At 39.3% G+C, this 144,179-nt stretch overlaps 2 protein-coding genes across 5 annotated transcripts; both read right to left on the reverse strand.

The window, feature by feature from the left end:
- Window positions 1-43,526: 43,526 nt before the first annotated feature.
- LOC116780400 (DNA excision repair protein ERCC-6-like 2) lies at window positions 43,527-47,596 on the reverse strand. Its single transcript, XM_032675360.1, has 5 exons — window positions 47,498-47,596; window positions 47,385-47,389; window positions 47,265-47,272; window positions 46,846-47,020; window positions 43,527-44,767 (listed from the first exon to the last, which is right to left on the reverse strand). Exons 4-5 carry the CDS (start codon window positions 46,968-46,970, stop codon window positions 43,861-43,863), a joined length of 1,032 nt encoding a protein of 343 aa, XP_032531251.1. The 5' UTR covers window positions 46,971-47,020; window positions 47,265-47,272; window positions 47,385-47,389; window positions 47,498-47,596; the 3' UTR covers window positions 43,527-43,860.
- Window positions 47,597-47,630: 34 nt separating this feature from the next.
- Window positions 47,631-92,740, reverse strand: ERCC6L2 (ERCC excision repair 6 like 2). Of its 4 annotated transcripts, none has more exons than XM_032675357.1 (18): window positions 92,540-92,740; window positions 89,640-90,064; window positions 85,633-85,752; window positions 84,037-84,230; window positions 81,965-82,126; window positions 80,010-80,217; window positions 78,500-78,640; window positions 76,945-77,058; window positions 75,344-75,463; window positions 70,049-70,120; window positions 68,739-68,884; window positions 64,587-64,682; window positions 63,307-63,406; window positions 61,306-61,458; window positions 60,098-60,178; window positions 57,503-58,667; window positions 56,635-56,789; window positions 47,631-47,696 (listed from the first exon to the last, which is right to left on the reverse strand). In XM_032675357.1, the coding sequence occupies exons 1-18, from the start codon at window positions 92,559-92,561 to the stop codon at window positions 47,640-47,642; spliced, it is 3,531 nt and encodes a 1,176-aa protein (XP_032531248.1). In that variant the 5' UTR covers window positions 92,562-92,740; the 3' UTR covers window positions 47,631-47,639. The 4 variants fall into 4 exon arrangements, with proteins under 4 accessions (XP_032531248.1, XP_032531249.1, XP_032531247.1 ...); XM_032675358.1 differs by lacking the exon at window positions 47,631-47,696 and adding an exon at window positions 50,236-51,786; XM_032675356.1 differs by lacking the exon at window positions 47,631-47,696 and adding an exon at window positions 51,810-53,924.
- Between the last annotated feature and the right edge of the window lie 51,439 nt (window positions 92,741-144,179).

Here is a 144,179-nt window from a genome sequence, read left to right on the forward strand (position 1 = left end):
AACAACAAAGCATCTTCTGTGACCGCTTTTCGTAGCTTCAGCATTCTGTGGGATACTGGGAACTTTTCTGCATTTACCCTTTGGCAGTGCTTCTCCATTCCAGTGCTCTGGCAGAGTTGTGCAGCCTCATGCTGGGGACGTATTACATCCACATTACTTTAAAGCTCCCTAAAGTTGCCAGCACAGGCTCTGTGCCTTTCTAAATGTGCATTGTTCTACAGCAGTTGTCCTGTTCCAGCCTTTCACAAGCTATGTAATATGGTGACTCCTCTGCACTCCTTCTCCTTCCCACCCTCTATAAGCTTTTAGTCACTGACAATATATTCAAAACAAAAGTATTCGAGAAATTAAAAACAGAATTATATCCTCGAGTCCAGGGTCCAGAACCCAGTTGTAAATGAAACATCTAGTTGCCTTTACAGCATTAAAGTGATATAACAGTAAATAAGATTTCTCTTTTAAAGGGCGATTCATGTGCCAGGGCAGACTGGAAGGCACATGCACAGTGACCCAATTTGAGTAGGAAGCGAAGTGCTAAAATGTTTCAGTCTCAGACACGTGCAGAAGTTTGGCACTCTGAGACAAGTTAGTTGGGACTTTTAAAGGGGCAGGGATCTCAGGCAGGTGGCAAAGAGAGGAAACCACACAGCAGCACCCATGAGAACAAGAAATAGGCTTGATTATGAAACCTGCCAAGAGAAAGATATTTTGCACATGACAGATCTGATCTATTCATGGCAGAAAACTTCTCTTATCCTTCAGTGACAGGGCATGAAGCACTGATCACAGTTAGTGCTATTGTAGAATTAATTTCAGCATTTTCCATTTTAGAGGCAAATTCCCAGACTATTTCATCCAGAAGAAGCTGCAAAGCTCATACAGTGATGGAATAGAATCTGTAGTTTCTACCGATCTACCTGCTGGCAAAAGCAAGAACCCCACTAATTGTACAGACCCATGAATATTTTACAGTATTTGAGGTTACTTCTTTTAACCTGAATATGCCAATCGAAAGAAAACCTGTGACTCTGTGGCTTTCTAGAGAACCCTGGGAAAACACAGAAAAAGTAGACCCACAAGTTGTCCAGGTAACTCCAATGACTTACTGTTATTAATATGAGAAGGGTAATGTTTAATAGTTACAGCAACAATTAACAGAGGGATGAACTGGAACTGACTCCTTACACCTGCTCCAGCTTTCCCTGCATCACTGGGACACTAACACATTCTCTCATCCTCACTCCCAAAGGGAGACTTTTCCCACTTCTGGAAGTTTGGTGGAAGGTGTTCTATGTGCAATGTATCACTTTAAAAAGAAAAACGTGGTGATTCACTTTCTGGAAGCAGAAGTCCTTCTGTTTGACATTAAAACAGTGTCAGGACAAGGCATTTTTAAGCTGATAGACACTTTTAGTCATAATTCACAGTTGAAGAAAACACTAGAAAAACAAGTCTTTCTAGTACATGGATGTGAAAACTCAGAGTTCTATTTGAAAGCTGTGCAGACTTCTTTAAGCTTCCCCTTTAGACAGTTCACTTGAAATTGTCAAATTGAGTCACATTTGCATTTAGCTTTGTATTGTATTAAATACTTGTCCTGTATCAACAATACATATAAGGACATAAGGCTGCCTCCCTTCAAGTCTCAGTTCTTTTAGAGCCATTTGAAGGTAGGGTTTTTTACTTCTCCATGAAAAGATAGCTCTATCACAAGCTTCTTCCTGCTGATAAGCTAGTCCTTGAAGATGCTTTGAGTAAACAGGACACTTTCATGGATACCAGACTAATATTTTACTTAAAATATATGGTGAGGGTTAGGAGGGTGGTTTTGGGTTTTTGGGGTTTTTTTTCAGGGGTGGTGGTGGGTTTGTCCATTTGTTAGTTTATTTGTTGTTCACTGGTGTCTTTTTTTAAAGCCACAGGAAAGAAACCCCATACATTCACAGTTTTGGTTGTATAACAAATATTTCCTGGCAGAAGTATTAAATTATTTATCCTGATGCTCACTGCCTAGTGAATTGTAACATTCTCAGTGTTTTTCCTGAATACCCCAAAGTTCTAAGAAAATTTGTTTCGTTCAAAAGAAGTGAGTTGTGAAAATTGTTATCTTCCCGGAGTCAGTATTTATTTGGGGAGCTAAAACTTAATTTGTGTTTAGTCACACCTGCCAGAGTGACCCTCTGAAGCTCACACCACCCCAGAAGAGTGGGTTTGAAAACCTTCCAGGATTTGGCTGAGGACTCCATCGATCATGGGAATGACAGAGAGCTGACAGGCTTGCTTGGCCCTTCTGGTATTCCCTTCCCTTCTCTCGTCTTGAAGCAAGGTCTTTAAAAATGCTGTTTTGGGGGGAGAGAGACCTGAAAAGCATTTTCAAACTGTTGTTTTGAGAATGGGTTAGAGGTTGGAAAGGCGTCATCACTAACAAAACACATGGAACATGGCCCTGTTTCATAATCAAAAAAGGGGAAAAGAGGCCAGCTATTGAGAATGCTGCAATTAAAAACAAAAGCTGAAACAATAGCTTTGGGCAAATGTGATGCTGTCAGTGAACATCCTGCTTTGCCAGCAATCCACATGGAGTGGAACAGTAATGAAAGGTCCCAAATCAGAAACAACGCTGAGCAAAAGGTGCTGCTCCAGCTGGGATAGTCCTGGTCTGCCTCCAGTGGGCAGGCTGGAACCAGGAGGGGAGGGAGAAGCAGCGTTGACAGAGACCCTACCAGAGTGTTTTCCCAGTAGCCTGCCATGGGGAAGTGTCAGACAGCTTCCAAGAAACATCTCTCTCTCTCTGGGCGGGCCACCCCAGCACCATACAGCAGTTTATTGCACAGGGCTGCAAAGTTCAAAGGAATCTCTGGGAAAGGGGAACTGTGGCTCACAGTGCTCAGCCCAATCTGCTCCACCACACATGGCTAAAGTACACACTATCAGTAATCACGGGGAGGACCTCCCTGAAGCACAAATGGCAGCGGGGGTACTATCCTTCTATAAATATCCTGAGAAATAGCAGAGTTTCCCTTTCCAGTTGCCTGAGTGACTCCACCTCCTTTGATAGCTTGCAAATGTTCCCTAGGCTTTAGTAGTTACCACCGTGGAGTGTGCTGGAGATCAAAAACAAGTGCATGAGAAAAGGCAGCTAAACACAATAAGCACGGGTTGAATTGCACGCAGTAGGAACTGTTTTAGGGTTGTGGTTCTGTCCCTTCCCTTTTTTTCCATCGTCCTAATCTCTTTACTATTTCAGTTACGTTATGATTTCCTATTCTCAGAGCAACCTAATGCCAGCTACAGCTCTCAGCCCTGAGGAATTAAAACCATACCCACAAACTGGTAAAGGACAGATCCCTCCTGGTCCTTTCTTCCTGCTGCAGACAGCATTGAAGGAGAATCCAAGAAAAGCCTCCAAGCCAACCCAACACCACCCTAAAACCTCAATGGCATCCAAGCAATCTTTGTAGGTCTGCATATTCAGTTCTGAGTTCTGGGTTTAGTTGATGATGATCACAGTCCATATGAGAATTTGCTCTGATACCTTTCCACTAACCATTGGAAAATCTGGTTTAGACTTCACAGAATTCTGTGAACCCAGATCTCTTCAAAATTATGCAAAGCACAAATAAAGCACGAAAAATACATATAAGGGCCCTTGAGAAGTAGAAACTGCAAGAATTTCCCCTGGAAAACAGGATCTTTGTTCCATAAAGTAAAGAGAGGTAGGAAAACTCAGTAACTACATTGCATCTACATTATAAAATTTAAATCAGACAGCTCATGTGTTAAAAATCAGGAGAAAAAAAAGAAAAATTCCTTCTTCTTCTTCTTCATGTGCCTGGAAATGGTTCAGCTGATGGACAAAACTCACAAATAGGTATAAGAACTGGCCTGTTAAGGATACACCATGAATACTGGCATTTCCTTACCAGTGTGACTGCCTGAAACTTAACATGGAAGAATCACTACTAGAAGTAGTGTTCAAGTCTTACACTATCCTAAGACATGACATTCACCTGAATTAAAAAGCTTGCTACTGAAAGTGGCATTAGTCTCCTTAGACGGGGATTTAAACTACTTAAAGGCCCTGTGATGGCCATGAAAAAAGCTTGTATTTGGGGAAATGGATGGCTGCTTCCTCCTGTTCTAGGTCAAGTTTGACTGAATGTACCTCTACAGGTCATGCAGCTCATCCAGTTCATTTTTAATAGTTTGAGGGATGGAATAAATTTGTAGTCACACTGCATTTCTGCAGGGAAAAGGAGGAAAGAGAACACACCTTCATCAAAAGCTGTGGTAAAATGTAACAGAGGCCTTTCTGAATTAACCTCGAGCAATAGGGGATTATATTCTTCTTACAGAATAGGAAAATTCAGGAGTCTTATGAAAGGATATTATCTCTTTCCATAAAATCATATCACATTACTACAAAACCGAGGTCATGCTCAGCACAACAAATCGTTTCTGTCACGGGGATTAAGTAAAAGGGTTGGGTGATTTTTCAGATTAGAAACTCCTCCAGAGTTTTGGACAACATCTGAAATCTGAAAGTATTCCTTTTTCTGCGTGGGGCAAAAAGGCAAGAATTTCCTGAAGGTACCTTTACTTCTGGAATTCTGGGGACAAGCAGCAGACAGTCACCAGTACAACAGCTAACAAGGGAAATCTCCAGTATTAGTGGCAAGAACAGCTCTCTCACGCCTTTTGCCTACCATGCTAATGTGAAATCTTTCAAGAGCAGAAAAGGTTTCAGGTTGACCTTGAACCTACCTCTGAATCCAAGCTCCAATTTTGCCTAAAATATAGTCCTGTACGTACTCCAAATTTGCCTATCTGACCCCAATGCCTTCCACATTGTATGCAGGCGTGGTAGATCATTAGGTAGAGGCAATGATAAAAATAGGCTTGTTAAATATCCCTTTCATTTGGTACATCCTGCTGAACAATCACAAAGACACATTAAAGTTATCACAGAAGATATTATATACTTGCACAATAAACATTACTTACACAAAGTGTAAGTGGAACACATTTTATTATCAGTCTTTGAGCAATCTTTCTAACACAGCCAAACCTTTTCATCATATCCACATATCACATCATATTTAGCAGAAAAAAAAAAAAAAGGTGGCAGATGCCAGAGGTCACTTCCTGGGAAAACAGTTCTTTTTGGCTCTGTTTTTACCCTCAAGCTATATAACCTAGAAGCACATTTAAAACTCTATCCACTTCCACACTTTATCTACGCCGGAATTATTTATGCTAATGATGTAATTTAATCATTGTTGCCAAAAAGCAGTTTTTCAAACACGTTCAGAAAACACCTTTGCTAATATGAACACTGGCTGCCCAAACATCTCCTCTACCTAGTTCACAAAAACTGCAGGCTGACATGGAAATTCATTATGAGACCTTTATTCCTCCAGTACAAGACTATGATTCTCCTTATATTAGAGGATACCTTAAGATGCACATTTCATTCATATGTCCAAGGTATAAATTCTTTATTCTCCATTACAAAAATCAAGAAAATTTTTAGGCAGGCTTCTCAAAGGATGACAAACTTCTGTGTATATACACAAAACATGATCTGCTGAACAGAGCTGAAGTAAAGTACATTTAAAGACTCAGCAATGCTTACAATTATGCAGTCTATAAGGCTTAATAGGCTTGTTGACAGATGGTGCGTAAATGTTTGTTGGATAAGAAACTTATACTTCATATTTAAAATAAGGCGTCTCCAAAGCTTCCCAGGCTTTGGTTGCATTTGTACTTTTTCAAATAAATTTGACCAGTGTTGTTTTGGTTGTTATTTCTGCTTGACTCATGGTCTTTGAAATAAATACTGTAAAGGAACTGAAATTCTATAATCATTTCCCCCTTCTTTTATATCGCTTCAGTACTTAAAAAAGATAGAGTTGATAAAAACATCGAGGCCTTCTAAGGTTTCCTGCAGACATACTTTACAGGTTTGATCATGATGTATTTTTCAGGTACAGTTACTCTTTCCCTCAGTGACTCTGATGTTATCTTAATTCCTGTTGTGGACTCTTATCTCTGAGAGATGAAATATCAGTTGATCACCTTGCAAGAATTACATGCTCTGTCTTCCCATTAAGTGAACCCAGTTATGACTTCTACCTTGTGAATGACCTTCTAACACGGAAATAGCATATGGGAAGTGAATGGAATTAAAAGCTTTATCTTCAATTAATGCTAGTAAAAGAAAATAAATTTAGATGCACCAACAGCTGTAGTTGACCTGCCTTAATTCTAACCTTACCATCTAGCATGCCTTTTTTTGGAAGGAGTCATTGCAGTCAGAAAAATCTAATTTATCTTTGAACGAAAGTATACACTTATAGAGAAGATGTTAACTGAGCCACAAATCCAAATAAAGGAGAATCAAGCTGCATAAAACCTGCTAGCTAGGTGTTTGGGTACAGGCATCCTGTTGTGATGGCACTGCTCTGACCTCAGTGTGGATTTCAGCAGCATGAGGAAAAAAAACGACCTACAGAGCAAACCGTCTATTTTTAAAATTCTTTTCACTTCTGCAATTTTCAGTATGTTTGGAAATTCAGTAAAAACTTTTCCTGTTACATTTTGCCTGTGAATCTTTTCTCTGCTAAAACCAAGTGTCATTTTCCTCACACTCTGACAAGAGCACTTTGGAACAGCAGTGAACACCCTGGTCAAAGTGTATTAACATCAGCATTTCATGTGAACAGTACAAAAGAGAGTAAGGGAGGATGTGAGTTTGATTTGTGGCAGAACACAGGAGTCGTGTGTGGAGTTCAGCTATCCCTGGGACAGATGCAGAGGGACCAACACAGGTTCATTTTGCCATTTTGGGGCCAGGTGACTCCCTCTTGCCCATATGCCATCTCAGGCCACTCAGTCCTCTTTCAGCTCTTCCCTTGTGCTTTCTTTTTATGTTGTTCACCGGGTGAAAGTGCTTTAATGCTGTTTTGTTTTAGGAAAATGAAGAATAATATTATTAAGGAAAGAGGTACACACTCCTTTGCCCCCTGTGGTCAACAAAAGAAATGCCACTTTCTGGAGCAAGTCCCAGTACCAGGCTCAGCAAAGGGAGCAAGTCCTGGAAATTGCCTGGTCTGTGATAACCTGGAGTTAGCATGTGTCCTATACTAGACTATTCTGACTTTTAAAAAATCTGATTTTCTTTTTTATTAAAAGATGAATAGTGGTTTTTTGTTGCTTTGGTGTGAGTAACAGCCTTTTCTGTCTCTCCTGCAGTCCCTCAGGGCCATTAGGAGACCCCCGGATTAGGATTGCTAAATAAGCAGTAATTATTCTTCCTATGATGGCCACACAACTGCAGCCTCAGTAGCTGTTAATGCCTTCTGTGAAACTCTTACTCAGCAGGCTGCTCATTTAAAATCTTTACTCCTGATGCAGTGTTCTATATGCATATGGATTTCTCCCTTGGCACACCATCCAAAACTGTGTAAGATGCACAAGATAACTCCAAACTGGTGGTGATTCTTCTGTGCTTTTCATGTACATGTTACCAAGTACACAACTTGCCCTAGCAGAGCTTAGTAATCCTGAGTCATCAAAAAGAAATCTCTTTGCAAACTAACAAAACCAGCCTCAAGCACGTTCACATGAACTTGGTTTTACTCGTATCATCAATGCTAGATTGGGTTTTATTATCATTACTGTCATTATTATTACCATTATTGCATTTGTTTTTATGGTTATTGTTAGTACATTCTGACAATGATGAGGCAGATCTGACAATGATTCCTGTGCCATCTGGGGCATTGTTGCAGCCGTATCCCCCTGGGCTGTAATTTTCTGAGACTTGAAAAACAAAGCAGCCCGAGATTGCTCAGCACTTAGTCCTTCATGAAATAATGCTACACAGTGCTGCTTGGGAGTTGATTATTCACTTGGTTCTTTTCTTCCTTTCTACATAACTTCAGGATAATTTCCTGTCAGAGGTCCTGGTTTTCTTTAGGATAAGTCACACGCTGCTAGTTTGACTGCATACTAAAATTAAATGCCTCTTTGCACTCGGGGCAAGACCTGGGTATGCTCTCTAGGTCAAATTACAGTTTGAAAAATTACATCCTACCTTCTGAAATGCCAGCCATACATTCAGCTGGATACACTGCTTATCACTTTTCAGCTTAAAATGTAACAGGGTTGGGCGTTTTCAAGCAGCTGCTGCTCTCCACTCTCCCTCCCCTCCAGGTGGCTGCACTTCACTGATGGGTAAAGTGATTTCTGTTCAGAGAAAAAGTAGCTTTTATAGTTTGTAAATGGTTTTAGGGTCCTTTGGGAGGAAAGCCATGGTGCAAGAATGCAAGCTATTCTGATTCTTTTTAAGAGAGGGGGACAAAACCCCACGGGAATTAGACCAAAACTAAACTCCTGTAAAAATCTCCAGGTGTGCAATCTCTCAGAGCAGGAACACAGGGCCAACAAAATGATCCGTTGTGATTTTAACTGAAAGCTTTGAGGGGGAAAAAAAGAAAAAGGAAAAAAAGAAAAAGAAAAAAAGAAAAAGAAAATAAGGAAAAAAATTGTTAGCAGTGTTTGCATCACCAGGTGGGAAACGGGAGGAGGTTGGTTGATAAATAAAAGGTCCCTCTCTCAAATGTGTTTACAAAAGCAGGAAACTTCTCTGGAGTGCCGGTGATATGACCAGAAACAATCCCACTTCGCAGTCAGAACCCAGTTTTCTGCAAGCTCACGTGGGCTGAACTACGCCTCGTTTTCTTTGTAGGACCCAGAACAGACCCATTAAATTGTGATCCACAGGGATTTGTTGTGCTGAAGATGTTAATCGATGTCTGATTAACTATGCATGCAAACACAGACAGGCCCCACGGCTGCTGGCTTTAAAGCCCAAGCTTTAAACTCAGCCCAGCACTACTGGGGAGCTTTAAATCCTGTCAGCAGCACTCTGAATTCAGAGTCACTCTGAGACAAAGCCAAGCGCGTTGGGAACATTACCACGTGGGAACTAGACTGTCCTTTCGGTACAAAATGTTTCTTCAACTAAAAAAAAAAAACAACTAAAAAGCAAAAAAAAAAAGTGATCTGAAATTTGAATAAACTCGTTAGGTTTTGATCTGTGAGCTTATGTCATTTTTTCCGTGCTTTCCCTCAGAGAAACGGATTCTAAAATTAAAAAAAAAAAAAAAAAAAAAGTTCCGTTTTCCTGAAGAAATATTAACACTGACAGGAGAAGCCAGAAACCCCCCACATGCCCCTGCTGGTGGAGGACGGGAACAGCCCAGCGCGGAGCCCTTTCCCTGCCGTCCGAAAGAATCGCACTTCGCGTGTCTCCAGCAGGGTCACGACGGGGAGATGCTGAGTGGGTCAGGTTTAACAGGGAAACTTGCCGGTGGGTTCTGAAAAGGGTTTAAATTGCTGGTGTGCAGGTACCAGGTCGTTTTCAGGACTGAAAGCACGCACATGTTCTCTTTTGATACATTTGTCTCGGTCTGCTTGAAATGTATTTGCACACTGTCCCTTAAGGGATCAGACTCAAGCTGATGTGTGAAGCAGCTCCAGTTACTGCTCCGAGCTGCAGGTTTTATTTATTGCTGCCCTTGCAGCCAAGCTGGGTGTGATGATCCAACCTGAGTGTGATCCAACCTGCTGCTCAGCTGCCATCATTGGTAGTCATAGAATCATAGAATCAGCTGCGTTGGAAGGGACCTCTGAGATCATCAAGTCCAACCCTTGAACCAATCCTGCTGTGGTTCCCAGACCATGGCACTGATGCCACATCCAGTCTGTCCTTAAACACCTCCAGGGACGGAGAATCCACCACTTCCCTGGGCAGCCCATTCCAATGCCTGATTATTCTCTCTGTAAAAAAATTCTTCCTGATATCCAACCTAAATCTCCCCTGGCACAGCTGAAGACCCAGCCCTCTTGTCTTGCTGATCGTTGCCTGTGAAAAGAGACCAACCCCCCCCTGGCTCCCCCCTCCTGTCAGGGAGTTGCAGAGTGAGGAGGTCTCCCCTGAGCCTCCTCTTCTCCAGGCTGAACAGCCCCAGCTCCCTCAGCCTCTCCTCACAGCACTTGTGCTCCAGTCCCTTCCCCAGCCTCGTTGCTCTTCTCTGGACCTGCTCCAGCCCCTCAATGTCCTTCCTGAGCTGAGGGCCCAGAACTGGACACAGCACTCCAGGGGTGGCCTCACCACTGCTGAGTCCAGGGCAAGAATCACTTCCCTGGACCTGTTGGCCACACTGTTCCTGAGCCAGGCCAGGATCCATTGGCCTTCTTGTCCCCCTGGGCACACTCTGGCTCCTGTTCAGCTTCCTGTCCATCCCCACTCCCAGCTCCCTTCCTGCCTGGCTGCTCTCCAGCCACTCTGTCCCAGCCTGTGGGACTGCAGGGGGTTGTTGTGGCCAAAGTGCAGGACCCGGTACTTGGCCTGGTTGAACCTCACCCCATTGGAATCAGCTCAACTCTGTAGAGCCCTCCTGCCTTCCAGATGGTGGACACTCCCCTTGAGCTTAGTGTCATCTGCAAATTTGCTGATGTCCAGGTATTCGTGTTCACTGCAATAAGCTCATTAACTGGGTTGGCAGAAGCACAGTGGGATGTGAGCCACGGTGGATCCCACAGCTCCCTCTGATCCTTCCAGGCAGGAATGGCAGCAGGCAGGTGAGGCACGGGGGTGTCAGCCAAGCCACACCCTGCCACTGCAACATCAGCATCCACTAGAGCACAGCATGGACTGGCAGGGTAGAGCCTCCCTCACAGACAGTCGCTGCTCACTGCAATAATGCTCCTGAGCCACTCAAACCAGAGATGTAAGCTTAGAAAAGAGAACTGAGGAAATCAGTGCCACTCTAACGATAGGTTTTCACGTGTGACTGGACCTGGCTTCAAGGCAATATATTGGTAGCTCAATGCCATCCTGGAGTAAGAGAACCTGAAAGCAATCATTGGAGAGCAGTTCAGAGGGCAAGTGCAGCTAGGAAGAAAGCTGCAAAGTTTGCAAGGAGATGTGCAATTGCATGGTTAGAAGAGCAAATGCTGCTCATCAGGATGCTTAGCAGTATTATTTATTAACTGTAAAAGGCCAGGTTAAGACTGAAAAAAAAGAGATAATTAGGTGATTCGACCTAGCCCTAGCAGGGCTTGCAGCAGCCTGTAGACTTTCTGTTTTGTTCCTGCTCCCTGTAGCCTGCTGGGTCCCAATGCTAGCCAGGTATTACTGGGGTATGCCCTGGGGTTGAAATAATATTGACCCACCCCCTAAGGGTCTCTTGTCCCAGGGGATGCATGAAAGAAGGAAGTGAAACTTAATAAGCAACCTTCAGGTCTGCAGTGGATTTCCACACCCTCCAGGTTCACGTGAAATTTCTTGGAAAAGATTGCCACTGTCTGAGCAGTGCAGCAGAATCCTGACCTTGTGCTGGGTGGGTGTTTACAGATTCTAGGTTTTCACAAAAGTCTTAATTGTGACAGTGCTGTTCCCTATGTCCTCAATGGAGAGTGGGTCTGATTTGCTATGAGGAGACAAAAGTAACCAGGATCAGGTTAGCCAGGAACTAAGCCTAGGTGGAATTATTTCAGAGGAGACTTCTTCTTCCTACAGATAGATCAGCTTTGGGTTGACAATTGATTGTCCCAAGCTGAATGTGTTAAACAGTGCAACAGCAGAAGAGAATATTGAGAAATTTTACACACACACGCAGAAGCAGTGTTCCTGAAAGCAATTTTTTTTTTTTAAGAGACATTTTATCACAAAATACATCTAGTTTTAAAGGAAGTAAAGGTGTTGTGAAAGTACTTGTGCTGCAGTGGTAGCACTGTGCTCCTCCCCGTGCCTAGGCATTACAGCCCAACCCTTTTAATGCTCAGAGCCCCCTGCAGCATCCTGAGTTCCCTCTGGCATGTGGGGCATCACTTGGAGAGGAGCCCCTATGCTGTGCTGGGACAGGGACAGAGCAGGTTTGATGGCAAAGGGCTGGGCCATGGAACCTGTCCTGATGCTGGTGGCCAAACCCCAGCCACTGCACAGCTCTGCCCCTCCCTGCCTGAAATGCTCCCATGTCAAACTGGGACAGCAGGTGTTTCCCCACCACACAGAAGCCTTGCAGGTGTAAGTAAACGAATTCTTCAGAGGGAGCCATGAGGGTCCTTAGGAAAACACTGCCAGTGCTATGAAATATCCCCTGCCCTTACAGGCAGTGCAGACCTGCAGGACGAAGCCAGGGGGCTGCAGCCACTGCTCTGTCTGTGCAGGTGCTCCTCCTCCCAGTCAGGGGGTGGTGGCCGCGTCCTCCCTGTTTATGGTGCTGTGTAAACAATGAAAAATAGCACAGGTAGGTTGGTTATAAATTAAGCGAACTGTACTAAAATTGATTTCGCATCGCGAGGGGAAAAGTAAATTACGAGGTGTTACAATTGCAAACGTTTCGGTTTATATGCTATTTCCAAGAAGAAAAATATTATGCCAAATGAAAAAGAGGTGTCAACCAACCGGCTCTCCTGATGTCTGTCCCTTCCTCCAGTGGTAACAGTCCCATCGTGCTGTTTTACAAGGCACTAAGCCAGTCACCAAGTGGGGAAACTGCCAGACTAAAGTTCTGCTGGTTTATGCCAGGGAGGGAACCAAGTTATGGCCTTGTAAAACAGTGTGATAGTGCTATTATTGTGTGGGTGCTGCAGACGGCTTAAAATAGCCTTTCAAATAAGTTTTTCAAAATATCCTCGGGAGCTTCTCAGGAGGGAGGGTCTGTGGTGCCGAGTCATGTAAGCAGAGGAGAAGAGCACAGAGTGGGGTGTGTCTGCTCAGGAAAGGTGCTCAGGATCCAGTGCAGTGCTGCATCCACCACTGCAGGCTGCACCAGCATCAGGCTGGGGCTTGCCAACCTTTCTTGTGGGACTTTCAGCCCTTTCTCATCTTCTGTCACAACAGAAAACAGACATTTTGTAAGAATAACTGTTATCTCAATTTTACAAAGATGAAATACAGTACAAAGAGCAAGGACTATTTAACTAATTGGTTTTGAGCACCAATGCAAAATGTTCCACCTTGCCTTTTTTTAGGCTGCCCAGGCCTCCCTACAACACTAATGCTGAGGGCAGACACTTTCCTGAAGCATACTAAGATGTTAATAATGATAACAGCAGATATGAGCTCCCTAGCCCAGAGATAAAAATGGTAGTTTAGCACAAACCTCAAGAGCAGCATCTAAAACTAAATAGGTGCAGGAGCAGAGCAGTGATAGTGTAGGGAACTACTCAGAGCCCCCTTGGGGGAAAAAATGGAGTCTCAATCAAAAAATGTCTGCTTCCAGCAGCAAATGTTGAATTTCCATTAGAAAGAATGCAAATGTCTGTCTGACAAACCAGAAAGGTGGGTCAACAGCAAGTATTCCCATTCTGGAAATGACAAGACAGACTGGATCTGTTCAGTTTTAAGTTAGCACTAACTTGTTTCTTTCATCTTTGAAAGATTTGGCTCACAGAGGAACTAAAAAAAAAAAAAAAAAACATCTCAGTCCTCATCTGTGGAATGTACACTTGCATTCACTATTTGTGCCCTTGTAGGCAAGCAAAACCAGGCTGGGAGCAGGATGGCACTGAAGTAGAAAAGAAGGCAGCTTTAACTTGTCTAATATTTGTAAATACACCAGGGAGGAAATCTCATTGCATTTCATTCTCGTCTCAGTTTGTTTGTTGCTTTAAGTAAATTAAATTTCCAGATAAAATTACCAATGGGCATAACTGAGACTTTTTAAAATTACATCAGTACCTAAGGAATCTGGCAGACCTTAAAATAAAATAAACAATAAACAAGGAGACCTATTCATTTTAATAGCATCCATGGATGATGATAGGGAAAGGAAAGCTCTGATGCTTAGAAGCTCAGCAATACTGTTCAAAAAGAAGGCACAAACAAGGACTACTCACATTGTCCAAAGAAACCATAAGAATAAAATAAAAAGCTAGATTTTGTTCAAGACTTCAGTGTAATTATATTATTTTACATCTCTTTCAACACAACACTTTGTTTAAGCATGGGAATATTCTAGCAGATTTACAACAATATTTCCATACTGTACATTTATTGTAGCTGCTCATTAAGTCAAATTGCTAGCACATGAAGTCATGTGGAAAACGGGGGATTTAAGACATAACATTTGCAGGATGCAAACATGAGAAGTGAAGACTTTTTCATCAAACTCTGGTTCACAGTCAAAGCAAAATTTCAACAAGCATGCAGAGGCAAGCTAAAGGGAAGGGGATTGCTATCAATTTGAATATGATTTTACATTCAATTAGCAAATTACAGCTCCTACCAGGCTGGTTGTGGCATATTTATTGGTGCTACTCATATGAAGACAAATAAAAGCATATTAGGTAGCAAAGCCCTAAAAGCTTTAAAAAGGAGCAAGCAAAAGAAGCATTACTGCAACCAATCAATAATTAACAAAGTGCTGTTATTCTCACTCTAACAATAATCCACGTAGAGACTCCGCATTAAAGTTCTCTGCAGAAAATTGTAAAATGTTTTTTTTGCATATTATTTGTTATTCAGTCCAGCAGCAGGGGGAGGCAATAACAGCTGCAGGAGCAATGGCTACCTGTGAAAGTGAAAGTTTCTGAGTGGTAAGTCCCTGTCTCTGAGTACACTGTATTAGCCCAACATGGACAAATGTAGGAATAAAAGACCAGGGGAAAACAGGGATTAAGCATAGAAAGAAGGCCATGTTACCAAGGCAGAAGTTAAAAAGAAACTGGAGACTCCCCATCACTTCCACATTCCTGCTCCGGTGGGACAGCAGCTACTGAGGCCCCTGAGCCACAACATCTGGAAATTTCAAACGAGGTACACAAAAAATAAAGAAGAAATAAAGGACCACCTGCCTTCCTCCAATCCAAGCAGCATCACACAAATTGTCACCTGCCCACTTTGGGCAGCCCAGCAGGGAGTACACCAGCATTGCTCCAGAACCACTGGTGTTGTCAGGTCTTTATTTCAGGAGGTGTACCTTGGTGTCCTGCCTTTCCCTGTCTCAGTGTGCCCCTTCCTCTTTTCTCCCCAGCCTGTCAAAATTCACCTACCATTGTAGCAAGAGTTTCACACTAAAAGGTCATGCTTTTTCTCCAAAGATAAATCACATTTTCCTTGCAAAAAGTAAAAAATGTGTTCTCTTTTCCACTACAAAATCCGTGCATTTACTGGCTGAGAATAGGGGTGCAGATTATATGCTGATGGTCACGACAGGCTCAGAAGGCTTGGGTTTAATCTCATATTTTTCATTAGCCCAGGACTGTCTCTCTTAGAAAGCCCAGTTAGGTGCTCAGGTGTTGCTCCGTGGCCATCTCTCCCCGCTCTACCTGTGCAAGAAATCAGACTTGCACACCTAAACCAGCCTGCTGAGTGCACAGGGGGCACACTGCCTTGCTGTTCACTCCTGAAAGCAGGTTTGTGCTGGCTAAACTTCACCAGCCACTTGCCTAGACTGCGCCGCAAATGCCCCACCTGCATAATAACTTCTTTGTGAACCACCTCAGTGCCTACTGTATCACATCAGGGTATTTGTAACATCACAGATTACTTGTTTTCAGGTGGAATTACTCCATTTTAGACAGCTTTTCTTCAGAGCATTGGTGCATTTTTCTGTTTTACCCCTGGAACATGTAAGCACAGCGAATTGCAAATTTATAAAATCCCAAAGAGTAATTTTATTAGCTGCTGAAACACATTAGTGTTCCTGGACTTTGAGCTAGGAACAACAATAATTGCCTTTCCTGAGAGTGGAATTTTTTTCCTGACAGATTTTTTTCTTCTGATGTTAGATTAAATTATCTTTGTACTACTTTAGCTTCAGTGGTACATAAACAGCTCTTTCTTAGTCTGCCTCTATATTTGCAGTCAGCAAACACCAAAGATTCACAGACATCAAGAATTAAATTCAGTTGGAATCTGATCAAACAGCAACAGAGAAAAATAACTCAGTTAGTTTCACAGATCTAATTCTTACAGAGATTTTTAAAGACCCAAATAGAAATCATTCTGCTTTTCTTCCAATGATTCCAGCAGGTGCTGCAACACACATAAAAACTGGTAAGAACAGAGACTTTAAAAAAAAATAATTATGCAGAGATTGCATAATTGTTACCAAATCAGTTGGATCACTGACACATTTTCAGGTATTTCAAGGCTTGCTTTTATCTTTTCAGAATTGCTTTTCAGAATTGAATAAAATAATTGCACTATTTTATCCGGATCCTTGGGATATATGGAACCTTCTTCTTAAAGCCTTGAGGAGCTAAATTGCTGAATCAAGCTTTTATGTGGCTAGTGTCTGGACTCCCTAACTAAAACTCTGAAAACTGAGGTGCAACCATAAACCTGAAAGAAAGAAAGAAAGAAACAGAAAAAGAATATGACTTTCATTATCATATATTTTTAAACTGTTGATTTAAGGCAGTTTCACAAATTTTCAAGGCTTGATCCATTATCATTTAAGTTTTGGAACTGGTGAAACCCATAATTTGTTTTCTCCACTTCTATTGTCTCAGTAATGCCAGTAATAAGTGTTCCCTAACTACTCATTCTAAACAACATCATGCTCAGTGTCTTTTTTGGCTAATATTAAGCATTTGTTTCTCTTCACATCCTCTCAAGGTGGCTTTCAAACTGGGTACTAAATGCTAAAGCCTGGCTCTGTCATGAGAACAGTAGAATCTATAGGCATTAAGCACTTGTGACAAGATGCAGAATTAACCAGTTTTCACCAATGCTGGGAACAGCTTCAAAAGGAAAAGAAAAAAATATATGAGGAAATACAATAATTTGCAGTAGCTGCCTGAACACAAGCCATTTTATACTGCAGTTCAGTAAAGGAGAAATGTTATCATGAGACTCCACGTGCCAGCATCTCCCAAGGTCATGCATGGAATGCAAAGGTTAGGAGCAGGGAATAGTGGCAGGTTACAGATGTATTATTTTGAGTTTACTAAACTGCCACAGACAATCCATACAGGACATTCAGAGCACAACAAAATCCACTGTTTGATTTCAGAATATGTGCACTGCTTGCACATCAGAAATTGGCCAACTCAGATTATATTTTAATTTATCAGTCACATATCATAGCCATTTCAGCATTTCCCAGTAACATAAAGGGCTCTGTTCTTATCTGCCTTATAAAAATTCACCACAGGAGTAGAGGTAGAGAGAGAATGTGTCTTTATGGCTCAGCTAGTAATAGATCACGTATTGGAAGACAAACTGCTCTTATTTTCACGACTTTCATTAAAATAATGTGATGCTCAAGAGAGGCGTTCCTGAAAGGCATTTAATAAACAACAAGCCTTCTAGTCTATTGCCTTGACAGTGGATCCTCATAAGCAGAATAAAATATCCCTTTTCTGGTAGTAAAGAGGGCATTGGCCCCTCAATATTGCCTGAAGAAGGAGAAAGTGGTGACTGTATTCTGCCCACATAATTTCAATATTTATCCATCCCTAAATTAAACATTCAAGTATAACATGTTAAAAATAAAATGTTCGAGGTCTTGCTCATAAATACTTTATTTATGGCTTTGAAAATATAAGTTGGAATGTCAAACTGCAATATGACTTGCACTTACAATCATAAATTATACAGCACCATAAATTTACTGGACATTCTACAAATACAGATATTTCCCCTGTCCCAAAGAATTTAAATCTAAATCAGGCATCACAAACAGAAAGTATGGCAGAGGACAGCAGTTCAAGACAGGAATGATGAAAAGAGAGTAAACATTGTCTGCAGGGACGGGTTTAAAGGAAATAGAGAGAGAAGGCAAGGTAAAGGTCTCCTTTCAGGTGCAGGAGAGTTTTAACTCCTAAAGGAGAATAAAATGCAGCTCTGGAGGTCTTCATTTACATGCTTACTGATAAATTAATCTGCTGAGTTTTGAAGGTTTGGTTGAAACTTGTCTATGTTCTGATTGGTAGTAGATTATTATTCTAAGTATACTTACAGAAGAACACTGAATTTACAGTTTGCAGTGGGATTAAGTATCCAGGTCCTCAAAAAGTTGGACAATAAATACTTGGAGCTCAAGTATTTGAACAAACTCTATGTGAAGTCCTTTAAAGTAATTTCTTCCTCAAATATCAGCTAAAAGCACATAAAGGAAACTATCCAACTTATTTTTGTTGGTCTTTTCATCCTTGCAATAATACACCGATTTTCTCTTCTTAATAAATGCTTGGGACTGGTAAAAAGCCAGAGTTACTTCTCCACACCACAACAGGGGTGTTATAACTAAGGTATACTTCATGGGAGGCATCAACCAACTGCAGTTGCACTGACACACGAGGCTACTGTGATTTGAGACACACCAGACACCTGAAACCCTCATAAAGGGCTGCTGGGAGCTCTGTAGCCACCCAAGACCACAGCTGGTGGTAAGATGTGATTCACCATAGCACCTAAAATGAGTCTAGACACCCACATTGGATCAGTTGAATTTCTTATACAGCGTCAAACAAAAGCAAAAGAGCATTAAACTAAAAAAACCACTGTAACACATGGAACTGGAGTGATGCTTCACCTCAGTCGTTGTTTCCCCACTACAACAAGGCAGTGACTAATCTAGATGGATGCTCAAGCTACAAAATGCCCTGTTTATCTGCTGGCAGCTAAAGTTGCTGAACTTTTCCAAAAGATCTCTTGTGCCATCACATCCACCTCAGCTTTAGTCCCGTTTTGCTGGTTGTTGGCCATAAGCAAAGGGGTTGGGTGATGAGAGAGATTACAGAGCCGCCAGAAGGGTACAGATCAGCCTGAACCTTGGTGGTCTGATGTGTGCCAGAGAGCTGCTGCACAGAAATGGATCATGACACACGGTAACACATTGTGTAAAGAGCTCTGGTCATTGACAAATTGTTCACCTCTGCCACTGGACTGCATTTCACAGGCTGTCAATGAGGTCACAGCTCCCCAACACTGTTGCTGCTTCACAGCTGGACACTGCTGTCAAGATGCACAATGGACTGGGTGTGCTCCTGGTACAGGGGACACTCACCCCTCCTGATGGCAAAGCACAGCCACTGCTGCTGCTGCCTTGATTAAATATCTGAGGTGAAAAATGCATGCAAAGGGCTCTACTCGTGCTGATGGGTACAAACAAATGCAAATGGTTTACTTCTACCAGTACAGAGATGTTGGACAATTTTTTTAGATGCCCAGATTTCAGTGATACCTTGTGACTTCCATTGGGAGACCACAGCCATTTTTAGCACATGCCTCTTTTAAAAATGGCATCAAGGGTGCAAACCAGCACAAACATGAGCTCCATTGGCAGCTTCAGGCTACCTTTGCTTTCCTTCACCAACACTTGGTTGATGAAATCACTGTTGCCCTGAGTTACTATCTTATTTCAGTGCAGGGACTATGCTTAAAGCTGTTTTAATGGTTTATCCCCCTGTCTATCCTTTCTGTTTAGTTCTTATCAAAGATTAGGACAGATGAATTGATCTCTCACTACTGCCTGCTGGGAATGCAAACCAGCCAATCTGCCAGAAGTCAGGAGGCCAAAGCATCATGGCCCCACAAATATGTGTTTGCACACAACTATGGTTATCATTTTCTGAGTGCTGGATCCAGCTGCTAGTTTCCAAAGAGATGCACCAAGATGCCCCTGAGCAAATCCAGGAAAAACTGTGCCTTACAGGAAATTCTCATCAGGAATTGTACAACAAAGTTTAAAAATCTATCAGGGACAACTAAATTGCTATTCCATAGATTTTTCAAACATGAAAAGTTACGATGACTTCTCTTTGCCTGTGACAGTGTTGGTGCCTTCCACAACAAGTCTAATACTGGTTCTACCTACAAACACACAGATCAGAGAAGGTCACTGCTCCTTGATGTGATGGAGTGTCTGATCAGGCAGCAGCACCACAGAAACTGCCCAGAACTCAACATTTGGATTTCACAAAATGAAGAAGGAAATTCATACAAAACCTGCTAATGTGTTAAATCCTGATCTATAAACTGGAATATCTGAGCTTAGCACAGTGGTGCTGGATGGGGCTATCAGAATAGCTCTTGATCTCCTACAGATGGTGGTGAAGGAACTGCTTCCACCAGGTCACAACTGTAACACAACAGGTGCTGATGGCCCCACTTACATGAGTTAAAAATATCCTGTTTGTCAGTATGAGAAAGCTTTATGGGAATGGGTTGGCTTTCACAAATTCATCAGGAAGTGTTTGGAATATGTAACTTTTATTTCTCCAATTTGGTTAACCTTTAGTTGTTCAAACTGTGACAAATAACAAATTTATATAACACTGTAATCTATATACAGACAATGCTAAATAGTTACATACTATGGACATTATGTATAACATAGGCTAATTTAATTTAATTTTCAAAGTTCCATAGAACTGCAACACTAATACTGAAACAATTTTTTTTTTTTTATTACTACAACAGTAATCAAACCCTGTCAGACTTTTGTTAAATGCATATTAGCATTTTGTTCTGTTTTGGAACAAGCTTTGTTTGAAACCATTGGAATTTTCTTTTAGAACAGAAATCCCAGTTCCCAACCATTTTTGGCCCCATTGTTCCTGCATCCCAGATCTGAGCACCCAGAGGCTAAACTCCTTTTCCAGTCCTCGTTCCACCTCCCCATGCCCACAAGTCCTGCTGTGTGGGGACTCACGGGGTCTCTTGTTGAGAAACAGCCTCTGCAGGCAGCATGGGCACAAAGCCCACGCTTTGGAGAGCAATTGTATTGTGTTGGGTTGCTGTGCCTAGGGCTCTTTGCAGAATAATCTCTTGCAGCCCAAACATGAACCATCTAGCGCTGTATACCTCAAGGAGCCTCCCCTGTGGACTACATTACCCAGAATCCTTGACAGGGGAGTTGATGGAGCAGTTAATGAGCGGAGAATTAATCGTGCTCAGTCCCTGCGTTCTCAAAGCCAGGACCTTTTTCTTGCATAAAAATTACTGGCCAGGTGCACACAATGTGTGACAGTGACAGTAAAGAATTTAATCTGCAATTTCATTGTATATTTTAGTTCTACGTGAGTGCACCACGCGTGCAAAATACTGCTTCCCTGACAGCTTTTCTTTCCCTAATCCTTATAGTCCTAACCCTAATTCAAATTTCCTAAAATATTACTTATATTTCTAGGATTCTCTATCACTAGAAAACTACTAGTGGGTTTTCTACATCGTGTCATCTTTTATGTCCAAACCAGAGAAATAAGTTCCCCTTATTTTTATAATATAAATTATAAAAATTTATATTATAAAAATTACATTTTTATAAAAAATGTAAACCAGAAATAGTTGCACTCAAATTCATCTCAGCAACAAGTGAAAAATTCAGACCCAGCCTTTCTGCTCACACCCATGTCCCCAGCCACAACGTGAAAAAACTTACTTTTGCTCTGTCCTGACAGAAACATCAAAAAATTGCAAGCATTGTAAAATTAGGAGACCAAATTATATAAACACAACACCCAGTGACATTCACCAAAGTTAGTCCCACTAGGACAATGGGAGGCAGTGTTAATGACCCTACAGCTGCTGTAGCAAGGCACTCATGCTGATTGCATTACAGGCACAGCTGGAGGGATGCTGATGTCCTCACTGCAGCTGGAGCAGGTGACAATACATAGAATCATAGAATCATAGAATCATAGAATCACAGAATCACAGAATCAGGAAAGGTTGGAAAGGACCTCTGAGATCATCAAGTCCAACCCTTGATCCAACCCTGCTGTGGTTCCCAGACCATGGCACTGATGCCACATCCAGTCTCATCTTAAAAACCTCCAGGGACGGAGAATCCACCACTTCCCTGGGCAGCCATTCCAATGCCTGATTATTCTCTCTGTAAAAAAATTCTTCCTGATATCCAAACTAAACCTCCCCTGGCACAGCTGAAGACCCAGCCCTCTTGTCTTGCTGATCGTTGCCTGGGAAAAGAGACCAACCCCCCCCGGCTCCCCCCTCCTGTCAGGGAGTTGCAGAGTGAGGAGGTCTCCCCTGAGCCTCCTCTTCTCCAGGCTGAACAGCCCCAGCTCCCTCAGCCTCTCCTCGCAGCACTTGTGCTCCAGTCCCTTCCCCAGCCTCATTGCTCTCCTCTGGACCTTCTCCAGCCCCTCAATGTCCTTCCTGAGCTGAGGGCCCAGAACTGGACACAGCACTCCAGGGGTGGCCTCACCACTGCTGAGTCCAGGGCAAGAATCACTTCCCTGGACCTGTTGGCCACACTGTTCCTGAGCCAGGCCAGGATCCATTGGCCTTCTTGTCCCCCTGGGCACACTCTGGCTCCTGTTCAGCTTCCTGTCCATCCCCACTCCCAGCTCCCTTCCTGCCTGGCTGCTCTCCAGCCACTCTGTCCCAGCCTGTGGGACTGCAGGGGGTTGTTGTGGCCAAAGTGCAGGACCCGGTACTTGACCTGGTTGAACCTCATCCTGTTGGAATAAGCCCATGGATCCAGCCTGTCCAGGTCCCTCTGCAAAGCCCTCCTGCCTTCCAGCTGATCAACACACCCCCCAGCTTGGTGTCATCTGCAAATTTGCATCTCTGGATCTTCCCTAGGTAGCCACAGCACTGACAGACAGCCTGGCATCTGCACACTCTGCTCCCAGCTCTCATCTCAGAGTGCTCCTCCTTGCAGTACAGGCAATAGGCATCCAGCCTCAGGGACGGATCACTGGGCTTTAAAAAAAAGCATCCTTAAAGTTTACGATGGTGGAAACGCAATAGAATAGTTGGCTTTAGATGTGAAGCAGTGGAAATGCTGTAATTGTGTTTACAAGACATGATTGATAACATGCTGTGCATGATCTCCTTCCTTTAAACTTCCCCATAAAATACATTTATCCACCATTTCCCAATCTCAGCTACCAAAGGACCCAAGTGAAGAAAAGAAAAGTGAAATAGGTTCAAGCAGGGCAAATAGGCCCCGAAAGACTCTTTAGGAGCAGGAGATGGAAGTTCAGCTCCAAATTTGTGTTTGCTGAATTATTATACTCTTACTTGAAAAGTCTGTGCAAAATCTGGCGTTTGCAGGGGGTTTTTTGTTTGTTTGTTTCACTGAACAAACCAGATTCACATCCTATGTTAAGATTAATGTGAGATCCCAGAGAAAGCCAAGAGCAAAAGCCTTCACTTGATCACCAGTTCAATTAATTTTTTTAGCTCTGTGATCTCACTGACGCAGGAAAGGCACTAAACTCTTGTAACTGAAGTGTGATGGGACAACTAAACTAACAGTAAAAATGCAAATTTGTCATAGTGAAGGAAGAACATGGTAAATAAGCCCAGGTGGAATGGAAGACCTTAATATACACATTTGTTTTGCACTAGAATTTCACAGGATTCTGAGATTAAGGCCACCAAGCAGCATATATTAGAAAACTCTATATGCAAATGAAACTAAATTAATTCTTGTGTCATAGAGAAATGCATCATTTTGCTAGAGCATGTTTGAATCTATAGCTAGGAATGTCCAAAATATGCTGTAAACCTTTGGGCAAACGGAGATAAGTTTAAAAGCGAAGCAAAACCATCCTCCCAAAGTCTGGCACGTGGTAAAGTTGTGCTGTACTCATTTAAGATTATCCTGTGTAGTAGGGAGACACACTGAATAGCAGGACATCCCATCCTGCAGATGTTCAGATAACAAATGTTTTCAAGGCACTTTGAAGATGAAGCACATAAATACAAGGTTTCATTATTAGATATTAGGAAGAGTAATAAAAATAAATACAGTTTATACTAAAGAACATCTGAGGGTTCTTTTATGAGAGACAACATAGGGGTCTTTCCAAAGCAGCGATATACTTTTTCACATTACTTCTTTTCATTAGCAGAGTTCAGAAATTAATTGAAAATTTCTGTTTCATTCAATCCAGCAGTGTCAAACATTTTTGCCAAAGAAAGACACAACTCCTCAGACAGCGTAAAGGAGCTTGTAAAAAGTTAGTAGACAGAGAAGTGCATTCAATGATTTACGGCACTGATTGGATCCAGAGCCACAATAAAAATGGATAGCCAATATATGCCCTTACCTTAAACCATCTCAAATACCACACAAAGGAAAGGGGACAAGGGAGCAAAAGAGCATACTGTAGGAAAAAAAAAAATGAAAGCCATACGTGCAACATCTCAATTTCGAGCAGTTGTGCAAAAACATCTGGAAGTTGCAAACCCTGAAGAATCCAGCAGTCCCCTGGGCTAATATTTCACCCAAGGACACCATATTTGGTTTCTATGAACCAGACAGAGAACAGGTACAAAAAGAAGCACAGAACATCAAATGTGACACATGCACAGCTTTGAGAATTGTTGGATTCATCCCATTTTCTCTGTGATCAGTGAGAATTGTCCCAGTGACTTGGGCTGTGAGAGCAGTACACTGCAAAATTTCTTTGTTATATGGATAGACATTGGAAGGGGCTCTTATACCCTGGGCTTACATCCATAAGTGTGATCTTTCAGCCATGTCCCTACAGTTGCTGTAACTGTGTACTGTATCTAGTCAGCCTTCTATTTTTTTCCAGTGATAATTGTCTGTAATGGCAATTTTGACAGGTATATCTTCAAGAAGGGAAATTCCAGTCAGGTCATAATGGTGCCTTTGAAGTCAGGAATATACTGAATGATATCCATTAAAAATTTATGAGGTTTCCTTTACTGGTAGAAGATGAAGCCCTGTGGTATTTGATAGACCTGAAGTGAGACACACTGCAAATTTAAGTACCACTTACAAGAAAAGATGAGAATGCAACTCATACTGTGTTGGGAAAAGGATGTACTGCCTCATGCAGAGAGACCATTTTTGTGCGTGCTAATATCAGAAATCTTTTTGTTGAAATACCAGCAACACATTCTCAGAAAGAGGGACAGACGGAGCAAGGAGGTAGAAACAAAGCAGATGCCAAACAGTTGTCAACTAGATCATAGAGTCAGACAATATGCTGAGTTGGAAGGGACCATCAGGATCATAGAGTCCAACTCTTGGCCCTGACAGGACACCCCAAGAGTCACACCATGTGCCTGAGAGTGTTGTCCAAAGGCTTCTTGACTCCAGACAGTTTTGGTGCTGTGACCACTTCCCTGGGAAGCCTGTTCCAGTGCTCAGCCACCCTCTGGGTGCAGAACCTTTTCCTATAAATGCCCACTGACAGAACTGAGAGCTAAAGCTGGTAAGAACATGACAATCCCACAGAACACAACAATCTAGATTTTTCTTTCTAATTCTGGAGGGAGAGAGGATGGGTAAACTTGTGGACAAATAAATACTTATTTCTCTGGTTTGGACATAAAAGATGACACGATGTAGAAAACCCACTAGTAGTTTTCTAGTGATAGAGAATCCTAGAAATATAAGTAATATTTTAGGAAACTTGAATTAGGGTTAGGACTATAGGGATCAGGGAAAGAAAAGCTGTCAGGGATGCAGTATTTTGCATGCGTGGTGTACACATGTAGAACTAAAAATATACAATGAAATTGCAGATTAAATTCTTTAAAATGGAGAATACCAGGCTTCCCTTGCCCCTAAAGTCCTCCTTGGGCTCACTTTTGTGTGAGCCTCAGGATATGGTGAGGACTTACAGACTGGGCTGCTATTTATCTTTGTGTCCCATGCCCAGTGCTCAGAATGTGTCTTCTGCACAATTCAGAGACAACTTTGAAGACACAAGTGCTGAGTTTCTGGCACATCCCTCTGTTTTCCTTCTCATTACAAAACTTGAGTGCCTCACAGACTGTATTTATAACAAGCCTGTGAAGGGGGGACTACTATAAAAGAGAGAAATGGAAGCACAGCAGATCACTGTGCAAGAGGCCCACCTCTCCCAGGTGTCTAAATTAAGGTTCCTAGAATTCTTTTTTTCTTTTTTCTCCTCAAATTTTTTGGCACAAGCGCTTTGGCACATTACATTTCTCACAAGACACTTCCATTGCCTTTCATGGCTCTTGTGGGTGCTCTGTAGTTCTGAAAATGAGACCCCTTGCAAACAGGGAGCAATTAGCTACTAAATTCTTGATGCTGTGATGCACACCAAAGGTGTTAAAAGGGAGAATTCAGTTGTCAGTGACAGCATTTCACCACCTGAGCTCTGCGTGATTCAGTAAATACCTTCCAGTTTCCTCAGCAATGAAGACTAAAAAAAAAAACCCCACATAACAAAGTCTTTCACTAATGACTCCCATCTCTTGTGCTACTATTCTCAGTGTGCTGAACTGGCCCACTCAGATGGTTTCCAGAAATTCTCCCACACAAACTGAAAGTAGCACTTTTCTCCTAATATTCCAATGAGTTTGTTCCCTTTCTTGGAAAAGTTCTAAAATCTCACTGAGGAAAAGGCATCCAGTAATGAAACACAAACTCAATAGTAGAGTTTCCACTGGAAATGCTATTCAGCAATTTCAAACCCAAGCAAGGCAGTGGGAGGGAATCTGGAAGACACAAAGCCATCCTGGATCCCTGTATTCCTGTTTTCAGAAAAAAAAAATAAATAAAAAATTAACCAGTTTGCTGGAAATCAGTTTTGTTGGTTTTAACATTGTAGGCCATTGAGTAGGAATGGATGATAGGATGCCTTCACACATAATCTTGTGTTCTTGATACAGCACAATAACGTGGAAAAATTGGTTGGCTTTCAGATATAAAGATTTACTAATTATAATGAACATCTGAAGGCCATTTATACATATATTGCTGTGGCCTATCTTGCTGTGCATATATTGCTGTGCATATATTGCTGTATAATCCACATTCCTGTACTGTAAGTATGCTTAATGACCTAACATAAAGCAAATGAAATTCAATGGTTGTGAAAGAATCTAATGGTCCCTTATGGTTTTAAACTCTGGCAAATCTATAAAAACTCTTGTGAATCTATAAAAAGATACTAAAAAGTTACAGGGCCATTATCTCTTTGTGCATACAAATATCTGGTTACATCTTTCAAAGTCTTCTCATTCAGCATCTTCCCTTCAAGAACCTGAAGTTGCCTGAAGCCCAGAAGACCCACAGCCCATGGGAAAAAGCACCTGAAAACACAAATTGGCTACTCTAGTTTGTTTTCAATGTGAGATCACATCAGATCAGAATGTGACACAAAATGACCATCTCCAGGTCCTTGTCACTATTGCTGCTTCCTTTTTCCAGCACCCCTAGGGCAAGATTTAGAAACTGGTTATTTGCAATATGAGAAAATAATTTCCCACTCAGCAGCCCTCAGTAGCTGCTGAGCTCCTCTGCCAAGCACTGGGACATTCTGCTGACATGGAGGAGGACTGAAATGCAAGAAGAGAAAAGAACTTCCTGCATGTGATATGAATTTACTCCACATGGGAAAACCTACCATGGCCTTCTTGGACTTCCCAGAAGCTTTGATCCAACACTGACAATACCTGAAACTGAAGCTCCATTTTTATTTAGGCAGGAATTCTTTTTTTCCCTGTTTCCTCCCAAGCCTTCAGGCTCTTTGGCGATGTTCACTGGTACTGCATGCCTGTTACAGCCTCCAAATTCAAGAGCATAAGGAGTGATTCAAACCGAAGCTTGAGTGAGGGAAGGTGGTGAGATTCAGCACATAATACAGGTTCTGTAGTAAGCTTCCTGGATATTCTGTACTTCTGCAGATCAGATGAACACCCTTTTCCCACTCTCTGCCAAAGAATGCAGCACTCCTGCACTTTACAGCACAGAGTTTTAGTGTCAGCTTTTTACAACTACACGAGAACTTTACTGTTATAACACCCAAAAGAAAGAGAAGGATTTCCTCTCTTTTAGTTGCTCATATCACATAGATTTTCTGCACATTCGTCCCTCTACATCATCTGTGGCAGTCTAATCTGAAGCCAGAGGAAGCATGAAGGTTATATCAAGTTCTGGTTTACCTCTCATTTAACAACATGTTGATTACTGTTGTGTCACACAGCAGCTGCAGAACTGCAACCTTTTCAGGCAGTTCTGTGCTGTCACCTGCAACCAGATGAACCCAAAACAACCTGGTGTTTTCTTCCTGAAAGGCTTGCACTGACCCACATATTTTTGAATATGTTTCAATTTCCATCAGTTGAACTTCAAGGTTTGTTCAAACAAATAAGCTTTTGCATTTAAAGAGGCTGTTTCCCATGACAAAAGGACACAGTTTCTGAATGTGGTCTCTTGCTGTCTCTGACCCCTGTTATTTGCTGCTCAGGTAACTTGTTGCTGTTGCAGTTCCCTGACATTTGTAGTTACCACTGCCACCAATCCAGTAATTTCTAGTGTACATTTTAGGACCCTGCCAGCCAATCTTGCTTTTTGATTGCCTCCTGTCACACACCCCACACTAACCAAGGTTGCAAAACAACACTGAAACTCTGCAGCTCTACACAGGCCCATTAACATTCTTACCTGGATCAAGCATTAAAACTTCCCACATTTTATTTGCTCTCCATTTGCAGACATGTTTTTTACTAACAGTGCACATGAACCACGTAGGTTCACCACGATCTTTAACAGCTGTACTTAGGAAAAACATACATTCATGAAGATCAGTTTTATATGGGCTAGCCTGTCTGGCTTCACAGAGCAAGCATCAGCACTCATTCAGATTTTTAAAAGTTCTCACCAAATGTTTACATGTCACTCCAGTACACCACAGTTTTTTGACCTGATAGCTTCCTGTATGTGCTGAAGAGTACGTGCAAATTTTGATAAATAACTCAGTTCGTTGCACTTTGATGACACATCTGCAGAACAACAGCACAGAGAAAGAATGAGAGGAGATCTTTCCACAGAAGACAGGTGTAGAATCTACACACTGGTGTAGGATCTTTTGTTTTTTCCACATAAGACTGGAATCCTAGCCTTCCTGAAGCAAAAATTAGTGTTGCTGTAGATTACAGACATAGATCTTGATTATTACAGACTTTTGCTTCCTTCAGTGTTTTTATTTTGCTTCCTTCAATGCTTTACTATAATAAGGCTCAACAGAAGCAAATCCCATGACAGATGTGCATCCTACCACCAAGGCCTAACTTGACATTTTGCTGCACCTAATAATATTTGCCACACGTGTTTAAATGGTACAAAGGACTTTGTGGGAGAAACTGGTCCACACCTATATCAACCTAAACATTAAAACAGCATTTGACAACCAGGTGATCTCTAGACAAGGCTCCTCTCCACACTGACACTTCCTGATGGTCACCTCAAAGCAAAAAGGAGAAGTTCATATAAACATATTCTACAATTATCATGTGATTGCACACAGAGGAATTAAAAATTACTTTGGGTAGGGGTCCATCAAGCCAACCTCACTGCCAACACGCTGGAAATGGGAATATCCTGAAGAGACAAGAGACATTTCAGCTGGGAGAGACTGGCCATAGTGGATGGGGGCAAAGTGCCACGGCAGAGCTGAGGACCTGAAGGATGTTTGCCAGTGGTTAAAAGGTATAGATGACTTTGGAATAATAACACAGGCCTTCACATACATGTACCAAGATGCCTGCCATGCTTTGAAGTTACAGAGAGGTACACTTGAAGCATTAAGAATATATATACTTAATACTAATACAGCCACAATATTTCCTGAAAGCAGTTACTGCTTACAGACCACCATCTGCTCTCTGAAGAATATGTTCACCCTTTCTGTTCAAAGTCTTTCTCTGATTTGATACATGTATCCTGAAAAAATAAAGGTGGAGTCTGAGAATGAAGTTGAGAATACAGCAAATCCTTGCAGTGAGTAGAGAAGAAGAAAACAGGAAAACCCAAGGAAGATGTGCTGCCTATTGCAAATTTCAGAGCCATGATTTTAATTTCCTTTTTCAGTTATTATTTTCAGTGAACATGATAGAATTCATGAGAAGAATGCTCAGCATTTAAGAGCTTTTAAATTGTGCATAAATGTTATACTCAAAATGCTGGTTTTTGTTTTCTGCTTTTCTGTCTCTCACTCACCCCTTTGGCACATTTCCCTCAGAGTTTTTGAGTCTGCTGAGAGGTGTTTGTTGTCAGGATCTTCTACTCTTCCTTATGCAAACAGAAGAAATATACTCAAGCAGAAGAAATATACCTTACATCTATTGCCAGGAGAGAAGGAAAATCATGGAAGCTAAAAAAAAAAAAAAAAAAAAAAGAAAAAGTGTTTCCAAAGAGCTACAAAGCTTCATTATTTAAAAGCTTTGCAAAAGAGAAAAAGAAGAAAGGACTACCTGGCAGGAAGATTGAAGAGCAGGTGGTATTGCTTAAAATCCCTTGGTTACTGCTTCAGCCTGAGTATAAATTATCCCTCTAGAGGCCAGCAGAGTATCAAAAAACAATTACCATGAACTAGACCATAATACCACTGTAGACCGAACTCTTGCCCAAATTATTAACATTTAAAATTTTTCCAGCTATTCAAAGGCTGCCTTTTGCATTGAGGCTGAACTGTCCTGCAATTACAGTAGGAATGTAAAAAGCATGCCCTGGTATTACCTTCACCATGAATCTAGATTCTTATGTGGGGTCAGGGATGTTTGAGAGTGCTCACCAAAACAGCCCCACTGCCTTCATTCACACAGGGAAGAGCTGCTCATTTAAACAGTATGTTTGGGGTTAGTGCACACTTAGGAGAAACAGTATTTGTTGTGGTCAGGGATGGGAATGGGATTCCAACACACTCCAGCACTGATCTGCTGCTTCTGAACTTTGTGTCTTGGTTTTACCATCTGCAAAACAGATATTGTAATACTTCCACTGCACAGCTGACCTGGGAGAAACACCTCCTACCCCACAGAAGGAAGAGATTGGAACATTAATTACTGCAGTCAATTACATGGAAAAGCCTCAATTTCAAGTGCAACAAGAACACAAAAGAGTGAGAGATTTGCCAAATGAAACAGGTATATGCATGCCGTAGCATTTTTTTCTCATGAGTGTATTGATTTAATGCTTTCACTTTGAATGAGTCTTACTCTTCAGGCTTGTTCCTGCAGCCCTCACACAGTCACATTCCCACAGAAGTTTGCTTGAGGAAAAAAATAAGATTCACTTTTGTGTGTTTTCTCTTGGTGCCAGGAAATATTATCCTTTTAATTAGCAGGTCCATTTCTTTGATAACTGCTTAAGTGGCCTCACTGCAATTTCATCTCTTTACTTGTCATCCAGCACCTGGGAGGTAAGGAAAAAGGAAGCAAGCACTGAATTTTTCCACCACTTCTGCAGAGGGATATTTCTGAGACACTGTACTTTTGTGGGTGGGCGGATGGATGAATAGACAGACGGAAAAGGGAGTTTCCTTTATGGGATTCCAATAATTGGTATGTGGTTTACATTCCATTCATCTGAAGGACTTTTATTTTAATCAGAAACAGGCCTGGGCTACTAAACTACCTCTAGTGTTCAAAACATGTCCATGCTTTCAGCCGGTGACTTTTCTCATATGCATCTTTTCTCTGACACCCACAGGCCCCAAGGAGAAATGTGGTCATTTACCACCAAGAACTCAGAGTCAAGTCCTATAACAGGAGTTGGTCCAGAGCCCTCTTCCAGGCAGGGGTTTTCTGATTGCTGGCTTACAAGCAGAAGCACTTTAAAGTGTGGTATTTGAAGTTGGCATTGGTTTCTCTGAGCGGGTTTTGGTGAGGATTTTTGTTCCTGGGCTCATCCAGCTCTGGGAAAGCCTTGTCTGGACAGTGTTGGGGAGGTCTGGCAGCACAGCCTGGCCTCAGTAAAGAGATACTAATGCAGACAACTGCTGAGAAAAGCCCCATATTCAGCAGCTGGACTTGCAGATGTGCTTTAAGGACAAAGGAATGAGAGGCTAACACCTTGTCCAGAACCAGTCAGACTAAATAAACAACAATACAAGAAAAATTTCAGCTTTGGAGTTGGTGAAAATTCAGAGATCTTCAACATCAACTGCTGTCATCCAAGGGCAGGGAAAACACATAATGACTTGTAGTGTATTGGTATCCTGAACTCTCCGGACCCTTTGTGATATGTCCCTAGTAAACCTTAAAAATTTCTTCAAATCCCACCTTTCCCACCTTTTCAGCTAAGTTGCTTCACTGTCCAATTTTGTCTACCCTTACCTTTTAGTTATGGATGCCCAACAAATTTATCTTTTCTGTGCTTTCTATGTGGCCTGACCTGCCCAGACAGTAACTACACACACTTTAGGGATTTCCATGCCACTCATCCTTGACCGCACTAAGTGCTCCCTGTCACAAGCCCCTCCAGTGCAGGTCTGTCTAGCAGAACAGCAGGAGATGTGCTGCAGGCAGATCACTTGTGGCAGGAGCAAACACCTCAATCACACACCACACAACCTAAGAAAGGTGGAACAGTTTCACTGGCACAGCTCTGTGTCAGTCTAGGTCCATCACACTTGCATGTGCACTTTCCCTGTGGGGAGAGGGTGACCAGGGACAGATTTGCTCTCAGAGGGAAGGCTAAGCCTGCCCCCTCCTTCCCACACAGAAGATCTGTGGCAGTGGCCTGTGGAGATGGACAAGAACTGCACAGTCACCTGTTCTTTCCAGCTCCATGCACCCTGAAAAGACAACATGCAACTTGGCTTGGCAATTCATCAGTCTTTGGCCTGCACTAGGCAAGTAAGAATTGCTGATGTTGTGAAGGAAACAAAACAATCAAATGCCTCTTCTTTCTCCCTTGTGATTCAACAGCCTCTTGGCAACGTTCATTTCTCCACTATTTATTCCAAGTGTGAGACCCTTGGGACCTAACTTAACACTGGCACCGGGAGGTGAGAAGTATCTGAAGCTGCATTCTGGGTTGCAAAGACCTCAGTAAAACCCCCTGTCTGCAACAGGATGATTTCTTCTCTCATGCCAGAACGAAGCAGGAACCTTACACCTCGGGCAGAGCCTTTAGCCTGCACTCTGTGAGACCTCTGAGAGGTGCAGGCCCACCCTGTGCCACCCAGGGCAAGGAGATCATTGTTCATACCTGTCACAGAATGCCTCCACCAAATTACATTACCCCACTTTGCCCTGCCTGGGCTTCCATAGGATCCAGCATCTCTTTCCGAGATTCACTTTGAAAGAGATTCTTTCATCCTGATTTAGAGCTGTAATGAAGTTAATCTTGTAAATATACCAGTCGTGCACAGAATCACAGAATGTGCTGAGTTGGAAGGACCCACGAGGTTCACTGAGTCCAACCCTCAGCCCTGCACAGGCCCATTCCCAGAGTCACCCCCTGTGCCCCAGAGGATCAGCCAAACCCTCCTGCAGCTCTGGCAGCCTTGAGGCTGTGCCCACTGCCCTGGGGAGCCTGGGCAGTGCCCAACCACCCTCTGGGGGAAGAACCTTTGCCTGAGATCCAACCTGAGCCTGCCCTGACACAGCTCCAGCCATTCCCTGGCTGCTGTCCCTGGTCCCCCCAGAGCAGAGCTCAGTCCCTGCCCCTCCTCTGCCTCTGCCCAGGCACTTGGAACTGCAGTGAGGTCTCCCCTCAGTCTTCTCTTCTCTTCTCCAGCTGAAAACACCAAATGCCCTCAGTGTCCTCACACGGCTTCAAATCAAGGCCCTTCCCCATCCTCATTCCCTCCTTTGGACGCTCTTAAGCTTAATATCTTCTTTATATTTTGGTGACCAACCTGACACAACATTCAAGGTGAGGCCATACTAGTGCAGGGCAGTTGCAGAGTTGGCTACACTGCTAATTTGGAGTAAATCTATCAAGATCAGAGATATTCTGATCACTGAATACTGGACTGAAACCAGGATTTGGAGTACTCAATCCTGTTCTAGCCAAACAATTTCCAGTTAAATGAATAGTAACATTTTGTTTGGTTGGTTTGTTTTCTTTCTGCCATGAAATAAACCATTATTTATTTTGAATGCTGAGATTTATCACAGAGCTAGAATTTGCTACAATAATGCTTTGCTGATGACATTCATGGTGTTCCAGGGTAGAGCCATTTACTTATTCTGAACACCAAAACAGCTTGACACAAGAAGTCTTTGGATTCATCTTTTTGGGGTTTACTATAATAATTTTGCACCAGTTTTGATTAAAGGAAGGTGAAATGCTGAATAAACTGTGACCAGCACACCACAGGGGACTCCTGGTAGCACAGTCAGTTCATTTAATCATTCCCCAGTGCCATCCCTGGGCTGCTCAGACAGCACCATCACACACCAGGAGCTATAATACAGCCTTTAATGTTCATTAAAGTATAACTGCTTAAACTTTTGCGTTTGCCCCCCCTCCTCTCTTCCCTTGGCTGGCCACAACTGTTCAAGTGTTGCTGAAGGTTATTCTGCTGAAGTATTAAAAAATGCTTAGCTAAATAGGTTAGCTTATTTGCTTTTGCTGATAGTAGCAGTCCACCCACAGAGCCCTTTCAAATCTCTTCAGTGTTTTGGAAACTGGATAAGGGACTTATTCAGTGACGTGCAAGTTTGTCTGAGCCAGGAATGAAGCGTGCATTTCATGAAATGAGAAATAACCCCAGACCACACACAGAGTGTAATTTCTGAACTCCGGCTCGGGTGCTCTCTTTCCCTCATCCCCGCACACACAGACACCTCCCCCCCCCCCGCTAAAAAAACCAGATGATGACTGACATCCCTAAATCCTTTAAGCATTCTTTTACAGCAAGAGCAGAGGGAGGTTTTCAGAGCTTAGGTGACTCATTATGAGCAACAAGCTGATGAAAAAATGGATTAGTACAGTATGTGCGTACCATGCCAAAGAGAAACAGCAAAAAGCCTATGCCATCTAAACACAGCTTTCAAGAGGAGAAACTGCTGATGCAAACATATTAAAGCTATTTTTACTGCACAGGGAGATGAGGAAAAGTCCTCCCCACAATTTTCCTAAAGATTAATGTTGGTTCTGTCACTCCCTGTTTAGTCAAGCTAAATCACTGAGTGTTTCAAATATTATTTTCCATTATAATCTAGAGAAGTAAAACTGGCAGGTACGCTTATTGCATATTTAAAAAATCACATAGGAACTATACTGCATGGCTGGTGAGAACAAACTATACACAGAAGAGGCAAAGGGCAAACTTTTCCATAACTGTTACTCCATTGCTTCATTACACCCTCCCAGGCTTAATTCTGCACGGCCTTACACCAAGTGAGGGCACTGCAACAGTGAGACAGCAGCCAAACCCCTGCCCAGCTCTCCTTAAATATTTCCTTTTTGCTGGACCAAAAAAAAGCAGCTTTACTGCATTCAACAGGTAAGGAGTTCTCCTGCATCACAACTGTAGCACCACTAAGCTGCCCCTGAAGAGGTTAAAAGGAACAAGCAAAGGTGCTCCCAGGCTGACTCCTGGGAGCACCCCTTTCACTGCCTTGTACCTGGTCAGTGATACCATCACACAACTGTGCCACTGATACTATCTGCTCATGCCTACAAATGCACGTCTACACTCCTATTATATGCACTGCAGGTACTTCCACCAATAGTTAAGGTTGCTTAACACTTTCTGTTATAGGACCCTGCATTCAGTTGTTTATAAGTTCGTCAAATTCTCAGTGCTCAAGCTGACATTCTCCACGCTGAGTGTCTGTGGCAGGCTGAGTTTTTCTGCTGAGTTTCAACTGAAGCAGAACAGCTGTTCTGCAAAAGGGGCTAAAGGGGAGAAATCTCCCTTTCCCCCGTGTTTTTTCTCATTTCAGTGAGAATCTGTTTTGCTTGCATGTTTTGGGAGAAATACTAGGGGTGGGAAAGGGGGTTACCTTACTGTAAGGAGCCAGACTGTCAGGGTCATGCCTAGTACTAGCCTTCTGATAACCCGCCAAATTTTCGCCACATTAAGCTCTAAACACTGTGGTTTACCCATGTTCCATATAAATCTCCTAGAGAGAAGCACCATTATTTTCTGAACACTCTACAAAAAGAAAAGACTACCTTGAGCTCACACACCTCCTCCACCACCAGACTACATGTGCGTCCTTCCCACAGATAAACCCAGTGTCCTGGCAATTACAAAAGCATTTATAGAGCAGTATGGGTCTTTGCATGCAATTTATGGTCCTGGCCCCCAGAAGCTGCTGAGAGTGAAGTTCTGCCCATTATTCCATCAACACCCATGGATGGTGCCCACGCAGCACCCCTGAGGAAGCTGGTTATCTTGGAAATGAGCCCAAGAGCTTGGGCTCACAAGAAAGAAACACAAAAGCAGAGCAGGCTCCAAGAGACAGATGCAACATAGCCAGGGCATAATGATCCATTGTGTTAAGTACACAAACACTGTCTCCAGACTGCAGAAGAGAACCAAGATTTCACAAATGCCTGCACTCTTGTATTCAACCAGTTTCTGTGACATCTACTAACAACTACGTCCTTTCTTCCCCTGACTGGCTGGTCCACAAAAGAGACTGTGACCTACTGCTATTAGCCACTCCAACTCGTCAAGTAATTCAGATTTTGATTCTAAATGTTCATAATGATCCACATGGGAATCAATCACTTCTGAGTGAAAGCACCTTGTCAAAACTGTGCTAGAAATAGGAAAGTTATAAAGACACTCAGAGTTTAGAAAATGACAGCATTACAAATGCTCATGCATTCTGGCACAGTCTTCCACTGTATGCTTACCAAGACTAACTTTTCCCAAGGACATCACCTCCCTTCCCTTTTGAAATGTGTCCTCTGCAGAGATCCCTTCATTTCTTTCCCTTTCTCATCTGCAGTTTTTCCCTGTGACTGTCTCAGCACAAGGCCAAGAATGAGGAGGCCCAGGTTGCACCACAGATGAGCTGCAGGCTCTGCTGCTGTGAAGTACAACTGCCCAGTGGGGTCCCCTTTCAACGCACTCAAACCGAGCTATTGGGAAGCTACAATCTTCTCCCATTAATTCCCAGTTCCCTGCCTGAACAAAAACAAAAGGTACAGCCAGACACACAGCTCAGACTTCGTATCTGTTATGCTGCTGTTATCCTGCAAGACTGAGAATGGGAGTTCTCTGCTACCAGGAAGAGCAGACTCACTGCAGCTTCCCAGAGGTTCTGAACATCCACTTCTCATCTCTGAAGGAAGGAAACAACAAAAGATAAACCAGTGACATGCTTAAAGTATAGTAACTCAATTACAGAGGGGTTTATTGCTTGCTCTGAGTCTTTAACATGAAGTCTTCTAAGATGACTCTTGGGATTTCCACAGAGGAAAGTAAAATAAAAGTGTCTTGTTCTGTTTTTTAAACTCCCTTAAAATTTCTAAAATTATTTTCTTACCATAAGTGCCTGAACCAAAGGGTAAATGAACACATAAAAAAAATACTCACCATTTTAAGCAGCTTTCCTCATTATTGAAAAGGATTATTATAATTATTAAAGTTTAAATTACTATTACATTAACTTCTCCATTACATAAGCAATAGCAAGTCCAACTTTCAACTTAAGTGTCTTCCTACTGCTTCTATTTCTTTCAACGAAGTGGAATTTATAAAAAGAATCCCTTAATATGTATCCAGAAGTGTTTCAAGAGAAACACCACAGTTTATTCCAAGTACATTTTCCTATTCACTTTCTTCTCAAACTAAAATAGAGGACTGCACAGCCTAAGAACAAAATAAGAGACTGCACAGTCTCTTCTGTGCAGTTTACAGAGAATCAGAGAGATGAATGCCACCGAATGTAGGTATTTGTGATGGATGCAAATTACAATTTCTTAGTGGTTGCTCAGCTGCCCATGGTTTCAGAGTTTGAAACAAAGGCCCACCAGATGGTAAATTATCCAATTACAACAATTTGATAGAACCACAAAATTCTAAACGACAAAATTATTCTATGTTCCCAAGATTCAAACAACAGTATATCAAGTACGAAGGTAATTGCCACAGGCAAATACATTTTTTTTCATGCAATCATAATTTCCCTTACTGTATGTTAGAAGTTGATTATATTATATAATCTAATCAATAATTCTAATTTATACATACATATATATGTATAATATGTGCCAGACAGTATATATATATAAGTACATATCTAAAATATATATTATCTACCTGCAATGATTAGAGCATTCAGTAATGAAAAGTAATAATATCCCTCACAAGGAATTTAGACTCCGTTTTTCCTAAATACTGCAGTGAAGCATCAGAAGCAGAACTGAACCTCAGCATTGGACTAATGAGAAGATACTCCTCGATACTGCCCTCAAGTATAAGACTCTTAAATTAGAATTAGCACATTGTAATTACAGAAGTATATACATAACCACAACTATGACACAGTGGGGGGCTGAGAGAGCAGCAAAGGGAGCTCTAAATCCTGTAGCTATGCTATTACAGCATCTGCATTTAGAAGGACCAGGACAAGTTAAATCTCTGAGTTCGCTGTGATGAGACCAATGCACCAAAGCGAACTTTTAAGATAACAGCTTTCTTAGGGGCACTTAAATTACAGTCCCAATTAGACCCCAGTATGAATTTGTTTTCTTTGCCATAGAATTATGAACCAGAACAACCAGAAACTGTGATGGGACTTCCACCACAGCCTCAACCAAGAGACAAGTGCTGGCAATAGCTGTGAGCAGTTACCTCAAATATAAACAGACATCTGGTATTTGTTTTGGAAGTAACTGGCATAGAATGATTTTCAGGGTGATACGGGAGACCATGTTTACATAAGCATTCACTTGATGGAAACAACTTAATATCAAACCAAAGTGGAATAAAATCCTTCCAGTACAAACAGTTCTGCTGAAGGAAAAGAGGGATCCAGTCTGAGTTGACAGGTATTTGTTCAGCACCCCAGGTGTCCCCACTGCTTTCCCACTTCAATGGGTGCAGCAATTAGGGATCGAGAATGTTGGTATCAAACATACAACCAACGTCCAGCCATTGTAACAGGCCACAACAGACCAACACAAACCACACTGTGTGCATTTTCAAAGAACAATGCTTTAGGGCAGCAGGCCTGTTTATGCTCCAGTCAGTTGAAGTGATGTGTGCAGTCTCAGTTTGGTCACACTACATGTGGACACAGACACAAGCCAGGTTCTGACCACTCAGTTCCATCCTCTCAGCTCAAGCAAACTGAGAGAACTGAGACAATCTGTCCTCAAGTATCATGCATACACCTCATGCTTACATTCAATTATGCCTTTTATTTTAGAGCACAATCTTCACTTGGTCTTTGAAAAAGGAAATTCAGCTTTTTGGATGCTGACCAAACCAGAAATAACTCTGAAGCCCTCCAATCATCTTGTTTGGATGTACTTTCTTCCTCTTTCAGAATTAGCTGGTAGAATCATGTATAAGATACAGACTCATTCAGGCAATTAGGACACTGCTATGATATGCATAGGATCTACAGGGTGAGAGGAATACCTCCGAAATGCTTTGAATCACTACCTCTCTCATCTGTGAACTAAACACCCAATTTCAATAGCAGAAATTGCATTTCCTTAGTTACCTCAAGCCAGTTCCCTACTTTTCAGGTACCTCTATTATCAGGAAGGCAGACTCTGGCATGAAGTCTACTTAGGCAGTCATCACTCTTTTTCTACAGAATGCACCAACTCAAGATGTACTGAATTGGGGAACATGCAAGGAGAGAGAGTTTTTGTAATATTACCTCACTTGTTGCATGAAATGGAATGTATGCAGTGAATAAGATATGCAGGGCACTGCATTAACAGAAAAATATGTAGTAGCAAAGGCAGTTAAATGGTTCCTTGGAAGAAAAGAATCCTCTCCTCCTTCTGCAGTTGAGATTCCTAAGGAATTTAACTTAAATCATCTTCTTATGTAGTAACAATAATTATCACCTTCAAAACACCCTGTGACACTTTGATAATGCTATTACCAATTACCCTTTCCTCCTGTTAATGCTGTTTTCACTCACTGAGCTGAAGCCATGGCACAGGCACCACTCTGCCTTCCAGTGCCTGAACTCACCACCTGCTGAAGCTGAGCCAATACATCCTTTCAAACTGCCTTAATGTGTACACAAGATGTTCGCACCCTGACTTTCTGAGACCTAATCATTACCTGAAATTATTCAGTCTCCCACCCCCAGATCAAACATGAAATCTGGGTACCACTCAGCTACCCTCACAATGCAGTTCTAAGCACAGCCCCAGTTTGCAAATCACACTTCAGACTACTCCAAACTACACTGTAAATCAGACTCAGAACACTCCTGTTTTTAACTAGGTCTGGTGACAGTTTTGCAAACTGGTTGCTGAGATAGGTGCATTTGTTAGCACAGGCAGGGCAAGATTTCTTGCTACTTCTCTGGCAACCTATTTTCTTTCCACTCAAAGAATTTTCATTACAGGCAACAGGAACTATCGGTACCAGCTGCTACATCAGGGACCCAGTGCCAGACCCACACAAACTCCACTGAGTGAAAGAACAAGGGCACTGCAACAGGGAACAGCAAAAACCTCGCACGCCATTTCCACCCGAAAGCCATGACACCCTTCTCCTCCTGAATGATTTATACCCAGATCAGGTGACAACTACCACAAAGCTATTTCCTTGTGCTAGGAGGCTGTTAAGAGTTTTCCCGTAGCCCATACCTCCCTGCAAGAACCTGCACACGGGAGCTGTATGAACTCCACACCACCATAACCCTCAAGACAACATCCCCCAAAGCCTCCTTCGTTTTCAAAGCCAAACAAAATCATAATCACAGATTTCTAAGAAGACAGAATGGATCTCTTCGGTTTTAGTATTTGAAGGATCTGTCTTCAAATGTAGGTAAATTCTTTTTTTAATTTGTTCAGCTTCTTTTTTTTTAAATTATACAGACATCTCCGCATCAAGAATATTTTACAGACAGATCCTCAGGGCACTAAATTGCAGTATTTATAGCTTAGGTGATATCCCCTTGTAAAATACATTACATTACACAGGAAGCTATGGAGTGTCATACATCTTACTTCAAGACATCTTTCCACAGCTCAATTCAACTGCACACAGCAAATAGATTTTCACAAATACATCGTCAGTATTTGGCATACACGTGAATAAAACAAGCACATCTATGGAAGTTTTGATTCGTGCATATCGTCACCTGAACCTGCAGATCAGCCTTCTACCCATAAAGTTCCACTGTTCTAAGGTTCTTCTAAAATGGGTAAAAAGAACTCGATCAGATTTTGCCCTCGCTGGTGTCCACTGATTCAGACCGTGACTGACCAACCTGCTCAGGTAAAGACTCTCCTGAGTGCATTGATATCAGCTGAAATCAAAAAGGTTATTTAGCCCCTTCTGGCCCTCAGATTGAGAAGTTATCAGTCTCTTCTTGTGGTCTAAAAAAAGGACAGTTTTATCTATGCAACTTTTAGGGTATTCTCTCCTATTTTTTATTATAACCAATACTGGCATTACACAACCTACAAATATTTACTCTTACAGAGTTTCTTGGACAGAGTCTTTCTCAGACAGAATCAACTATCTAACCTCAGTTATCTTTAGTGCAGTTTAAGCCACTTAACTCCTCTTTTTGCTGTAGACTCAAACAGACTATTCCCTTCCTTTATGCAGCAGTTTTTTTACATATTTCATGACCATCTCCTTTATTCCATCAAATCTTCTCTTCCTTACCTAAGCAGAGTTTGCCTCTCTAAGAATAAGAACAATAACCTGTAATGAAAATCAGTACTGATGCCACCATCAAAAGGCCTTAATTTATGTCCTATTTATTAACATCAACAAGAAGGGTATACCTATTCCCTGACTTAAGCTGACTTCCTTCAGCTGTACATAACTCAAATGCACCTGTGCCTAACAGTTTACAGCTTCTTTTATTTTCTTAGTTCAAACTTTTTTAAAAAGCTACTCCAACTATCCTGAATTTCAGATTTATCTTAACTAAAGTGGTAACAGCATAGATTCAGGGTGAGAAAAAGTTACACATTAATCCTACTTATGCTGGTTACCTGTAAAGACCAAGGCTTTTATTACTTTAACATTTATGTTAAATATTCAGTTCCTTGTTCCAGGTAGTTAAGTCAGATTTCCTAATTAGGATTCTAGACGGCTTCCACCTAAAAAACGTGCACAATGTTTGAAACAGAGACAGAGTGTAGCCTACAACAGCTTCCGAGGACCTAAAGCAGAAGCTGCTCCAGATCAAATTTAAGCTTATTTTCCAGTGGACAGTCATCTACACCACAAAAACTACCACCATTCACAGAGTGCTGCTGTGCAAGTTCAGTGTCCGAGGTTTTAAAACTGCACAACATTTACCCTTCACATAAAACACTTTATACAGTATACACACTGTAAACCCCTACGCTGATACCACATTACATTTGCAACTCACCAAAACCAAGGATTAGAGTTAAGATTTCCAGAGCAACATGAAGCCCTGGCCTCTTTTCATCGTGTGTTACAAGGTACTCCTCACATGATCCCACAGCACTGGAAAATGTGACTGACTGTTTGGTAAATGAGATACAACACTGTGTATCTTTGTGGTGGTTTGGTCTAGGCCTTCCTTGGTGACCAGTTTGTAACCAAGGAAGGGCCCAGATTTACCCAGTATTCCCTACGATTTTTACGTAAGCCAGATTATAAGAGGAAAGGAGGAGAGGCCTTCGCTCTCTTTCCTTCCGGCGGCTTGGAGGTGCAGGTTCCCTGCTGTTGAGTCTGCCGTGTTGGGGAGCGAGGCCTGGTAGGGCCTTGTCGACCTTGGGAGGCGGAGGTTGCCGGCGATCGTCCCAGAGTGACTCTCGGTTGTCCCAAGGAGAGTGGTGGGATATTTTCTTTGCTAACTCTTAGTTACTAGATCTCGGGCTACTGATTGGGATATATATATATATTTTTTATTTTGGTTTTGTTCCCTTTCCCTTCCCCCTTCCCTTGTGAAATTCTATATATTTTTAAATTGTATATATATTTCAATTGTAACATAAGTGTAAATATATTTATATACATCACTTTAGCTGTCTCTCTCGTTTCGGGTTTTCTTTCTTGGTTGGTTTTTTTTTTCTCCCTCTTCTCCCTGAGGTTTGCGGGGGGGGGGCTTCTGGTGGTAAGGTTTGGAGACTTGGCAGCTTCAAACCATATCAATCTTATAACCACTCCTCCAATCTGTGAAGAACGCTTTTCATAGAGAAGCTTTTAGAGAAGCTTTATTATATCCAGCATTCCAGAAGATAATATCTTAGTCCATACATACTGTACTGCATATTCCCAGCAACTGACAAAGACATAATTATGCCTATAAAAATAAAAAGGGAAATGAAATCCTACACCTAGCATCACTTAATGAAAAAACCCAACCAAACAAAAACTGGTGGTTCTTCACATCAACCAAGCTGAGAACCAAGCTGTCAGAGGATACTGAGGATCTACAAGTTCCACAGCTTCAGAGACAGAGCAAAATCATGGAGGGTGGGAACCCATCAAAAACTACTGGACACAAAGACACCATCCCTGTCTCAGGACATGCCTCAGTCTCTAGTACCTCAGAAAACATATGAAATATCAATCCTGTTATCCTTGGATTATTGAGATGACTGAGGGTGTCCAAATGTAAGTAAAGGGAAAATAATTACAAAGCACAGCTATTGAGCCCAGAAATAGAATTAAAGAAAGCAAAGTGTACTCAGAAAATCCTAAAAAAAGTTTAATTTAAAATTAATATATCACAGCTTACAATATAGTCTATATGCATTACTATGCCCATATGTATACACTGATTATGTAATTACATACATATTTGCATGTTGTTACATACATAGTCAGACCTGTAAAATGTAATTCTCTCTCACTATAGATATGAATTCATCATTTTGCCTTTAATTTCATGGAGTTACAATGTTTTATTCCATACTGCTGAAGTTCTTCAATGTTCAACTAAAATAATTAAAGTGCAAACTTTCATTTTACTGCATTACAAGATTTAGCACTGGACGGTTCATCTGAATCACCTGCACCTTATTTTTTCCATAGAAAATTTTCATTTTTTTTCCAAAGAGAACCTTCACACACTTCTGTCTCTTCTGCCACTGTGGAGCGAGGTGCTCTTTCACACAGCTTCTGTATGACTGCTATGTCCGTGAGCGTGCTGAGCTTCTCCTCATTCTGCTCATTCAGCATATCCCAGAAATCTTTTGGTTTCCCCTTTGATTTTTCTACTTGCCCTGAAGAGAATCTCCTCGGTGATCCTGCAGGCCCATTTCCATCATTTCTGAAGAGGTCATTGAGAATAGAGGTATCTCCGAGTAAGTCCGTAAAAGACTTTTTCTTATAAATCTGAGCTTTTCTCTCTCTGTTTTCTGACTGAGACAGGGATCTTTTTTTTGGCAGCTGTGTTCCCTCTGACTCCTGCTGTCCTTCACAACTTTTGACAGGCAGCACCTCTGATTTACTGTTTAGTGAGCCAGATGCCATAAAATCCTTGAATGCCTGACTGTTTCTCCTTTCGATATGTTGAGTAGCAACAGTGGGTGACTGTTTACATTTTGCATCAACAAACACATCTCGTGAGCAGCAGTCATTGGGAAGCTTCTCTGCTCCTCCCTTACATGTCTGTTGGGCCTGTGTCTCTGTAGTTCTGCTCAGAAGTCCTTCAGTCAATGAAGGCCTAGACTTTGAACTTCCAAAATTAACAAAGGATTTTCTTTTTCTAGACTGTGCTGTACCCAGTTGTCCTCCCTCACAGTCACATAAATCTCGTGCTGGTATTTCAACTGAGAAGAAAGATTCCACCTCTGGATGCTTGGAAACATAGAATTCCTTCAACATGTTCTGCCTTGTTTCTGAGGTAGCTTTTGCAATATGTTCTGCAAGGTCTTTCACTGATCCCATATTAAAGTGGGATACCATTTCCTCAAATTGTGTCCTGTAATTATCAAAAAGGAAAAATGTGTTATTCTGACACCTTTAACTAGAAACAAAAGCAGCTTTCAAGCGATTAATTCAATTCACTTACTTCACATAACCCAGAAGGTAATCAGCAGAAGTAACTTCCTTATTAGAAGCATTGTTGGTTTTTATTAGCAAAGAGAAGAAAGAATAATAACTTCAGAAAAATCGAAATGACTTTTGAATCCCAAACTACACTGTGATTTCCTCAGCTTGCGATTCAAAGACTTACTGACTGTCACTGTAGGTCAGATACCATAAGAAAGGGTCAGATTTCAGAAGGCATTTACCTACCAAAAAAGTGTAGATGGACAGATGGTTGAAAGTTGGGGGGTTTTTGTTGGTTTTGTTGTTTGGTTTTTTTTAGGGAAGGAAGGCAGGGGGAGGAAATAGTTGCTCCAATTTCTTTTGAAGAAGACTTGCTAAACAAGAGTTGGATAAAAGCTTTCACAGGAGACACATCATCCTACCCAGTGAGTTATGGAATATATTTCTGCTAAAAGGCCAAGATCTAATTCAAAGAGATCACCCTAATTGAGTTAGCCCTAGTCTGGGGTCAGGTGACCTTACTGGAAGGCTGAAGAGGTGGCTTTACCGTCCCATGTCAGAGAAAGGATATCAAACATGTTGCCTTTCCTGAATGGGGGTTCCAAAAGGCAGCAAGATTTAACCCTGTTTGCCTTAAATAGGTGACTGTAGACAGCTTCCCACTCTGCCCTACAACTACAAGGGACTGAGACACAATCATCCTCACTCACTGCATGGCATATCCACATGTACACCAAGCCTAACTGCATGCCAGGTGCCAACAGATGACCCGCTTCATGTTTAAGAGTGAATGGTTTAAGCTTTTTGCCAGATATGGCTTTAGGATCTCGGAACTAACAGCCTCAGTCACTTCATTACCTTAGAAAATTTTACCTCAACAAATTATTGAGAACTACGATTACAGTCCTGAATATTTTTAGAATGAAAGGCTCTTCTTTACCTGCCCGGTAAATATTTAGAATTGCCAGTGTCTATTCTGGTAAACAAATCCAGCAGCTCAACAGTAACAGTTTGGACAGCTGAGGCCAGAGAGCTGATATGACAGATCCTGAACACTTACAGGCACTACCTACCTGTCAGTTCTCATATAGCAATTTAACTGTCTCAAGACAAAACTGAAAATACATAGGCAAGCCAAAGGAAATAAGAAAATTCAATAATGTGTATGAAGAGCATGGAAAAACAGAAGAAAAACCCACATAAAAAAGCAACAGTACCTTTTCCTTTTAGTTTTTCCAAATATCTGTTCTACAGGTATTTATTTATGTTTTTATATAAATATTTGCTTAGTCAGCTCAGCTACAGATTTCCGCTTTCTATTTCCACATACCACCTGGCTCTTTTTATTGAACTTCTATCTATGTAACAATGGAATTCAAAATTCATTTTAATAATAACAATTGCTTGGGGGAAAAGGGAAAGCAAGGAAACAGAAAAATTATTATCACTCCAAAAATGAGGGGGGAAACAAAACATTAAAAAAAATACTAAAAAATATTGAGCTCCACGTTACAAAAGAAACACAAAGTCCAATTTTTTTTTTTAAATTAGTCTTTCAAAGAAAGTGATGAGATCTGGGCAAAACCAGTAGGCAGTCAGAAGCTCACACTACAAAGTGTCTTGTTTTATACAGTTTAATCACTGCTTTGTAGTTGTGCGTGAAGAACATACCATGAACACTCATCATGATGACATCTGCACAGTTATGTGCTATATGACCATTGAACCAACCAAAATTTTACCTCAACAAACTATTGAGAACTATGAGTACAGTTCTGAATATTTTTAGGATGAAGGGTTCTTCATTCTAATTTGTGTGTTCAGTTAATCAGCTGCAGTACTCCTAATGCGGTGGCAGTGGAAGTTTCCCACTAGTTCCACTCTTGCCAGAGAAAACAATCAGTATTCCCTGAGTAGGGCTGAAATAAAGACAAAAGCAACAACCACCCAGAAGGAAGTTTGTTTCAACCTTAGAATTTTACTTCCAACTCACCAAAACAGCCTCACCTGCGTATTCCTTTGGGTGTCTTTCCAATCAAGAAGGTGGTTGAACCTACTTTGCATACTTTTTTCTTTCTCTGGGTCACAGAATGCCTGACATAGAGATGATGTTGCTTACTGTTCATCAGCATTTCTTGCCCTCCCTTAATAATGCTCTTCTCTGCAGTGTTGTCTTCTGGGTCCTAGTAAAATGAGACATTGAAATCGTTAAGACAGTTCTGTCTCTGACAGAATGATGAATTCTACTGTACCCAGTTCTCTCACTCCTAGCTAGCACTCAGACTGGGATTCACAGCTGCAAATCGGAGTCCCCACGCAGTTACAAACTTCCAGGGATGTGGAAGGGAAGTCTTGGTTCTCTGATATCTAGCACAAAACTACAATCCTATTTACACCTAAATTATTTTTCAGAAATTCTCACAAATTTTCATCAAAATTTCCCCTTTGTCAGAAAGCGAGTCAAAGGAAATAAGAAAATTCAATAATGTGTATGAAGAGCATGGAAAAACAGAAGAAAAACCCACATAAAAAAACCCAACAGTACCTTTTCCTTTTAGTTTTTTAAAATAAAATCACAGGAAAGAATAGCTGCTTAGTGATGCCCTCAGTCTCCCTACTAACACTACTTTAGAGATGAAAACACAAACTGTGTTCACACCTTGTCATCTGCAGTTCAAAATTTGCTTTCAGATTTACAATGTTTCTTCTCAACATGTTTCTATTTGATCCATGTCCATTTCCCTCATTTCCATGGGCCGTTCACAAGGTTTTTGAGCTTTAGGATCTCACATCTGTTCTCTTTACTTTGGTGAGAAACCTCTAGCTAGCATACAGAGAGAGATGTTAATATGTGGGACCTACAGACATAAATTTTCACTTTAAGACAAAGGCACAACTCCAAAGTTTAAAATTCTACTGCACTATTTTAAGTTACACAATACAAAACTGAAGCCAAGTCCCCAGTCAAGATAAAACCCCTATCCTCCCAATAACAGTATAATGCTAGTAACAAAATTAAGATTGAATTAGAAGTCATTACCTACAACATAAATATTTTACAATTCTCTTGCTGGTTCTGTATACATTTGTTAACATTTTAAATTTTTTTTTAACCAATGTACGGATAATACAGAACTTTGAAAGAAGAAAGCAATGATAGCTTTAAAATATATTTATTTTGATGGAAATTTTGCATGAAAAATATTCATAGTATTCAGATCTCACTATGCTAAGACTTGGCATATTTTCCCTCTGTCAGTAAATCAGGGCTGTATAGTTTAATTCAAGAAAGAGTAACTCCCATATAATACAAGACTAGCCACGTCAGTGCCTGTCTTAAAGGTATTTTAAAGTCCCATAAATGTGCATCCATCTACCTCTTTTTAAACAAGACCAAAGTATATGAGGCACTAATACTTTGGTTTACACATCTGTTCAAACACAGAAGATCTTTAGTATCTTGGGGAAAAAAGCCAAATGCTGTAAACACACTGAAAGTCATAAAATTGCTGGTCTTTGCAGAGGAACAGAATTAATGTTAGAAGTATTGCTAATTGCAAATAAATGCACAAATGGCATATTTAGTTCAGGAAGCACAAAATTTTAAGTACAGTGACCCACAGTGCCACACCCAAAAAACCAACATCCAAATACCACCATATACACACAAAGAGCTCCTCTTCTACCTAAATAAGCTGCTTAAAGATTTTTTTTTTTCTTAAGGTAGAAAAAGTGACTATAAAAAAGTTACCACAAGAGCTGAAGGAGCTAATGCCAGTGAAAGCCTGTGGTCACTGTGAGATACTCATGAAAAGCTTATCTCGGTTTTCTGGAGCAAAGGCAATTGGTTAAATGGTACCCAATTGGGCTGAAACACAACAGCTGGCTCTGCTGAATCAGTGAATGTTTCAGAAATTCCAGTCCCCAACACCCAAATCCAATAACTTCTTTTTGAAAAACAATGAACACTTCTTCAGCAAATCCAAACCACTTTTTTCAGTTTTTTTAAGATGTTTCCATGCTTGATAAAGGTCAAATTTGAAGTTTGTTACTGTGAGTGATATATGGATAACAGGTTTTATGCAGAGGTAAGCTCTGCACACTGGGATGAAAATACTCCCTCTACCTTTCTCTTAGAATTATCATGAAAAAAGCAAAAACTTCAGTCATGTTCCAGCACTGTCAACATTTCACACTACTTTGCTTTCTTTTCAATTTAACTGGATGGATTACCCTCCTTAATTTATTGTTCTCATGGCCAATATCTTTCCAATTAATGTTTGCCCTCTAACTCACTGATTTCATGATGAAAACTTCCTTTCAACAGCTTTCTATATTTTCTGTTCCTCGAGCACTTTCTCTAACAAACCAGTGTGTCCCCATTATTTGTTTCTACATGAAATCCCACCATGACTGTACAGCACTGGTCACCTTCACCTGAATTATCATGTATATCACATGTGAAAGACAGTCTCCTAATGTAAGACTGAAATTAAGAGAATTTGACTCAACTAAGAGCATCAGACTCTTGTTCTGACACTACTGATACCAGCACATTTAAACTATTTATATTATTAATGTCACACCCTTTATGAATCAATAAATGCTAGGACCAAGAGGATGAAATAATAAAGGAAATAAAACCCCTTCACTGTATGCTATAGCATACATATATCATACACTGTCTGCTAAATGTATTTTAAAAGAATTTTGACAGGGAGAATGACAGCAATCATGAAAGCAGTTAGTCTTTACTACATATTTAAATACATTAAAGACAGTAAGCTTTTGCAGTGCACTTTAAGAAATTTCAGCTGTTCAAAGGGGAAAAGTGTCACTTTAACTGGAAAACATACTTACTGGTCATCTGATAAATTGAGTGTGCCTATACTGAATTATCTGTAAAGCCATTACACATTTCTGTATCCAGATTTTCTCCTTTCCGTAAAAACCTTTGGGGGCAGCAGGGGAAGGTGCAGTGAAATAATTACATTGACATCAAAGATAAAAATCTGTCTCCTGCTGCCTAAGTATGGAAGTTTTAAAACTAGTATACACCTACCAAAACCAATTCTTGTCTGTCTTTGACAGTACAAAACTTCAGTATCTGTTCTTCCTATAACAGGCATAAAGAAGCAGCTCAATATTCTGGAGCAATGAATGCTAATTCATGTATAAGCATCTTTAGACATGACTGAGATGACTGGCTAGCTTGAGCCAGCAAATTCACTCCTTTTCTTTACTTCCTGTTAGCAAGATGAAAAGGTGTAGGAGTTAGATGAGAAGAGAAGAAAGAGAAGAGAGAGGAGGGAGAGGAGGGAGAGGAGGGAGAGGAGGGAGAGGAGGGAGAGGAGGGAGAGGAGGGAGAGGAGGGAGGCTCAGGGATACTTTTTTTTCCAAGCTGCGTCATATCTGTGGCAATTCACTGAGTCACCAGACTTGGAGGATAATGAACGTTCTTCAACAGCCTGAATCTGAAGTTGAAAATATGTTTGCATAATTATTCTTCAGCCATAGCTGCACCGTGTCTGACGATCTTCCTCTCTTTTAGTGCCTAACTACCGAAAGTATCCCTGCAGTATCTTGCCAGATACTGACTTCCAGTCAGCAATAACCCCCTGATTTCCCAACTCACAGCTGAAACAATGTTACGAGGTTTTTCTCTTCAGGTGGTATGTGTGAGACCATTGCTGTCAGATACCCAGGACACACATTTACACCGCACAGTTCCACTGTTTGTTTTCATTTCTCAAACAAACAAGAATGGCCTTCTCAAACGGCTTGTTGCCTTGCAGTCCCCCAAAATAATACAAAAGCATGAAATACAATGAATTCAGGGTGACTGAACTCTTAAAACACATCTTACAAGCAAATAAACTCTTATGCCATATCCTACTTTGTATTTTCCCACCCTCCTCAAAAGCTGAGACAATACATGACTTTGCATATACATTTGTGATTTGCAGTCGGTTTTAGATGATTGTTGATAATTTGATCATTTGATACTGCATTCCAGTCTCATTATCTACCCAAATTACAATTCTATAAAGTTTTTCTTTTTTTTCTTCCTTTTTCTTCCCCCTCCCCCCCGGGAAGTTTTTCTGATATTATGTTTGAATTATTATGACCTTTTCATATGCTTTTCTTGAATATATGCTGAATTATGCTTCAAGTTACAATAAGGATTAAGATTTATTATGGCTCTAAATTACTCTTCCAATATATTTTGCCAAACCAAGAGACCAGTAAAATTAAAGTTAATAAAACTAAAGAAATTTTAGAGTCATATGTACTAACTTTCCCCTGTTTGTTCCAAACAGCTTTTCTGCATAAATAAACTGAGATGGAGGACATTCCACAAACTCTGCTCTTTCGCATGGTAGTGGAGAATTGACTACTAAAGGCAACTGTGAACAGACTGTGCTCTCTCTACTTCACATTTGTTTCCAAGTCTGTTTCTTCTACAATCAGGTAACAGAGTAAGAATTTTTTATTAGGAGTAGTTTTATTTAAGTTGTTGAGCCTTTAGCAAAGAAAATTGCTATATGACAGATCACTGTCTTGCACCAAAAACATGATTTTAAATCAACATATTATCATATTATCAATAAATCAACATTTATTACTACTGTTGAGAATGAGAGCAGATAGTCAGTCTCAGAATTCAAAGTTTAAACTAACTGCTTACTCCAGCAGAAGTCTGTGGACTTACTCCTATCTTCTTTCACCTTCTCAGCCTTCCATCAAACAGGAGCAAAACCAAAGGCCATGCACATTTATCATAATGAAAATGCCACTCAAAGAACGCCACATATGAATTGACTACATTTAAAAAACGCGACCAAAAGCCATACTGGAATGTTTAAACTGAAAAAGTAAACTCAAAAAAGCAGCATTACAGGCCAATCATGTGGGAACAATTCTTTTAAAGCCGAAGAGTTCACCATCCTAGAAGAACAAAGATAAAGGCATGTTATCTCCCAAAAGCCTACTCTTTGTAAACAACCATCTAAACTTGTTGAATCTCATAGCTGTGCAAACACACTGCAATCAGAGTTCCTACAACTGATAGAAAGTCTTTGTTTAAATAATCTACAAAATGTCAATGTAATACAAATAAGATAAAGAGGAATTCTTAATGACACAACTTTTGTATTTGCAGTATTCTCAACAGTACTTAAATCTGCATTGGAGATACAAAGGACACGTTTTTCCCTAGGCTGACAGCATGCTTAGTTTTTTCATTTACACCACATTGCAATAACATAAAGAGGGGTTTACCATTAATCCAGGTTTTACTACAAAGCATCTCGTTATTTCTCTGTCAAACACTGGCAATAGTGCCAAATGTCTGTCATCCAATTTAGAGGATTAAGTCTTCCTTTATAGTGCAATTCTTGTACGAATTTATAAAAATACAGATAAAGTTTCTTGGAGCAGATCACAGTCTATATTTTGGCCTGAATTCCTGCCGCAAAGGTTGAATTTGACAGCTGGCAGGAAGCTGAGGGAAGAATATATCCTCCCTCTTTTCAGTCACCACATTTCTGTTGCCATAGTGATTAATCCTCAATTGAATGGCTGTCTTTGTACATTTCTTTTCAGTAGAACTTAAAGTAAACTTAAGTTGAAAACATGCAGTTGACTAAAAAAGAGACTCTACATATTCAACAGGTACAGTACATGGTCTCCCGACTAACACTTTTCCACATACTAAAAAGTGAAAATTAGCTCTCATGTGGGACATCATCAGTTTTCCGATTCATTTAGTGTGTCCTGTTCCCATTTTCTGTCTTTTTTTGTGAAACATCCAAGCCTTCTCCAAAGATTTCCCCAGGCTCACTCAACTCACCCATCACCCCAGATTCCAACTGAAGAAGTACTACACAAATTCAGCTTTACAAGAATTAGAGAAAGCCTATCCCAGACTTCTATACTGGTGTCAAACATTTCATATACGCTGTTTTTGCCAATTAACACAGAAATTAATTAGGAAATTTATTAAGGAATGCAGTCGTTTAATTGAGAATAGACTAGAAACACTAGAAAGAAGATATTTAATCTCGCCTCCAGGAAGTTTCTCCTTCTTATGGGAGGTAAGAAAAAATTTCACAGATAACAGTGCAAGTTATCAAAAAAATGAAGTAAGTAAAAAACTTCTGCACTGAAAATCAGCCGAGTTGCTTTGGAACTTGGAGCTCACCAGAAACAAAAAATAAATCAAAAATAGCAATACTTACTAAATGACTAAGATCTTAGTGAAGCTCTTAACACTTTCAATTCCCCCTCCTGCAAATTAGTAAAGTCAGAATAATTTTGAGCAATATATCTCATGAATTCTCAAGACTATTTTTTTTCCTCTGGAAGGCTGAACTAACTGTATGTCTGCTCTGAAAATTATGGTCTGGCTTTGTAAGTCCACCATGTCCAGTCTACAGGTTCATTTCACACGTTTGCTTTTAGAAGCTTTTGTTTTCCATACGCTTCTCTCTGTGGTTACAGGAGATAGTCCTTTTTTTGTTTTCAGCTATGCCCTTAGCAGATAGTAATATGGTAATAGAGACAGTAATCTTCTATTTTTTTAATGAAACCACAATGAATATTTAATTAAGTCTCTTTGTTCAGAGAAAAGGTAGCTGGGGTATACAAATACTGGGCACAGGTAAAATTAAGGGCAGATTGGGTACTTACTACCGAATAAAAAATAAACTTGATTGAAGCCTGCAGTTCAAAAGGTTAAGAGAGACTTGACTGTGAATTACACCAGTGCAACCGTGTAGATCTAACACAGACCTTCTAAACTCTAATTAGGGAAAGAAACTATCACCAAGATGAACTTTGGGCTAAGTAAAAGTGTTCAAGTCTTACATTTTTGTACAATTAATTTAAATCCAAGTTCATTAGTTACTCATGTTCTTGAACAAGGTGCTCTACATACCTTCAAATTTCTCTCCTGAAGAATAAGACTTGCTGCCCCACCACCCTTTATACCTTGGCTCTCAAGGATCTTCTTCTCATGCAACCTCTCTCACTTTCAAAGCAGAGTCCTCACAGGTTTTGCAGTCTGCTCCAGCTTTAAGTAGTTTCTACAGCTCAAGCAACTACATTAGTCTCCATGCTTCAGCGGTAAAGAAAGCACTAATAAACCTAAATTTATACTCCTTTTAGCTACTACAGGTAGAAAACCAGGAAGCATGCATTGTTTTCTACTGCTTTCCAGCAATTTATTTTTAGTTTAATCCCTCACCTAGTTTCCATAAATTAGCCATTGAAACTAAAGAACTTAACAGAGGCTATAAAAGTTTACATACATTTAGTGAAGTAAAAATGTGATTTAGATGACTAGTCAATAGCAAGAAATCAGCATGTCAATGTTCTTACAGGAGGTTATTGATTATTTTTGCTTATTATAACCACTTATTATCACTGTCATTCCAGATTAATATGGAAACATGAAACAAAAATGTTTCACTCAAGTGCTCAACCAAGATTTGGAGGAATTTGTTTTTAAGAGTTCTGGAACCCCTTTCACAGAGATATTAGTGATTACTTGAAAAATGTATTTGAAATACATTAAATCAGAAATGCATTATCACAGACAGCCTGCTGAGTGAAACTGTAAAGTAGGAAGACAGAGTTGGCATAGGCAAAATGAACAGCACAAAGGACATTTTACTTTTTGGTCCTAAGCAGACTTATCTACGAAATGAAAGGAAAATAACTTTTCCACTTCTTCTTAGAAATATGAGAGTTTGATTATGTGTGCTTAGGAAGGGACATAAATATTATCAGGGAAAAAATATTATTCAGGAGCCTTCATGACACTATCAAATAAAGCTTCCATGTAAATACACTGTAAAAATAGCTTCTAATTATGATCATTGATACCCAGAGCAATCAAACAGCTACATAAGAGTTTCTGAGAAACTCCATTAGACCAATGATGCCAGAAAATGACGTAAGTGAGGAATTTTGTCTGACAGAACTCTGCTCTCCTCTCAATAACTATCAGTTTCCAATTAACATTCCAGCATTCAAAACTGTAATTTTATTTACTTAAAACAATGATGGAAATTCAAATGACTCACCTGTATTTTTAGTATTACACACAATGCTACTTTAATCTGTCGAAAAAGCTTTTTATTAAACTTTATATAAAAGCAGCATTCTTTTTATAATGCAAGTAGTTGCTTTGACAGTGAATGTCCTGACTTAAACTGATGGGAAATAAGTAAAAATGACCAGCAAAGACTGATGGCCAGAAGCACAACAATAGCCATGTTTTTCCCAAAATGCCTTCTAAAGTAAAATAAAGTAATAAAGAATCTTTTAAAGTTGTCTATGAAGCTCTGGCAGCTCTTTTTTTAAGCAGAGCAGAAAAAAAATTCAGAGTCCCACATCTAAGAATAGGCCATCATCTAGGGATTATTTCTGGATTGGTGCCTCTAGAGTAAAAGAAATAACAGGAAGTGAAGGAAGAGGCAGACTTCTCCATAATTTTTGATATTTTCCTTCCTACTTAGTTCTCCAAGAGAAGTGATACTACTGTTGCTCCTGAGCAACAAATTTATATCTTATAAAAACTGACAAGTTAATCAAGAGAAGTTGATTTCTAATACTTCCAGTCACATAAAATAAGCTCTAAGTTACAGGAACAAAACAAACTTTTTGAACAGAGGTGGATCAACAGACTTTTAGACAAAATACTCCCTTTAAAAGTTTTCTTTCATTTATATTTGAGTTTAATAATGTTGTCAGCCAGTGCCAATTAATAAGTACCTTTCTACAGTACTCTTGAGTATTTTTGACCAACTTTTCTGTTAATGAGGGACATTCTAATGCAAATATGTTAAAATTAAAAAGGCCTCACTTTTACTGGTTCTCCTGGTTTGATCTTCCCAGTCTAAAAATTCTTTGGCAACTGTGCTAATGGCTTAATTAAATACAGTACAAGAACAACAACAACAACACTGGAAGAAACTCTTCCAGCCACTGTGGATGTTCAACACCCCAGAACAGCACAGACGTATGTCTACAATTTCTATAATGATTGCTAACAAGTCTGTGAAGACTAAGCTGCACATTCACCAATTACTTGTTCTGTGCTTGTGGTTTATCTTAAGCATCAGCCTCGGAAACTGCAAATGTTTATTACAAGAGAAACAACAAAGTACCCGGATAATCAGAGTAGATTAAAACCACTAAGTAATGGGAACAAAAATCTGGAAGCTCTACCTGAATTTATTCCAGATTTGTATGTATTCCCAGTGCAATCAAACAAGATGCATGACCAACAACAAGCATTAAATGTATCTGTCCCTGCATATAAGCACTCCCAGGAAACCCTAGTGGTATGTTTCAGACATTAGACAATATGACTCACTTCAGCAATTGCACACATTCACCTCCCCAAAAAAGCCTGCAAACTGATTTATGTTTGACTTTCTATGCTACAGATTTTTTTAAACTGGATCCAGGACAAGCCGAAGAATTTTCAAGGCTCAAATGAGAAAAACATGGCACAGAATTTGATTTCAAACACCCAATCTTTAATCTTACCATTTCTCTCACAGAAAAATCCCACAGAGGGTGCTGTGCTGCTTAAAAGCCACCCCAAAAACCAAAAGTCATTTATTAGACTTCCAACTGAGCCTTCTCCTCCTCCCATCCTCAATGGCTTTGATCATTCATGGTGGCCATTAACAGAAAAACAAGTCTTTTGGAGTTTTTTAAGATGAAAAATGAGGGTAAAAAAAAAAAAGAGTTAAACCAACATTTTCAAACATTTCTCTTTACCTTGGCACTACAGACAGCAACATTAGCAGGAAGCTGGGAAAACTGCTTCAACTCAAACACGTCTCGCACTGCCCACCGGCTCAGGTGATTTTCAGCCTTGCTGGATCCAACCACGTTCTGATTGGAATGAATATATGCCACCTCTTGAACACCATCTGAGACATCAGGAGAAAGACAGAAACAAAAATGTTGGTTATTCCAAAACTTCGAAAGTACATGGTTCCACCAAAGGATACTGTAATTAAGAAAAAAAAATTACATCGAAGTCATAAAATTTGTTCTCATTTTACTCAGCACCAAGTTTCTCAGCTCTATGAAATGAACAACGATCATTAGACTTACTTGGATTTATCTGGACAGTTTAAAACTACTTCAATTTCCATGTGTGCTTTTTTCAGATGGACAAGCAAGTTTCAAAGCATCTATGGTTTAATGGTTGCAATGTTAATGTTTAAAATTAAGTCTTTTACAGAATCAAGTCTTCTATGTGGTATTTCAAACTCCCAGATCACTTTTTTTTTTCATGTACGTTAAGTTTTTATTTAACAGCTCTGTAAAGACTTTTAAGGTTCTGCAGTTCAAATATTTCATTTGTGAATTCTTAATACATCTTTGTTCAAGAGACAGTCAGTCTTTAACATAGTATTACAAAGCAGTCTGTCACGCCAGAGGACAGGAAAGTAAGACTAATAGGTAAAAAGAAAGACACAAAAAGATATTACTAACTAATTTAGCAGAGCATTTACCAGCATCCCGTAACAAACAGTACGTATAGCAAGAAGAACTTAGAGCCTGCAGACAATGGTAAATTAAACCTACGTTATTACTTACTTTGAAATAAAACCAAAGAAATTAAATTACTAGTTACCTAAATATCTGTCCATTGATTCCATTTTTTGTTCTTGATGCTCAAATTCAGTTTTTCTTGCAGAAGTTCTATGCACAGCATAACTGCCAGACTCCATTTGTGCAACATAGGTATCTTGAATAGGATGCAGTGTTTTAGACCCAAACTGAACTCTGCCTCTCTGTCTTTTATACTTATGGCTTTGCTTTCTGGCCTCAGTTTTCTCAGCTGGAAAATCATCTTCAGAGGATGAAAATTCATCTATATTCTGTGAATCACTTTCTTTTTCTTTTCTACTGGGCTTCTTCGCTTGTAGCAGAGATTTGGAGACATCATCTAGTTCATGGTTAAGGGCACATCTTTCCTTGTGTTTTGGAAAGCTGAAAGATTCTGGCTCTCTTGATTTAGAATCCTGGGAAAGTTCAATATCATCAGATTCATCACTTATGTCACTTGCTCCTTTCAAACCTGGGTCATCCTCGATGTCTCCAAAAGACGACTCAACACTGTGGAACCCAAACTGCCTACTGGCTCCCTTAAACACAAACTCAGCTTTTTCTTTTGCTAACTCTTTGCAATTTCCAGATGTTGACCTGTGTATTTCAACTTTTTTAGTAGGCGCTGCTTGAACTTGAGTAGGAAAGATGACATCATCACCCTCTTCAGAACTACTTCCAGTTTCCAAGACTGTATCAGGTTGCTTGGAAAGGCCTTGATCCTCATTTTCTCTGTCCCCTTCCTCCTCAGAGCCTGAGAAATCAAGCCAGTCTGTACCATGCATATCTTTTTTATCAGTTCCATCTGCTGCCAGAACAGCTTTCCCATGCTCCAAAACAGGCACACTGCTTTGGCATTTCTGAAAACCACTGTGCTTGCTATTTATGTTTTTTCTTACAGTCTGATCATCAGAAGGCAATTGATGAGAGTTATAATTATCATCCCCTTCTGTGGCAGTTTCAATTTCTCTCTGCAACAACTTAGAGAATCCACACTGCATTAAAGAAAGCTGACCCTTTGCTACCATTAAATTATTTGCATTGCAAGGCTTCCTTCTGTCACATTTTTTCATAGAAGTTTCCAGAACATCATCGTCACTGAAGTCATCCCAAAAATCTGTTTCTTCTCTGTTTAATTGTGCCTGAGCGCTTTGAGGATCTCGATCTTCTTCACAATCTGCTTGTTCATACTAAAAAAAGAAAAAAAATTACATCAGAGCTATTTAACATTAATAGTATATGGAACACACCTAATTTCAAAGCCAAGTAAAAAAAAGTGGATTTTCACTATGTTACTCAAGCAAAAAATACACAAAGTAGTATTACAAAATGCAAATAGAAAGCAAATACAAAATAAATCATGATGAGAAATTATTAAAGTCTCTGTCAGTTGAAAATTTTTAGCAGAAAAACAATGAAAATAACCAATAATTTTGGTTAAAAAATTAAATATTAAATACTTAATATTACATACTAGAGACAATATATGCTGCACACTGCTAAGACAACCTATGTCTTCACAATCTACATCCATATTTTTCAAGTTTATATTAATCTCATTGCTACTTTTCATCTTTCAAAGGTAGTTTGAAAGGTGACCTCATGATTCAAACCTTAATACTGTGTAATAACATTCATTAAAAAAAAAAATCTCACTGCAGTGGTTAACCACCTTGTATATGGGGGCTAACATTAAAATAGTCATTAGTACACAACAGTCCACTCTAAAATTAGTTGAGGCCTACTGTAATCAAACAAAATTACACCCAGGCAACTTCTAAACATTTTGAAGATACCAAAGTCCAGAACACAGCTACAAAACTCTATACTACTGAGACAAGAATTATGACAACCTGTAAATGGAAAGTCAGAAGGGTAAACACTAAAATTTGGTACATGAAGAGATGTTTTAAAATTAATATATTAATCCTGATATCATCCTGCTTATCAAAAAGTATTCAACATAAGCTTAGAAAGCTACTGTTTATCACCAAGTCCAAGGTGAGATCACAACCATATAGTGATGTATTATCAATGAGCTATGATCAATAAGTTACGATCAATGTGAGGGCACATGTTAAGATCAATGTGAGGGCACATGTTAAATTAATACTGACATTTACTCACAGAAATAGGTGTAAGAGATAGCAGCTAATTTTTAATACCATTCAGTATGATCTAATCCAATATTATCTTTACTCTTGCAGGCCATATTATAGACCTAACTGCTGGCTTCCCTAAGTACCTGAACACAGTGTTCAGTCAAAATCATTCCTATAAATGCAATACTCCTATTAAAACCAACCTTTTCAGGAAAAAAAAAAATAAAAAACGTGTTCCAGAAGAAGACCATCATGTAATTACATACATTAAAAAAAAGACAGTATTGACCAGACCACTGACTTGATGGGAATCACTGTCTCATTGTCTGACTACAACTAAACAGCCTGAAGTTTTCAACAGTCTAAACCAATTGCACTCCTTTCCACAATTCCCTAAACAAAATCTTCTAAACAACAGAGTAAAAGTATTATCAGCCTAACAACATATTGCTCACTGCAGTATCAGAAATTAGAGGGGCTGTCATGCTCTGGGTCCAGAGTCCAATAAGACATCTTACCTTCTCTGAGCTGCACGGAGCACTCTCTTCCTTCAGCCAGGTAGTTGCTGTCATGACTCCTGCTTCCACCTGCCCTTCCCTCTAAAACAATCAAATATTTAATTAACATCAACAGATACTGGTTTTACTACATATAAAAGGCAGGAAAAAAACCCCAAAGGCTTTTTCTTTCCTTCTACAGAGGTGTAGAAGCACCAGAAGTACAATTAGCAAAGTCCAGACTAAATCCTAGCACATGCAAAATAACAAAATAAAGGAAAGGATGGAAAGAAACCTGGAATAAAGCTACAATAAATTTCAAGATGCAAGCTACCTGCAGCAAACATGCTTTATATATATATATATGTATGTGTAGGTAATACCAATGAATTTTGTTGTATGAGTTGCATGGCATTTATAAAGTGAAAGTATTCTTTTTCCTTAAAAAGTGATGTGTGTATAGGGAGCTAGAATATGGAGAGATGAAAATATTAATTAATTGTCGCTGGTCAATTAATATTAATTAATTGAACACTGGTTCTGAGATTTTGAAACTGGTTTTCAGAATTCCTCCTCTCTGTCCTGCTTTATCTCTAACCCTCAACTTTGTTCTCCTACCAGTAGAGATGTATAAGAAGATTGAAAAAGACTACATATACTTGAAATCAGTTTAAACTATGCAATCGGGCCAACAGGCTTTTCAGAGTAACTAAGAAATTAATTTTAAACTATGAAGCCTCATAAGTTATTTACTTACTTCCACCCCATAACATTCTAAAATACAGCATTATAAAATACATTTTATTAAACAGTTTTTGACACCTCAAAATGTACTATGAAAAGGTTACTATGATCGCAAAAAATATTTTTATGACCAGAATTCCAGCTTAAAAGGTCAGCCTGAGCTACTGATGAATAAAAGATATCTGTGCACAAAGCTGACAACATGTGAAAGTATCAAAACATAAGTTAAATAATTTTTATTAAGAAATATATTAGCAAATTTATGAGAATTATAATCCAAGCTTTTTCCATTCTTTGATTTAAAACAATTTATCTGCTCTACATCAGACTGAGAAATTAGCATGCCTATTTCATTTAAGTCATTGCATAGACAAGTACTGTTTCTGTTTTATAGTTTTTCCATTCAAAACGACAACAAAAGAATCTCCCGAGGAAAGAAAAAATGTAAAACTAATATTCAAAAGTAAAAGGATAGCACTTCACACCTCCAGGATGTCTTTGGTAAGACAGGACCCATGAATCCTAAGTTTGAAAAGGTTATGGATCCCAAAAAGCTCTCCCTGGTGTTCCTTTGATCCTTGCACTGCCTCGAAATATCTCTTGGCATTTTCACTTCCAACGACCGCACAGTGAAGTTGCTAAAATAGAATAACACGAGAGATTTGAGAAGTGTTTGCTGCAACAACATGTCAGAATTTCCTGGCTCTCACATTATATACACAGCTTTAGCTGGAGCAGGGAGAAATTCCTAAGAGAGGATGTTTTAATTTCCCTGGCAGATGCTGGTATAATAGACTGTGGTACAATATACACCTGCTTGGTTTTACTGAATTTTCAAAAATTTAAATATTTGAAGCCTTTTACTGTATCATTGGCTAATATCAGACACCAAGTATACACACTAGAGACACTCCTCTATATCTTGACTGCTTAGCTTTCCTCAGTACTAAACTGTACTGTTTTTTTACTGTCCTGTGTGCTTACTTAGTAAGGGAATGCAATCCAAGCGTAGCCAAAAAAAAAGAATCTCAGATTTACTATTCCTCCCTTTATTGCCTCTTATTAAACTTGAGAAACACAAGTCAATTTGAAAGAAAAAAAAAAACGCACAGGAGCCTTTCAAGAATTTTTATGCATGGTTTTTGGAAATCCAAACAGACAATATCCAGGTCTTCTTTTCCTATAAGTTCACCAACTCCCAAGGCCTCTGTGTAGCAGGCTCCCATCCTTCAGGATTTTAGTGAATGGAGCTGGCTGTAATCTGCTACTGCTCATTTTGTCAGCCTTTCTGAGACTTCTCCTACTGATACCTGCTGTTGAAATGACTCCTCAAAAGTACTTTGCACATCAAAACTTTGAAAGAGGATCCTCTCTACGTTTTCCCATGAATGTGGCTGTGAAGAATACATAAGAAGTAAGGTGGTTTTTTTTGCAAGGAATGCTTTTTCAAACCTTGCTAAAGTAACAGTCATAGAGCAGTACAATTCATACTCCTGATATGTTAAAAATGTAAATTATTAGCTTTTATACTTTTGGACCACTGTCCCTCAAAAACAGATTTTGGACTTACCATGCATTATATTTAACTTGCTTTGTTAGTATATCATTTCAACTACTAACACATCTTCTTAATTCTGAGCTTCTGATACAGAATCTCTGCAAATTGCCCAATTACCTGTTACCACCTCAGCCCATCACCTACTTCTTTTGACTTCTCCTTAACAAGTTTTGTCTTTTTTATTTACATAATGTTGTCAAAATTAAACAGAACTCTAATGGCTGCTTGGCTTCTACAAAACACTGAATTTGAGTGAGATAAAAATCACCATTACATTTTGAAAGTAGGATTCTAAAGCAAGCCATACACATTACTGGGAGCAGTTCAAGATTGGATCTGTCAGGTTTTTGACTATCTGCTCTGTGAAATCAGAGGATCTTAGAACTTTGTTCTTACTTGTCACTTACTTAAATCCAAGGAGAATAATGACAATCTGTTTACAACTGCATTTCCCACTCATTCAGCCTCCAGCTTCCTCCTTGTAAATAACCTAATTACAACTGCTTGTCACTGAGGACTCATTACCAACTTTTTATTATTTATGGCCAAAAATTCAAGTTACTAGGTTAATTCCTCAAATCTAGTAAGGTTTTCTTCAATATGTAGTATCACTCTCCCACTGAGGTGACCTAATTTTATCTTTTCTATGCAGTGTATTCTTCAGGACAACTGTACCCCACTGGTTTTCTACCTTTGTCCTAGTTTACATGCCTATAATGTCAGAACCTTAAATTCAATCATTTATTTCTTAATTTGCGACTTTTGACAATTGCTAAATGATGTATCTTTGCTTTGTAAGTTAAGTTAATAGCATATATCATCAACCCAAAGTAATCTAGCCTATACAATTTTGCTATAGGCTAGATTAGCTTTCAGTCACCAAGACTGCTAAAAAGAGCTCCAAATTTAAACAGCTTGTGAACTTTACCTGTTTATAAACTTGTCGCAAATACATCATCTCTTCCACAGTTCCCAAGGAGATCAATCTAAACACTTTAACAGGTCTGTACTGGCCAATTCTGTAAGCTCTGCAAGGACAGTGGTACATTAAAAAACATTTTAAGAGATAAGAGAGCTCTTGGGGTAGTAAATAAACACAAAAATAAGTAAAAGCATTCTAATAAAATAGGACTATTCTAAATCATGCTTGCGTTGGTTGGGTTGTTTTTCTTTTCCACATTTTCCTCAGTAATTAATTTCTTTTTCCTTTATCCTTAGTATTCCATGTTTCTCCAGAGGCCTATGAAGTTTAAAAAGCTTTCTCCTCATTTTGTATCACAAGAACTGCATCCTATCTCTTCTGAAAACACATCTTCCACTCTGTTTATCTCAGGTTTGTTTCATTTTTCTTTTCTCCTCTCTGTCTACACCTGCTCTTGCTCAAGGTATTCTCCTATTTGTATTATATAGAGGAATTAGTTCATGGATTACATGGAACAGTCTGCTCTTTCTTAACTTTCTAAAGCACTTTGCAAGTTACAATGTCATAAAAACAGCTAATGAACTGGCAGTGTTCTATCCAAATGGTAAATTCTGAGACATCTAATAAACCATATTCCACAAAATTCACAAGAGGCTGAACCAATTCATAGAAATGTGATCTTGCAAAGATTCTTTAAAAACAGAACCCAATACATGTTTCTGACACACATATTTCTCTCGAATAGGTGAACATAAACACGTATTAGAAGTGAGAAAGACCCTTAAAATGGAATTATATAATTGCAGGAGATAACAGAAACAATTTATTTCTGCTCATAAAAATATATAGAGCTACTGAATTTTGAAAGCTTTCAATGTTCTTTACTTCAGCCAGCCAGAAGTCTGTCCTGAATTCCTAGGGAAACATCCCACAGCCAAAAAGCTTTGAAAGAAATACCTGTATTACTAGAAATACTCCAACAGCATAATATAAGAGCTAGAACTGAGCGCTGAAAATACTCTAATCTCCACAAGGGTGAAGCAGAAAGGTTGTCTTTAGAGGTTCTGGAATTCAAAACATCACTTTAACTGGGGTCAACTACAATGTATTCTGTCATGAAAAACACAAGAAAAATGACAGCTACACACACCCATTCTATAGAGATCGCAAAAAGTTATAGCAAAAAATATCTTCCTCAAGGAAAGTTTTAGTTGGAGTATCAGATTATGGGATGAAAGGGAAAGAAGAGTCCAACATGGATCAAGTTCTGTATTTTGAGAGTGTACCTGTCAATTGCTTGAAGATCATTTGCTGGATTCCATGTAGGATCAAACAGTATAACAACATTGGCACCCACAAAATTAAGACCCAGTCCACCAGCCCTAAAAGCATAAAAATGAGAAAAATAGAACTATATGACAATAAAAACAACCCTGAAAAAAAATTTTCTGTATTAGGTCCATAACCTAATTATTAGGTATAATAATTTTCTGCATTAGGCATACACTTCCCAACATAAAAAAGAACACAATAAAGATACTGAAAACAGTGCAGTACAGCTTTGTGTTACTGTTGTATTAATAACCACCAAGTACTCAAATAACCATTGCTATAAAATGCAGTCTTCTCACTTCAGTATCATGCTTGTTACAAACTGAATAGCTGAGTCATAACCAACTACTATCAGCTTTCTTAGTAAAAGTCCTGGTTGCTACTTCATTCCCTCTAAGTCCTGCCCAGGCCAGCTCCGCCAGTGATTATACTGAAATTCATAACCACTTTTATGCCAGTTAACTTCATGGAAGCAGGAAAATTTAGGGTGAAATTTTACTTCCTCTAATCCCAGCACAGAGTTGCAACAATAATGTTATGCAGTTTCCACTGAAATGGTCGCACTCTAGGGTAAGTCACACCTGTAAGAATTAACAGCTCTCACAAGTGTATTTGTACAGTAAGTCACTCAGCTGTTAAAAACACAGTTGCCCACACAGCTGCATATGAGCAATATTCATATCAGTCATTACAAGGAAAAAAGTCCCTGTCAGAAAATTGTCTGCTCTGGGGGTTGGGAGTCACAGTTACATCATCTTAAAACACCTAACAGCTGGACTGTTCTTTCAGGTAAAGCCTGCAAGCCAGGAAAGAATTTGAGCACATGCCTAACCTGAGGCAGCTAACCGCTGAATCCAACTAAACTGCTCAGCTCCTTGGAGTCTGGCATGTGCACAGCTGAATGATTTGACAGGAACAAAAGTGAGGAAAACACCACTTCTCATCCAGGTGCAAAACAACCAAATACTGAAAATTCTTTTCAACTGCCTCAACCAGCCATCACACAAAAGGGACAAGTTCCTATACAACCACTATTATTAGTTAAACTATTAAAATAAATGTTCACATTGACATAGGAATCGCTAAGTTCAAGTGTGTTATTTTCCTGAAAGAGCTACAGCAAAACTGAAAAAGTCAATCCCATTTAATTTACCAAGTTTAACATATTACTTTAGATTCTGCTTGTTTAAAACAGACAGGAAAGGTAAAGTTTCCGGTAAAAGACTGAACCAAAAACTTAGGGAGCCCCACCACGTTTTGGTTTTCATGGAATCCATCTCAATGTAAACGCAGTTGTGTCCTTGTCCTACCAGGTGTGATGTGGTGTTGGGTCAGTTAAATCTGGGAAGGGAGAGGATATGGGAACCTGCCAACACTAACAGATGTTTCTGGCGGATGCACATTCTCAAAGTTTGAAATGCTGAATAAAAATATTTGCATTTTTTTCAGAATACACTCCAGTATTTTGGAAATTTAGTGTACTTCTTTGCAGTGAAAACAGAATTCAGCCTCTTGTCTTCCCAAACTAACCCTGCAGTTGGACTGAAACATAAGTCAACGTGTAAAACAGACTACCTATAAAAACTAAACAGGATACTTAGCTTTATAATAATTTCACCTTCCAGTATTTTTAAGTATGACACAAAAACTCAGGTGCTCTAAAGCAGAAAAAGAATGGCTCCTATGTCCTTCATGGACAGAACAAATGCAGTCATTTGTGCACTGTAAAGCATATCTTCCATTTTAACTATCATTTTAATTAGCTGTTAGTCATTACTGCAATTTTAATCCATGCAAACCACTATAATATGGCTCAAATTAAGAGTTTTGTTACAAAGAACAGTTGTCAAAAGATCATCTTATTTAAAACTGCACAACTTTTTACCTCAACATTCAGAAGTTACAGAACAATACTGCATTAGAGAAGGTTCTATGAAAGCTTTGACAATGTAATTCTGTTTACCAAGATAAGTTTTTCATAGTTCCTACATTCTCTTTTTCAGTGAGATCTTGTGGTTTAAAATGCAACCTTTCATGAAAAAAACTACCTACAAGTTTCTCTAAGCACTTCTCTTTACATAACAAAAATAATTAAGACGCAGAAATGGATTTTCATTAACAATTATGCTGAAGGAATTAATCTAGAGAAATACTGGCACAGAAACTCCAGAAATGGTGATTTAAAAACGGGAATACTTGCTGCTCTCATTTCTTCCACAACACTCTGACGGAACAGAGATGTGTTGACTCTGGTACTGTACTCAGCTTCCCTTCTCCAGGCTAAGCAGCACCATTGGAGTTGCAAGCTCTGACATTCTCCTATCAAGTTACAGCAACTCCAGCAACTCTTAATGTTTCCAAGCATGCCCAAAAATCCCCTTCTCTTCTTCGAAATGATCACACATTTTTCCCAGCAACACTAGCACAGGACTGAAGTATTCACAAACAGATATTACTTTGTGAGACTTAGAAGTTCCAACAGATGTATACCTATTTTTCTCTAGTGCTCAAGTCTGAAATCCATGATCTGTATCTAACGGTTTGATGGAATTTACAAGCTCTGAAGAAATCAATTATATTTTCTCTGAACACCTATAAAATACATTTATCTGTAAAGTTATATCAGCCATAGCTATCAATATATCTATGATAGCCATGACTATGCTTGGTACCAATATTAACTGTAAGACTTGAGGTCAAGCTGATTTAAAAGGTTGGTGCTTTCTGTTTTAAAAGTTGCACGTTAATTGTGCTAGTGAACATAATGGTAGACTCAAAAGTACCATGCAGGGAATTTATCCTTCACAGAATGCACTTCTACATGCAAGACTGTGGAAGTATTGTCAGTGAAAATCAGCATTTGGCTTTCTGAGGAATAGGACTTACAGAAAACACACAAGTTGACTACCCAGAACAATGAGCCAAAAACTTTGCAAGAGTATAGATGGAGGAGTATGACCCAGTTCTGTCAACATACCATGTATTGAAAAATACAGAACATAATGTAAAGTATATTAACATTGTATATATACTTGAAATCTGAGTAAGTGTAAAAAGTAATCTCTTGCAGAGTAGAACTACGATAAATCACTTTCTAATTTCCAAAGGATTACAAATGTAAAGCTGCTTCCATCCCTCTGTATCAAACATGCAAAAAGATCGCTTCCTGTTATCTGCGATAAACTAGACAAGGAATTGCACCTCCTGTTTTGCTTAGTACACACTGGTCATATTGACTGCAATTTCATCACAGGCTTGTTCCTTTCATTTGCTTTGCAACCTGAGTAACACCAAAACCAACAGAATCAAGACTCTTGTCTCCAGCACCATCAGCAGGCAGGGAAAGCTTTCAGTAAAGAAGAACTGACTTGACTGTAGAGTCAAGAATGATTCAAGTTTCACTAAGTTTTCACTTCTGAGCAGGACAACAAAAGCTTCTATTTGTTCCCTTTCTGTCCTTGTCCAGTAAAAAACTTAACCCAAGATGAAGCATGGAAGTAACCAGAATAAAACAAACAAATAGTCATTGTTTGTTAATCCATTTCAAAAGAATTCACTAGCCACCATAAATTGATAAGCAAACCTTGACAGGTAGATACATTTTTAGAAGACAGTCAAGGATTTGCTGAAGTATTTTAAACAGACATGCTAATTAGTATGGTTAATAAATTACAGGGAGAGAGAATTTTTCAGTTCAATATAGCATTTCCTATTCACTTGCTAGTTCTACCAGTATACAAGAAATTGAATCTGCCTACAATGAAATGAGAAGTCTTTTGTGGATAATGACATAATAACAATAATGTTGTAGTAATAGTGTTTAAAATGGTTTCTTCCATCCTATAAGAACTGGAAATTTAAAACTAGGATTCAGATCTTTCAGATCTTAGAAATCCTCATAAAGCAGAGGAGAGGGAGGAAGTCTGTATATATTTTAAGAAGCTTCACACCACAGTAGTAAGTCTGTACTCACTAACAGACAAGAGAACAACTCACTTGCTCAAAAAAGTAATCCCTCACAAGGCCATCAAGAAAAATGCAGAGTAACCCATTCATTAAACACTGGAAAGACAGATCAAAACAAACCACAACTTAAATTTTCTTACATTGTAGATACAAGACAGATGTTAATTTCTTGAATGTTGTTGAACTCTCTTACAATTCTGATCCTATCTTCTGATTTTGTATTTCCATCAAGTCTTCGATAATCTAGCCCAGATGCCATGCAGTACTGTTCCAGCACATCCAGCAACTGAGTGGAAAAATGAAAGGGGGAAAAAATTATTTACTTAATACTATCTTTTTAATTAAACATGATCACAGAGACCATGATTATCAAATATATTTTCAATGGACCAAGCACTGCAAATGAGACTAAATCTTCGCCATTTTGGTATCAACATTCATGACTCTCTTTAGTCATGATTCTACAGCACTCAAGGTGATTCATACTGGTCTGCTGCAGCCTCACTCCACCCTCCAGCCCTGGCTGCCTGTTTCACCTCTGTCACTCTATTAGTTCAAGCCAAGAAGCAGGCAGGGAACAGTTTCCTCCCATCTCAGGAAGTTGGAATCACTTGAAATACAGTAAAGGAGCACTGGAGCCAGCACAGAGCACACAGTCATGGTCCAGGGGCTTGGAGAGAAAGAGACTGCAGTAACCAGGAGCCAGTCTGGGAGTGACCATGATAAAGCACAGCCTGAGACATACGAGTTCTTTACTGCTGCATCTAAACATTAAACTTGCTTTCTGTCTTAAAGCCAAAAAAATTAAATATTTAAGACTTCGAACTATCATTCAAACTGCTATTTCTTAAAAATAGTTTTTAGTGCTATCATTACAAATATTTAAATAAAGAAAATGATACAATAGAGTGCAGCGTTTCAGGAAACATATTACTCCCTAACAAGAAAATTAAGGAGCAAGTCCCTTAAAAGAAAAATGTACATATACCTCTTGCTCCAGTTAAACATTGTTTTACATTCAAATCAACTGGTGCTGCAGGTTTCAGGATTGAAGTTTCATTGCTGCTGATGGTCAAAAGTCAGCAGAATGGGGGAAATTTAACAACTTTCAATGCTAGCATAAACGTTTTATGATATTGCAGTCATACTGTGCTGTGACACTGCTGTAACTCAAGACACAAACAAAACTCAGTTTTCTACAGCCAAAGGAACACAACAATTTCTAAAAGCTCTAAGGAAGAGAAAAGGGTGTTATATTTGCTTTGCCATCACCATTTTTATCATGAGATAACATAAGGTTTCAGTAGGCTTCTGGAGTACAGCACACTGTCCTCAGAACTCCTTCCCACATTACAGGCAGTAAGGAAATATGGTTTACAGGTGTCACTTCAGTGCCTCACACTTCAGAATTACTGCTGCAGTTAACTGACGTAAATCACATGGAACTCACCTTTGTGGAAAAGGAGAAAAGAAGAACTTTGTCCTTATTTTTTCGGAAGTGATTTAAAAGCTGCTGCAGGACCTGTAGATGACCCAGAGCACACAAATGAAGAGATTTTTATCCACAAGTCATCTCATGAACACTCACTCATGTTTGCAACCTCTAAACAGGGTACACTGTAATTATTTGCAAAGCCAAACAGAGGCATAACAAAAATCATTACCAACATAATAAAATGTGCCAAAGGTAATGGAGATGCTGGACCTTTTCATTTTTCAGTGATCTTTCCTGCCATGAAAAGGTCATCAGACCACTAAGAGGTAAATTCAGAGCCTATTCGTGTCAGTGCACAGACTGCAACAAAAAGTTCCTTATGTCACATGCTGGCTCAGACTGTGAGTTCTTGTATTTAAAAAATGCACACGTTTACCCTGAAAAGTCAAAGGTCTGTTTAAATTTTCTGTCCTACATCTGAGTTTAGAACTTCTTAGAACTTGTCTTCTTAAAATAATCAGTGAGCTGTGTGCCCCTCCCCACTCCCACTCTCATCTGTTGCTCTGTTTACAGTAGGATCCAGCTTCCCAGACTCTGCACAGCCCTTGACACGCCAATAATCCGCCCACACACGATGTTCTGCTGGGGGGGGGGAAGCAAAAAATCCAGAGCCTTGTGTATAATAGTGATACTGTTATTTTCAAAAGAAGCATGTCCACATCTGGCAATGGCAGCTCCAGAGCACTGTGCAGAAGTCATACACAATAGGGAATAGAGGAATTTTCTCTACCATAACTGTAGCTTTCTCCCACTAGGCTATAAATGTTTAAAAAATTATATTTATTTATGGATAAATACATAAACTTTTAATCAACACTCATTTCACTAAAACCCTAACAAATCTTTGACAATCAAATAGCAATTAATGTTTATATTAACTTTGCACTTCTGGATAATATCTAGAACAAAACCCAGAAATTATTCATCACTTAGTATATGTTATCCAGCCTGTTAGAAGTGAAAACGAGGTAAAAATGAGAGATTTTTTTTTGGTCTGGTTTCATTGTACATGAACATATAAACTAGGACTTCTTTTACTTGAGAAAAAAAAAATCCACAAAGGGCAGCTTAACAAGAGCTATGCTACTTAAATTTGCATTTTATTTAGCCACATTAAGAAAAGAAAACAGAACAAAAACAGTGACGTTCTTTTAAAGGAGAAGGCATTGGCGACTGTGTTTTTGTTATTATAAAAGTACAGGTCAAATCTTGGCTTTCCTATACAAGAAGACAAAAACAAATCCACACAGTTTGCTTAAATAAAGTGGATCCATTTCATCCCCATTGGGAATGTAGGTATCCTGAAGTCAAGAACAACTCTTAACAGGGAAAAGTAATGAATGTTTTTGCACCAAAGAGAAATAAATTCTACACTTGTGCACCAGAGTATCATCCTGTATGGTGTTAGTCTAAACCAGAAATATTTGGTCATACTCAAGCAAAAGGAAGAATTCTTTACAAGAGTTCACATGGATTTAAACATGTCTCCCCATTGTTACACATTGTGAGTTGTCTGTGTGTGATGAAATGTTACCTCTGGCTTTTAAGAATATTTTTTTGTATACAGCTGTTCAAGTTAGCCTACAGTATTTTAAAGACTTCAAAGCCATGCCTGCCTGGGTGGGAATTATGTTTAATGGAGGAAGTTATCATTATTTCCAAAGTGTTCCAATAGACTTTTATTTTCCTACTGAAATAATGATAATATGCCAAGCAAAAATTATTAAATCAACCCAGCAGTTATTCCTGAGATATTTGTATTAATTAAGAACAGTAGTCCATAACCCCAAAAATGATGTGTGTGGAAACATTATACGTGCAGTTTAAAGAAAAAAAAAGTTATTTTAAGTGCCCAGACATTTAATAGCCCTTTACACTTAAAATGCTAGTAGAGTCTCTCTGAGCCAGAATTTTAACAAAACCATAGAAATAATCAGACAAGGTAGTAATGAGAAATACTGCAGGCTTGTAAAGCTATGCTCACTCATCTTCTTTTCCAAGCAGTCTCCAATACTTCTGTGTGAACAACCTGCAAAGAAAAAGCTATGTTTCCTATGTGTTCTATCTCTGCTTGCTTCGAAAACAACAGATACTTTAAGCAGATAGATTAACCTGTTCAACTCTTCAAAACAGTTGCAGCAGCTTAGCTAATAAACTTCATTAAAAATCCAAACCTTTCCCTGAATAAATTTTTTAAAAATGTCAAAAACCTTGCAACTATGCTCATTTACAAAAGAATAATCACCTGTACCAAAATTTCTGTGTAGTTTGTACTAAATTTTAATTTAAAAGACTAAGTAATACCTATTCAGTCTACACTACTAGATGAAAGTTACAAAAGAATTTCAAGTAGTTTCTAGAATTTATTTATGAAACAGAAAATATAAAGTACTACAGTGTGACAAGGTTATTAAAAACATTTTACTATCATTTGTCTTAGTTATTCCAAACAAACATGTTACAAATTGACAAAGTAGTTTTCAAGCTCTAGTGTCTATTGACTCTCCTGTGATTACTTTCTCATGGTAAGAGGACTTTCTAAATTAAATACTTCCTGAATGACTTTGCTTCCACAGCATAAAACCCGAAATCATCACCAACAGCTTCCTTTTTAAAATTTAGAATAGTAAACAAAACAGCAAGTCAGACATTTATGATCTAGTTTTTAGCATCATCATTATTCTGAAGTCAAAATTAATGGACTAAAACCCAACTGATTTTTCAATTTGGCTACATAGCCCACTACATAAAACTCCTCCTTCCAGGTACAGAGATCGCAGAGTCATAGAATGGTGTGGGTTGGAAAGGATCTTAAAGATCATCTAGTTTCAAACCACACCACCATGGATGGGCAGGGATGCCACCTATTAGACTCAGGGTCCCATCCAGCCTGGCCTTGCACACTTCTAGGGATGGGGCATCCACAACTTCTCTGGGAAACCTGTTCCAGCGCCACACTACTCTGAGAATAAAGAATTTCCTTCTATTATCTAACGTAAACCGACTCTCTCTTCCAGTTTGAAGCCATTATCCCCTTCCCTATTACTGCAGAAGATCTGCCTCCAGCTTTCTTTAGGCTCCCTTCAGGTACTCAAAAGTGGCAGTAAGGTCACCCTAACAGACTTCTCCAGGCTGAGCACCCTCAATTTTCTCAGCCTTTCCTTGTAGGAGTGCTGCTTCATCCCCCTAATTATCTTCATGGCCCTCCTCTGGATTCGCTCCAACAGGTCCATGTGCTTTTTGTCCTGTGAAGCTGGACACAAGAATGGAGCAAAGGGGGAGAATCACCTCCCCTGACCCACTGGACACATCTCTTTTGATGCAGCCCAGGACATGTTCAGCTTTCCATGCCAGCTCACATCCAGGTTCTCACCCCCCAGCACCCCCAGGTCCTGCTCAGCAGGGCTGCTCTGACCCAGGTGCCACAAACTTGCTGAGGGTGCACTCAATCCCCTCATGGAGATCATCAGCCGAGGACTGGGCTGAACACTGATTCCTGGGGGATCACCAGTGACCAGACACCAACTGGATGTAACTCCATTCACCACCAGGATCTGGGCCAGCCAGCCAGTCTTTAACCCAGCAAAGAATGTGCCTCTCCAAGCCACAGGCTTTTCCAGGAGAAAGCCATGCAAGATTAAAAAAAAATAAAATAAAATATATATATATAAAAAATAATAACATGAGCAATACCATGGGAGAATAACCAGTAACAGAATTGCTTCATAAGCACTACTGAAGATCATGGACTTTGTTTTTAGACCTATGTATTAAATATTTGCATTGTTAAAAACTTAACAATTACGTTCATTTTCATGAGATAATTAAGTGTATACAACAAAGTTAGTGTGCAGGTATGTCACACATATGTAATAATAGTAAAGAAAGATGTTGCTTGCATAATAACAAATCAATGAAGTGGTAATAGCCATTACTGTTATAACAATGTGGTCTTCCCACTGCCACCAGTCCCAAACAAAAACTGTGAATAACCAGGCTTATAGAGAGCAAAAATCCTGCACAGCTTCTAATTTCTCAGTTACTCTCAGCCCAGGAACACTCCTAAAACTAGTATGGTTTTCTTTTTAGTAGGGTACCTCAGACTTCTTTTTAACTTGCATTAGACATCATTAAACATCTTTTGTTCCTCTCTGAAACCAGAGCAAGACAGTTTCTGAGGTAAGGTGTTTTACAGATTCATACTCGACACATTTATTTTGGTCATCTTTAGCAGGACTTCTATTATTTTCATTTAATGTCCATAATGTCCAAGGGTTCAAAAAGTCAGTAAGCATTCAGTACACCTTTACCAGATTCATACTACTTATGATTGTGTAGGCCCTTGTAAAATAGAGAGAGAGAGAGAGAGAGAGAGATCCAGCTACAACAACTCCAGCTACAACTGCTGCATTGAAGAGGAGAGACACTGCTGCCCTGAATGTGGAAAGGATCTTTCCTTCTTCCTTTCTGGACTTTTATTGGAGGGAAAAGAGATTTAATCCAATGTAAATATTGCTTTACCATAGGAGAGATAGTTAGGATTATGCATATAATGTATTATAATATTTATTTGTGTAATAATTGTAATATAATTCCCTTCCCCCCATATTGAGTCTTGTGTTGTGTCTGGAAAACCCCTTTCACACTGGGGTGAGTTGTGGGAGAGGGGCTTGGACTTGGAAATTGGATTTTGGGGGGTCTCAAACCACCACAGTCCCATTCACATTTATCCTTAAGACACGATTTTCAGGCTGGAGAGTCTCAGCCTATTTGGCTGCTTCTGACCCACAGTTACTAATCACCTTTGTGGCCCTTCTCTGAACCTTCCTCTGAGCCTTTTCAAGGTCTAACATATGCTTTTTGAGAGGAGGCACTGGAAGTACACACAATACTGAAGGTATGCGTCAATTATTAAGTCCATAATGATTTTGTTTTGCTCTCTTTTCTTTCCCAAGTATCCACAACTGCCACTGGAATCCATGGTTTCATGAACCAACAATTCTGTTGACTGTAAGGGTAGTTTCCATGCCCACCATTAAACATGAAGCTAATATCTCCAAATATCTTATCCAGTTGTTGCCCAGATGTATCCTGATCCATGACAGCAGATACCTGCTGTGGTACGACCAACCACAAATAGAATGATTAAAACCCCAACAACTATTAGGTGTACATTCTTACATCCATACACTATAGCACAGACGTATTACTATTAATAATACTTATTTTTCTTCTTAGGAATGGGTTTACCTTCATTTTTCCACTGTATTTTGGATCCGAAATGGTTTCAAAGGCTGCATCTTTGCTTAACTGCACAAAATCTGGAAAACTGGAAAATACCTGGCTGCAAACTCGTTTGATATGTGCTTCCTGGAAGAAAAGCAAAAAGACTGAATAGATCTTAAAAATTAGAGCTATATTAGGATACCAGTAAGCCATACAAGGAGCTAAACAGGTCGAAATGTGATCTCCAAAGTATCTCAAGAAGAGTTATGTGTGCTTTTATTCAGTTCACTACAAAACTGCTGGATAAAACACCCCCTGCGTGCTTTGCTTTGCTTCATTTAAAAACAAAAGAGATTGCTAATCTGAAACCATGGATTGTAGCTACTAGAGTAAAAGATGCTCAAAGTTTCTTCTCCTGGCCAAAAACTGCAAGAGGACTGGCCAGAACTGTCAGTCTCAAAAAATTCTGTTGCCTTCAGGTTTGCATTACCCAACAGTTTTGTACCAGCATTTCTCTTGACCCACTGGCACAACAAGCCAATATGGGAATTACATATTGTTCCACTGATACAACAAAAAACTGCATGGGAAGTGCATTTAAACTGTTCAAGAGCCACATAAAGCTCCACTGCTAGAATTTAGATCTGAACTTGAACATGACCTCACACATATTTATGTCCACTTTTCCAGAGGGAAAGAAAAGATCACGTATCTCACCTAAAACATGAAATGGACTTTAATACTAAAAGTAAGAAATACTACAAAGTATCAGTTTCTTCAATGGATTTTGGCAGTTAATAATTGTGAATGGCGTGATAGACTAAATCAAAAATACTTATATTGTGTTATTTCAGAGGTTATTTAAACCCCAAATGTTATTACAATAAAAAACTACATACGGAATACAGAAAAGAAGCCCACTGAAAACACTTGGGTACATACTGTATATAAAGCCCTGGAAAGTCAGAGTAACGTTTCCTAAAAAGCAAAACTGCTTCAATGGAACAAATTTGCAAAATCAGCTGGGATACTCTGATTTCCCTTCCTCAGTGGCTTCTGAGAGAAAGTGGTAACGTTCCTAAATCCCAGTGTTCATTCCTGGATCTTAGGGATCACATCCAAGCATTTCTAAAAACTCTACTGGTTTGTGGGTCTTGTAGGTGACTTGCCACAGTAACAAGATAAACTGATAGTGATGTCTCATTGAGCATTTTCTTCTAAAGCATGTTTCTCATTATTTAAACAAAATCAGCTCTTAATATAAAGTACTAGAGAAAAAAAGTGCACCCTAAATTGCCTATTATTTATTTATTTGCACAAAGTCATTCCTCTTACCAGCACTCATCATAAATGTAACAGAAATGGTACTATTAGAAATCACTAAAAATTACTCTCCCTCCTAATCTCTCCGATGTTTCTACAACCCTTATTTTCAGATATGCGTCAACTAAATGAACACACTGTTTTGTACGATGCCTTTATAAGGTTTGCATTCTGAACTGCTGAATGGAAAAGGAATTTTGCAAAATATCTCAACTGCAGTTAGTTAAGACTTCAGAAGGTCAGAAAAAATTTTCATTCGAGAGTTTTCATTCTATTTTCCACAAGATACTTCTGAGACTAACCTGTTGCTTGCTCGTGTTGTCTGTCTGCAGCAGTGCAGCATGATTGGCAACCTTCTGCAGGATCGTCAGGTAACTGAAGCGCAAAGACTTAATTGTTTCACCATGTGCATTTACCTACAAATAAAATGCATTAACAGTTCTAAGTAGAACTATAATTGACTCCAAAGAGCTGTGTACTATATTTTTAATGAAAAAGAAGCAAGTTTGGGGTGTTCTTCCCCTCAGCTTTGTGATCCTATTAATAGAAAAACTTTCTCAAACAGAAAAAACCCTACAGCTACGTCATAGTTTGCTAAACATTTCAGATAGTAATTTCTGTCGATATCACACTAAGATAGCCAAGAACTCAGTAGACAAAAAGATGGTAACTTTACACCTGACTTAAATGTAAATCAAACCAGAGCTGTTTGAATGACTTCTTACCCTACAACTCCTAACTTCACTTTTCTCTACAGCAAAAATGTAAGTTTTTGAACATAATTCAAGCTTCAAACATTAATTTACAACACAGCAGCAGCTACTGCATCAGCTATTTTTCTGGCTACAACTGGCTGATTTCAATCAATATTTGTTCTCCTTTCCCTTCTCAAGTTAATAAATTCCATGGTTAACTTTGGAATAAGACAGTCCATAACATCACTTAACTACCTGCAGGCCTGCCTACTGCCCTTTGTGAATCAAGCTCAACAGCATTTTGATTTTTCTACAAAACATACAAGAAACAGAAGCCTGCAAAAGAAGGCTGGTATCCCCAGAATATTAAACAGACTGATAGGGGGATTGTGCATAAAGAAAGATGTGGAAGACTGAACAAGCTGCATCCTTTGGAAAAAAACCCAAAACACTACCCAAGAATCAAAACACATCAGAAAAAAATCAGGGAGAAGCAAGTATGAGACATATGTTTCTAAATGTTTAAAAGAGGTGCTTTATCTGAGCCTACTGAGTGATGTGGGCAAAGCAGATACACAGTCAGACTAATGGAGTATCGAAAAAGTCCAGAGAAGATTGAAGAAATCTTCAAAGCTGTTACTAGTGGACAAAGTTGAGATTGTGCTCTCTGGTTGCTGCTACAGTTCTCCCTTCAACGAAGCAAAACCAAGTGCATGTTTAATGGCACAGAAAGACACAATCCAGCTTAAGTTAGAAAACAAGTAAAGCCCAGACAACCTGCTGTGTTCAGGATGCCTCCCATTTTCAGTTCTGCACAGACCGCCTGAGGCACAGGGGAGTAGCATGTCTGACACATACTGAACATCCTAAGGAAGTACCCTTGCCAGTACCAACTGTATCACAGGGGCACCTATTAATCCAACAGATCCACAATGTACTGCATAAATAACAGCCACCTGCTCAAGGCACGCCAAGAAGCTTTGCGGTATCCCAAAGTGCCTAACTCCACCACGTTTATGATGCCACCCATGTTTCCCAGTTGGGATTTCCCAAACAGATGGCCTACAATCAGGCAGACATTTCAATTAGTTCTTCATCAGCAGAGTCTCTCAAGAATTCCAGAAGACTCTTGCTCTAAAATGCAAACAGTGCAAATTCTTACTTTGTAACAACAGTTCTTCCTTTTCCGGCCACTGTTACAACTACAGGGCTCTCCTGCTCGTAACACCAAGGTTACATCATCTGTCTCCAGCACAGCCTGGTAGACAGCTTTCTGGAATTCAGTCAGGGAACAATACACCATCTGCCAAAGAGAAAACACTATTATGTGCAATGAAAAGCAAAAAAAGCATTGCATCAAAGAACAGAAATCACAGATCACTGAAAATAGAAATAAATACTACAGTTGCTCAAATAGTTACAGGAAATTATCATACCACCAAAAGAAAAATACGTGGATCTTGACACCAGAAGAGCATGGAATTGTAGCCAAAGTGTATGTACGCTTATCTTATTCCTTCCCAAAATTCTACAAAGAGTATCAATGTCAAGCTACAAGAACCTGCTGTTAAGTTTCTCAAAACCTTTCAGTATGGCTTTTGTGAAGGAAAAGGAAGAGGAAGGAAAAGTGAAATACATGCATAACTTTAATTACAGATTCCCCTCTGTTTTGCAAGGTGCATAATTTGTCCTTTCTTTCCCTTTTTTAGGCACTAGCTATTGTGGGGCACTACCACAAGCAGGACAAACAGAATAAGCACTGACAAGGGAAGGATCTACACAGTGCTGTGGCCAAAACTCTGATCCCTCTTCTTAGAGACCATGGGCAGCATCTCCATGACGTTTTTAGTCTTAAGCAGAAGGAGACAGAAATCCCAAGATCATTCCTTAACCTATGCTACCCACACAGCAGCAGAACCATGCTGAGCTGTAATAATACAGCAGTAACTTGAACATATACTCACATTAACAAGATAATGAAAAGAATAAAACCTGCTAGATTCAGAAAAGCGACTGACTGATGTTTGTGTTAATCTTTCCTTGTGTTAACAAGCTTAGATGAAGACTAAATACCAAATTTTGAAAACAAAACCACCTGCAAATTTATATATTTGTCTACTTAGAAGGAAAGATTTATCAGAACTCTTAGCTATATTAATAAAGTATTATCATTTCATATAATATTTACAATTGCACCAGATGAACAGGATTACATATTTATCATAGAGTCAGCTTTATGTCTGAGGTTTTTCTCTTATTTAGGGATTGAAAATGAGGGAGCTAAAAGCTCACTATTCCACACACAAAGTATCAAGCTGCAAATTCTGAAGTTCAACACAGAATTTCAGAGATTTACATACATTGCTTTAGGTTTGCACAGATAAGTACAAAAACACACTTAGAACAAATGTATAAATCACTAGTCAGAAGACAAGCTGAGCATTTTCAGGCTTAACTAACTCCTTTTCAGTATGCAATCATATAATTCCGTGAACAAAGCACACTATGGCAAGTGCATCTCTTCCAAGGCTATGGATTCTTCTGAAGTTCATAAGACAAAAGGAAACAATAAACTACTACAGACACGATTAAAGAGAGAAAACACAACAGGAAAACAAAAAAGTAGAGATACATTCCTTAGCACAGTATTTGAAGTGTGAAGGCACTCTTACTCTGTCTTCCTTTTTTGGTAGCTGGTCACTGATGAGTGCTTTGGTGCGTCTCAGGAACCAGCCAGCCAGTTTTCTTGCCAGTTTCACCATGGCTTTCCGGCCTGTTGCCAGCTCTCTTTTAGTTGCAGTGTGCCTCTGGCCATGCTCCACTGGGTCAGAAAACGTCTTCTTGAAATCTGCTCTGCTACCCAGAAGTCCTGGTACAGCCCTATTAAAAAACAAAAGGGGGACTGAAACAGGAGGCCAGGCCCAGAAGAGTTAACTGAGAAATTTGGGCCTGCTAACAACTCCAACACCTGTGTTGCTGGAAGAACATTTTAGGAGCACTGGTTAAGATCATGTTCTGTTCTGTTCACTGGACCAAAGGCCTTATTATAGAAAGAATAGGAGTAGTGCACACACAGTAATAAATTAGGTAAACTAGATGTTTGAATAAGATCTAGAAGGCCCAGAGCCAGGATTTTGCAAGCTTGAAGAATTCAGGTCACCTCACTGAAGAGGTCAGATTGAGGAAGACGTCCATGGAGACCACCAGAGGGATGAAGGCTTGAGGAGAAGACCCCACAGTAGAAGACTGCCCATGTCTGGAAAGACTCTGCCCAGAGACCAGCCTGCTTATTAATATGTGTAATAAATGATGTAATCATGTGTCTAAAGTGTATAAGATGGCTTAGTTTTGCACTTGCAAGTAGAGCACGTTTGTCCAGCGCTAGCTGGTTTGCTCCCAACATTGAATAAACAAATACCTTGCTGCTTAAAGATAAAAAAATGTCTCTGAGCAGTTTCTTGGACCAATTTTTCAGATTCATGGGGTTGATTTACTGATTGAAAGCATATTGTAATTTTTTTTTCTGGCTAACAGCAAGAGATCTTAAATTAACAATCACTAGAGAAAATACTAAAAATTGTATGTGCAAATAGAAACATATACTACTTTCAGACATGCCACTTCTCATTTGCTTTCTGTGACTCTCACGTGCTGAGAATACCCCTTCGAAAAAGGTTTGCAATTTTTATAGAAAAGCAAAAGCTTAGCAGACCAACAGAAGTCACAAATATATAGAACCTCTAAACTACAAGGCTGCTACCATCCAGAGCCTAAACTGGAAGCTAAACAGTCATATTTTCAAATTTTACCATTTTTATTAAATCAGATTATGCAGATATTACAATCTACTAAATAAAATCCTGAGAAACCCAACAGTAAAAAGAATTTAGTAATCCTTGGCAGCAGTACATATTAGAACAATCTATTAACAACACAAGCATAGCTTCAGTGGACCAGATGCAATACTTAAGTTTAAAGTATTTTTCCTGCTATTTCTGCTCTGTATATCCTTATATTTAAAGTATGTCTGCTTTGTTCCTCCTCTATAAAGCACTGCCAGTAAGTCTTCTCTGTTAAGGTTTTTATTTACAGTTAGTTGCACTTCTCCTTCTCCATTAAAAGTTTTTCTGGATAAGACCATTGCTTTGCAAATAAGTGCATTTGTGCACTTTGAAAAACATCAAAACAGTTTTGTATTCATCCTCCAAGCAGGTCAGAATGACCTGCACATATTGGACAGAGCAAAGGCACAATGTTGGTCAAGGTTCTGTAATGATTTCCTCTCTACTGGGCAAAGGACAGAAGACAAAAAAAGGTAAATATGGTGGGTGGGGGAAGAATCTTTTTAACTGCTTCCCACATTTCCCAAAGAAGCCAGTTGTGAGGAGCTCCAAATGTATTAAATAACTGGAAAATTCATACTGAGGGCTCACCTTCACAGCTGCATTAAAAAAAAAACAACACAGTTACATTCTCACAAAACATCCAGGGGGTTGAGGCGGATGTTTGGTTTGGTTTTGTTGCTTTTATGACACAGATGGGACCATATCATCCAGTTCTACCCCGTTCCCACTGCACAGTTAGCATACAGAGGTGCTTAGCCATTAAAAAAAAATAAATTACTTACCAGTCCATGACACACCAAAGTTCTTTCATATTGTTTTGAAGAATGGTTCCAGTAAGACCTATGCGAACACTGCATTTTAATGACTTCATGGTTTGAGTTATTTGAGCCTTTGGATTCTTGATTCTGTGTGCTTCATCCACTATCACAGCAGACCATTCTACACTGCAGATCAAAAAACCATTTTATTAACTGACATTTCTTATCCTGTCATCCCACATACATAACAAAAGTGAAGGCAGACACACAAGAGGCTGTGATCATTATAACACACTATTCCTTTTTTAATTCCCTGTTTCACATTGTACTATATTACTCAGTTTCCTTATATTCTGTTTGTTTAGTAAAATTGATTGCCATAGTTGAATAGGGTGGAATATAACAGTTGAACTACACAGCCAAATAAATGAAGTACTGTTAACTGTATCAAATGCTTTCTGTGAAAAACGGAGATTTCGATCTCTGGAGCAATGAAGGCAGCACATCTCCCCAATATTAGCTCTGCTCATAATTATGATTTACACAAAATAAATAAGCCTCTGAACATAAACTACTGAAACATGTTTCATCTTCCCAACAAAAACTATCCACTCTAAGTAGCAGTTGGCTGAAAACATTTCTATCTGTGTAGTTTTCTACAAGAAAGCAACCCAGTCAAGAATATCTACACGATACCAATATGGCAGAGGAATTTCAATATTTTGTGACTGTGACTAGAAGGAACCAACAGATATTTTGCAGTCAATTCAAGCACAAAACTTAAGGGTAGAATGACCTGTACACAATTATACTAATTTAAGCCATCACGTCCCTATGAGGGAATTTATTATGAGTTCACTTTACATATATGAGTGAATATTTCAGAACACAATATTCAGTTTGATGATCCTTCAAGGCTATAAAAAACTGAAATAGACGTTTAGTAGAAAGCCTCTATCCTGAGCAAGCTGCATTTAGCTAATCTCAAGGTTCTTGTGAAATTTTTGATACCCACTAAATACATTCATTCATATCAGAGTTCCTAAAATATGCTAAAAATTGGAGTTTCTGAAAGGAGCCTAACAGCAATCCATAGGCTAGCTCCTTCCACCTAATCTCTCATTATGCTGATTTACAGGCATAACTGAGCGTATGTATTCTTATTAGTGATAGCTAATTTTTTAAGAGCAGTTTTTGAGGCCAATCCATCACTGTAGCTAAGCAAGACATGGCTTCACAAACCAGAAATAGTCTGGTAAACCAGCTGATGTAAAGGATTTGCAAGCAGTCACACACCAGGTCTGCTCTGCATGTGCACCTATTTCCTGACCAAGCTTGAAGAGTCTCTTGAAGACAACACAAAGATTCAGGGTACTACTGACAAAACTAATTTGCTCTTCTATCTGCACTTCTCAGACCTCAGCACAGAGATGAAGATCTGATTGTTTTGGTGATGGCTGTCCAGACAGCTAGGGCACTCTCTGGGGTCTGAACCTTTCCCAATACCTGAAAAAAGATCTCCAGATCCACTGACAACTTCAGCTGCTAAGAGCAGGCTGCTACTATAAATTGTACTCTACTTCCAAGACAAAATAAGGGAAAAGGACCTCTAGGATCAGATAAGAAATGTGTGGGTTTAAATCTCAAAGTTTTTAGGACTCAAGAATTTCATCAAGCTGGTGAAAAGTGCAAATAACAAGGAAAATACCTTTTTGAACATTTACTAAAAATTCCAGTTTTTTGGTCTCCTTACACCGTATTGAAAGGTAGAAATATTTTCTATGTGTCTTTTAGTTGTCACCAGTTTTCAGGCAGGCAATTCCTGCATCTTTTAGAGAACATGCCATAAGTGTGCTAAAAGCAAAGACTAGCTTCATGGAAACTATTTAAATGCTTACTGCCACCAAGTATCCTACTACAAAGATATTACAGGCTACAGTCACCAAACAGAGTTAAATGGGATTCTTCTCTTCAGCACAGTGAGTTACTGGATTTAACAGTGTAATGTAAATATATTACACAGAAAAAGTACTTGCAAAGAACAAGGCACGATTAGTTAAAATTCCATGTGTAGAAAAACACATTAAAACTATTACCTGTTAAATTCATCCAAATACAGGCGAAGTATCTCGTATGTTGTAAGAGCAACTTCATATTTCCCTTGTTTGATGCGACTCATGTCATCATCTTTTTTACTGCCATGTAAGACAGAGACCTTAAAGTATCCCCATGTGTCTAACTCATCCTTCCAGTTGTGCAGCACTGAAAGAGGGGCCACTATGAGGAAAGTCTGAAAACAAATATGTATTACAGTATTACTTGAAAAACCACAACATAGCACTTTCTCAACAAGGAAAGTCAAAATCTCAAGATTTATTTTACTGCTTTGAACAGTTTCAACTGTTCAAAACATAGCATGGAAAATATTTGAACAGTTAATACAAATTTAAAAGCAATCAGTTTATTCTGAGTACATAAATAGTACAGAAGAAAATACCGTAATACTAAAATTAAATACCAAACAGCACTACTTACTCAAATTATACTTTAACAACTGCAATAAGATGTGAAACACTATCACTTTGCTTTGTTATACCATCTGTATGCCATAAACTGTTTTACAGATGAGAAAACAAAAAGATGAAGTCTAGCCATCCACAAGTCTAGCCATCATATGACTTCAAAACAAAAAGACCTGAAAAGAGTTTAAAAACTTAAGACAGCTCATACAATTCATATCATAGAATAACAAAATCAATGAGGTAGGAAGTAAAGGTTTTAGTCCACCTTTACAGCCAAAGCAGGGGCAACACTGAATTCAAACCAGGGCTTTCCCAACTCAGGACTTCAAAACCCCACAAGGATGGGTGGGGTGCATCCTGTGACCTGTTTCAACATTAAATGTTCTCAAAATGACGTTCTTCTCTTACTCCCAGACAGCAGCACTCCTGTTTCTCTGCACATGAAGTGCTATCCCTTCACCTCTTCCTCTTTGCCTGTATTTCCTGAGGAACATGTATCCATTATTCAGAGCTTAGTCATATGACTCATTATGCCAGTCAAATTCTCTAATTATTCCAATAAAATAGACACAGAAAAAAGAAATCACATGGTTTCCATGATGGGTAAAATTGAAATGATCTTCAGATTATCTTATTCACACAAAACTTTTAGAAGTTTCTTTTATTTGCTGTTGCTGTATTGTATTACTCAGATTATCACTAAAACTTACTTCTGACATTATGACAGCCAATCAAGAAAATATGGGAGGTCACAAGTCTATTAGCAATAGATTTTCCAACTCTATGCACTTGTCCTAAATAAATATCCTGTTATTATGGCTATACATGCTTTTTTTTACTTTAAAAATACAATCACACGACACTGATTTTCTACTCACTAACACAGGCTTTTTCAAAGTACTCTAGCCACAAGTCTAACCCAGATATTTCAAAATGTTTTGTTTTAGTGCAGATCAACAGTAGTAACAGATTAGACAATAACAGCTAGATAGTCTGGAAAACTGAAGGCTTCCCTAACCCTATCAGGAAAGGCATGAACCACTAATCTACTTCAGTACCTGAATTTTAAAAATTAATGTACCTAAACTCCTACAGCAAACAAAGAAACAAAAAAAATCCAAGTATTGCATTTTACCAAAATCCGTAAGATTATATCACTGAAAGTTGTACCTTCTTCGGGTTACAATTTGAGCCCTTTTTCATTGTCCTCAGTAAAAATTCTGGCATATTATTTTCAATATCCTCACGTGTTCCCTTTTTGTGCAACGCTGCAGCCAAAAATGAGATGACCTTGAGAAAGAAAACAATTCTCAGTGATTACGTACAACAAGAAATTGAATGAGTTCCACTGAAAATAAACATTTAGGACAAAATCCTGGATGTGACTTAGTAAGATGGTTTCACGGAGGGGGGAGATTGATTCAAAACCAACAAACAAAAACCCTAAACAAAAAAAAAAAAAAAAAAGAGTCTCACTTTTTAAAATGGGACCCCCTTCCCTTGGATTCCCATGAATTCCCTGAATTTATGATAACAGCAAATTAATTGCTCTATCTCACTCTTTCATCCTCTAAGTGGAAAAGCCCCGAGAGAAAACAAATAAGCCAGGAAAAAATAAGAGATGAAGCATGCCCTGCAACTCTCCTCCTTTTGAGGGCACTTGAATCTCAGATGAGAATTCAGAAGGAACATACACTTGCCAACTATACTCTCAACACTATTTTTGCAATAGGAAGAAGATGCTTAACCTAGAGGTTTGTTTCTTACTAATATGTCTTCTTCTGTATGTTCCATTCCTTCAAATTGCTGTTGTTAACATCAAAACCATTTCTTTCTGCTGTGCCATATTCTCCCACCTGCCTCAGACCGGTCAAGGTGATTGTGAGAAGACGTTTCTTATAACACACCACTGCAAGGACAAACAGCACAGACTATTCCAAACTGCTCCCATGGCAAACCAAAACAGGAATAAGGCAGAAAGATATCTGGTCAGAACATGCAAATCTGTAAAATCCACTTGGGATAAATGGTATGTGTGGGACTAAGCAGCAGCAAGGACCAGATGCATCATCAGAGAGGTGCCCTTCTTTTGAAAACTCAACAGGCCCCTTCTCCTCAGAGCAGCCAGCTCCAGACACTTCCTTCTGCAGCTGCTGCACAGCTGCTCATAGCAGGGCAGAGGTAAAGCTATCAACTGTTGATTTCCAAAAAAAGAGCTGTTTCCCTCTAATGATGGGGAGAAAGAGCCAGTCAGGAGGTCAAAAGTGCAGAAAAAATACCTGCATGAGAAAAGTTAGATGGACAGAAGAGAGAGGAAATTCATCATTAATGTAGCCGCAGGGTGGGAGAGAGGTACCTTGAATAAAAGTAACCCAAACATTTTTAGACATAGTATTTCACATAAGCTGAGGTTAAGAGGAACTGCAAGTTTGCATATGTTGTTTAATTAACAACTTTTAATTATTTTTTAACTCCTTTTGAGAATAAGAATTAAATTCAACTGAACAATAAAACTCCATGTCTCTTCCAGATCCTTCATTTTTGGAAGCATTTGTATCACAAATTTCTAACAACAGCAAACACCATAACATGGCAACTCTCACTCTGAGAAATGTTCAGCTCTTCCAGACAAAGCAAGAAGCAACCTAGAGGCCTTAACAGGAAAACAACTTACTGTATTCACATTAAGAAACAACACTATCCTACTTGCTTCCATCTCAACCTCAGCTTGAATTGAAAGAGCCCTACAGTCAAGCCAATTTAAGCAAAAATCAGTTCAGAAGAACATAGAGGTTTCCAGAAAAGTCTTTGTCTCATAAATCATAACTGAGAAACAATAAGGTTCAGGCAACTGACAAGCATAAGTTTTCTATAAGACTCAATCAGTTATTCGATGAAGTTTAACTAGTATTTATTTTTTAATATGTACTAACCTTTCCTAAACAAGTGAATTCTTCCCTTTACTTCAAATCCACTGAACTGCCTTTTTCATACTGAACTGGAACATAAACACTGTATTTTATAAAAAATCACAAGATCTCAGAATCATAAAATGGTTAGGGTTGGAAGGGACCTTAAAAGATCATCTAGTTCCAATCCCTGCAACTGGCAAGGGTGCCATTCATTAGATCAAGCCTTCATCCAACCTGCCGTTTAACATAAAGGGTACTGGAAGGTCTCCCCAGAGCCTTCTCTTCTCCAGGCTGAACTGTCCCAACTCTCTCAGCCTGTCTTTGTAGGACATCTCTGGGATCACCTTTGTGGCCCCCTCAATCTTTCTGGTGCTGAGCTGGACACTCCAGGTGGGGTCTCAAAGGGCAGAGGGACAGAGTCACCTCCCTTGACCTGCAGTCCAGGGCTAAAAGGACACACTGTTGGCTCATGCCCAATTCTTCACCCACAAGAAGCCCCAAGTCCTTCTCCACAGCAGTGCTCTCAATAACCTCTTCTCCCAGCCTGTGCTCATGTCTGGGATTGCCCTGACCAAGGCGCAGCACCTTACATTTGGTTCTCATGGGCCCACTTCTCAAGTTTATCCAGGTCCCTTTGGATGGCATCCCATCCTTCGGTTGTGTCAACTGAAGTGCTCAGCTTTGTGTCATCTCCAGACTTTCTGAGGCTTCACTACTCTCACTGTCCATGTCACTGATGAAGACATTGTAGAACAGTCCTGAGGGACTTCCCTTATCACCAGCCTCCGCCTCAACGTAGAGCCATTGACCACAAATCTCTGGCTGCACCCGTCAAACTGCCCATCCATCAAATCCATGTCTCTCCAGTTTGGAGATAAGGATGTCATATCACAGGCCTTACAGAAGTCTAGGTAGATGGCATCTGTTGGTCTCCCCGGATCGACCATTGCCATCACTCCACCACAGAAGGTGACCAGACTGGTCAGGCACAATCTGCCCCTACTAAAGCCATGCTGCCTGCCTCAGATTGCTCTCCTTGGCCTTTCTTTTCTGACCTGTGTACTTACAGAATCCCTCCTTGTTATTCCTCACAAAAGATGTTTTTTGAAACCTCTACCTTTCTTCTGCAAATTTGACACAGATTAAAAGAAATAACCATCAGATGTGAATTCCACGTAGGAACACACTATCAGCTCTGAGTTCCAAAAAATGAAAGCGATGCAAGCAAAACCACACAATTCCTGCACCCCCTCCCTCCCAGTTTACTATTATCTTCTATATATACTTCTTACCACATGAAATCAGATTATTTGCAGTTCTGAGTAGAAACAGCCTTCCCTAACTACTGAGTTCTTAAACTGCTATGGCCATGCTTCAAATTGATGCAGTTTATTTTTAACAAGCACCTGTTAACAGACCATCATCAGCTATATACACAAATCCACCACGACGCATCCCTAAATGCTCTATGCAGCGTTTTGTCAGTTTAGCTTACTCACTCCTCTTGTCAAGTTTACTACAGAACAATACTTCTTTGCCCTGAAAGGCTTCTGTCAACATTCTCCTAAATGGAAGGGCAACAGATACCACAGCCAATACTTGTCAGTGAAGGAATGAGCTTGCATTTGACACATGGACAGAGAAAAAGGAGAGGGGGACAAAGACTAGATACCACCAGACTCAAGCTGCTAACTTTAGACTAGACAGATTACAGTGAATTTCCACACATAGAAACACCCTAATTATAGCAAAATAAATAAACAATTTGGGCCACACAGAATTCAAGCATAACAAAAAAATCCAGCTATACTTTGTCCTCTCATCAATCCAGCTGCACTTCCAAAAGAGTGACAGAAGCAGGATGGTCCAGAGATGGGAGTAAATGTGCCTGCTCCTTCCCATTCTCAGAACAGGGAAACTATTTACTTTCAGGAAAAAAAGAAAAGAGACATTTTAAAAGCTACAGTCAGGTAAGGGCCCCAAGTTGTTTTAGTGCACTGCAGTGTAAATTCCTTTCAGGATGGACAGGTAGCAATCCTCAAAGTAAATTCAACACAGTAAACCAAAGGGGTCACATCCCAGTTTTATGGCTGTCAGAGTGAATCTAATATCAGCAATGGCTCCTGGCTCTGAGTGCTGTCCTGGATGGTCATGTCCTGGCTCATTTGACTCCACAATAACAAGGGGAGGTTGAGTTTCATAAATACAGACTTACAGTTCACACAAAACATGCTGTTCTCCCACTGTAACAATCAAAAAGAATACCTGTATTGTTTTTCCGAGGCCCATATCATCTCCAAGAATACACCCCCTTTTATTAGCATAGTGTCTGTACAGAAACTGGGCTCCTTCCCTTTGATAATCACGTAGGTATCTGTTAATTGTATATGGGATAAAATCGCCATTGTCCGATAATTTAAAAGCAACTGCAGGAGATGGAAGATTTTGGTCAGGAAAATATGGCTTTTCCAGATCACCATCATCAAATATTAAGCTTTTCCAGGGTCCTCTACTGTCTTTGACTCTGCAAAGTTTAGTTACTAATATTTTCCTTTCTTCGGACTCCAAGAATAATACAACAGCAAATGATTTTCCATTCTTGTCCTTTTCAAGTGAGGTTATTACTCCTTCCTGAAGTTTTCCATCTTCAAGACAAGGGGCAAGGCATTTCTCCCCAATACGCCAACAATCTATAAAAAAACCAAACACACAGTGATAAACTGGCCTGACATACAAAGTGTTTAATTTCTTCACACTATTAAAACATTGCATGTAAATTTATTTGCCAAAATGCATACATCTTAAGATAAAACACTTTACTGAAGGAAGCACTAAAATAAAGAAACCAATTACTGTTTACAACTAAACATAAAATTATAGTTTGCTCTAACACTGCTATTTTATAAATACCAGAGGGTGTATATGGAAAAAAAAAGTAAAAGCCAGATTGTGATGCATTAAGTTGTTACAGTGGCTTCACACAGGCAAACACAGCAGTGCATATCAGCATCAAAAGAACCTACATCATACTGACAACAAAAACTAGAAGAAAAAAAACTAACAAACACAAGGCCTTCACTCTTCACAGTAAAAAGACCTTGTAAATAATGGAGGCATGGAGTTTTCCAAATCTGAACTGAGAAAGGGGTGTCCTTCTGAGTCTGTAGAAAAAATTTCCAACTTTCCCCTGCTCAGCCACCCCAAAACAAAGGGATACATGCTTAATTTCAGGACTTTTATTGCTTCTTATCTATTTGCTTATTTGATAAGAAAGTCATTAGAAATGACAGTGAGAGGCCCGGAAGGTTTTTCCAGGACAGAGCAAGCCAGAGAGACTTTTGTCCAAGAGCAAGTATTCACACTTCAAGTATTCACACTACAGTGGTAGTACACGCTTCTGGGCACATCAACACAGACACTTTTCAGAGATAAGGAAAAGAGGAAGTCCTGAAGGCAAGAAACTTCACCCATTTTTATGTTTCTGTGTGAAAACCCCATGGAGATTCTCCTCAGCAGGTCCTGGAAGTGTATGCTCACAGGACTATTCTCCACAATGTATCAGTTAAATTGGTGATAACATTTAAAAAAATGGATTGAATTATATACCCTAAAACAAAAACATCCATGTAGCCCACTATTCTGCAACCAGCACTGGCCATAACCTGACATAAGGTAACAATAAAAACAGTACAAACATTCGGAGTACTCCTCTTCTAAAACTCTTGGGCCTTAAAGTAGTCTTTTAGCTACAGAGATTCCACAAGCCATGTGTGATTTGTCTGTTTAGCAAACCCCAGCTGACTGCTCTCTTCTCAGTAGCTCCATTTCCCTTTCAATATACGTAGATTTCTTGCATTCAGTGTCTTCTGACCACAAATATTGCAGGTCTGCCCTTCACATCTGTCACGCTTTTGCTCGATATGAACTTCGATCCCAAGACCCAAACTGATGGCCCACTACATCTTACACTAACAAGGACATAAACCACGACCTCTCCACAAGACTCCCACTTTGCAGACCTCTTTAATAATGCCCCCCATCATCCTCACTTGAGGAGTTCAGCCCTGCACCTTGCGACCTGCACATAAGCTGTTCCCTACCTTGGCCATTCCCTCAGATCTTCTCCAAGACTTGAAGCTCAAACATATCTTCTTGAAGCAAAGGGTGAAGTACAGGTTCAACAAATCACAAACAACTAGTCCCTAAAGCTCTCAGTATCTGTAGCAGTGTCTCACACATGGTCAAATCGATGCAAAAAGGTGTGTACATTAACTTCTCCCGGTAGCATCTAAGTCTTCCAACAATTTCATAAAAACAGGAACTAAAACTGAAAACCTGAGACAAGCTGTGTACAGCACACTGATAAATATGCAAACCAAAGTCTAAAACAGGAGAGCATTTCTGTAATTACTTTCTTTTACAGTAATATCTGCAGTGACACACAACATTAGTTTAGAGACTTCCAAGTTAAATCCCTGATTTAAGACGACAGCATCATTGTTTTTAACTAAGCATTTATGCGAGCTTAAGGAGTTGCATAGGACTCATCACAGCTACAGTTCCGGGTGTAAAGTGGAATAAACCACACTGGGCAATAGTACTAGTGTTACCAAGCTCCAAATCTAGTGAGAAACAAAGAACAAAATGAGAAAAAAGCACACACACAAAAAGTGGTATTAAGAACACCATGGCTACAAAAGCCTAGCAGGCCAAATTGCTACTTTAACTAGCCTGACTCACTAAGTTCGTGGGTTTTGAACTAGAACCATAATTTATGTGGAGTACTGTCTTTAAAAACAAAGCAAATTACCTGGCATGGCCTCCTGGCATGGGTACAGTACACCTTTCACCACGAAGAAAGGTGGTATTTCAGGTGCTTGCCTACACTTACTCCGTTTACTACAGTTCGAAAAAATGTGCCATTGTCTATTTTAAGCTAAATCATTGTGATAATGGCCTCCTGTCACACACTAGCTCCTTTCAACCACTACTCCTCCAAAAAAAAAAAAAAAAAAAGCGAAATTATCATGAATGCTTCTAACTATTGAAAGCTGACCACTTAATGTAGAGCGCCAGGGTTTCTGGGGTTTTTTTACACTTCAATAAACGACTGTAAAAGCAAAATTCACGGATACTGTAAAGTAAGACACATGGAAGACGCTTACCTGGGGCACCATCATCACACATTTTAACTTTGGGCCGTACAAAGCCCCAACGCAGCCTTGTGGGCGGAGGCACCGGGGGCGGGCGGGCACCGCCGCTCTGGGGATCCCGCACCGCCCCTCCGCCGGGAGGGGGCTCTGAGGGAGCCCGGGGGGCGCCTCGGGGTAGGGCCCCGCCGCTCCCGGCCCTGCTGCGGCCCTGCTGCGGCCCCGCTGCGGCCCCGCTCCGGCCCCGGGACAGCCCCGGCCGGGCCCAACACAGCCCAGCCCAGCCCAGCCCAGCCCGGCCCGGCCCGGCCTGCCGGGGGTGAGGGGGCCGTGTGGGTATCGCGAGAACTTAAAGGAGCCGGCGGAGCGCAGGAGGTGTCGCGAGGTTTGGGCGGCGGGGGCGGCACTGAGCGGCCGGCAGAGTTGGGCCTGGTACGGCCGGGCTGTGTGTGGGGAGCGGGCCGGGCACGGCCGGGCTGTGCCCAGTGCTGAGCTCCTCAGGACCAGAGACACAGGGAGCTCCTGTAGCGAGTCCAGCACAAGGTGATCAGGGCATTGAGAAGGAACGACTGAGAGGGGACCTCGTCCATCTCTGTGAGCATCTGAAGGGAAGGAGGACGGAGCCAGGCTCTGCCCGTGGAGCCCAATAACAGCACTAGAGGAACGGGCAGAAAGTGATGCCCAGGAAGTTCCACCTGAACATGAGGAAGAACTTCCTTACTGTGTGGATGACCACACACTGAACAGAGAGGGGTGGGGTCTCTCTCACTGAGGATATTCCGGAACCCTCTGGACACAATCCTGTGCCCTGTGCTGTGGGATGACCCTGCTGGAGCAGGGAGGTTGGACCAGGTGACCCGCTGTGGCCCCTTCCAGCCTGCCCCATTCCGTGATTCTGCACGGGAGGGGGGAAAGAGATCTAAACTTATTCTCTGTGAAAAAATTGGGTGGGTAAGGAAGTGGGGAGAAGATGTGGTGCAGTGGAAGGCGCAGCTGGCGTGGCAGAGAGCAGCCAGCTGCACGGAGCTGGGAGCTGCTGAGGGCCAAAGGTCCAGCATTTGGGAAAAGTAAAAATCAAGAGAGGCCTGCTCGCCTACAGCTCTCCCTCCTCCACCCCTGAAAACCTCTCCATTCTCAGGAGAGCTTAGCTGGACACAGTAACATTTCGCAGATTACAAACGTGGTCAGCAGTAACCATGCGGTTCTTGCTGAAAAAAATTAAGCCCCATCAAAAAATCTATCCAGGTGGACTCATACTTCAGTAGCAATGCCACAGAATGTTACCTGAAGGGTTTGGCTTCCCAGATCCCTGCTATTGCTTTGAAAGAACACTTTAATAGAGCCATACTAAGTAGTTTTGCTTCTGAAAGGTAAGTGCATATATGTAAGAAGCATGCAAGACCTATTTTTAAAGTGGCTTTGGTTTTTAATGCAGAAGACAACAAATTTGGGATGATTTTCCCATTGTTTTTAATTATCTTTTTAACTTCAGTCATTTTTTTGGTGAATTTTAAGGAGGGAGTAATCAATGGCAGTAAAAAAAGCAGGATTCTTTTGTCGTATGCCATGAACTTGTGTACAATGAAGATGGATAGTCAGACTGGCTAATTAAAATTGTACATCCTGCAGTATTTTCAGAAGCAAGGCAATAAATTTTTCAGTGTGTGGATCTCTGTGCCGTTTGTGCATGCAGCCAACATGCAGACAGTGACCTGTCTACCCTGAGAGTAATGAAGACTTGTGTGGCCTGGAGCAGCATTGAGTTGCTTCCTTAAGTTGTCTGCAATTAGAATTTTGTTCTAAAAGAAGTCAATGAAAGGTGGGTGGTGTTTGCTCAGCCAATTATATTAGACTGATGGGAAAATAGCAAACATGAAAGCAGCGGTACCAAAAAAGTAGCAAGCATGAAACTACCAGTTGCTGTAACAATAAACTACATGGATATCGAGCGCAACATATGTTCGGGGAGGTTGTTCAACAATAAAACATAATATAATGCTAATAAATTGTATTATTTTAAAATGTACATGTAGTCATGCACTTAACTGCATTCATGCCAAAGAAACATGGCAAGAACTGTCCCATGACCTCAGGTACCTAATACACCCTCAGAGCATCTCAGGAAAAGGAGCAAGGATATAGGTTCTGATTCTAAGGTTGCTTTTAAAGTGGATCATGTTTGAAGATGGTGTGTGTTTATACTACAGGATGTTTATTTAATCAGTACTGTGCTGCATTTAATTCTTATCAATTGTGCTTAATAAGGACTCTGATGCAGAGTAAAGTTGCTATTTTACAGTCACAAATTCACTATTATGAGTTCATAATAGAAGAAAATAAAAAACAGATTAAACTCAAACACTTCAATTTCTCTAGTAAACAGGTGGTAAAATTCTGCCTGCCCTCCAAGGATCCAGTTGTGCTTTTATGTCAGTGATAAAATCTCACTGGCTTAACTGGAAACAGAATTGCACCTGAAAATGCCAGGATGAGTTTCCATTACAGTTAGGTACACTCTTGAAGCTCTTCCCTTCACGAGGGAGAACAAAGGGAAGAAAGCACCCTTAACAGGAACAATTGGTTGACTGCATGTCAGCAGATAGTTTTCTTTTGCCGTTAAAATTTCTCTTGCAAATTACAAGCAGTTTCTGTATTTTTACTCTGCTTGGGAAAAAAAGAAAAACTAGAAAACAAGCTGTCTCTCTGAGATTAGGACTTCTTTCATGTAATACCCTTGTAGGACTGGGCCCATAATGAAAATGTTTCCCAAGACCAGAGAATTCTTTAGCTCTGTCATGTATTTTTAAAATATGAATAAGTATATGGAAGTCCTTTCAGGAATCTTTCTAACACAAGTTATTTTCGAGGATATCAAAAGTGTCTCACACCATGTTTCTTCAGGGAAAGATTTGTAAAAGGATTTCATTTTGAAAAGCTGTTGCCATTACTGAAAAGTTGAATGTATCCAAACTCCATATTAAAATTTGAACTATGCTCATATGTGACTTAATTTAGGTTTCCTAAGAGAAGTGTTAGGCTCAGATAACAACCAAAATGAATACCATAATGGAGCTAAGCACTTTTTAAATATGTGCTATATCCCTGAAAGCATTTCACATGTAGCAGTGTGGCCTTCCTGTTCACTCTTCTTTGACAGAGAGAGGAGATAAATTAACTGATGTGCATCTCAAAAGAGCAGCTTGGTTACATTTACACATCAGTATGTCTGAAAACAAAGCAAGCCAGTGATTTTCAGATGCACTCAGCATTGGAAAGCCTAACTGGCACCCACAGAAAGTACAGGCATCTAGAATTTTTTTAATGTCGGTTGTTTACTGCTATATCAGAAGAAAGGGGTGGTTCAGTTAGTTGATATTAACTAAGCATGGCAGCATCAGAAGTGCTACAGAGAGGAACTCTGTAATATGAAACTCATCAAATTAACATTTTGGAAGACCTTTAGTCTCCCCAGCATTTCATTTGCCACAGGGTTTTACACGTTACCCGTTTACAGTATTGAAGAAGCTCTCAGATTTCTTCATGGAAATGAGCATGACTGGGTTCTCCAAAGGGTCTGTAAACTGATGCACATTCATGAGGAGCAAAGAAAAGGCATTAGAGCCCTGGCTCTGATGGGCATCACGTCCTAGAGATGTGGAAGGATGACTCATGTGACTGACTGCTGCAGTGGGCAGATCTGGGCAGGATTTAGGAAGGACAGGCCAGGACAGCAGGGAGCAGGTCTGGCCTTTTACATCAGAGAGCAGCAGGGATACCTGGAGCTCTGCCTGGTCTGCAGTGACCATGAGAAGGTGGGGTCCACGACCTTGAGAGAAGGGAACAAGGCAAATCAAATAGCAGGATCACAACCCTGGACTTCAGTTCACAGGCTTGGTGGATTAGGGGAAAGCAGTCTAAGTTGTTTATCTTGATTTCAGCAATGATTTCACTGCTTTCTCCCATAACATCCTCGATATACAGGCTGATGAAGCACGGAGTAGATAAGTCCATCAGTAAGATGGACTGAAAACTGGCTGAACTTCTGGACTTAAGTGATTGTTATCAGCAGCACAAAGTCCAGGTGCAGTCTTATTACTAGTGGAGTATTCTGGAGTCTGATACTGGCCATTCATCAATTGAATGGTGGGACAGAGTGAATCCTTATCAAGTTTACAGTTTACAGATAATAAATGGTTGGGAGGAGTGGTTTACAGACCAGGTACTTATGCTGCCATCCAGGAGGGCTGTGACAGGCTGGAAAAAAAGGCAGGTAATAATCTCATGAAGTTCAACAAAGTCCCACAGCAACGGTCAAATAACGCTGTGCAGCAATATAGACTGGAGGTCAACTAGTTGGAAAGCAACTTTGCAGAAAGGGACAACAACAACAAGTTGGCCAAGAACCAGTAGTGTACCCTGGCAGCACAGAAGGCCCACAGTGCCTGGGCTGTTCCAGGAGGAGCACTGCCGAGCAGACCAAGGGATGTGAGCCTTCCCCTCTGCTCAGCCCAGGGGAGAACACATCTGAAGTGCTATGTCCAGCTCATGGCTCCCCACGAGAAAGACATGGACATACTGGAGAAAATCCAAGGCCATGAAGTTTAAGAAACTGGAACTGGGATTGTGTAGCCTCAAGAAGATAAGTCTCAGGGGAGATCTTGTCTGTGCACAAACACCTGATGGAAGGGCATAAAGAGGATAGATCTGTACTTTTCTCAGTGCCCAAGGCAAAAGGCAATGGGTGCAAAGTGAAACAGGAAATTTAAGGATAAGGAAAAGCTCTTCAGCTGTGAGGGTGGCCAAACACTGCTACATTTTGCTGAGAGAGGTTGCGGAATCCACATCCTTGGAGAGAGTCAAAGCTCAGCTGGACGCAGGCCTGAGCAATCTGCTTGAGGTAACCCTACTTTGAGTAGGGAAGGTTGGACTGAATGTTTTCTAGACCCTTCCAGCCTCAGTAATTCTGAGATTGTTTGAAGAATTCTGTGGGTCAAACTGAGTTCTCGCTAACTGCTTATGCTATTGCTTAAAAATTAAGAGCTGTTGATACCAGCCAGATTGCTTATCCAGAATCCAGTTTGTCTTGTAGCCCAGTGCCAAAAGACATGGCACCAAATCTTGCCTACCTGTATGCATATTTCTCAACTCATCTTCTGGTTATTCTTAATGACTTAAAGGTAGGTATTCAAGTCATTCTTCTCTTTGTATCCTCAATTGTAAAATAAAAGCCTGAAAATGCTCACTAAGGATGTCTGGAAATGCTACACAACACTTAAATGTGTGCACAACACATAAAATAATAGATAACACCTTGAGAGTTTAACTCAGTGAGTCAGATATTCCTTTCATTGTTAATTCATTCTCTCTCAAAAATACTCCAGCTAGTCCTAAATCTTACTAACTCTGAGAAGCCAGGGTAGTATAATTCTTATAACCTCCTGCAAAATTGTCCTTTAAAGTTTGTCTGCCAGATGATGTGTTACTCAGCTTGAATAAACCAGAGAGACTGCTTCCACAAGTGTTACCAAGTATTGATTCATTTCCTTTGAGTGCCTGGCTAAAGGGTGATTTGAGGAAAAATGTAAAGTTTTGTTCTTAAATAAATATTGTATGTAAATGGATCATGTCAGCAACAGTCAGATTTCTTGATTGCCTGGAGTGGGAACTGTATAATGAAACTTGTCAACTCCACTGGATTTGTAGCAGGTATTTGTGCAGAGCAGTTTTGAATGTTTCAGAAAAATCTGTGAATATTTGAAAGGCTTGTGGACCAGTCTCAGTTATGCTCTGGGTCTGGTTAAACCAAATCAGCCTAATTGTTCTTCAGAGGATCTTTTATTATGTGTTACACATTTCACTTTACAAATAAAAAATTATTTTAGAAATGGAACACTGCTTTCCATGAGGAGTAGTAGTCATAGAAATGGTTTATGGAGATTACAGTTGAGTTTGGTTCCCGTAATCCCTTTTTTCCTTGAGGAAAAAATAAAAAGTATTTGCTTCCTCAGGTTTGATTTCACTTTTTTTTTTGAGTTTTGATTGACAGCAAAACATGAAGGGAAAAGGCTTAGAAGCAGTGCACACAGAAAGAAAGCAAAAAAGACTAAAACTGGACAGATAATTTCCTTTTTTGGGGGCAGATAACATGGCAAGCTATCCTTAAGGGTTAAAAAAATCATCATTTAAAGCCTCCTAAGCAAATGAGATGTAAATGTGATCTGTGGGAGACTAGAACATGCACCTTTCATAACTAAAATCACAAAACCCAGAATACACAACCCTTGTAAACAGCTGTCTGACTTAACCAGGACAAAAACAGCCAAAACATCTCTTTACCAAACGAAAATATAGCATTTTCTTGGAAATGTGATGCCATCTGTGACTTGCTAGGCTGCTATGATGATCCAAAAATAAAGAAAAACTATGTAGTTCTTCTCTTAAATATAAAATTTGTTTTCCTTTCTGACCTGTTTTAAGCAATTTACTTCATTACTTGTGTGAGCCGTAACCTGAGGTGTTATACTTTTGAGGACACACACACACATACACAAAAAAAGCATATTAGGAAGCAACTTTGAAGCTCCATTAAATAAAGGACTCCTGTTTAAACACAAAAAAATCCTATTCCAATACTGTGAGTAGAATCCAGTGCTTTATACAAGTTATTTCCTGTGTTTCTTCTTTGTGCTGTCCATGCAGCACATCGAGCAGTGGGGTAGCTTGATGAAGTGGCAGTTTTTAGGGGAGTATTATAGCTGTGTACAAATATGTTGGAGATGTAAACTGGAGACAGGCTAAACTGAGGGCTTGTCAAACAATTCACCAGGCAGCTCCCCTAAAGCATGTGAGAGTGCTGCCTGCTCGTGTGGAAGGCAGGGATATTTTTGCTATATCCCTGGGGGTATTTTTCTCTAAGTCTGAAGTAATTTAACATCTTTTATTAGGGGAATCAAGCTACTCTTGGTGCCAAAAACCACAAACGTCTGGGACCAGCATGTCAGAGATTATTTCTGCTGAATCAGTTCTGAATGTAACAAATGTATTAAGCCAATAAGCCAAGCACAGAGAATTTCATAGCACAAGGGTAACTACACTGCAAAATAAATCTTTGATTTCAACAAGTTCTCAGCCCCTGTCCAATGTTCAATTTTATGTTAAAAAAAATATGAAACTTTTGTGACACTGGCAAGAGTAAAACTACTGGTAGATTTTTCAAGTATTTGCTTATAAGTAAAACAGAAGATAAAATTAAAATAGGAGAAATATTGTGGTATGATTTCTAAGGCATCAAAAGATTTGTCAAGCCAGTTATCTTAAAAGTTGCTTTAATTTAAGTTAATCATCAGGAATATATTCTATATTAAAAAGTAAGTTGTCATACATAGCTTTTATTGTATAAATGTAACTTAAAATTGTTGCTAGATATCTGATCAATGTGATAGATAATATCTCTAGTTGGTTTATTAAAAGCAATTTGTTGGTTTGTACACATACCTGTGCATGCATATGCGGTGTCACCGGCCCAAAACCAGACTGAAAATCATTCATAGTTTGTAATTAAGGCTGTTCTAATGCAAGTATCAGCAATTAAATCATAATTAAAACACAAAATAGCAAACTTTACTTGTATGCCATAATAGCTAAGTCTTAATGTCCAAATAAAACATCTGTATCTTCCTCACCTGCAAGCAAATTCTCAATTGCTTTGGAGCACACTGTTATCTTCTGATTCACTTTACCCAGAAAAATCTGAGTTGAGACCACTTTTTTTTTTGAGATTTAACACTTAGAATAAGTTATAAAAACTACAAAAAGAAAGAATATATCTTAGAAGAAGAGTCACTGTTAAAGACGTGGGGTTTGTAGCCTTAATTTATCTCACAGACTTATAAAGAAGTAGGCTTCTTTATAAAAAACACTTGAAATTGGAAAACCTTGAGTATTCAGCCTTACTCTGAGATTGGTTCCCAACCTTAATTTTTTAATTTATTTCTTCACAATCAGGTATGATTTCTTCACAATCTGCAGAATATGTTCATTTACACCACAGTATTTGTATAGATTTACAGAAGAAAAAGAAGTGGTAAACTTTTGCTTAGTCCAAATTTTTGCATCATTAGCACTGTTTCACAACAGAGACAAATTCTTTTAGCTGAGTGAACTTAAGTCTTAGCTCAAAAGATTTTCTAAAATAAAACGAGATTAGTTAGTACTTCAGTGTAGGACAAATGAGAGCCTAGGTTATGATGTCACCTCAGAAAGAAAACAGAATCCAGAAAGAATTTCACCTTGTTTCTAAAGCCTCATAATCTTGATTCCTTGAAGGAAAAAAAAAAAAATAAAAAAAAAAGAATGACTGCTTTTAATTCTTGTGAGGTAATAGTTTGTTTTGACAATGATGTCATTATCCAGATTTATGGATGTCTCTTTCAGCTTCACTCAAGACCTAATTTACCTTAATAACTCCAAAGGCTTGAGGACTAGGGATTGCTGGAATCCTTCATGGATTGCCCCTGATCCTCAAGGACACGAAAGCAATTGCACATTAACTTCCAAATACATTTATGTAAACTGTGTATCCCACCATGGAAAGAATAATTACTATATTTACATATAAACAGAATCTTTAAATATGCAACAGATGTTTCATTCCTTGAAAAGCTCTTGAATTCATTGACAAGCCTTTGGCTCAACTGATGAATTAATTTGTTCGCAGCAGATTTCATAAATCCTCTAATAATTCATATCCTTACACATCTTGACTTGATTTCTGAGATCTACAGCATGTGTTTTAAATGCTTTAACCTTTACTGCTTTAATCAGGTAATATTTATTTCAAGGATGAATGATGATCAGTCATTGAAAGATATCATTGACTAGGAAATAAAAATTCAATTTGTCAGTTAAACAAACGTCCGTGTCTGAAATAAGAAGAAATCGGTCTGTGTTACTGGATCTCTGAAATGCTCAGTGGTTTTGATGTCACTCTCCCTTTCAAGAATACACAGTGCAAGATTACTAAGTACTGTTAGATGCAGTGCTGATATGCAGAAACCATAATCGCCCTGGTTATATATAACCCATTTCATGGAGTGGTTTAAATGTAAGCCTTTACCTCTAAATTGAGATTTATTTCTATCCTTTTAAGCTATTTTTCTTTCATATTAGAGGCTAGCTACCAATTTGAGCAACAGTGAAATCAGTCTGAAAAACAAATTTTGCTTAATCTGTTTCCTTTGGAGAGGTCTTCAGCTTTGTTACTACCTCTGATGCAATGTACTAAATTATATAAAATAATTTAAGGGTTTTTTTTAAATTGATGTGTCTGATCAAGTGCAATAAAATGTTCAGGTAAAACTGCATAAAAAAGACTTTTGTCTTCCATTGCTAGATAAGGGGCATGACAGCCACCCACTCAATAGAACCTGTATTTTCTTACCATATTAGGACATTCAGAGGTCAAGAAGTTTAAAATCACTAAGATATGATAAGAATATATTATATTTATAAAGTTTTCATATCTGGTGAAAGCCATAAACAGTGCAAGTGGCCATTTTTTGCCATTTGTCTTCCATGAGATTTGCTCATAAATCAAGGTTTAGCCAAATACAGGACTCTGAGAGCATCAGTGCTGATTGTACATTACCATCTGTATGAATCTACAGAATTATGAGTAGATCTGAGACACTGATATCTGTAGTCTGTATTCTGTAGTCTCTGATAATATCTTACTCTTCTGGGTTTCTAAAGGAACTCTGTTACAGGAAGTAAAATCGTGGATTTGTGAAAGAATTTCAGGATTAGACAGTACATAACAGACCTGCCCGTCTGAATTCAGCCTTCCAAAAGAGATTAAATTCTGCTTAAAATGCATCTAGGTGGTTTACATTTATTTGAAAGGGGTCTGCAAATGAGAGTTCTTAATCTGGGACAGTTGTATGTATATTCTTTTTAAATCTCTAATGTGCAAATGCTGTTCATGAAGTGACATTGCTTTACATGGGTGAAAAAATAGTTGAAAAATGAAAATTCTGCTTGCCATCTTGTGGTTATTAATTTCCCCAAAATATTCTGGAAACAGGAGACTTAGCAAAACATTTTTTTATCCTTGATGTGTTCACTAGCTTCCTTCTTTACAGTTTCTCTTTATGCCATAAAAACCTCAGCTATAAGCTGAACAGCTAACTAGAGGAAGCCAAGCAAAATGTGTATCAGCTGTCTTCCATGTGCCTTTCCTTTGATTGTGACACTTCTGTTGACCTCTCTCTCCAGAAGACAAATTTTATTAAATTTTAGAGATGTAATTATAACAAGAAGTTGTTTAGGAAATGTGTAATCTCTTTTTTAGATATTTTTATAAACTTGACTGGAAAAAATGCGGAGTTTCTAACTCAAAATTAGATTTCTAACTTGAAATTAGGTTTCAAACTTGAAATTCTTCAAGCTTCTATGTTGACCTTCTAACTGGAAATTAGTCATGCTTTTAGCTGGAAGTTGGATGTATGATCACCCAGAACTTCTTCTGGCTAGACTGGTCAAAGATTTTCCTCCTTTCAGCTGAAATTGGCCCAAAGAGTTGGGAATTACTAGAGGAGACTAGTGGATAATATAATGACACCTGCTCTGCAAAATCACTGGAAAGATTATAATGTGTATGGTGCCATATCCAAGGAAAGATCCAGAGGGCACACAGCTGAATGATAGTTCATCCTGGGAACAGCCATGCAGCTCTCACTGGATATTCCAGAATTCATTGTTATTAGAAGTCTTTAAAGATTATGATCCGAAGAATTCTGTCACAATGTCCTGCTGAACAATTTTTTTCATATTTGGCATTCTGATCCAAATCTTCATAGATTGCAAGGGATTATTACCTCTGAGACATGAAGTGCTTCCATCTTATTCACTAGATGGGGTTTCCTGCAGGATATATCTAGTTACAGTGTTCTCAGGGATCAAGATTGATGGTAACGTGCTGTTCAGGTTGCAATATGAAAACAAGCAGAAACAAACCCAGACACTGGAGAAAATGCTAGAGGAATTTTCAAAGTGTTGTTGACACTGTAGCTTGCACATCCAAAACAAACTAAACTCCAGTATGTCATAGAAGCAACTGTGTGTTTGCTCAATTCTCTTCTTTGCTGTATTATCAACTTGGAACATACTGGTGCAAAATAGGTGACAGGATAAACATATATCAGAAAAACAAATATACCATAAGCTGTGTGAAGTTGTTGCTAATCAGTTTTCTTCAAATATTTTACTTAATAGTAACAATACCTTCTGTCACAGCATTTCTGCCACCTGATCAATAACATATTGCAGCAAAGTATTTCCCAGCTAAGCAATCAAATATTAGGAGGTTGAATGAAAGACTTGCCTCAGAGAAAAATAATTCTTACAGTAGTCAGGAATGCAGTGTCCTTTGATTTTTAGTTTCTCATTTCTGAACTCTAGATTTGCACTGCTAAACAGAAATTCTAAGATCAACATTTACTGGTAGTATGTTGTTTTCTACTAAAAAATTAGTTGCATAGAGAAGTAAAAGGGCACTAAACTGAGCTGCAAGCTTAGCTGCAGAAATGGAAAATATACAAATTTGCAGTGAAACATCATTGTTCATGTCAAGAAGACAATCTTGTACAAACACAGAAGTCATTCTTGTACATCGACTACAGTGGGTGTGGCTGTTTCCATAGGATAACCAGAAAATACTGTATTGGTCCATGCTTGACTTCACACTCTTTGTTTTTGGAATTAATGTGCCTCAAGGGTAAGAAAATGGAGTACTGTTTTACCTAGTTTACACGTAATTTTAGGTCTAATATCCAGTCTAAAACTCCCCTGCTTCAACTTGAGGTCATTTCCTCTTGCTCTGTCACTTGTTACCTGGGAGAAAAGCCCAGAAAGTTGGCTTCAGGACCTTCCCCAGCACCAAGGTCAGGCTGACACGCCTGTAGTTCCCCAAATTCTTCTTCCCATCCTTTTTGGAGACGGGCTGACTGACTTCAAAGAACATTCAAATGCTTAAGGAGTAGAAACTTTGCAAAGTATTCCAATCATACTGCAAGCTTGTATCTTACAGAAAGGCTTTTTATAACTTTTGAGTGATACAAACCAGTTCAGTGAACTGGAATGAAGACAGAGGGGTTTTTTTCCTTCACCTTCCCTTTCCCTTCACCCGTTTTCCTCCTGATTTCAGGAAAGACTCTTAGGACCAGGGGATGGCAAGAATTAGAGACATGATTTGTAGACTACAAAAAAAGGTACGAGCAATCCCCAAACTGAAAGAAGTATCCATATGTATATCTGCTGACTTACAAAATTATTTATGTCCCAACTTCCTACAGATGGAGCTATAATGCAGTTTGTAAGGGCCTGATTTCTTTTACAGCAAATAAAGGGGTGGCATCTTCACAACTGGGCTTCTTGTTTAGATACCTTATGTTGTGTTTCCAATTTACTTGTCCTTTCCTGGGAGAAGTATTTTGCAGAAAAGGCTGGTTTAAAAGGTACAGTTTCTGCTGGGGTGAGTTTTATGCAGAACACCTCCAAACTTCTGAGATTACTGAGCTTCATTTTCTAATCATTTAATGCTAATGCATTTGTCTTATTCCTTTTTTCAATCCTTTCTTCAACATGGCAGTTAGCACAGAGGGAGAAAATAATAAAGAACATATTTGAAGAAAACAGACAAAGACATGGGCTCAGTGTCATTGTTGTATCATTCTACTCTTGTTGCATGCTCTTCACTATTTTGCCTTTTCTGTTATCTGCCATATTGCAGACTTTTGGGACCAAAGCCATTTTCTCCATATATGGGGTGACATGAATAACACAGTTAAGCCTTTGGTTTAGAAACAAGACAAATGGCTGCAATTTGATTTTTCATGGGATCCTCTGGAGAGTTAAAGAACCATCTTAAATTGTGTCTTACAGACCCCTCAGATACTTTTTCCCAAAGTACTCACGCTTTCTGCTCTTGTATTGTGCCACTTACCTAGCAGACAGTAAATTAGAAAGTACCTGGTCTGGCACCATGGACAGAGGCCCCCTGGGAAGTGGCTGGAGTTGTGGACAGTGTATTCCTGACAAGTCTTAGTTGTGTGTGTAACTAAAAGATTTAAATTATTTAATCAGCTCAACAGAATTAGCTGCACTGGTAGATTTTGAGTGTGGATAATTCTTCACTCAAAACTGGACAAAACCAACAATTCCTTTTCTGTGAAATATCTCTGGTTTGGGGGGATTTGGGAACTGACAACTGGAGGTGGAAAGATCTGGCAGTTGTGTTCTAGTCCACATTGTCTGAGAATCATGGCAAAGACCACGATGAGTGGATGGTCTAATCCTTCAGCATGACGCTGCCAGGCTGCTCTTTGGGAGTGACCCTCTACCCTCCAAAATACATTTTGTTCTTCCTCAATGTTCTCCATTGCTACATCTAATAAACACATAAAGTTCTGGCCCTAGGAGAATGCAATCCAGACACAACCCCCATGGCTTGGGGGGACTTCCATTCCTGTTTTCCTCATGAGGAATTGCTTTGACCTGGAAGATATTTTCTGCCCACAAGGACTTTATATTTCAAACACAGCTTTTGGAGGTTCAGGACTGCATTTTTATCAACCATTCTGACTGACCTGAAAAAAAAGAGAACAAGGGGGCTGTGTGGGGTATGTGTCTTAAAATTATTGTTATCATCCATTTAATATTCAACAGAAGTCCATTTTTGGAGAATACTAATTTTACCTAAAACATAAGGGCTGAGGACAGATAAAGGAATGGAGAAGAGATTCTTTTTGGTCAAGTATATAGGCAAGGGGCCTCCAGAATAGCAGGGGGAATAATTTCTATCTGAGTTTGTGATCTGCGGTAGTGGTAATGTTAGATTACAGTCCCTGAATTGTGTTTTATGGTAAGTGTTTGTCTTACTGCAGAAGAAGATCTATTTGTGGACAACATCTATTTATCTGGCTGCCTTCAGAGGGTGGAAATGCTCCTTGTCTGGTGACGTAGGACTCCAGAGTGCCCCTGATGACTAAAAGTAACAAATTCTCAGTGGACCACATATGAACCAACTGGGTGTATGGACCTATTAGTTTTGTGCTCATGGAGATAAATAGAATAACACTTGGAAATATTTTGCAACATGGAAATTATTTACTTTTCAAAGCAAGCTCTTCAAGAAGTAAATCATAAAAGATATGAATCCCAAGTGGTCATTGATTGAGAAATTAATTTATAACTTTGGAAAACTTCAAGTTCTGAGAAGAAAAAGCTTGTTTCATACCTTCCATTCCATATATCAGGACTTAAGCCAGTTTTTCTTCTGACCATACACTTATAGCCAACACCAGTGAGCCTTCTGTGACAGATATTATCAAGACTAAGAAGCAAAGACAATTTGATAGCAAAAGAAATTCTGAATTTTGCTTCTTGAGGGGTAGATTGTGTTGATAATGGGTCCTTTTCTATGTAAATGATACTAAAATTTTAGCCTCCAGTGACATGCTCCTAATGTAGAACTGAGTGCATTCTCCAAAAGAAAAAAAAAAAAAATCCCAAAAAAATTGATCTCACAGTTAAACTGAAAGCTGTCCTGAAAAAAAAGTTTATGAGGCCACTGAGATGTTGGCTTTAGTTGGCTTTAAAGTTCCATGTATTTTGATTAAGGAATACTTTTTTTTTATGTTACGGAAATGCCTGAATATGATGAAGGAAACACTCTGCCTTTTCTTTCCCTGACTGCCTGGGACACTGTTACGTAGCATTTCAGAATTGTACCTTTCAAATTCAGAGGAAGGCTGCACAGTTTATATCTGAATACCTGTAGGAAGTGCATTGATGGCTGTAAGCTCCTGTGACAGCAGAGGAGGCTGTGCAAAGAGAGGATCCTAAACCTCTAAACACATCCTTGGTGCCTGCAATCTACTGAAGGATGTGTTCACTCTTTAGCTAGACAGACCTGAACTGGTTTCTGCAGTCATTTGTCCAGTTTATCACAGTCTGACTATCACCTTATTCAATTCTAGCCACTGGAGTCTTTTGTGTCTCAACTTGCACTTTGCTCCCTGTACTATTTTGGTGTAACACCTCATCTCTATGCATACAGGCCCCAGTACAGAGGGCTTGAAGCCGCTCTGTGGCATCAAAATACAAAATTAGAAGCAGCCTGGGAAGATTTGGTAATTGATAACATTTGTTATCCAGTTCTTCATGGCTTCCTCAGTAAGTGAGGATGATTCTTATCTAAAGTTTATTGGAAGTTCTAAGGCCGTGTCCTACTCAGTCAGGCTTGTTTCTTTATCAGGCCCTAGACTGATAAAGTTATACAGAGTTACTGCCTTGGTTATGTAAGTTTATAAAGATGTGCATTCAAGTGTTCCAAATAAAGATTTGGTTTTGAGATTTAAAATTCAGCCATACAGATTATTTCTGAATCCAAAAGCCCATCTTTCATGTTCTGGACCACATGGCCTCCAGAAGAATCCAACTCACAGCCAAAAGAAATCACTCAACACTCGCTGGATATTTAACACCAACGTCTGGGTGTCGAGGGAGAGGAAATGGCAACACCCCATTTAGCTGGAGTACACCAGCTGATCTTCTGTCTCTTTTCTGCTTCTTGTCAAACAAGTTCTCAGTTTTGGTTCGAAAAGCCTGCTCCTTTTCCCTAATAAACAACTCCCACGTGTGAGGTGGAGTGCTGAAGCACAAGAGCAGGTTCAAGAAGAAAGCCTTGCTCTCCTCGGTGAGTTAACATGGAGAGCATCCAAGCACAGAAAGACAAGGAGAAAAGGTTTGGGAGCAATCTATCAATGGATCCATACCACATTAGTCCTGGGAAAGATGCTGGATGATAAACAAAACATGAAAATGAGCAGAAACGAAAAGTGGGAGCTAAAACCAAAAGCTTTATCTGGAGCAACAGGTATATGAAATGAAAGATGTAGGATTTGCCCAGGCATGAATGATCCTTCAATTTTACTTTACTTTTAGAACTAAAAGGAAGATCTTTGGCCACCAGTAGGAACAAGCATGTGAGGCATTCAACTGCATTTAAGAATCAACATAATCCTGTGACATAATCCTGTGATCTGCAATGGAGCTGGTACAGCCAATATACAGTAAGTCTTTCAGTAAGCAGCAAAATAAACCAAAAAAATATCTATACAATGGAGTGGGGTTTTTTTCTTTGTTTTTTTTTTTTTCCAACATGCATATAAAGTTGAATATGGAACACTGACAACCTGAAGCACTTCTTTACATACTAAACATTGATAGTAAAACTTGAGCTGTTAGGGCAAATTGGCACAGTGTTGCCAATAAATGCCAACAAATGGATCTTACTGTGCAATAGAAGTGATATATAGGAAGTTTCCCTTTTTTTTGTTATATAGGTACAGCTTCCCAGACCACTTTTATGTGATAGTTCTAATTTATGATGGGATTGGAAGAGATTGTTACCTTTGTACTTACCCTGTGAACCCATACTCTCACCTGTTGGACCGTTCCTATCTGTATCTCAGCTAACAGGATGACAGCTGTGAGGTCTAATTACTGCCACATGTCTATCTTTGTAGTTTCCTTGGTGCAACAAAATATTTGGAATGCCTCTTCCTCCACCCCTTCTTTCACATTCTCCCAGTATATTTATGTATATTATACAGATGCAATCAAGACACTTTAAGGCACTTTTAGAATTTATTTGTCTCAAAATGTGTGGAGCAGACAGGGTATGATTATGTGGTCTTCCTTTTCACCTCTGGTAGAAACATCTTTTTCTTGTAGGAAAAAAAAAAGGCATCCCATCTTTATTTTTCTTGAATTAGGCATCCCAAAAATTTCAGACAACTCCAGTGGGATTTGTCAGCCTTACATAAGAGATATGATTAAGAGCTTCAAAAACTCTTAATTAGCATCGGAGCAGCTTAGACCTGCACTGAGTTTCTCTGGGGACTCAAAGGGAGAAGCCAAGCACTGGGGGGGGGGGGGGTGATTATTGGTGGGGTTTGGGGGCTTATTTTGGTTTGGTTTGGTTTTTTTTCCTTTTTGCTTTGAGAATGGAAGGAAAATGTGGAGTTTTTTATCTGCTACCATGGTAGTAGAAGCACTGGCTGAGCACCAGAACCTAAGGAAGAATGCTTCCTGTGGAAAGATAGAGCTTGATAAGAAATGATTACTTATTTAGCTGCCAGAAACCACCTTAGACTTGCCTGAACCTGGGCAGGATAAGGCATTTGGAGAGTCTATTAGCAGTGAAGACTCTAATGCAAATCTGCCTCCAAAAGTGGTGAGAGGTTTTGGGGGGTTATGCTTATTTTGGACTCAGAGTATCCAAGAAGGGACAGAGTTTTTTATGAGCCTGTAAGAGATGTGGAGGCCAGATGTATAAGCTGAAAGGTCAGGAAGAAAAAAAAAGAAGTTCTCACAGTGACCTGCCAAGAGTGAGAGCACAGAAAAAACTTTTGTAATCTTCAGTGTCATTTTAGAGTGCTGTGCATACCTATCCCAGATGTGGGTGAGTGACATTTAATGAGAAGGATATCAGGATGATGATTTCATTTTTCTTTTCACTACGTGGATCTAACAAACACAAAAGATATCTAGACCCCTGGGTACAGAAATATGCCATGAAAAAATTGTGTGTTTTGCATGTGCTGCGTATGCATCCATCTGCTTAAATGCACATTCCCAAATTCATTATTCTTTGAAAACTGTGGATTATATACTTATCTGATCATCCAACAAGATGAGCAAAACACTCCTCTGTGACTATTAACATTAAAATCTTTATCACCTATTAAGAACAATATATTGGCAAGTAACAAGATAGTTGTTAAAAAATTCACAGAAGTAAAATTCTCCATTGTTAACTGAGTATGCAATGGAAATATTTATCCTTTATGTTGATCAAGAATGATAACTTGTCCTGAGCTTTCAAGTTTAATTTTTTTAAGTATCTAATCATTATTAAGCACAGTGTTTCAGTAATATTCCTAGTGCCTAATACTGCAATAGATTGTGAGTGCAATCCCCACCCTCATGACGAATCTTCTGCCACTCTTAGTGGGAATCTGAACTCTGTTTTCACCTACATTGGTGAGTAATGTTACCGGATTGAATTTACCATTACCCTTATTCTTTCTCAAATTATGTTGTCACACAAAATCCAAAAGTCATTAGAAAAGTCTTATTAGCAGTGATACCTTTTCCCCAGGGTGGGGAAATGGACTGTCAGTCCTCAGTGCTCCAAGAAGGTTACATTGCCTAAAGACTCCTCACCTCTCCACAGCAGAAAAACAAAGGTTTTGGGAGTAAAGGGCATTTGAAACAAGGCTGTAGGTTCACAAATGTGAAGGTAATGCCCTGGAAAAGGTTGCCTAAAATGCTGTGCATGTCCCACACCTCTAAGGCCAGACTGGATGGAGATCTGGGCTGGTCCAGTGGAAGGGTTCAGCCTGGAGAAGAGGGGGCTCAGGGGAGACCTCCTCACTCTCTACAACTCCCTGACAGGAGGGGGGAGCCAGCTGGGGGTTGGTCTCTTTTCCCAGGCAACTCTCAACAAGACAAGAGGGCTGGGTCTTAAGTTGTGCCAGGGGAGGTTTAGGTTGGATATTAGGAAGAATTTCTTTCCAGAGAGGGTGCTCAGCCATTGGAATGGGCTGCCCAGGGAAGTGGTGGATTCTCCGTCCCTGGAGGTGTTTAAGATGAGGCTGGATGTGGCATCAGTGCCATGGTCTGGGAACCACAGCGGGGTTGGATCAAGGGTTGGACCTGATGATCTCAGAGGTCCCTTCCAACCCAGCTGATTGTGTGATTCTATGATTCTGTGATTCTATAAGGGGAATGTTTCAACCCCCCATCTGTGACAGGGGCACTGGAACTGGGTGGTCATTCCTTCAAGGTCCCTTCCAACTCAAACCATTCTGTGCTCTGACAGAGCTGAGAGCTGCAATTTGATTTGGTTTGTGTACAAAAATGCCAGGAAAGTCAATCTTAGCCGTATCGTTCAAGCAGGAAGTAAAGCCAAGAGCCTATCTAAAAAATGTAAATGCATGAGTAATGACATCTAAAAATAAGATACACGTTGGGTGGTAACTCAGACTCCCAGCATAGTGTCCTGTTCTTATTTTTACTATTTATACAAAAATCAGTTGGCCATCTTAAACAAGTTTCAGTATTGTCAGAAATATAAATCATTCCTAAGGAAAAATTTAAAAGACATGTTCCATAAAAATATTAAAACTCGGTAAGAAGAAAAGCTTATTAAGTACTTTATATAAAATCTAGTGTGCTTTTAAAACAGTAATAAAAATACAAGTCATATTGTTAAACTAAAGTTACATATCCTTTTCCTGTGACCAGCCCTTGCTTCATTTTACTTTGCTTTACTTAACAGATATGAAAGACAGAAGAAAGGAATGTTATAATGGCCATACATACATGAAGTATGTGCATTTTAAAAGGTGAACTTTTATTTTAAGAATTATGATCTAGGTTTTGAACAGGGAGAGAATAAACTGCTTTATATTTTGTTTCTCTGCTAAGTAGTGATAAGATAGTAGTGAAATGAATGTTTATATAAGTCCATTGGAGACAACATGAACTGTCTAGTACTGCCAGGAACTTTGTAAATAATGGGCTTCTCAGCCCTGGCTCCAAATTCCTGAGAAGGTAGCAGGAATAACATGAATGGAGACTAAATTATTGTCCAAGATTCAAGTTGTTCCTCTAGATAACTGATCTAAATAACTGTTAATACTAAATGAGGCACTCAGGCCTTCCTTGGGTGTCAACAAAGGGTTCTTAGTTCCAAATTTATGCCTACAAGAAAATTATCTGAGAATGTCTCTTGGAAAATTGCATCTTTGCTTCATTCAGTTTATACCTGCCTCCAAAGGCAGGCAAATGGACTGATCTGCATTAGCAATGTGAAACTAAATTACTACCAGTTGAAATTTTTTTGTGATCTGAAGTTTTTTGACAGGAGATATTATTACCCTGCTAAAATCACATTCAGTCATCTTAGGTTTATGCAACCCAAATTTTTAACCTGGGAATCAATACTCAACTTGCTCTCATTGACACGAAAGGTTTTCACATTTTTCTAAATTACTGGACATGTAGTCCCCTGTTGCTGACAAGGGAGAGATTATAATTGATGACAGTTCAAATTGCAAGGATTTAAATTAAATCTGACGTTGCTTTCTGCTATGGTGAGAGGTTTTTGTATCACAGACAATGTAAAGGTCACAGCAGGCTTTCTTTGTTAGCAAAATATCTCCTTTTGTGCTAAACATTGTCCACTGCCTCCAAAAAGAGGAAGTTGAGGTTAACCTTAATTTCACATAAAAGAAATTTAGACATGTTTGAAAATCCCTAACATTGAACATCTAATTTCTGTGATTCTATTTTGAAGAGATTTTCCACATTGCCAAGTTAGATGGGACTGGATCTATTCTATTAAATATTCACACATCATTAAAACATTCAAATATTATGTGAGAAATGCAAGACTTTGGTTAACTGAGACCTCAATATTAATATTCCAGGATGTGCTCTTATTTATAGCATAGAGATATTTTTTTGATCACTTAATTTTTGTATGGTGGAAAACAGAAGGGGAAAGAAGGAATCCTGGTAAGGACCACAAAAACATAAAATAAGGTGATTCAAGAAATACATTTGGGAATTAAGTGCAATTCACAGAATCATAGAACGGTTTGGTTTGGAAAGGACCTTAAAGATCATCCAGTTCCGGCCACCTGCCAACATATTTCATTGAATCAGGTTGCTCAAAGACCCATCCTCCCTGGTCTTAAATGCTTCCAGGAATCCAAAAAGTATTTCTTTACCTTTTTTTCCACTTGTTTTACCTAAAAAATGTTTCAGCTAGGTCTAAGACTCACAGCTCAGTAACAGCAGGAGAGCCTTTCCCTCCTACCTGCATCCAGGTATTTGTACCGCACCTTGACATGCTATTTGTGTAACACAGCAGGACAAAAGCCACGTGGTTTTGCCTATTCTCTATGGGACAATCATTTCAGAACAGTCAGTCAGATGCTCACACGGAAATCTCCCTTGAAATCTTTCTTGCAGGTTCACAGGATTTTCCTATTCTTAAAAAAAAAAAAAAAAAGAGAGAGAGATAAAAATGGAAATCCAAATGACTGGTGAATATTGTTGAGGAATACATCTAGATAAATCATTATTTAGATGTTGTAGAGCATCCTCTGGCCTGCTAGTATTACACTATAGAGGTTGCCTTTAATATCAGAATTCTTTAAATAGGAGAGCACTTTAACATGCTGGGATAAACAGAAGAACATCTACAAATTGTACCAGAGCTGATAAATGAAGTGATTGTTGTTCATGTGTCCTTTTTATTCTGTGTATGTAACAGGAAGAGCCAGCTTTGTGCAATGCAATGGAGTTCTTTGTCACCAAAAGCAATGGTTCCCACCAAGTCAATGCTTGGCATAACAGAATTCTAGTTCAACACACTAAGTTTGGATAAGTGACAAAGGATCAAATCTTTTATGACCAAACATTTCTGCTGATGTGTATTTTTCATCTTATCTGAACCATTCTTTTTTTTTTTTTTAATCAAGTTGTTTTTATTGGACTACGAGTAGCAAATTCCTACAATTTTATAGCCATTGACATTGTTGTCATTGCTTTTAGCACAGGAAATGGTACATCTGTTAGTAAAGAGACCAAAAGTACTCTCCCATGAGTCACGAAAAATAATCTGCCAAAACTAATTAAACCAATGCCAAATATGACAAGTCAGTTTAAGACCTGTAACAATTTATAGCACACTGACTTTGCGGGAAAAGGTGGGATATGGGGATGAATGAAGTGGGAGGTTTAGGGTGAGGATCTGAAGTATAATGTCACAGAAGACAGAAAGGTCCCTCATCCCATTTTTTTTTTCAACAATTCATCTACTGACGTTGAACTAACCCAAAAACCATTTTCAGAGTCTTTCGTTTGTAGTTTTGTTCACTTACCATTAAATTGCAGTTAACAGGAGAACTGTCTGTACTGTTTGAACTTGAATTTAATATTTCTCCGGACGTGAAATTTTAATTATTATTCTAAGATGAGAACTGGTTTAAAACAAAATTTAGTATATCCTTGTATGTAAAGTTTACTAGGATTTCATGAGACTCTCCTAAAGAGATATTTAGATTTTCTAAGGAAATTCACAATGAAATACAGAGATCTTTTAAGGATTAAGCTAAAGAATAAACTAAGAAGAGCAATGTAAGTTTTGACAATAAAGACTGCAGAACTGCTTTTTACCCATTACACATGCAAAACCAAAATATTACATGTCTAGCTGTGGCCTGTGATTTTAGCTTCAGAATTGCATATATGCAATACACCAGAAAAACTGAAATATCAATAATGATCAACCTGATTTCCACAAGCAGTCATATGTAATACTTAAAAGGATTACTTCTTTTGAATAATTACTTACTGTATGCATACAGTTTCTGAAATTACTATTTTTCATTTGTATAGCAAATATTAAATACAGCTGTGAGGGTACCGTAGAATTTTTTCATCTAGAAGAACCATTAAGTTTATTTTTTTATTTCTAAACACACTCTTGTATGATTGCAGGTTTTGGTCCATACTGTAGTATGCAACAATCTTTGAAGGTAGTTTTCAACCCAAACCATTGTATGATTTTATGCTTCTAAACAGAAGTATGGCATAACATAACAACGTGTGTGTTAAGGCCTCAGTTAAGAATGTAATGCCTTGCTACTAATTTTACATAATATTAGGCAGAAATCAATTGGTCATCCAAAAATTGGAGTGCTATTGGATACATGGTGATTTTTAGGAGTGGGATTTTTGTTGAGGAGAAAAACAGTATCTTGTGAAATGAAGGACCACCCGGATGACTTTGTGAATATATGAAATACCCTTTAGTAGTTTTGTCAGAATCATAATCCTTTCAACACAGGAGTTATAAAATAAGGGCTCAAATATAGATCAGGACTAAAGTCAGAGGAAAAACAAACCATTCCTTTGAAGAGCAATACACTTCTGTTTGTAATCCTTTGATAGCCATAAACTAGGATTTGCTCATTATATCTAGATAAAACTGTTTATAGGGTTTACATACATTAATGCTTTAAATGTATACTACTTGTTACAAAACACAAAGACATGTCAGTAAAGCCTAGTCTGTTATACCTGTAAAACCAGACAAAGTTCACTGACTTCACTGGAGTTTTTTGATGCTATATCTTAGATATGAAAGTAGGATCTGTCTCAATGTGGTTTTCAGAGAAAAAAAATAAAAATAATTCTATTTTAGAAATTTTGTGTATCATCCCTTTACCTTTCTTTCAAATCAAAGCCTAATAAATGAAATACCATAAAAATGCTTAGAATCAAAAGAAAAATTTAAACTGCTTTAAAAAGCAAAGACTGTTTTCTCACTATCAGCTTTAAAAAAAATCCCCAAAGAGCATGTTAAAGTGAATTAAATCTCCAGTGAATGCTGTTCTTTGTCATAACAAGAAAACAAAAAAAATTACAAAACAGTTACCAACTTTCAAAATAAGGTTATAATTTAGCAGAACAAAAACAAAGCTTTTGGTATTGTATTTGTTTATTTGCTTTGGCACTAGCATAATTTTTCAATTGTGCTTCAAATACTCAGTTTTGCCCAATCTATATTTCTTGCTTATTTAGTTGGGTTTGTAAAACAAGAAATCTCGTGAGAACAGACTTTGGATGAAGCTTAATAATAAATATAACTGTCTGTGAAAATCAGCTATCAGACAGACATTAATCTGATCTATTTGCAGCTCTGTGTCATGTTTGAAAGAAATACAGAAACACAGAAGTCCAGGGCTTTTTTACTCCAGTTACTCTGTTTTCTCTATCCCAGTGGTGTTTAAAGATTCTGAAGTCCTCTATTAGGAATCAAGCAAGACTCAAAAGAAATAGAAAAGGTGTAGGGTCTCTACAACTGTGGTGTTACTGTGTTCTGAAGAGAGAGGTTTAATTCTACATCTCATTCCATAAAGATATTTTTTATTCACCAAATGAAAAGGCTGAAGTTCCTGAGACCCTTGTAAATAGACCTTTTGACTGAAGTTTTCCTTGAACTTTTTTCAGTTACGCTTAAATGTTAAAACTCTTGTGCTTTCCTTGGCAGGGATAACGAAGGGGTGTAGATTCATAAATGGAAAAGAGAAGCTTACTGGAGTTTTCTTTGCAGTAGTGTGAGATCAGAGAAATCAGCCATACATCTAACAAGCTTATTAAACTCTACAGTACATCATGAGGAATTGTCCCCATAAATCCCTGAAATCCTTAAATTTTACCTTGTCTCTGATACTGTGGCTGTGGAGAGAGAATCTTTTATACCACAGGAGACATCCTGGCTCCCAACTCCCCCCCAGGAAAAGCATTTTCAAAGCACAATCGTGTAGGCTGTGTCACCAGCTACAGAGAAGCAAAAGCCACACACACGTTCTTTTAAAAGCTGTTTTCCCCGCACAGAATCTTTTTGTTTTTAACAATAGTCAAAGAAAATAAAATCTCAATTGAAAACAGAAGTCAGAAGCCTCCCCTGCTTTGACCAGCCAGAGGAGAGAAGGGAGAGAAAGACATCCATTCTCCAAAGCTCCCCACCTCCATTTTCTAGCACAAGCTCAGCTACAGGAGAGCCAGTTTGCAGCCTCTTCCATGCACCTTTGTGTTCTTTGATGTGCTGCCAGTTGATGAGCTATTGCATAATTAGAAAAAGCTCTGGTGGGTCAGAAACCAGCAGTTCAGAAAAAGCAGAGGTGAGGAACACCTAGAGGAGATTGATTTGTGAGGAGTGAGCAGGGCTGAAGGTCTGTGAGTTGTTTACTCAAGGAATATTTTACGTTCTGCCTCGTTTGGTGACACATTTTTGAGGCAGTCTCTTGTGAGAGGTTTGAAACCCTACCATTATGCCTTGGTCTAAACAGTGTACTGCAAATGCAGGTCTGTGTTTAAAGGAAGAAAAATCTAACTAATTCAAAAAAACTGTAGTCAACAGACACTAGGAATTTCCCACCAGAGACAGAAAAGGGGTTTAGATTATTAAAGCCATGGGAAGATGCAGACATGTTCTGAAAGTCTGGGAAGAGAACAACTGGAAGCATGCAAAACGCTCAGAACAGAGAGAGCACGATGGTTATAATGAAAGCCTGGTGTTTCTAAAACTAAATATTTTGCACAGTAACCTGGCTGTCCATATATTGCTATAAAGTACCTTGTTAATGTGCTGGTATGTTAGTGTTAGAATTTGCCAAGAAAATCTGTCTGTATGTTTCATTACTTAGGAACCCAATAGGGTATATTTTCCAAGTGCTTTATTTTAGCAATGTAGTTGCAAAGACTTATCTGATACTAGGAATGTGGCACCTGAAAATATTTTTTGCTTCTGCTGTAAGCTTAGACCAGCATCACATAAAACATTCAGTAAGCACTTCCGGGAGAAAAAAAAAAAACAGTATTACTAAGGCACGTGGAATACTTACTGTAACATTTAATCACTTGTTGCTGTACATCTACCTGTAAACTTGGGGAGAAAGGTGTATACAGAGAGAACAACACAGGAGAGCAAAAGCAAAACTGAGATGTGCCAGAGAGCCAGGATTATTCAAGGAAGAAAGACTGCAAAAGATTTGGAGTCAAGATTTTTTAGTGCACCAGACCTCTTCAAGCCCCATTGTGATGAAGATTTATGGAAATAAACCTGAATAATGTCAAAATAACTTTTCATTTTGCTTTGTCTGTAAATCAAGTCACAGTGAGATACATGTGAACATATCCAGCTGAAAATAAAACTTTTTTATTCTAGTTCACAGCATCAATTAGATGATTCGTAGGAAGCTTTCTATAATCTTCAGCTCAGGAAAAAAATACTTTTCTGGTTTTTGTGGTGTTTGTTAAAGCAAATCTAATTTTGGAATCCTAAAGGTTTCTCATGTTTAATCATACTGTCTGAAAATAGTATGTTAACACACCTAAAGTGTAGCATGCAGCTGTTCAAACCCTAAACTTCAACCCAGAAACTAGAAGAAACACAGTATTTTGAAGCAGTTTCAAACGAAAAACATAAAGACTGTATAGAAAGTGTAAGTGAAAACACACTGTGTTGTGAGTCTGCAGACCTGAAAGTTGACCTGGCACTGAATTATGGAGACCAGTTTCAAAAACTACCTTCTTATGGAAACACAAACCAACCTTCCTAGCCCAGCATATCTTTTGTTGAGTGTTGCACCTCAGATTTTACATACCTGCAAGCACTCCAAGGAAGCAGATATTTGAAAACCAAAACAGTTTAATTTTGAAGGACAATCAAAACAGGATTCTTTCACATAACATTAAGTGTGCAGAGATGCAACAAAGCTCGAAGAAGAGGTCATCAGTTAAGATTAAAAAGGGTGATGACAGGCATTTGACATCAAATGTATCAGGAAGTCTGCTTCCCATGAAACAGTGATGCTGACATAACTGATGACAGATATTATTTTTCTCCTCACATGATGATGTTGGGAAGTGCTGACCTGAACTGGGACACCCCTCTTTGTTCTGCACTGGGACAGAAGAAAATGTATTTAAAACTGAACTACGGCTCATTATACAGTGACCTCACACAGAGACCTTTTGTTTAGGATCAGAGACACAGTGAGCATGCCAGCCAGGGAGTATAAACTGCCAGCTTCTTCTGCCTATGTCTGAAAGGCTATTGAGTCTCCTCTGGCTGCAGGTGAGACACAGTCACATCTGAGATGTGTGGAACCCACCCATGGCAGTGAATGTTCCACGGAAGAGCCTGCTGGGTTCACACATGCTGTACTCAGTTTATTCCTGAGGTCACACTAATATGAAAATGCTCATGCAACATTTATTTCAAAATGCTCCTTCCATCTTCCCCTCTCTCCTCTTTTCCCTTCTCTCATCTCAGTTTTTTGGCATTGGCTGATGGGAAGCACCAGAGAGAGGAACTGCGAGGAGTATGGTACAGGGATTGTATTCATAAGCATGGGAACACTTCATAAAAGATCAGTGCTTTTCAAATCTTACTGCAGAAGGTAGACCTTCTATTCCTCCAAAAGTTGATCTTTTGGGAGAGAAGAAGTTCTCATTAACAGATGCCAAATATATGACTTCACATTTTTGTGCTGTTGAGCTCATCCCATGGCTCCCGTCCTCAAACTTGCCTGATTCTTACATCATGTTCTGGTTCTCTTCTGGGTGACTAGCACCCCACCTCTCTCCTTAGGACAGCAGTAAATGCTTTTACCTGTACAACTATTAGTGATCTTGTAATCAACTAAATTAAAACATTGATTTTATCCTTAGAACGGATTTTCAGAAAGAGTTCCTTTCCACTGCATGATTTTATTTTAGTCAAGAACATCCCCTTTCAGTATAACTCATTGTGTTCTCCTATTTAGTTAATGTTTGCCACATCTTCCAATTCGTATGCTAATCATATATCGTTTAATTTCTGATATAAATGTCTTCTTGAATCTGTATGAATTGAATCTACCAGCTTTTGTAATGGAGAAATAATGCTTTTCTTATTAAGTGCTAAATATTGAGTTAATGTGGTATGGACTAAGTCTCTTTAAGTGTAAAGTAACACTTGCTGAGCTGGACAGTTCTAAATGCAAACAACTGGGTCTGCCTGCTGGTTTTCAAAGCCTCTATATTCTGCAAGTGCTTGCATGTAGATTGAACTACAGAAGTGGTTTCACAGATGACAGGTGGCTTTTGATGAAAATTAATAAATTCTTGCCACTGTCAGGACCAAACTCATGTGGGTGAAACTTCAATATTTGCCCATTGACCCTGACCAAAAAAAAAAAAAAAAAGTACCTGGAAAAAAAAACACTAAAATGAACAGAGATGAGTCTGTTTGTGGGGCAAGTGAGAACAGAAGAGGCCTATAGAATAATTCTAAATATTAAAAGTGACACAGATCTAGGTTTGGCTCGGGCTTTCTAGGTTTTTAAAATACGGATTTTGGTACGTGGTATGGTGAACAGGATGCTCAGGATGGCCCCTCTCCCCTTGGTTCCCCTAAAAGTTGAACCAGAATGCTCACTTCAATTAGAATTCCTACCCTATTATACATCTCTTCTAGCTGGAAGAGTCAAGTTGTTCATTTAAATAAATGCGTTCTGTGGGGAGTTGACCCTATCTGGCAGCTAAACTATAGTGGATGACTGTTACGCCCTGTTTGTTTGTAAATTGTCATTTTCAATTGGGAAATCAGACTGATTTCTTCTTCCTTGCTTGTGCTATCTAACTACCACTAGGTAAGCAACCAGTCAAGACTACTAGCACAAGAAAAAGCAAAATAATTTGAGAATTTGTTTCAATTAGTTTTAATAAAAATAAGCCTGGGAACAGTCAGAGGTCTACCCCTCATTCCTAGGTAGGGAATTTAGAGCTACTGGTGTGCCTGCTGGTACCAGGCTCCTTGTGCTACAGTGTTGGCTCAGAAAGTGCCACTTTCATCTCAGCTGATGTCATATGAATACATAGATACATTAAAGGAGCATGAAAAGATGAGAGAAGAGGAAAAGCTTAAATATAAGAATGTTAATAGATATGATCCAGTAGCAGTTCTTGCCTACAAATGTGACCCTTGTATACACTTGATGCTGTTCAAAAAATTCATAAAGCAAATTCCATGAGGAGGGAAAACTGACAGGCTGGATCACTCACCAGCAATGAAATACAGGCGTTCATAGGGTGGACTAAAGCTGCTGATTAAAAGTACATGAAATGCTGCACAGCCTTTTGGTCAGGGTGGGAAGAACACAGTAACAGTTTGAAAGCACAGAGGAAAGGGCAGACTATAATTAGTCATTGAAAGCAGTAAAATGGGACTGGTGCCCCACCTCTTGCACAAAAACAGTATGAACCCTTAAGTAAAGCATTTTATTATTTGTTTTTCCCTTGACAGCAAAGAGCTGAGCAATATAACCTTGAGGTAGTGGTAGCTGCCACTCAGTGGTTGCAAACGGAGGATTAATGATTTCTCTGCCATTTCAGTTCCAGTCTGGTGATAACACAAATGGAAGCTGTGCTGTAGGGAGAAACCTGCTGCCTACACCACATTGGCAGGTGTAGCATATTACTCGCATTAAACTGCAAAGAATATTTTTATTGTGCTGTATTTTACAACTGCAGCTACTACTCAGCTGTAATGGAGTAAAACAAGTTACACACTTGTAGTATATAAACCCAAGTTACCTGCTCAGTCATCAGCACCACCTCTATCCGATATTTTTTGCATGGATGGATGGCAGAAAGCCTCTAACATTTTTCTCCCCAGAGGGGCTGTACTTTGTTACAAGACACAGACACACCTACAGGCAAGCTCTGTGTGTAAACCACTGAACAGGAGTGCATGAAAAGCCAAAGTTCTGTCCCTGGCTCCTCACTATGACGTTTTCTATAACCATAAATTATGACACCACTAAAGTCTTACTTCACTCTTGTCAGTTGGGAAGCAGAACTATTTCGTGGGACACCTACTGTAGATGTAGCAACAATATTTTCAGTAATTTTGAAAAATTGGATAAAAAAATCAAAAAAATAAGCATTTTAGGGTTCTGAAGTCATTGTGAATTGATAGCTTCATATCACATTAAGTGTTATTTTTGAGCGTGGTAGTTAAGCTTGTACATGATACTATGGCAAAATATTTGAAATCAAAATTAAGCGAGTTTGATGGGGCAGTGTCCAGAGGAGACTACAGGTTAGTCTGACAGATTATTCTGTATTTTCATTTCCTTTCTATGAGATTATATTTTTCCACTCAAATACACAAATGAGGTTCCAAAGGGACGTATTTACCTCTGTCTTTTAAAAATATTGAGTTACTTCTTTGGTGTACTTTCAGAAATAGAAGGATTTAGAACTGAAGCTAAGTGTAACAAAGTTTCAGATGACAACTCTACTATCTCAACTGTATTTTCATTATTATGTTGTTTAAGCAATGACAGGGAAGTAATTACCTAGGTACCTTCCATCACAATTTCCCAAACAGTGAGGGATATTTAACTTGCCAAAGGCAAGATAAAAAAAAATATTCTGTCCCAGCCTGCTTCCTGATATGCTGGTGTTCTTCTCACACGCATGCTTCCTTGATTCTCTGTGGTAAAATGTTCTTGATCTTTGTAAGTGAAAAACAATTGTCTGAAATGAAGGTGCTGAGTGTCATCAGTATGAAGATACACAGACACAGGCCAATTTAAATATAGATGGATAAGTAAAAAAATTAAGAGAAAAGGGGAAGCTTGGGATTCATTGAGGCCAACAGTGAAAGGACCTAAGCTCCTACCAAAAGGACTGGTGCAATTTTGTCATCAGATGCTGTGATCTACTGCACTTGTATTGTATCTGGATGTGGAAGTGCTGCTCCCGGTTTCCTAGATGGCCGTGCATCCTCACATTTTCCAGCTCTTTTTTCCTCACTCACAGAAGTTAAAGGTTCTGTGCAGCGTTTGACATTGTAGTAAAACACAATGAACACCCAGCTGCGGAAGGAGGAAGAACTTGTGGTTCCTGGCCATGTGCTTAATCATTTCAAAGCAGCTTTGAGGTGGGAAACATAAATACATTAAAAGAATCTGAGCAATCTGGCTTCCTGAACTGGAAGCAATACAGGCTAATGGAAAGCCATTAGACCAGCAAGATTCTCAAATCCTTGTGAAAGTAATTTATCTTCCCTCTACAACAATTCCCCTAACAGAAAAATGGGGATAAAACACCATTTTTTCTCACAATGAAATTAAAAGAAAAGCAGTGTTTGATTACTAGGTATTCTGCTCTTCGACAAACAGGACTTAGCTTTTTGGACTACTCACAATAAAGTGAGTAACAATTATCTCAGATTTCAAGATCGAAAAAATTAATTTTCAGTATACTAACAGTGAGGTGGAATCATTACCTTGCCAATGAACTTAATATGCCAGCAAAATTTGATAAAAATTTAAAACATTAGAGCACATACCCAAGGCTTTACAGTGAGGTATAAAATTGCCTGCACTGACAGGCAGATGAACCCAGCGGATCTCCAGCAGCAAGCATGCACGAGAACAAATCACTGCCAAAGATTTATAGCTGTCACGTCAAGAGGCTGGTTCTTTGAGCTATGGGTTTGATGTGGTTTTGTTTCTTGTCTTAGTTGTTTAGAAGGAACAGCTGAATAGCACAGATAAATATGGTGTTTTCACCTTGAAGCAGAGCTCCTGTGTCAGTCTCTCAGAGTGAGAGGCTCAAATCAGAGAACAGTGAGAGACTCAAATCAGAGAACGGTGCTGCAAAAACACGGCACAAGTGAGGGAGATGAAGTAAGGGCACAAGATGAGGGAGATGAGTGCAGGAAGGAGGAACATGTATGGAAGGGCAGCTTTCTATGAGCCTTGGTGCAGCAGGGGAGGGGTTTGAAGCAGTTGCTCTACAGACAAAGAGCAATAATGTGCTTCCAGCCCTTGTTCCTCCCTTCTCAGCTCCGCCGTATCCACGTGGTGACACGGGACACTTCCAGCTGCTCAGAATGTGCAGGAAAACTGCAGAGGAGCTTCTCATGGGGGAGCAGAGTAGGTGTACATATGAAAAAGGAATGGACAAATGGCTATTTTAGTTCTGCTTACTTGCAGCAGGGAGATGTTTTCCACAGAGGCAGAGAGGGTGGTTTAGGGAACCTTAAGGGTAAACGGCGTTTGGTGTTTGCACAGGCCACACACAGGGATTGTGCACATATGTACACAAACACTTGCAAAAACAAACCCTTTGCACAGGCTGTCTTGGCAAACATCTCAAAAACTCCACACTTCACCCACAGAGCCAGAGGAAGCTTTAGGATTAGGAACTTTATGACTGTTTTTCAGGCAGTGCCTCAGACATCAAGAAACACGTCATGGAAAATTCAGAAAGGGATCGGAAAAAATGGAAAGCACGAGCCTTACATTTAGAAATAAACACACAATATTCTTGCTGCATATGCTAAATGTTCCCAGGGCTTCCAGGTGTTTCAAGAGGAGGGGGAATATAACTCTACCTATTTCAATTTTTCAGTGAAACAAGGCTGCGTTCTTGCACCAACCCTATTCAGTCTTTTTCAGCATGATGCCCCAAAGGGCCACGGCAGACCTCGATGATCAGGACAGTATCTACTTTTGCTACTGTACTGATGGAAGCCTTTTCAACCTAAGGTGACTGAAGGCCCACACCAAGACCTTAAACCATCTTGTCCGGGAGCTGCTTTATGCTGATGACGCCGCCCTTGTCGCCCAGAAGCAGCTCTGCAGCGTTTAACATCCTGCTTTGCAGAGGCTGCTGAGCTCTTTGGGCTGGAAGTCAGCTTAAAGAAGACAGAAGTTCTCTATCAATCTGCACCTCAGGAAGTCTTCCATCATCCCCATATCACCATTGGCCAATCAGAGCTCAAATCAGTCCAGCAGTTTAGTTACCTAGGTAGCCTCATCTCCTCGGATGGTGAGATTGATGGGGAGATAGACAACAGGTTAGCTGTTGGAAAGCCTTTGGAAAGCTTCAGAAAAGAGTTATGTGAAATAAAATCTTGAAGAAAAGTACAAAGATCAGTGTTTACAGAGCCATAGTGCTGTCTACTCTCTCATATGGATCTGAATTCTGGGTCATCTACCGCCACCACCTGCGACTCCTCGAACGCTTCCATCAACGCTGCCTCCGTACAATCCTAAACATCCACTGGGCAGATTATGTGACCAATACATCTGTTCTAGAACAGGCAGCAGTCACAAGTATTGAGGCCATGTTGCTGAGAACACAGCTGTGCTGGGCAGGGCACGTCTCCAGGATGAAGGACCAACCACCCCCTCCCTAAGATCCTGCTCTATGGTGAACTTGCCACCGGCTGCAGCAAGAGAGGAGCCCCAAAGAAAAGATACAAGGACTGCCTGAAACAACATCTCAGCCTTGGCCATATTGATCATCAGAACTGGTCTACTCTGGGCTCCAGTCGGGAGGTCTGGCGACACCCCATCTATAACGCTGCTGATGCCTTTGAGAACGCAGCAGGATCACCCTTGAGGAGAAAAGACAAGGCAGAAAGAATCGTGTCCTGCAGAATTTACCACCTAAGGAATCTTTCTGCTGTGCCTTTTGCAACCAGACGTGCCTGTCTTGTATTGGCCTTTTTAGCCCCCAGCATGTTTGTAACAAACGTGGGTAGGGCCCTTCCCAAATCTTCGTTCGCAAAGCCCAGCCATGATTTCAGTTTTTCCACGTAGATGTAATTGTGTGTCATCATCAGCTCTGCCCCACAGACCTCAAACTGGGCATGTCTTCATCTCTGTGTGCGTGTGTGTGCTGTAACTAGATAAATGAAGTAAAGTAGAACAGCCTTACTGCCATGTCAGCTGTGTGTGAGGCAAGTAAAACCAACTGCAAGAGGGGAACTGCCACAGCATTTCAATGGCTTATGGGGGAGCCATTTTTGTTAGTAAAATTGTATTTTCCTTTCATCTCTTGTGATCAAATGCTTTACCAGCTTTGCCTGAAATATGAGACACAAGAAAATAGCAGCCTGTATTCCTCTTCTCACACAGAGTCTTGAAATCAGTAGCTGTGGAACGAATGGGCACAAGTTCTGTGTGTCTTCTTTAGTTTTGAACTGGGACTGCACGCTCCAGAGTCAGCACTTAGAGAAAACTAACAAGGAATTTATGAACAAAATGCATCTTTTTATTTTCCAGAGCATTCCTTAGCTCGGTTGGTTAGAGCACGGTGCCAATAACACCAAGGCTGTGGGTTTGATCCCTGTATGGGCCATTGGCTGAGGGACTGGGCTCGGTGATCCTTCCGGGTCCCTTCCAGCTCAGAATATTTTGTGGTTCTCTGATTCTTGAAAGGCTGCACGCGACTCTGGCCCAGCTGAGATTCTGTGCATGAAGCAGAGAGCCCTTTCTGAATTTGGCAGCCCACAGGCTCACTAGAAACCAGGTGTCAGAGCACTCGGCACAGGGACATCAGCCTGAGTTTCCTGCCTTCCAAGTAAGGGGAAGAGCTACTGATTAGTCAAGATAGGGTGGTTGCAAATAATAAGCAGGGGTATTAGTAACACCAGAATTTTGATCTTGTTTCCATACCTCAGTTCAATATCACAACTTTTGAGGATCAGTTCTTGCACTATATCAATTCATCAATTTAGATCAAATCCACATCACTGCAAACAAAAATTTTACCGTAGAGATTTTGCTGAAGTGAGAAATTTCAGGATGCTACCATTTAGTTGCAATGATTTGTTATTGCTGATGCTACAGAATTAATCAAAAACCACATGGCAAGGTGGTCTTCAAGCCAGGGTTCTCTGCCCAGGTCCCATGCCCCTGACCAGCTGGGGCTTAGTGATGTTTCCTGCCTCCAGAGATTGTGCAGCCTTCTGATGGTTAGAAGGTGATCAGAGGTTTGAAACAGAGCCTAGGAAAGCAGAGAGAAGGTAATGCTGTACCTAACGAGGGAAATGGTTGAATTCAGGGAAAATCTGCAGGTCTGAGCATCATCTACTGAAGGAAAGAAAAGCATAAACAACAAGGAAGGCTGTAGTTTAGGCAGCTGGTTGCAGTAAGTGGATAGGAAACTACTTTTGTTCAAGCTAAAGAAACAATAAGTTGAACAACCTGGACCTCCAAAACTGCTCACAATCACTTCACAGACATCTTCTGCCTATCAAAGGCTAGACTTGTTTTCTGTGTCTCTGCCCTCTGCTGTAGGCAAAGAATGAGTCCTACGAAAAAGCATGAATCCCATACTGTCTGTGTAAATAGGTGTGTCATTGCTCAGTTCATACACATTTAAAAAAAGAAAAATTACTCAGAACGAAATTCCTGGAGGAGGTGAGAGGTGTGTGTTCAATGTACACGTGATAAACATACTGGGGTTTTTTTGCCTCATGATGGAAGCAGACAAAGTTTTCTAAATGATTGTCAACAGCAAGGGTTGATGTTCTCTCTCTGTTTCTAAGTGATGCACTGTAGGTAATAGTAGAGCTGATCTTTCCACCCAGCTCTCACTTTGCTGAGCTGGATCCTAGAAAGGGCTGTAAGGGAAATTGGGTCATAGTATTCCTCCTCCACAATAATGCCCACATAGTTTTGGGTAGTTAAAAGTTTTCTGTACTCCTTAACCCTTCTTTGACAGACTGCACAATTGTTCCCACGACATAATGATCTTCAGTGGCTGCTGTCCTGTCCTGGATTTGAGCTGATGATCTGCATCTCTCTATTTCCAATTGACAACTATAAAAGTTCAGTTTGTTATCAATTTTTTTTCTGCAGTTGCACATGCAAGAACACAGACTCGCATCCAGGTTTGGGGGGTTTTTTTCTGAAATTTACGTTGTCTGTTGCAACATGATGCTTTCTGGTAGAAACATATGAAATATTTGAAATAAAAGCAACAGTTTGCAGCAATTTTCACATGTCATTTCTAGCCTGTAAATGAACCTGTCTTGCCAAAAACATTGTTTTATTTTTCAGTGTTTTAAAAATGGGTTTTGCTAATGGAAAAAACTACCTCTTTTCCAGGAAAACTTTCATCTGAACAGATAGTGCTGCTGAAATTAGAAAGGTTACCATAGTGCAAGAGCTTTAGCTGGGAGAATTAGAACCTCCTATAATGTCTGCAGGAACAAAATCTCTAACTTTCATTCCTCAGCTAATTAGCATAAAACAGGAACTTTCCACATTGAAAAGCAATATTAGCACTCTTGCAAAACAATGTAACTTGCAGACCCAAGTCTACCTAATCCCACAGACAGTCTTGTATATTTTTATACATATATATTTATGGTGAGGACAGTGTGATTCCTACCATGCACTGCCCAGCCTTCAGCAGCCAGAGTTTGAGACATTCACATCTCAAACCTCAAAGTTCCAGAACCTGGAGACATAGAGGAAATCAGTGCTGCTTGTGCTAGTTTGAAGTTTGTGTAGGATAATTTCAATGTCTTAGGTTCTTCTTCACACACCTTCACTGTGGTAATATCATCATCAACATCTGTGATTCTTTTCCCTCTCCTCCATCCTGCCTCATTCCTCACTTTCCAATCTAAAGAATCATTTTTACTCATCTTTTCCTGCCTGACCATTCTTTTCATACCCCTCTTCATTCTTGTTATCCTTCTCTATTTCTGGGGGGGGTTGTCTTTTTTCTGCAAAAGTTGTTTTAAGAGAGCAGGACCAAAACTGCCCAAAATTGTCAAACCTGGATATATAATATACTTCTATAGCATAACACTTCTTATACCATCTGGAGGATGATACAAGAGTAAAACTCGAGAATCTAATTCTTACTTAAATTTCCAAGCACTAATCACAAATAAATGCACTGTTCAAGCACTGTGCAGTGCTCCACCAGTGACTTTTTGGTAAATATTGACACCAGTACTCATGCTCTGTCTGGTGACTGAAAAACAAATTATCATAGCTGATAACACAGAGCAGTAAGGAATACTTTCAGTGCTAATCCTGACACTTCATCCCTGGATGTCCACAGAGTTATGCTACTAAAAATTACAGCTTTCACAAGATTTTCATGTGAGAGTAGTTTTATCACATGTAGAGAGATATGGCTTTGGAGGGGCTGAAATCGAGCAAAATAAGGCTGATATTCACAATATATTCAACATATTCCTAACGAATACTTCATTTACATCACATATCATAACCAATACCTAGCTCTAGAAGATAATTTTCATGCAAGTCAACAATGTCGGAGGAGCTACTACTAAAATAATTTTGAAAGCAAATGACTTTAAAGAATAATGCAGGAAATTTATAGCTGTAATTAGATCTGGATATACTTTCCTTTTCATATTCATCTGAGTCATATATAAAAAATATATTTTCCACTCACTTTTAGTCTATTTAAACTAGTACTGAGGTTAAGGTAACTTTTCTGGGTTTAAGATTAATTTTATTAACTTTTCTGAAGCTAGAGATACCAGCATTTCCATACTAAGTCAACAACTCTGAAGGCTAAGAAATGACTGAACATGGTAGGCACTCTTCTGGGTTTTTTCTAAACCAAACCAATCTTTCACACTTAGGCAGCAGACAGGGGTAAAGATGAAGCAGAAAGGCAAGGAAAAGATGGCCTTATCTTTGACATGATCTGTTAAACAAGAAGTATCACCTCCTTGATCACCCCAACACGCACATCTCCCACCCCAAAACAGCAATTGTGACATCCTGTAACTCGAAACCAACACTTTAAAGCAGTTTAGTGTCGTTTAAATTACAGTCTGCTACACAAATAACTTGCCCTGCAATGTTTATCAGCTTTCTGACATAGCTGCTCCCATTTATAGCTTATAAACTGTTTTTTACTGGTTCCTTCACATCTGATAAGGTGGCTTGAGAACAGGTGGTGAAAATGTTAGGCAATTATGAGAGCCTCTGTTTGTGTGTGTGTGGTCTCTTGGCTTGCAAGGCCACTGACCACATAGGAAGGCTTTGTGAAAGTCTCAAAGTTACATTATCAGCCTCTGTGGCCGAGTTCTGCCCTAGCTGGACTCCTTCTGCAGCTGGGGTCTTTCTGGACTGTAAACAGCTTTGCTGAAGGGTTAAAAGTTCAGAATTATCAAAATCTACATTCACTAAAAGCTGCTCACAAGATAGTTTCAAGTCTCACACGTGTGAGCAGCGTGGCTGTGTGACTGTCCAGTGTAAGAGTGTACAGCTGGTTTCTGTCAGGCTCAGGAAGGGATATTTTGGCTGTGGCAGAAGGGTGTTTTTTGGTACCTGTTAGCACTGTACCTTTACGGGTTTTGCAGCAAACCCTGCTGGAATAAGTTGCCTGTGCAGAGACACATTAGCATGGCTTGCTGTTTAATTTTCTTTGCAGGAGGGATAAAACCCTTCCATACTATAATCATGAAAATATCCTCTAGGAGAATCCTTGTAAGTTCTACTTAGTTAGAAATATCCACCTTTAGAAGAATGGTAGTGTCTGGTTCAGGATTCAGGTTTTTATTTTAGCAAAACAGGAGTAAAGAGTCGTGATTAGTAATCTGATCAAGAAAGAATTAAACTAATGGTAAAATCCTGCAAATTATTTCTGACATGCATAAAGCCTTTTAGCCCAAGTAAAAAGGGTTTTTATAATTTGAAATAATTTCAAATTTCAATGCCACTGTTGCTAAGATCTTGGAAGATGTAAGTGCTGTGGGACTGTTTCTCACCAGTGGGTACAGTCCAACTGGGTGTTTTCCACTGCTGCCCTGCATTTGGAGTCACCACCTTGCAGAAACAAAAATAACTTTGAATATTTGCCCCAGAGCTACAACAGGGATGCACATCTTGGGTTTCAGCAGTCATTAAAACAACCTTTGCAGAATTCAAAGGAACAAAGTAATTAATAGAGAGGATATTTTACAGATGTTGCAGGTTTTCATTTCTCATTCCATCACTGTATTCCCTCCCAACACACCTGTATTTATCCAGATCCCCTTCCCATTTACATTCACAACCTCCAGAAAAAGAACATGCACTTTAGTCCAGGATTTTAAGTGCAATATGTTCTCTCCCATATACAATGCATATACTTCCAAGAGGAATTCTACAACAGGTCTGTGCAGTTTATTTTATGAAAATGTTTCCAGTAGATATTTCCAGTACTGTTGGCTGAGCTGGGAAAAGAATTGCACATCTGTTCAGAAAAAGTGCATGAACCATAATAATTTTGAAAGAGTCATGTGTCAGAAAGGGTGACTGCACAGCCACCATGGAATTCCTTTGGGTCCCAGTAAAGTACAATACACCCTGAGGTCAATGTACTCAAGTTCCTAAGGACCGGTTTTCCTTTTTCCTTTCCTTCTTTGCAATTTTGGTTTCAAACAATCCTGAAAGTTAGCCAGTGTTTTACAATAAACATAATTTCGTGTTCCTATAATAATTTGTAATATTCCATGCAAGAATGATGCCTGCTGCTTACACTGAAATATTTAGAATTACTGATATCACTTTTTGGCTGTTTTGTTATGAAATTATTTTTAACAGGCTTACTCTTTCTGCAAAGACATTTTTTGTTATGTTAGTATCTAACTTGGTATGTTCCTCTATTTGTTTGAGTTTATAAAAACGTGTGAAAATAAAAAGATAGGTTTTGAATGGACTACAGTTGTGTAGCACACAAGAAATTTTTCAATTTACACTGTTCTGACACTTTTAGCATGAGCTTATGTTAGAGTATTAGCTTCCCCTTTCAAAATACACTTCAGAAAAAAGCAATTTTCCATTTTCCTGTTATTACTGACAAAAAAATTATTTATGTTTTGTTTCATAGCCGTGTCAAAAAAAGTCTACCAGAAATATTTTAAGATCACAAAGTCACATGTCCAGAAATTAGTAAGTAGCAGAATTAAAAAGAAAATTAAAACAGCCTGTTTTGTCCCTTTGGGAATCTTTTGAAAAGTTTTAAAGAAAACATTCATTTATTTTTCCACTAGACCCTCAGTTTTGGCAGGGCACACAACAGCTATTATTCAGGGAATGGAACACCTGGTGAAAATTTCAGATGCCCCTTTTTCATTTCCATTCTCCATTGAGAGATTACATGCTGGAAAAGTGGCGGTTTTGTTGAAGCTTTTGTTAAGACGTTTCAATCTGCAGTGAACAACAGAAAGGGAAATTTCAGTTTGCATAATTAGTTTATCAGTGTCAGGAAATGACTGAACATGGAGAATTATAACGAAATCGTTAGGCTAATTCCACTGATTGTGCTATTATCACAGCAGGAACAATGAACAATGTATTCTTAAAGGATCAAATTAATTATTACAATTTCAGATAACAGATACAATGGACTAGGGTGACTTTACAGTGCAGGGTGTACTTGTGGAATATTCCCATGATGATTTACTCTGAGAACATGAACATATTCAGGAAAGTAGATGGAAAACAGCAGAGGCAAATGTGGTCTAACTCCTGTTTACTTTGAGACCCAGTTCAGGAGAAGTTGAAACATAAATGAACAGTGTTTATATTGACATGTGCTTTTATCTGCTATGATTTTATTTTTCAAGTTTTCACTGCTATTGTTCTTCAGAACCTGTTAAGTCAATGGTGTAAATTGTAAGTGATACCTTGCTATCAAACACAAATTTTCTGCAGGGCATCCTAGCTAATACTGAAACTTAGGCCCGTAAGACGGTCCCTAGCCTAGCAACCCTAACAAACAAAAAAAGAGAAGACACTGTGCTTTCAGCAAAGTTCCAGTATCAGCATAAGAAAAAAAAAAGTTATTGAGATATTTTGCTTGCTTTTTACCTTTCAGGCATTGGGCTATATTTGGGCTAAGTTTCCAAGCTTTCTTCGAAATTATGAGCAATATAATTTATAAAGGAAGCAGAGGATTGTCAAATATTAGGAAGCTACTAGGATCTGGGACAGGAAAAAAGTGCCAGCCATTATGATGATGCTTGCAGTGCAGTGCAAATGTTCTTTAGGCTCATCCGTCACCTCTCACACTGTAGTCACTTGATTGCAAAAATAGTTTCAAAATCTCTATGAGTGTGTGTTTAAGCACTCAGAACTGGCGAAGAACACAGAGAAAACAGAAAAATTGAGATGTATTTGATATAGAAGAGATTTTAGGGTTACTTGTGAGGGCATTACAGGTTTAACTTTCCTAAATGAGGCTTCTTTTCAGGGAAAAAAACAAAACTAAACCAACAAACCGAAAAAACCAAAACCCTTTCCTGCAGAAAAGAACCAGATCTCTGTTTTCCCTTCCACATGAAGGATCTACAGGGGTGAGTAGCAGGGTGTTTGGTGTACAACTGCAGTGCAGAGATGGCCAGGTCTGTCCCAAAAACTGTATCGATATAAGTTGCTCTCTGTAGAAAATGATGATGTTGAACTGGTTTCTGTGGAGATCTCAGCTTACATCCGAAGATCGGTATAAAAATGATGTGTGTTGTTCAGAAAAAGACAGTGATCTGCAGGAGTAAGGAGGAGGTTGCTGAGTGTTGGGGTTTTCTTTTTCCTTTTCTTTTCTTTTTGAGCTCATTCTGTTGCCTGCTTCAGAACTTGCTTGAGCTACGAAGTCTAGCCATAGTTTACATAACTGTATAAATAATGCCAGCTGCAGAAGCATTCACACAACATTGACAGCAATGGATAAAAATACATAAGAACTCAATTTCTCAAACATTGCCTTTTAAGTACAGCAAATCAATGAGTGTAAGTTCTCTGAAACACCAACCGAGTTGAAATATGACTGTTTATAAAATATGGGACTGCCAAGCAGATGGGCTAAGGGCTGCTTGATAGTTTGCATGTAAAAACAACAATTTCCCAAAGGGCAGTGGTTCTAAGTGCTTTTGCATTTAAGGTGTAAAATGGCAGTACCGTGATCTGGAGTCGTGGAACTGCTAACCTGTCACTACGTCACGTAGGGTTAGTGGGAACTCCAAGACTTTATCAGTTTTGAAAATCAAGATCAAATGCCACACATTAAATTGCCCAGAAATATTTAAGTGCTTAACTTGGCCTGCCTTTGTGTTGTAGAGTTATCACAGCATTCCTTCTGAAATCTGAACTGCTTCTATATTGACAGCAAGCAGTCGAGGAGAATGTTTGCTGCCTTGGTTATTCATATGTAGTTTAAAATTGTGTGCTATTATGAAAAATTACACATATAAAGTGCTTTTTCATTGTCTGGTGTTTTTTTCCTCTATGCACAGTTCTCTGTTTTATGAGGACTCTAAGGTGTAATGCATACTACTTCAGAAAATTAAAGGAAAATCCACGTGTTCAGCTAGCTGGCAATCTTCTCTGCTCTGCTAGTTCTTTAAAGTCTAGGAACTGAGTTTGCCAGTATGAAACTGCTCCTTCTACTGCTGTCCACTAAAATGCTTCAGAGTCAATCAACAATGCTAAAACAGGAATTAGTCAACAAGCTACATTTAAGGAATTTACACATGATGAGGCTCAAAATACAGAATTTGTTTTCGTGTAGTAACTTGGGATTCTGTCAGACTCAGAAGAGCCTGACACAAGAATTACACACACAAGTATTATAAGAGGACAGGTATACACAAAATGATCAAGGCTGCAACTCCTCCCACTCCCCCAAAACATTAAAGACTAAAAATCAAAAATGGAATTGAATTTGGGAGTATATATACATCAAACCAAGTATTTTATGTCCACTTTTGCAACTCATTCCTTCAGTCTTACCAGGGTCTTCTGTTCACAACATACTATTCTAACAGATTCTAACATTTTTATAGCTCTTTAAAATTCTATTTAAGTGGTTTTTTCAAAAAGCAGAAAAAATGGTAAGTAATTAGCAGCACTCAAAGATCTTCTCCTCAGCTGTGTACCTCTCATCTCATAGTTCGTGCTACAGATTAAATATTTGCCTTCTAATTTAGCATCTTACTTACATAAGGCTGCTTTTCTCAAATAATTATCCTTTACTGATGTGATTGATTATTACAAAAGGGATGCCACCACAGAAAGCAGCGTATCTCAACGCAAGGGGAGTTTAAGATGTAGTTTCTATAGTCTTCTGAAATATAATGCCTATATCCTTGTTCCCATTCTCTGCCTTATCTCAGTCATGCCTTCCTGGACATCTAAATACTCTCCAGAAATGTGAGTGAAGCAGATTTTGTTTCCAGTGAATAACGTTTTTATTTGTATGGATTTGCAGAGGTTTTATGTTTAGCCTGCCAATGGATAGAATTATGGAGTTGTTTTTTAATGCTTGGTCATGGACAGCTTTTTCTGTTTCCTGCTACTGGTCTAATATATTTCATACCTGTATAAGGTTATTTTTTTCATTTAGGGATACTTATGAAACATACAGTTCACAACTTTATTGAAACAGAGAGAAATTGTTGAGAGTTTTAAATAAAGAGACTTTACAGAAGTATGTTCACTCCTTGATGATAGGAACATATCACCCTTGGCTTACCCAACATTCAGTTTTATATTTCAATGTACTGATAGACTTCAAAGTAAGGAAGGACTATTTTGCTCACTTAGTTTCACCCTGCAGCTGTTACAGGATAGAACACATTTTCCACAGCTTATCAAGACCCGAAATCACCAATTCTTTATGTAACAGGAACTAAGCAACCTGAAAAACTCATGGGATGCCTGTAGATTTTATTGGAAATTAACTTTAGTTGACACTGAGGTGCCGTCAACAGTAGATTTGATCTTCTACATTAAATTTGAATTTCAAGAACAGGATACCATGCAAAAGTGCAAAGATCAAAAGGTTTCCACTAGGAAATAACAAGAACATGCAAAACCATCCACAGTTCAACTCTGATTGCATGGAGAGTGACTTGAAATTTTTATCACCAACTGTACAAGCAGAGAACTGACAGACTCCATCTAACCTCGAGAAGAAGCTGAAAAAAACACCTAGTAGCAACTTTCCCAAGTTTTAGTAGAGTAACTGTCTGATGTCTTGGAAAATAATTCCTCAGTTTTTATATTATCTACACCAAAAAGTGGATTGAAGTGTTTTGGCTGGACAGTTTGACTTGACGTTTTGTTTGCTATGGAGACAAGCACAACTTCATCATATAAGATATTCAGTTTCTCACACACTAGAGATCAAATTTACATGAAAAGTTAAAATGAAAAAAAAATTAAGAGTAGAACCTTTGTTCATATTAACAAAACAAAACAAAACAAAACAACCAACCACCAACCAAAACAAACAGCAGCAACTAAAATACCACTTAAATTTCCTTCAGATTTGGGAAGGTCTTTATCCTCCTCTTTTTATGTTTTGGGCCTGTAGAGTTTATGGGAAACATGAAGATAAGTCATCAGTGCACACCAAGCAAGTCTCATGACCAGTAGTCCAGCAGAGGATAATATCAGGGTTGGACAAAAAGCTGTGTTCTCCCTTTTTCAAAATTAAAAAAAAAAAAAAAAAAAAGAAAAATTCTCATATCACAGCAGGACAAACAGATGATGTACATTTTCACAGGAGACATAGACAGGGGCAAGGTTCAAGTCCTCCACCTGAACCAGGCAGAACAGACTGGTTTTCTGCATTATAAGTTAGTGTCCTTAACACTTTTCTCAAATAATGCATCTCTGTTTGTGACTTGAGATTCCTTTTTTTTTTTTCTGTCAAAACTGGCATACACTTGAAAGTTTCATGTTCCGTAAGTTTTTTGAGACAAAACAGCTCACCTGAAAAATGTCTGACTGGTTCTAATGAATGCATTTTTTATCTGAAGTTTTCAGTCTATTGATTTCTGTCTATTGAGTCTTAATATTGTTAATGTCCTTTCACTAGATATCCTGTTCACACTGAAGAACACCACAGAAAAGTTAAAAAATTTGTGCCCCAGTGTTCCACTCATTTCAATCGGCTTTTAGTCAGATTGAAGACACAGCTTTAGTCAGCATTAAAACTGGTGTGTCTAATTTGGCTTAAGGCTGTATGTGAACAAGTTCTTTCACAGTAAGCAGGAAGATGTTGTTTCAGCAATCTTCTATTTTATCCTAAAATCAATTTTAACACACTTCCTTTTCAGAACTCTGGAAGTACATACAGTCATTAGGCATTTGAATTAAGGAGCCTTATCATTAAACTCATTAACTTCGGGTGAGGGAGCCTGTATCTTCTGTTTATATTCAAGGAAATGAATGTCAAAGATTGCCATGTGTGTGGTGTAAATAAGAAAGGCCACCAGTGGAGAGCTTCAATTTTTGTGATGAGAACATAAAAGTCAGTTGCTTCTGTTCCAGAGGTGATATTTTACTTAGACATCTGCTCTGTTTGCAGAAAGAAGGCAAAACGTCTTTTGTTACTGATTTGCAGACTGAGAGGGTTTGGACATCAATTAAATTTAAGCCTTTTGAAAGTCCTTCTGTAAACCTTCATGTTTTAATGATAGACTGAGCAGTTCTTTGTAAAAATACAATTTACATGGGAGACAGATGAAATAAAGCAAATAGAGGGTGTGGGTTATCGTGCAAATAATTGCACTACATCCCTGGAGCATTTTGCTGCTCATCATTAATTTTCTTAGTCTGTAATTCTACTATGAAAACTTTTCCATGGGGAATTATAACATGCTTTCTAAAGTATTAACCATAGAAGAAAACCATTTTTGTGTATGTTCACTGAGGAAAAAAAGATTATGAATCTGATGTTTAGAGTAGTCAAGGGTGACAGGATTTTATAGGAAATAATTTAAGGGATTTTGCATGATCCATTCTTCTTGACATCTTCAAAACAAGGTCCTTATTCTTTGGAATAAATAAATTCTTTTGAATTAGTAAAAGCAAGGCAAGGGTTGAATATTAGGATTTTTATTATAATTGTGTGGCCCGAATAACTTTAACAATGAAACAAAACCATTATATTCAGTTAGTATACATTTATCCTACACCCCCATCATTCAAATAATCTGTAGAGAAAAGAATCTTTATGTAGAATATGTTTTAATCTCTGAGCTTTTTTTAATGGCTAACTTGTCATGATTTATAGGGAAGTGGTAGATGCTGCCCTGCGTGTGTTTGAACATGGACTTTTCTCTAAAGTCAAAGAATGAGAGATCATTCAGTTTTTTCTAATATCATTACTGCAATTGATAAGATGCAGCATAATCCAGATCCAAGCTCTTTAAAATTTCCAGCTTTGCATTTGATGCAATTCTTTATGTTGTGATACACAAAGAAATCTATTACACTATAGAGAATATTGAGAATATTGATAGATGGAACTATCTGTAAAAGGTTATTTACTTCTTCCATATTTTATTTAGCTCATATCTCATGATTTAAACAGTTCAGTTGGGGAAGGAAACAAAATGGAGAGGGAAGGCTCCTAAAAAAAAAATCGATGTTCCAAAAGGTGAATGTACTAGACTAAAATAAAAAAGAAATGAGGGCCCTGGGACAGTGACTGCTAATGTCTTGATGAGTGTTTCATTTTTGTGTCTGTAAGCATAATGTGTAGCCCACTTGGTATTCTTGATGCAACTCAATCAAGAATTGAAATATGTATACTTTTATGCTGTCATGAACCCATAGCAATGCAATTGTGATAGGCAATCAGTATTATATTCTGGTAAACTATCTGATCTAAACAAAGATGGCTATAGATGGTCTGCTGCAGTAAACTCACAACTGTGTGTTTAAAGTAGATGATTTGTTTGACATCTATTAAAAGTGATGAGCATTACTTAACAAAAACAAGACAGCTTAGCATGTCATGCTGAACAAACATATAGAAACACAAAATGCCTCTTCTTGAGGTGTATTGTAAATGTTCTTCAAAAAGAGAGCAACGGGGAAAAAAAAATCTTTTCTTTACGTGATAAAATTAATTTTGTTTTCTGTTGGGTCTGGAGGGCTCCCACCATTTGCTACAAATCACACATAAAATCCTTCACTTCACCTTTACCACGAGGCAGACTTTTCCTTTGGTTGCAAGTCATGTTCTTAGTTCAGAAAGGGAAGTGTTCACAGCACCAAGACTGAGGGAGTTCAAGGAATATTTGGATAACACTGTGATTCCTGGGGTTGTCCTGTGCAGGGCCAGGAGCTTGGCTGGATGGTCCTTGGGGACCCCTTCCAGCTCAGGGTATTCTATGATTCTAAATAACAGTTTATGTCACAATACATCTCACCCTAAAATTTTGGTAAGATCCTACAGCTGTACTTTGGCACTTTATCTTGGCAAGGTGGTCCCTGTGACTAAAGTGATATATAAAATGATTATAAATGTTTCCCACCATGATACCAAATAAACACAACTGACTTCACCACTCGTCGTCTTGTACAGGCTTTTTATAACCTTGAAAAGTCATTTCTTAGGGCATTGAACACGTCAATGTACACTGGCACACTTTAACTATTAAAATGAACTTAAAACTACCTAATATTAAAATAAATTTCAGCAATCAAGGAGCACATCCTGCTTTCCTGAATATATGATTGCTAGATATGTGAAACAGGAAATAATTATTATGTGGATAAAATACATATTCTTCTGTTCATAAAACTACCATGCATACTTTCCACTGAGAAATTCTACTTAATGAAAAAACAAAGCCACCTGAATTTTCCCTGCAAAACATCAAGCAAACAGAAGTGTTTGCATTGCACACAGAATAGATGGTAAATGTAAGTGTGTTTTCTGAATTTCCCAGTACTTTTACTGTTGGTTGAACTGGTTCTGGCTCTCCAGTGCCATATAGCAAAGTGGACAGACAATCTGTTTTTCCCTGTGCAACAATAGCATGTCAGCTGAGGTCTGACTTCAGAGTGTGCTATTACTAATGACAGTTCAGGTGACAAAAGATTCTGCTGTCAAGTTCTCAAGTTGTTTTGCAATGTTGAAAGTCAGGATAAATATATTAATTTGTGATCTAAGCTTAAGAAAGTATTGGCAAATAATGCCTTAATGCACCAAGTCATTCTGCATATTTTCCTATTTTCTCCTCTTTCAGTTGGCAGTGCAGTTGAAAATGCTCCACTGAGCCTGAATTTGGACTTTAAATGTGAAAGTGGTTTCATAGCAGGTTGTGTCATGAATGGACAGTTCATCAGCTAGGTTTGTAAAGCTTTAACATTGACTCTTAGTTTTGTGACCCAAACTAAAACACATTAAAGGTTGTGTTTCTATTTCCAGCTTTGTTAAGTGGGTTGGGGGCCTTCTCCTTTGGAGCTGTTTCTATTTACTGTCTGTTATTACTGCAACATGAACAATGCTGATGGTTGGGTTCAACTGGCACTCAAGTTCACAGTTCACGTTGTGGTTGCTTGAAACTCTTTTTTCCTTCAAGGATTACTTTTATTTAAATGCTAAAAACCCACAAAACCTTTCTAATATGGAACAGTGAGTTCACCTATAAAAATGGAGTATAAACAGCCTTACATGTCCAGAAGAACCTGAGAAACAGCTCAACACAAAAGTGACCTGCAGGCTTCACGCTGCAGCGCTTTACTTTCCTCGTTCAGAGGAAAGGAAAAAGGCACCGTGGAGAAGAATTACAGAGGCACTGTGTCTTCTCTGTGCACTTACAAAGTGCAGAGAAAGGCAGTTACTTAAAAAGGCCCAGAAATGTCCAGAAATAAAGCATGACAGATGCTGGACACACCTAACACAGTACAACTTTATTTTATGATTTACTCACCAGCGAGCTGTGTCTTACTCAGTCGGAGAGAGAAAATTAAGTTGCTAGCAGCTGGTGGAAAAAATGCATTATAGACTGCCTTGAAGACTCAGCAATGCTCACAGAGAAGATGAAGTCCCCCTGCCTGAATTATTCTGAATCCCGACAGCAAACTGCTGTATTACCAGCAGGTAAAGGCTGGCACTCTGTGAACACAAGGACCAGCGTGCTACCAGCTGGGTGATCACCAGCTTTTTGTTTGTGTGTTTAAAAGGCTTTAGGAAGTTTTCAAGAAGCTACCAGTCCTGCCTTTCTAATCTGTCCTCAGGGAGTCCGTGGTGGTGTGCTCTGCCTGCTTTGCCAAAGTCACCTGTGGGATAAGATCAGACAGTCACATGTTTATGGGCCAAAATAAACATAACATACTTGAAATTTTCATTTAAATTTCAGTGAATATGGTTGTTATAAACATTATTTCCAAAAAAATAAACCAGAAATTGTCACAGATGGAAAGCTAATTCTGGTATTTGTATTTGTGCAGGTAAAAATTTGTATGTGCATTCCCTAAAAGAATCAGCTTTAACTCGTCATAAACTCTCATTGAGCAGCGTTCCTCACTCTTTCACAGCTTCTGAGTGAGACCAGCATTTTTGTAATTCTCAGTAAGACAAACTTGTATTTAACCAGGCAGAAGTTTTAAGCACTCAAGTTCCCAAACTGCCCATGAAATGTAATGAAAAAGAGGAGAAAATTAAAAGCACAAGTTGCAAGTTAGGAGTTCCCATCTACTGATGTACATTGATCTAAAATACTGACGTCTGAGATGTTCCTTTCATGCCTAATGCAGGAACTAAGTGTCCTTTGAACTGAAAAATACAGGTTCAGAGGAAAAGCATAAAACAGCTCTCAACAAACAGGGACACCTGCATTGAATGCCATGGAGGCAGGGGAGAACATTAATGTTACCTATATTAAAAAAATTGTGAATAAGAAATGTGTGTTATTATAGTTGGTCTTAAATGCAGTGATTCTAGCTTGAGTCTGCATTATTTCTGCAAGGCTCTGCAGCTGAGGCCCTGCCACTGGGAAATCTCCCAGCAGCTGGTGTGGCTACTGTTTTACTTTGCTTGGCTCAAAAGAAGAGGAAAAAAAGCCATGTGGAAAAATCACGAGTCGAAGCAGGAATTACAGCGCCTCTGCAAACTCATGATGTTCAGGGCCAGGCAATTACCTGGAGAGGCAGTCAAGCCTGGCAGCTGCTGGATGTACCCATGAGGGAGCTGTGCTGCCCATACCAGCAAGTTTTGCAGACTATGTGCCACCTGAGAGAATAAAACACTCAGTTTCATGTCCCCAAGGGTGGAAAAGAGCCTCTGGTCACTGGTAGTTTCCAGAAGTAACGTCACAAGGAAGTCACTTGGTGCATGCAAGGTTTTCCAGGCGTCCCACATTTGTGGGGTGACACACATCTGAGTACGTGTGTGACTTTGTGTGGGACTGTGTGTGTTTGATTTGACTGTTCTCAGATCAGAACACCTCTCACAGAGTTAACCTATCATAAAGCTGAAAGAGAAGAAAACACTCCCCACAAAATTATGGCTAAGTAGGCTTCTGAAACTGAAGTTTTAAACTGGTTTAATTGCTTCAGTCGCATTTTTCTCAGACTTTAAGACCATGCTGGTTGTAATGCCTATTCAGAGAAAAATCCTTACCTCATAGTCAGCATTAATTACTTTCATGCTTAATGTTCTTTTCATAGGAAAGTTATTAAAATGACTTAATAGTCAGTCAAATTTCAGCATTTCAGTGTGAGCAGGATATCAAAGCCCGTGGCTGGATTTACATCTCTGCAGTGCCAAAGGTTCGAGGAGCCAGTTTGCTGTAATCTCTAACTACTGTTAAGTATTTCAGGTTGCTTAAAGGGTAATTTTAGTCAGCATTTGTAAGCTGTATGGCCAGATATTACAGACATAATCGTGGACCCCAAATGCACACAAGGTGCCTGCAATGCCAATGTACGTGATTTCGAAAAAAGATGAAACTTGTGTATAAATACAGGACTAGAGGGAGGGATATAAATCAGAGATACTGGTTTTGCATATCCCTCTCAGTAAACCTTTACAGAGAACACCACATATGTTACACATTGTTCAGTTGTATGGGATCTGATTTTAGCAGAACATGTTGGAAATCTGTCTCATCCTTTATTGGGTGAAGGAGGTAATTCCAGGAAAAGTGCAATTATCAACTGCCACTCTCTGGAGGAATGTCAGGCATCACCCACAAGTACAAACCAACGTTCTTCCCAAATGGCAAAGTTTCTCTAAGCCAGGGATGGAAGGACTAAAAGTGGTGAGGGTGAGCACAGGAAACCAACAAGAGGTACCACACAAGCAAATCAGTCCCTGGTGAGAGAGTGTGTAGCACATAAATTGTTCACTTCAAATGAATCCTGACAGGAATGACAATGCCACGTAAGCTGAAGAGAAAGTTGTGAGAGAAAAAGCTCTGCAAAGTAACAGAAGATATCTGTGACTTCATAAAATGTAAAAATCTGTTTTCCCCCTAAATTTTCAGAATCTTAAGTGAAGGAGGAGGTGGTGAAGTTGCTAGAGATGCTGAAGAAGAACTAAAGGTACTAATATTCTCATTTTCCAGAAAGCTCATGAGAAATTTATTAGAAAATAAGAACCTGTTTACTAATAAGAAGCCAATTAAAAAAATAGTAAATTCTTGACTTACTGATGCTCATTCCTGCAGTGATATCTGATTGCATATGAAGAGCAAGAATTTGAAACTCCTACCTGTTGATTTAAGAGGGGAGAGAGTACTCTTTAGGACTCAATAACACCACAAGTCCTGAGTCACCTGTACCAGAACACACAGCAGAACTTTGCCCCTCTTCATGACCAAGACTCTGAGCACCCTAGGCAGTTTTTAGAGTAAGGCTTCCTCAGAAAGCCCAAGCATAAGCAGTGAGAAGCTAAAAATACCGTGCAATAGGATAGGATTTGCGTGGAGAGTTTAAGCAGTGGGTAGGATTTGTGTACAGGTAGTAAAGCGAAATTAGTTTGTGACTGACAGCAGCAGCTGAATTCTGCTGTCACTCACCAATGCTTTCAACTCTACACAGCAGGTGTTGCAATAACTCATGTAGTAGCTCTCTTTCTACTAGCAGGTATTTTTGAGCCTAGATCATCACAGTGTTGGAAAATAGAAGCAGTTATTTCCTGCTAAAGGCAGGATGGGAGACACTCAACAGTGCCAAAAGAAATTGGTTTGGAGGAACTGTAGCTTGAAAGTGAAGGGGACTTCCTCTCCTTTTTCTCGTGGACTCTTTTTGGAAAAAAGGAGAGGCTTATCTAATGTAGTGGCAAGAGGACTTTTCTCTTTTTCTTCTTGGACTCTTGTTGAAGAAAAAAGAGAAATTTAATCTAATGTAAATACATTATTTCATTGTAGAAG

The sequence above is a fragment of the Chiroxiphia lanceolata genome, chromosome Z (assembly GCF_009829145.1).
Source record: "Chiroxiphia lanceolata isolate bChiLan1 chromosome Z, bChiLan1.pri, whole genome shotgun sequence".
NCBI lineage: Eukaryota > Metazoa > Chordata > Aves > Passeriformes > Pipridae > Chiroxiphia > Chiroxiphia lanceolata.

Coding starts and splice junctions, on each gene's coding strand:
- LOC116780400 (XM_032675360.1), bottom strand. CDS start 46,970: ATGCTGATGAACAGTAAGCAACATCATCTCTATGTCAGGCATTCTGTG. Junction 44,768..46,845: donor ACACCCAAAGGAATACGCAG/GTGAGGCTGTTT, acceptor TGATAATTACAG/GACACAATTTGAGGAAATGG.
- ERCC6L2 (XM_032675356.1), bottom strand. CDS start 92,561: ATGTGTGATGATGGTGCCCCAG. Junction 78,641..80,009: donor TACCAAAAAAGGAAGACAGA/GTAAGAGTGCCT, acceptor TCTCTTTGGCAG/ATGGTGTATTGTTCCCTGAC. Junction 60,179..61,305: donor TTACCAAAGACATCCTGGAG/GTGTGAAGTGCT, acceptor TGATTGTTTTAG/AGGGAAGGGCAGGTGGAAGC.